Source organism: Arvicola amphibius, chromosome 1 (genome assembly GCF_903992535.2).
Source record: "Arvicola amphibius chromosome 1, mArvAmp1.2, whole genome shotgun sequence".
NCBI classification, from domain to species: Eukaryota; Metazoa; Chordata; class Mammalia; order Rodentia; family Cricetidae; genus Arvicola; species Arvicola amphibius.
In genome coordinates, this window is record NC_052047.1 from 198,371,439 (window position 1) to 198,515,617 (window position 144,179).

At 44.0% G+C, this 144,179-nt stretch overlaps 1 protein-coding gene across 3 annotated transcripts; it reads right to left on the minus strand.

Annotated features, from left to right (window-relative positions):
• Positions 1–1,066: 1,066 nt before the first annotated feature.
• On the minus strand, positions 1,067–104,307 carry Shtn1 (shootin 1). Of its 3 annotated transcripts, none has more exons than XM_038334070.1 (17): positions 104,137–104,307; positions 87,437–87,489; positions 77,905–77,965; positions 68,532–68,626; positions 63,652–63,823; positions 60,169–60,266; positions 58,172–58,253; positions 55,277–55,371; positions 49,155–49,301; positions 46,501–46,654; positions 43,102–43,201; positions 37,798–37,880; positions 30,951–31,054; positions 25,736–25,789; positions 21,490–21,610; positions 16,683–16,872; positions 1,067–3,252 (listed from the first exon to the last, which is right to left on the minus strand). In XM_038334070.1, exons 1-17 carry the CDS (start codon positions 104,192–104,194, stop codon positions 3,030–3,032), a joined length of 1,890 nt encoding a protein of 629 aa, XP_038189998.1. In that variant the 5' UTR covers positions 104,195–104,307; the 3' UTR covers positions 1,067–3,029. The 3 variants fall into 3 exon arrangements, with proteins under 3 accessions (XP_038189998.1, XP_038189992.1, XP_038190004.1); XM_038334064.1 differs by having other exon boundaries at positions 30,945–31,054; XM_038334076.1 differs by lacking the exons at positions 16,683–16,872; positions 21,490–21,610 and having other exon boundaries at positions 3,106–3,252; positions 30,945–31,054.
• Between the last annotated feature and the right edge of the window lie 39,872 nt (positions 104,308–144,179).

Below are 144,179 nucleotides of genomic sequence, written 5' to 3' on the forward strand. Positions count from 1 at the left end.
GTTCATGAAAGTAGGGAAGGAGTTACTTGGCAGAGCCATAATACACACACACACACACACACACACACACACACACACACACACAGTTTAATCAGACCAACCCTGTCAAGCAGATGCCCCAGGCTGGAAAACTAATGACTGATAGGACTTTGTGTGGAACTTGCTCAGACATAAGGGCTGCAGGCATCTTAATGAAGTCCTTCCTCACCCAGAAAAGGAGAGGGACATCATCCTTTACAGAGTAGCACAAAAAGCTGGCACGTCTCTCTGCACCTGACTGTGGCCACACAAGTGTCAGAAACAGTCAAGAGAGCTACAGCAGAGACCCATCTCATATCTTCAAAACAGAATGCATGTCCTACTAGGGGAAAAATGTGTGGTTCCTCCCAACTTGAAGACTGCAAGAGTTGAGCGCACACATCCAAAAGCTCACCTTGAAGACCGAACAAACACACCGCCTGCTTTGCCGACAGTCACCCTGCAAAGGGCAGAACCTTAAAGCTGAGGTGAAAATAAAAAAAAAAAAACTGTAAGGAAAGAGTGAGCAAAGGTCTACATCAAATACCTGTGTACTACAGTCCTTTGCAAGGCGTTGTGGTACAGGGAAGGCAAGCACACTTTCAAAAGTATGGAAGGCAAAGATGCTTTTAAAACACCAGGCACGTCTAGACACCTGGTCGAGCCAGCGCATCTCACCTCATGGTTAACTTGTGCTGGACGTGAGGTTGCTTTTAAACTGTGTTAATTCTGTTGATACTTGCGATGAAATAATATAGAAAGTTGGTGTGCCTACTCCCATATTGCCAGATGTGTGTGAAATACACAGCAACAACCTGGTGGTAGACTCAGAAAACATGGAAGTGAGCTGCTCAAAGCGAGCCGGCTCATGAAGATTCCTGATGTTACTCGATCACATCACACTTAAACCAAACGGTGCAGGACTGTGTTAGTCTGTGGCTGGGCAGGTAGGCTGGAAGCTGGAAGTTTGCCCAGCACACAAGCAGAGTTCTATGAAGTGCCCCTCTAGGCTGAAGAACTTCAAGATGTCAATAACCACAACTCACCCTTAATGAGAAACTGTTGTGTGTCTCTTTTAATGTGTTGTGTTGAGGAGAGTTCACAGCACAGTGGAACCCATCTGAACAAATGAATCCACTTGCAGTGAGCATATCAGTCAGTTATGGAAACACACAGTTGGAAAAAAAAATCACGTTTTAATTCCCCATAAGTAAACTGACAGGGAGCGATAAAATCAGCACTGGAGGAACACGGAAACAGTAAAACCTAATGAACCTACAGAAAGAGAATTGTCTCCAAATTGAGGAAGTGTTCTCTCCTGCCTCCCCACTGCCTCAAGCCTATGCTAGCAGCACACTTGCAGAAACACAATAGGACACAACTACTGATTGTTACTATCATTTTCTTTTGCCCTTAGGTGCTAAGCACCTGACAACTACATGCTGAGTCATGCTAACAAAACTAAGCCTTCCGCTTTCTTTAATAGTAAAATTACCATCACTGAATGAATCATTATCATAAAAAGTGCATTCAAGTACATTACCACTTATTTTAAATAAACACCAATTTTGAAACAATCGACTTGAAAACCTGCATAAGTTGTTTTTTTTTTTAAATCCCTGATTACATCTCTATTTATTCCTCGTGGTAGTATGAAACATTGTATTTTTAGAAACTACCACTTAATTTCCTCTAAAAAACAAAACAAAACAGACCCATGTAATACAGAACGGCAGTGAAGCAAGAAAGAAGTGTGCTTGTCACTCATCTTCCCTGTGCGTGAGATCCGGAGTGAAGTACAGTGCCTGTGCCACGTGAACGTGTGGGAAACACAGGAGTATGTGGTTTGCCAGGGTATTTCTTTTACACTCAAGGTTCGGGCTTTCGTTTCATTGCTCTGTTCAGCAGCCGGAACACCGAAATCCCTGGCAAGCCTTGGACACAGGGGCATGTTTTTTCACATGTTTAAAGTAGTTAACTGTGATCAACTGGGAGCTAAGAGACCTTGAAAGCTAGCTGCCACCTCTGGAGCTCTCCCCTGGATGTTCTCAGCGCACCCTATAGTGATATTATGTTTATGATCTAACAAAGTTTTCCTGAAGATCAGAGGGCAAAGCTAGCCATACTAGTCAGCTACACAGGCTGGGCGGTGCTGACACACACCTTTAATCCCAGCAGACACACTAGTTAGCCACAGAGGCCAGGCTGTGGTGGTGGTGCACGCCTTTAATCCCAGCACTAGAGAGGAATATAAGGCGGGATGAGACAGGAACTGGCTCTGTTCAATAGAGGTTAAGAGTTCTCTAGTAGCTTGGCTGCTTTGCTTCTCTGATCGTCAGGCAAACTTCGTTAGACCATAAACAAAATATCACTATAGCACTCTACAAAACAGAGATGCTACTGGACCCACTGACTTCCAGGCTGCTTCAGTCTCCCCATCCAAAGAGCAGCACCCCAAAGAGGCTCCTTTAGGGAGCCTTTAGGCGGAGAATAAAGACTCTTTAGATGGAGTCTTGCAGTGTGACCCAAACTGAAGTCCAGGCTCAAGCAATCCTCCTGCCTCCGTCTCCCTGGTGCTAGGGGCTGCACGCAGAAGGATTGGATTAAAGGGAGCCTTTAAAGATCACGGTTAAGTTTGGTGGCCTCTGTCTACCCAGTTTCTGGCAGCCGCCTTGAATTGCATCATGGATACATTAGAAGAGTTAGTAGTGCACATAATTCCCAACAAAGACATCAACACCCGAGTTTCCCGCCACCTTCTCGAAGAAGTCACACTCGACATAGAAACCAGAAAGAACCCTTACCCCATAAAGATATATTAAAAAAACTACCCAGAAAATGCATCTTGCTAAACAGCTTACTTACGTTTATACTTGCTACTTACAAGTGATACCAGCAAAGAAGTGTGTGGCCAGAACAAGGGAAGTGTCCAACCGTCCTTGACAGTACACCCAAATGAGCCACGTGTCCATGGACAAGGGCTCGCAAACACGCCGGCCTCTGGCTTCAGATCAGCAGCTGGAACTGTCCGTCTCTCCCGCTTTCCCATGGCTGTCCTCCTTGTCTTCTGGCTGTACTTCACCTCCTTCCTCCTTGTACTGAGTTGGGTCTTTATCAGCAGCCTGGTCTTTGGTTTGGGGTTCATGTGTGGAAACAGGATCTAAAACTACAACTGGCTCAGCTTGCTTCTCACTGCCCACACCTTGTCTCCTGTATCCACCTTTACTGGGAGGCCTATAAGAGGAGAGAGTTAAATAGAAAACGTACTAAGCAGAGAAAACATTTGACTTTCAGATTCCTGGATTCAGGAAAATAACAACAACAAAAAAACCTCCTAAGTCTAACCAACATGCATAGCATGTAGTCTTTGAGATGCAAGCCATAAAAAAAAAAAATGAAGCAGCTATTAGATTACATAATAGGAGCAGAAGGCCAGAAAAGAGAAGGCAGGAAAAGTCAAGGCAATTAAGTACGGAAGTAGTACAAAGCCAAATGCACCTACCTGCTTAATCGCACACTCCTCTCAGGAAATACGCAGCCCTGGCTCCACTGTGCATTCCCAAACACTGCCCACGCCAGTCCTGCCCTGCCTACCACCCTGGCTCAGCTAGAAAGAATTAAGCCCGTCCCCCACTCCCTCTTGCCCCCAGCACAGCTGTTTGCAGCTTAGCTGTGAAGAGCTGCCTGGAGAGGGTTGGGGATCACCCTGGCTCAGTGATGGGCAGATGAGAGTGGCAGCCAGCTGTGCCCGCCACAGCCATTACCACCCAGGAGGGAGTCCCGACCTCAGGAGGAGGTGGGCGGAGAAAAGGGCTGAAGGGAGAGCTCAAGGAATAAGCTCCAACAGTGTGATGGGAAACTTCTCTAATGAGGAGAATGTGGGTCTCCAGACGTTCTTTACAGACTTTTAGAAGCAGTTTCCTGTTCCCCGGAAGGTGCCTCCCTTCTGATGCAAGAAGCTGTTGTTTTTCATGCCAGGCAGGTGACATTGCCTTGTGGGAACGGAGGTGTCAGGCTGTGCCCTCCCCCACCCCCAGTCCTCTCAGAAGTCACGGTCAGCACCTGCCCTGGGTTGATTCTGGGCTGCAGGACTTGCCTGGAGGAAGTCCAGCAGCTCTGATGCTCTCAAGACTATTCTGGTCCTCCCGGCCAATTCCAGGATATGACTTTTTCACCCCAGAGAGCCATGAGTAAGGAAACAGCAGGCCCGCCTGATGCATGATGGGGAGCCACTGCTTAGCGTCTGCTCACTGTTCTACCGGTCAGCACCGATCCCTGCTGCCCTGACCTCTTGCAGGTCAGCTCTTCTGAGCTACTCTCATAGTGCTTCTCCCTTTTGGAACTTACCACAGCTAGATATTTCTTGTCTGTCTCTCTGATAACATATGGGGCAGGGGCTGCCTAATTTTGTCTAAGGTTCTATCCCCAGCACCTAGTGCAGATCACGTGTAAACAAATAACAACACACTAGAGAAGATCCAGAGTGAAAGCTTTGGTGAGAGGAAAGCTGAAGGTCTCTTCTGTGCATGGAAACAGAACACACCATCTCTTGGGGAAGGCGGCCTATGTGACCTGCTCACAAAGCACGGAAGTCTGAACCCAAAGACCATGCTTATCACTAAGAGCTCCTTCTAAACGCTTGAGAGTCGTTCTCGAGTTGTCAGGTCATGGTAAAGGCATGACTTGACCATCACCCTGTGTAATTACCACATAGCATTGGGAGTAGTGAAAGGAAGGAGATCCTCAGGAATGGATAGAACAAAGACCATGATGGTACTGTCCTTCCACTCGGCCAGTGAAACATTTCTCAAAACACCTGTTACTACGTCCTAGAGACGGTTGGGATGCTGTTTCCTTGATAGCACCTGTTCCAGTCCAGGCGACTTCTTATCACAAAAGCAGAGCACGCTGTTAGAGGAAGGAGATCCCAGGCAACGGGGGACACTATCAGGTAATCTGTGGGAGTCTGCTGTCTCTATGCATGAAGTTAGGTGTAACCGGTAGAGCTTGAAGACAAGCTAGAAATGCATCTGTGTCTGACAAAGGCCGACCAGGCCGATGCACCAGCCCTGCAGGGCGAGCTGAGCCCCATCACATGGAACCGCACATGCATCAGCTCTAGATGGCGGCCAAGCTGGAGAAGCTGGGAGGAGCTGCAGAATGGATCCACAGGCCGGTCACTGCCACATGCCAGTCAGGCGAGTTAGCACATCATGCCCTACATAAGCTATCCCAGAGACTGCTATACATGAACCTTCTCAGGGTTTGTTACGACCTCACTTCTGCCTTGTTATATCTCATGCGCAATTCCCTCACGGCCAACCAGAAACTGGACACAAACCTCCCAGGAGGTAAAGCTGCAGCTTAGTTTAGGTTCAGTCTGCAGTCAAGTGCAGTCAGTTTCACCAGCTTGCCTGTGAGCCCCTGCTGTCAGCCAGCCAGTCTGCCAGAAGCATGCAAAGGTGTGTCTCTCATTCTGCCACTTGGAGAGAGCAACTACCACCAGTTCATACCAACCTTGGCTGTTCCAACGGACTACTGTGTGTTTGCGCGTCCCTGCGTATCTGCAGGCGAAGGATGGTTAACAACTCCTAGCAAAAGCTGTCTTCATCAGCTGGGGCTTAGACATTTCCAGGAAGTGCTCTCAGCATCCTGTGGCTGCAACACACAGGCTGATTGAGCCGAGAGCTTAGAAACCTTGTACTGTGGGGTTGAGACTGTTTCTGGAACTGCCTCTGTCACTGTTTATCTGTCCTCGAGCTGCTTATCTGCATTGTCATCTGAGAGGTCATTCGTTGGCCAGCCTGAGAACCCCAGGGTTGACTGTCATTACTGAGCTAGGCACAGTGGCACTGCCTGGGAATCCCAGAGCAAGGTGGACAGGGATGAGAACCTGGCCTAAGAGCACGCTGGCTGCTCATGAATAGCAGAGACAGTGCAAGAGTCTGAGCTGCCTCTTTCTGCCTATTCCTTAACACTGACCTATTTCCCAAATATAACGTTGGTGCCGCAGACTAACTGTGGACACTTTTACCAGTGTGTTTCCATTGTTTCCACCCGCAGCTTTTAAATCAGCAAGGGGCAAAGCCCCCCGCTCCAGCTGCAGTTTGTAGACCTTCCCGGTTTGATATCACTAGGGCCCTTGGAGAGCTGCTCAAACCTCAGGGGATGAGAAGCCTTCCTCCCAGGGCGATCTTCTCTTTCTATCCCCATGATGTCACTTCAGACTCACTCAGGAGACAGGCCTGAGTATGCTGCATGCCAGTGTGGAATTATTTAGACTAGGTAAATCGAGGCGGGAGGACGTGTCCTGAACGTGGGCACCACCATTCCCTGGGCTTGTATCCTAAACCAAATAACAGGGAGAAAGAGCCGACCTGTAGCGTTCATTGTCCGTCCCTCCGCTTCCTAACTGTGGATGCAATGAGAAAAGCTGCCTCAACCTCCAGCCGCCACATCTCCCCTTCCACGATGGGCTAACTCTACATTCAAACTGAGCCCGAATTAGTCCTTTCTCCCTCAGAGGACACTGACCAAAAATAAGCAATTAAAATTCATATGCATAAAGAGTGTGGTGGCCTTTCTCTTGAGGAGCAGAATCAGTAAAGCAAAATTGCTGAGTCACAGACAGTGAGGAAGACTGTGAATCAGTCCATCTCTCCCGTCAGATGCACCGGCCAGGGGAACAAGGAAGCTTCCACCCACCCGCTGGCACAGAGCCTGTATCTGCTGTCTTGGGGCCCAAACTGCAGGATTTCTCTTCTTTTCCCAAAGACTTGTTATCTGTGATCCACTCAAACAGACCTTACCCATGGATCATTCTGGATCATGTGTTCAACAGCTGTTTTCAGACAAAAACAAGGAAAAGCTAGGATTCAAGAAGAGCCAGAAGAAGGGGCTCCGGCAAGTGAATTTCAGCCCCTGCCCCATGCCGGTGAAAGGAGAGACTGGACCCCAAACCATACTGAACCTGCCTCCAACAGCTTTCCCCACAGCTGCACTTGGTGAAGGGATTCGGTGATTTCTCAGACAGAAGAGAAGCACTCTGCGCTCCCCACCCCAAAGCCCATCACTGTTTGCATTCAATGACAATTCCTTTCAAAATCAACTTTCCACCTCCCACTTATATTCCAAAACATTCTAGCTAACATTTCGGCTGCAATTCAAATTAACTAATGCCCCAAAGAGCCCCTAATCGACACGGTTCTGAGCTCAATTGAATACAATCAAAGCTCAGGAAATGAAGGGGGGGGGAATGCTTATTTCATGCAAATTCTGAATATCGCTCCAGCTTAATCTTACTGATAATATAAAGGTGGGACATTTTGGACATTACAGTGAATGAAACCTTTAAGCGGTGAGAGTTATTTTATAAAATGCTACCTCTGAAAAGCTGATTGCCAAACAGTATAAAAATGGTTTGAGGCATAAATGCCAAGTTCATTTCTATTTCACTTCCGAGGTAACTATCTCTCAAATCGCAACAGCTGGACTATTTAACACAATCTGGTGAATCACAGCACAGCGCTTCTCTGGGCTCCCAGTGGGACGTCTGCATTAGTCCGTGGCAGCCATCCAACAAATGACGTACAGCGGCCGGTCTGAACTCTGTTTCACTGACAATGAAAACGCATAAAACGACAACCATATTTACCACCTTCAAGGATGGAAAATAGAAAGGTTTAAATATGTCTTAATAAAGGAGTTTTCTGGGAAAACTCTAAAGAGGACGTCGGTTTCTATCTCCCTAGAGTAGAAATAAGTCTTGCCTTCTTCCCCCTCCTTCCCATCCCTGCCCTCAGTTAGCCGAGCAGTAGAGGGAAGTACCACCGTTACTGAGGCTCAATGTTCATCGTTTCTTCCAGAAACTCTTGTTTTCAGAGCTTTTCACGTCCCGATCCAAGACTTCAGAAACGTTACATCCTAGACATAAGCTGGGAATGTCTAATCGCTATCAAGTTTCACACTTGTGTAACTGGAGGCAGAACAAAGCTTCAGTAGTTTTGGTTTTGTGTACTTTTTAAAAATTGTATTTTATCTGTGTGCATCTGTCAGTTTGACTCTGCTTTTACTTGTAGGAAGACAGATTAAAGTATAGAAAGTGTTCCTTGCCTCCGGATTAAACAGGTTCCCTTTGTCACAGGAAACAATAGCTGGGGAAAGACCCCGTGCCCACATTCAGCAAAATTTTCCTTTAGTTTTTTTTTTTTTAACTGCCATGCAGTTTATGTCCCAGCCCATGGTGGTCGCCTCCAAGGCTATAACAGCTTGTTTATTCTGCTAATGTCAGGCAGACCAAGGACAAGTAATAGGTTATGAACCTGGAATGTAGGCAACCCATGAAGCCTCTCTGTGGCTGCTGGGTTGGTTTTTTACTGTTTTGTTTTCTTTCTTTCTTTCTTTTTTTTTTTTTTAATAATTTTGCACAGCTTTTAGTTCCTATGAAAATTTCATTTAGATCCTGGGTATTTAAAAACTTAGTGTTATTTACAAGAAATACATTAAAAGACACAGTCTTCCACAGAAGTTACCAGAGCTAACACTGGCTCCTTTAAAATGAGCTGCGCACAACACGTATTTTCAAACATATATGCATTTTAAGTTTCCCTTTCAATTTACTACATTTTGTAATCAAACTTTTAAGACAGGACTGAGAAGGAATTCCATTTGTCACCTTATACTGTCCTGTACTACCATGACATGATAAAGTATATTGCCAGTGAAATGTGTTTTATCTGGTTTAAGAAGTTCAATGGGTTTATCCCAGGATCTGAAATTGCTTTTTCCATCTTGGAAGTTATTTTTCTTTCAATCAAAACAGAACAGAACAAAACAAAACTTCACTCTTCCCTAGGACGCACAAATAAAAGGAAATATAAACACTGTTAAGAAACAGTTTTTAAAAACCTTCAAAGTACCAAGGGCAATTTGCAGAAATGATACATTTTAGACAAAGTCCTGTAAAATCAGAGCCCTTGTAACTGGAAGCAAACATTAGAGGCGATTAATTCTTTGAGAGAGTGGAGAATTACTCGGCAGCACTTGAACAGTAATTTTGAGATTTACTCAACGGCATTTTACCAGTCGTCTCTTCACTAGGTGTAATACATCCTGAACAATTAATCTGGAAGAAGTTGTTGTCTGTACAGCCCCTCGGAACACTGAGACAATACCAGGGCTGAGCTTTCCGGCAGTCCCCAGGATAACTCCTGGTGTGGGGGATCTCAGCTTCCAGAGCATCCAGTTGTTCGGCTAATTTTGTTGTTAAGACTTGATTGTCCATGTACCAGTGCACACGGGGCTCCATTGTGGTCTTGCTCTGTGGAACAGAGCCGTTTCCTGCAGTGTCTGCACACAGTTCTGCAGTGCTAAGATTACAGCAGAGCGCCCAGCAAATCCTTTAATTGTATAAGAGCATCAGATTAAGCAGGAACGTCCATGCGGCTCATTCTGCTAGTAGACTCTTCTGGGAAATAAATGTTTACAAAAGTACGCGGAAGGTGCCTTCCTCCCTGTCTCCTGCAGTGTAGAGCCTACACACAGACACACACGTGCGCACAGACATGCATCACACACACACACACACACACACACACACACACACACACACACACACACCCACCCCAGAAAGAGAAAGAGGAAAAGGAAATTGAGGGCTGAAAGTAACAAGAAGAAAGCACACTGCTTCCCCCACAGGGACAGGCATCTTTCCCGGCCTCCATCTGAATAAAATGTTGACCCAAGGCTCCCTGAAAAGATGGTTATATGGCCAACAAATGATGCTTGCCCCTCTGAGACCAATGTTAGAAAGATTTTATGTGAAGTTGTTCTAAAAGTTTAAGAATAGAAATTTCTATTTGAGAACATATTTCAAAAGCTGAAACTCTTCTTCCTCCGACTGTGAAAACCAGTACTTTTCCACTTCATTTTTAAACATTAGATTCACGCTTGAAATAACAAATAAAACTGAAAAGACGAGTTAGAGGTCAAACAATGATTAAAAAAATCAATCTGATTTTTAATTAAAAACTCGAAAGGCAATTAGACTTTTTTTTTCTGTCATGAAAAGGTTTGACTGGTCACACCAACCAGGAGACATCTAAAATTTCTCTTCTATCAGCTACCCTCACTATTCAGAAAATGGGTTACATAGGGTGAGCTCTTGCTAGAATAGATCTGTATGGGGCCAAATGTCACAGGTATTTAGAGTTACCACAGATCAGGAAATTAAATGTAAATTAAAATAAAAAATGGTTTCACTAGAAAAGGACACTTTCCTATTGAAACTGAAGTCCTATAATTGCTACATGGGTTTTGTGATTTTCTTTCTTTTTAATTCTCCAAGGGCAGAAAGTGACCTGTGTTGAACCTCCCAAACAAAAAAGCAAGCTAACTGCCTGCCTGGCTGCTCAAAGGGATATTTAAAAGAGCTTGAAGCTTCCAGGGTGGGAGGGTCTGGGACTCAGAGGAGCGGATGCTTTAGAAATGTGTTGGCTGGAGGAGTCTCCAGGAACAGTGCTTAAAATGACCAAGAAGAGGGGCAGCCTGGGAAATCACTGCCTATCACGCCCCAGTCGTGGGGTTCCATGTGACTCTGACTTTCAGAGCATAAGTCACAAATGAAAAGCCGTCTTTGGGGACGGTGCTGTTTGATTGCAACTCCTCGGAGAACATTCACTTTTGGGAAAGTAATTCATGGGCAGACAAAGCCCAGTTCAGACCAGCAGAGTCACTTCCAGATGAGGCCGGTTCAGAGATGAAAAACAAAGATGGTAAACAGCAGGAGATGCTCACGCCTCTGCTTGGCTTGTGAGGTAGAGGTCGGTGAGATCTGCTCAGCCTTTCCTCCACGTGGAAGACTTACCTGCTCCTCCACTTCTGTTACACACACACACACACACACACACACACACACACACTACCATAAATACACTTCAGACCCAGACCAAACTTCTAAAAAGGCAAACCATAAACTGAAAATAATGATTTTCATTATTATTAGCTGGGCAGTGGTGGTACACATCTTTAGTCTCAGCACTCGGGGGCAGAGACAGGTGGATCTCTGTGAGTTCAAGGCCAGTCTGGTCTACCGACTGATTTTTCAGGACATCCAGGGTTACACAAAGAAACCCTGTCTCGAAAAACCAAAAAAAAAAAAAAAAAAAAAAAAAAAAAAAAAAAAAAAAAATTTAAAAAAAGAAAGAAACCCTGTCTTGAAAACCCCCAACAAAATGATGATGATGATGATGGTGATCAAACGCACCAGAGGCTAGAGAATTCATGATTTTAAAACAAACAGCGTCACGGGCAGCTTTCCCTCACATCGCAGTAGTATGTTACCACTTACTAGCATCCCTTTCTCATCCCCTGCTCAGAGTCAGATATAGTCAATGTAGCAAGTTTGAAACATCCAGGACAGTTTTTAAAAACTGTGTAAATGAGGGTTGGGGAAATGGCTCAGTGGGTATCAGGGGTGTTTGCTGTACAAGCGTGAGGACCTGAATTCAAATCCTTAGCAGCCAAGTAAAAGCTGGAGATGACTTTGTATGCTATGACTCAGCAGTAGAGAGCACAGACAGCAAGATTCCTGGTCAAAACGGCAAGCTTCTGGTTCAGCGAGGAACCGTGTCTTGAAGTCGTCGAGTGGAGAGTGATAAAAAGATATTCAACATTCTCCACTGGCCTCTGCAGGCACATGCACCAACACACACGCATGCACACACGCATGCACACACGCATGCATACACGCATGCACACACGCATGCACACACGCATGCACGCCAAAGAGGAAACTAACAAAGGCTAAAATAGCTGGTATTGTGATAGACCAATTTCCCAAGCTTATCTTGGAGAATGCCCTTTTATTGGCGGTATGGAAAAATTAGAACAATCTCTTCCCAATCCTTCGTTAAGACTACTCACTAGCCAGAGTGGCTGTTTCAGAATGCTTTGCACTTCTGGGAAACAACAGAACTTTTCCATTGCTCAGGATGGACTTAGGGAGACAAAACAGAAGAGCTGATGTGATCAATGAATATGTCTGGTCAGAGAATAGGCTCCAAGGAGCAATTTAACTGCAGAAACTCTACCTTCTACAAGGAACATTTCATGTAAGTCTCCTCTCTTCCCTAAGCTCTTAATACACTGAATGTGCTCTACCAGGATTTGAAAGGCATGAGCTTTGCAGAATTTAGAGTTAAGTTATTAATTATTAATAACTATTAAGCAGAAGCATAATTTTAGGCGATTTGTTTACTTCATTGAGCCACTGTTTTCTCATGTACAAAATGGGAATGATGTCCATTCTATAGGTTTGGGATGAATAAAAGAACATATGAAAATACCTGGTTTAATGAATGTTGGTGAGAAACAGTATCAATAACTAAACATTTTAGAAGCAAATCCCTAAATCCTTAGCCCCCAAACTGGAAAAATGGTTTCACCACCCATAGTCTCCATACATCCTGCCTACTAAGGTTTGGACACATTCCTCTCAATATGTATTATTTTAATGTGAATATCTATCAACAAAGAGGAAATATTAACTAAAGCACACACATGATAGAGTGGTATGGGCTTTTCCTGAAACCATGTTTTCCCAGTTTGATGCACATGTATCTATTAAGAACATCCAATTTATACATTTTGGTGATAACAGATTTAAAATGTTTGGGACACCCTGCACGGGATTAAGATGGAGGACATGGTCACCCAAACAGGCATTTGGGGATCTTATATTTACTGTTGAACTTATGTGGGATACCTGCACAGGATTAAGATGAAGGACAAGGCTACCCAAAGAGATATTTGGGGTCTCATATTTACTGTTGAACTTCTGCTTCTATTTCTGAAATACTGAAATGCCTACCTGCCATTAATCCAGGGTTATTTAACTGTCTGAATCCATACATATTGATTACACTTTGCAGGGGTGGCTTGAAGGCTTTTGGTTTTCTTACACAGAAATTCTTTGGTTTCTACTTTTGCATTCTAACTTATCCACTGGCAGAGCCACTTGGGTGAGCATAGCTGGAACTTCCTGCTAAACCCGTGCATTGTGGAGTCTGATGACTTAATCTTGAGTGGGCACAACAGTGGTGATGTACAGCGCTGAGCTAAATGCACACAACTCCTTGGACTCTAGAGAATGTTCTCTTGAACTAAAGAATCCAACCCACAAGAAAGTCTTACGTTTCAGCCTGTGCATGCTTGTGGTATGGAAATGCTGGATACATGCTATTCTAGTCAGCTGATATTTGACCAATTTATTAAAATTAAAGAACATGCTTCTTCATCCATCCATTTATTGAGAGCCTACCATCTGGCAGGCACCATTTGTGGTATGTGAAATACCACAAATACATAAAACAAACAAAAACAAAAATCCTATACTCGTATGGTTTACATTTCCTCAGAGGGAGAGAAATAATCTACACGGTAAAGCATGTAGTAACTGCTGTGGGGAAAATGAAGTAGTATGTGGGAAATCAGGGTTTAGGGGAACATGTGGCTACAACTCTGATTAGCAGTCAGGGAGACTGCCCTGAAACGCTGATCCTTGAGGAAAAACTTAGGGTGTGAGGGGTACGCTAGCCTTGTATCCATGGGGAAAGGGCAGGGAGCTGAGGAAGCCTTGAGTGTAAAGAAAAATGAAGTCCGGAGTGATGTACACTGTTGCTATGGCCACGGCCATGTCAAGGACCAGTGCCTCAGACCCACGGGAAACTGGCAGAGCCTTGTGCCTGCGGTGAAGCTCAGATGGTGGTAAATCCTTTCTCTAAGTGGGAATGTTGGCAATTATGCACAAAACCTATCAACTTCATCAAAACCTATGCAGTCTCCTCCTCCCAAGTGTTTACAAACTGAGACTCCTGTCTACAGAGACCTCCCATTGGTCCTAGCCAACCCCTCCCCTGTGCCGCATGTATAAACCACACACAAGCTGAGTTCCAGGCTTTGAGTAGTTGGTGCCCTCCATCAAAGTTCACACCCCACCCCCACGCCAGCTTTCCTGCCTGTGTATCTTTCCTTTGTGCATTCTTTACTACCCCAGTCAGATTTCCAGGACCTTGCCCTGAAGGACACAACAGGGAAGGGCATTCTTGGTAAAATGGGACGTGTAGGCACGAGGCCAGAGAGCAGGCAGTGTGAGCACGTGCAATGGCACCTGGATGAAAAGACTTAAGTGGAAGAAAGGGAGGGGAGGATATCAGGGACCACAGAGAGGCAGTGTGCACGTTTGTGTAAAGTTGGGGTGATCAATCATAGGCATTAGAGGCCACTAAGACTGACATCCTCCCTAAACCCTGTCAAGAGCTGGGAGTGCCACTCACCAGAAACACCATGGTAGTGATGTCACCACCAAAACGAAGGAGGGCAGTTACTAGAGCTCAAAAACTCCTTAATTAACAGGAAGAAGTACATGACACATATGTAGAAAAATATCACAATGAAAGCCATGACTCTGAATTGTAGCCTTAAAAGCCAATTTAAAAACAGCGAAGGGCTGGGTAGACAAATTGGTGGGTTAAAGGCTTGTTGAATAAGTTTGCAAACCCAAGTTCAGATCATCAGAGCCTCTGGGAAGCTGGACTCTGTCGTGTGCACTCTGCGCTGATGCAAGGTGGACATAGGAGAATCCCTTGAACTTTGCAGCCCAGCCAGTCTGGTGTACACAGCAATGAACAAGAGAGCCCACCTCAAACAAGGTGGAAGGTGCGGATTGGCATCTGAGCTTGTCTTCTGACCTCCACACACCCACTACAGCATGTGTGCCTGCCTCCCGCCCACCCAACACACACATGATCTTATCACCAAGTGTTGCACTTGCTCAAGTCCATGAGGTAGGGCAAGGTGGCTACAACCACCACAGTGGTTAGTATAATTGAATGAACTTATTCAGAGCCCCACATAGCCCTGAAAATAGCCCCTCTGGTTCCTAAGCAGTTCTCCTGGATGATAACACTTGTTTTCACTTGTAGAACCTGCAGGGAAGACTGTCAGTTATCTCAAAGCCAAGTTTAAATGTAAGTGAGGGGAAGTGAATAATTAGCCTACGTATCCACAGAATTCTCAGAGTCATTTCGTCCAGCTGGACTGCAGCAAGGGGTTTTCAGAAAAAGGCTCTCTTCTTACTAAATGACTGTCAATATGAAAATACATGGCACTGCTTATCTCAGCTAAACAATCCAAGAACGGAAGACAGAAGCATCGGGTTACAGAGTTTAAAAGTTAATACAGCCACACACAATACTTAGATTAGTGCTTTAAGTAGATAAATTAAGTTGCAATGTGTCTCTTAAGCAGTCATTGAACAAGCAAGATGAGAAATAAATTGAGTTCCACATTGGCCTTCCTGGCATCTAACATCTCTCTGTCAACACGCTGATCCTTTTCACCGTCAATTCAACACACATTTTGCAGACCCTGGGCCTGCAATTATTTCATTTCCTTTCTTGGAAATGTAATTTCCACTTACTTTTGGAGAATAAAAGGCAGACACAAAAGGAGGAAGGAGTAGCAGTATTTTCTGATTAAGATTATCTGTGCGAGATGGTGAAGGGGGGAAAAAAATCTATACACCCGTTCTGAAGCATTTCTCAGAGACTAACTTGTCTCTGCCAAATTGCTTTTGTGTCTGGATATTGGTTCAAATGCTGCCAGATTGCTGATGTCAAATTAGGTGTTAAACAAACTTAATAGCAAAGGCAAAGAATGAATACAGATCATCTTTCTGGGAGATGCACAAACAGCTCCTGGCAAAGAAAGGCAAGAGGACTGTGAGAAGACATGCTTTAAGAAACCACAGTGAGATTAAGTAAGGCTGTAAATCAGCAAAGAAGGCCATTCATTCCAAAGGAGAAGGGGGATCTTAAGGGCCCCACTGAGAGAAGAGCATGAGAGGAAGAAAATACTAGTTGGCAAAAACAGATCCAAATTGAATCTCGTCTTCATTTGTCCAGGTTTCACCTTTTAAAGTGAAGAGAGCGAAAACTACAAAGGAGTGGCTCTTTCTCTCTTGACAGAACAGGAAATCAGAGGTTTAATTAACTGTGATTACAAGATTCGGCTGATCTGATTGGCCTCACCTCTTCCTTTTCATTAAGTGACAATCTAGCTGACACCCTAGCACGAGAATTAGTGCACAAGTGTAGACTGATTTCAAATGGAGCCTGCCATTGTTATAAAACAAATTGATCTACGCTGGTCTGCAACATGGTCAATAGCAGGATTAACCCTAACAAAGTGCCACTCGGAAGCTGGTCTCTATAGATAACCCTGTACGTGGGACAGTCTGTCTCTGGGAAGACCAGGATGAAGGCACACCTTCCAAGGCTATACAAACACAGGCTGCAAAGGACTTGGAAACATCTAGTACCTTCTTCAGGTCAAGGAGGCGCCGAGACTGACAATCAGCCAGGTCACCTCTCTGTGTAGGAGGAGAACCCAATGGCTAGCCAGTTCAGTAGGTGTGGTATTTGCTTTGGAGCTGAAGGAAATCACCAAGCTGGGAGCCTAGAAGCAGAAGCTGGCTCAGAGGAGAGGGAAGAGTGTTTGGAAGGTCACATCAAAGTCTTTCTGAAGAGCAGCAGATCAAATAAACGCATATTATAGTCATGACAGATTCATCTACATTCTACTTAATAAAGAGCATCGTTACTTACTGAAACGTAACCTTGGAATTCGTGCATCCTTCCAATTTACGGGGCCCTTCACCTGACTCAGGTGTTAGGGGACACGGGCTGTTGAATTCTGCCTCCAGAGTTTTCTTGTTCAAGGCTGTTTTTACACTGGATACAGAACCCAACACTGGCATGGATTTGGACTCTGAGGTGGCTAATATCCCGGTAGGACCTTAAAACCAAACACATACCTCAAGTTTAATAATTCTGTGTGATACTTATTAACTGTATGAAAGATTAGCTGAAAATGACCATAGGAAGCAAAGAGGCTAAGTTGGTTAAAAAAGTTTAAGCACATGCTAAAAGAAAAAGAAAGTCCCTGCCAGCAGTCTATGTGCTTTGGGGGCAAGTCTAACTTTCAGGGCACCTGGACCATGCTGGGAAATTGTGTGCAGACATTTAAGAGGCTGCAAAATCCCAGGCCACACTCCCTTCACTGACTTGACTGGTCCTTAGTAATACTGCAATTATGGACACTCTTCCTTACTTCCAAATATGGCTTTTCTGGCAGCCCTGCTTGAACCATTTAGCCTCTCAAGAGTTAATTCTTCCAAAAACTCAGCTCTGTACTTCAAACAGAAAATGGACCGATGTCAAAAGGTTCTTTCTAAAAGGCTCATGAAGACTTCTTAAGCATTAAACAGCTTTTATGAACATTTTTATTTTAATGTGAATGAGCAGTAAGTGGATTTATTGCCTCTTAAAAATACAGACACAAGATTATAAAAATTAAGTGGCAAAGAGTTTGGGCTGTTTACCTTCTGGTCTCTGCTGCGCTTTGGGACAGGATTTAATGACTACACTAGGACTTGCTACTGAAAATATTGGCTCAGCATCCTAGAACTCCTGGGCTGAAGCTAATAAGCCTCATCCTGAGTTTTCGCTAGGTAGCACGCCACAAAGAATACCTACCTCAAAACTTCAGAAGGAATGCTCTTAACAACTGGACTACACAAGTCACACATATGCAAATTAAATAATGTCAAAATGAAGTCAGAAGACAACCTTGAAGGGTGGCATTGAGAAGAGGGCTGACTTGGGAGATTAAAGAGTGTCAAGGGGTCAGGATGTGGCTCAGGTGGAGAAGCGCTCGCTCAGCATGGAGTCAAGGGCTCCATCTCCAGCACAGACTGGGTATGGTGGTGTAGACCTGGAACCCTAACACTTGGAAGGTGGAGGCAGCAAGAGCAGAAGCTCAAGGTCATTCTTGACCATGTACCAAGTTCAAGGTGACCCAGAACTACATAGAGACACTGTCTCAAAAAATTTAAAAGAACCATCTCCCAATCTGGTATTACACAATACAAAATGTTAGCAAATCCCAATGGAATTTAGCTTCGGGGTCATACCTTTCATGTGGCTATGAAAATGTCTGGAGAACCTAAGAGGGACTGAAAATTGGCTCAACAATTCAACTACTCCTCTCTTAGTTCGACTCCAAGACACAGACCAACTCTGGTCTGGTGACAGGCATGTGACTTTCTTACTTTGTCTGGGCAGACAGGATGGTGTCATGCCTGAGGGCTCTGTTTAAAAAGTCCCTTTCCTTCTAGCTACACTAAGCCTTGTGTTGTGTGAGGACGTAGAAGACAGAAGAGAGGGGCAGAAAGATCAAGCAAAGAGGATTCTGGGAAATATGAAGTCTAATTCAAGATTTGCCTCCTCTCAGGTGCTTTGTCCTTGGTAACTCGACTGCAGCACTAGACTGTCCTTGTGGGAAGATCTCCTTCTGAATGCGCCAACGCTTGCTGCTTATTTTTATGTCTGCAGCTACTTAAAAAGGGGGGCAGCGAGCTGGGCTCCTGTTTTCCATACATACAAAAAGAAATGAAGAAGGCAGTGTTTGCGATGTTGATTACTGCGTTCTGTATTTCCTAAGGACTTGCTGCTCTCTGTCAGTCTGGCGGGCTACCAGGCTGGGGGTTGGGGAGAGTCCCAGGAAAATAGCAAACTGGTGGGCTCAAAGGGCAGATGCTCAATAGCTCAGGGTTGGGTCTACAAAGCCTGGCTACTTCCTGAAGTCTCCTTCCTCCACTTGGTCCCTCCCCTATTTCCCAGAAGTCTTAGCGTGCAAGGGCAATGTCCCAGGCGCCTGTGTGGGAGACTCAAGCCTGTGTTCACTCATCCGTCACTTTGCTCCCTTCCCACACCTGGCGGGTTTGGCTGCCTCCTTGTTCTCTCCCCATGGAATTTTCACCTTGTCATTTCATGAGCTTTAGAGAAATTTTCACGTGACAAATTCTGTTTCGTGCTTGGAAAATTGTGACCCACTGGAGGGGGAAAAGAGGGTTTTGTTTGTTTAAGATAGTGAGCAAAAGTTTGTCGGATTTCTTGTCTCCTGTTTTCCCCCTTGGCTATTAATTACAATTTACCCCTCAGTGTGTACTGGCGGTCTTCTTCACCAATGACAGATCATATTTCTTTGTTCAGGGATTGAAAAAAATTTTTGAGGCAGGCTTGCATGTAGCCCAGGCTGGCCTTCAAGTCACTATGTAGCTGAGGATGACCTCCTGCCCCTACCTCCCAAGAGCTAGGATTACAGACATGCATCGCCATACTGTTTGTATGGTTCCTTGGATCAAATCCAGGGCTTTATATACTCTAGGCAAACACTATACTAACTGAACTACATCCTTAGTCCCCAACTCTATTTGATTTTTATATTTTATTCTAATTTTCCTGGAATGGGACACTGAGTATTTGTACACTGGCAAAAAAAAATCAAACAAATAAATAAAATGAAAGATTCTTATTGTGTCTCTAAAATGTGTTCCTCTACTTTTGGAAGTATTGCTATTTCCATATTGACTGGAACCAAAGTGCTTCCTCATTTCTACTGGAAATGAACTCTGAAGCAATGAGTGACATGTATGTCTGGCTTAATCCATGAATGGAAATGTTTTTGAGAAAAAGAGAAGGATTGGAGCAAAACACAGAATATAAATCACAGTGGTGAAAATGTCATAGAGTAAAGCCTAAGTAGAGAGACCTACAGAAGAACCTCAGTGGGATTATGGGAAATCTGTCAAGGTATGAAGTTACCAAATGGATGAGGTGAGGTGGCTGAGTTCTAGTAAAGCCATAAAAATTGTCTCAGAATACCCCTTTCATGGCCCTTACGTCCCTTTCAGGTTGTTTGCTGGGTGGGAACTCCTTGTATGCAACTTATCAGTGGAATTCTCAAATCAAGCTACACACTTACTATTTTCATGGCAATGTCGTTCCTCCTTTTTGGAAGTAGGGTATCTCACTGTTGTAGAGCTCACTCTGGAGGCTCCACTGGCTGCCCAGTGTGGGGATCCACTTGTCTCTACCTCCCCATTGCTGGATTACAGATGGTGGATTTAAAAGTATGGATTCTGGGGATTGAACTCAGGGGGTAATTACTATCTCTTCAGATGGATGACTTGAGGAATCACTCAGTTGAGTCAATCCCTATGAAAAGCAGAGCTTGGCCATCACTGTTCCATTGAGAATATTCCAACAAGTTCAGCCAGGCAGGGTGGGTCAAGCCTATAATGCCAGCCCTACAGAGGCTGAAGCAGGAGGGTTATGTGAGTTCAAGACCAATCTGGGTTATATAGCAAAACCTTGTCTTTAAAACAAACAAAATCCTTGCCACATCAAGTTGGTCAATATGATTCAACATTTTATAGATTTTAAGCGTTCTCAAGGACTGTTTTCGACCAAGTTGAGTCTTAAAAAAAGCTCAGCCCAGGACCTCTGGTTGCTGATTCTTAGTCTTCCTTTGTGGTGGTTTTTCAGAACCAGCTTCCTGGCTAGCTCCCATGGGGAACCTTCAAAAAGGTTTCGGTTAGTCGCCATCGCCAAAATCATTCAGACAATTGCATCCACCCAAAGTTTGGAACAGATCCTGCAATGTAAGACATGGATAACGATGTGACTCAAACACCGAGAGGTGATGGTGCGCTCACTTGTGGGGGCAGAGATGGAGACCTTCCCTGGGGGGGTCAGTCAGATCCAGGAGTGAAACAGGTATGAAAAATGAAGATGACTTCTCTGTGTTTGCTGTCACTGAGGTGTAATTCCCACTAAAGCCACAAAACTAACTGTGCCAGGCAGAGTGGGCGTGGGCAGGGCACTACCTCGTCTCGAGAATAACGTCACAAAGTCACTAGAGATACACAAGGAACTGAGGCACGGAAAGGCTGGAGAGCTGGCTTAGGGGCAAGCAATGGGCAAGTGACAGGCTGGGACTGGAACCCAGGATGCCCGTTTCCAGACCCTCCACCTGACCCTGTATTGTTGACAAAATCCACCCTGATGAGGGAAGGGCTTAAGGCCCACAGGGAAGGAAGAGAATGTTCTTGGACCCTGTGGCCACTGGTCAGCTGCCCATGTTCCTGTAAACAACGCCCCCCCCCCCGACACTCCTGCACACAGCAATAATGAAACATGTAAACAACCAAACTACAGAAACAAACAAAACTCATGAAAATAGAAGGGTGACAAGCTAGAAAAACAAGATCGGTGGAAACTGGGGTGAATATGATCAAAACACTTTGTATACATGTATGAAAAACCCACCCTGAATGTCTTTATATGGGGCTTTGTCCTGTTCTCACACTAACCAGGTCAGATCTACAAATAAAGATGCTGATGCCCACGTGAGCATCCCAAAAGGTGCCACAGACACTCTGCCCAGCCAGTACTTCTCACTCACATTAAAAATCCCTAAACATTCAATACTGATTTTAAAAAGATGATTTCACATTAAAGGAGTTTAAGGGAAGAAGAGAAGGAGCACGGAGGATTCGAAATGGCTTACTACTGCTATCTGCTTCTGCTGCCACCTTCCTGCGACGTAAAATCCTCTCTAACTCAGTTTCACTGTTCTCGGGGCCAAAAGATTTTAAGCTTCTCGAACTAGTGGATTTGTTAAGTGTCCCCTAAAACAAAAACAAAATGTTAATATAATATAATATGCAAAAGAACATGAAATGCAAACCAACAAAACATCGTCAAAATCTGAACAGAACTAGGAAACAAAACAAATTAGACACAAATGTATATGGGTTTCTCAAATGTGCTCATACATCCCCAGAGTACTCAAAAAGATGCTGCGGATGGTGGAAACTGTCACTTCATCTCAGAAGAGCAAGCAAATACAAGACCAGCTCGTAGGCAGATGACCGCAAAGGTCAGCCGGAAGGAGATACTTGCCCACGGGTGATGAAGAAGCCAATATGTGTCCACGAAGGAGAGAATGAGAACATTTCACTCACCTTGGAAGGGTATCTTCAGATAGGAGCCGAGAACTACGGAGCACAAATCCTCTGGGAGTTAGAGAATTGTGTGGCCTGCGCCTGAGTGAGTGGCCCTGGCTGCACACCAGGTGGTACTGCTGTGGCTGAGAAGCAGGCACATAAGGGCCCCCAGTGGTCTACGGAGCTACAGTGACATTGGTGTGGGAGAGCACTGCTGTGGTCCTATAGGGACGGACTGGCTTCCACCGTCCTGACAAAAACAAGGACATAGGTGCACTTTTCCAGTGCCCAGAACATACGCAGGCACCGAAAGACCATCAGGTTAGGCTCCTCCTGAAACTGGCCTTGGCTTTCTAAGAAGACAAAGACCAGAGAGCCGTGGTTCCCCATCCAGGCCCTTCTCGAAGTCAACGACGAAGGGAGCGGCTTTCCCATCTGCTTCCCCACTCAAGTGTCTGAACAGCACAGTGATAAACTTCTCACTTAGAGGTAAGCGTATAGCTCATCATGAAGTGCTCCTCAGTTGTACCATAAGCGGGGTTGCGGAGATCAGATGACACAAGATACAATCAGAGGAAGCAAGCAACAACCTGCCCAATTGCACGTCTGGCTGAGAAGAGGCTTTGGTTCAGCATGGATTGTAGCCAGCCCAGCCTTTGTATCAACTGTGAACTTGCTACAGGTTTTATTTCTATTCCCTCCTAGCTTCCAGTTTCCAGAAGGGTTCTCAGAATTCTGTTGTTTAGACATGGGAATTCTCTAGACCATAAAACAACAAAAAAAGTTCCTTATGGAAACCAGATAGTTACAAATCTCTCATAGAAAGGTTACAATGATGCTTCATTATCTCTAAGCAGGGACCACACCTGTTTACAGACGCAGACGGTGTGGGGTGGCCCACAAGGCTAGGAGCCTGTGGCTGCTGTTAGCTGCCTAATGATTCAAGCCAGACACGCTTGAAGACGACTCTTAGTTTATTTCAGGCGTGTGGCATTTTTCTCCCTGGAAATGTGGCATTTTGCTTTCCATTGCTACAAAGATTTATAAAATATCCAGACGGAACACGATGTGTAATTTTGCAACAGCTCATTTAAGTTCAGGAGTGAGATGATTTGGTTCATTGGGTTGTCGGCCTGTATCTACCTGTTGCTAGAGAGACACAGTGAGGTATGACTGTCCCTGGAAATTAAAGAGAATGAATGGCCACTTTCCACACACTAGAAAAGAATGCAAAGAACAAGCATCCCCACATTATTTCTATCTAAGCTTCTAGGAAACTTACCATTTGAAACACTTGCGAGTAGCTATTTAAAAACTGTACGGTTCTCACTATGGAAATAACTTATAGAGCAGTCAGATTGTTTGACTCTCAAGGCCACTGTATCATTTTCCCCAGTGGAAACGGCTGTTGGAAAGGAAATTACGTGCCATCTACTGTTATTAAATTTATCTTTTCCATGACCGCTTCAGCTCTCCCTTTGGATAACAGCATTATTTCCCCCCAAATCTAGGCCGTGATGAGCTGGGTGCCAAAATAATCTCTTTTCCAAGTTGAATCCCCAACTCTTTGTCTATTTGCTGACTGGTGTGACTGATGCAGCTTATGTGTGTAGGAGTGAAGCTTAGGGGCACAGGCGGCTGGAGGACAGAACGTTTCTGCATGACTCTCAAGTAAAATGAAGACGAGCTTGGCTAGTTAAGCTCCTGAGATTAGTCTACTTCTGTATCTTATTTCTCTATTGAACTCATAAAATGTGCCAGCCAGAAGTAGGCTTGGAAGCCATGTGGTACACACAGTCCCCTCACTTTACAAGCAATGGAACCCAGTGAGGCTCAGGGCTGTGGTCGGGTCCCACAGTAAAGCCAGGGTAAAGCCTGAGTTTTAGAGGTAGATCAAAACCCCAAATAGTAGTCTACTTCAGAGCACCACTGTCACTAAGCGGTCACCTCACATGTTAAAAACGTCACCATACTAACACCTGCCAGGTGACCAATATATACTGACCAACAATCGCTGCACCTGCTCAGAACGTGTCCCTTGGAGCTACAGAAGAAATCTTCAGGTGAATTGTATCTGCTTGTTCTTTGGAAATTGGCCAGAGTCTCATACAGTGGCTCTTAAATGACAAAGAGGCAGGGAGGGGACCAGGGCCAGAGTCCCATTTTTAAAAAAAAAAAATTAATGCAAAGAAATATTAATCCAGAATCATTATGATGAGTGATACATGAATATCAGAAAAGACAGAGGTCTAAGAACAAACCCTGGACAAGGATGAAAGAATTTTCTAAAAATATTTTTCACAAACAGTAAATAATTCTGCAAATCTACCTACATGAAGTAATATAAAATAATAGTGGATATTATACTGAAAAGTAATATTTAAGCTGTGGATATAAATCAGTGATAAAGCAGAAGCTTACCATGTGTGCAGTACACACATGCACACATATACACACACAGGCACACATGCACACGATGTTAAATTTATTAAACTTGCTACTATCAACCCTTATCTACCATTGATGCATTTTTATAATCAAACATAGATAGTTGATTTTTTAATAAATTTTAACAAGTCAAACAATATGGTTGACTCTTCAACACCAAAACTGCTCTTCTTTTCTCACTCTCAAAGGGTACCAGGGACGTCCTCAACCACAGGAATTAGCATTTGAATAAAAGCAACAAAAGGGGGCTGTCCCAAGGGGCAGAACCCTGGTCAACAAAATCTTCCCATCGTAGGATTCATGGGTAATAGCTGCGTCCTGGGGGCGTTCTAATCCGTGACTCTGTAGGTAGACCACCACTGTTAGCCAGTGATACACCGCTCTTCAGGGCTAATCCCACTCACTTAAAACTAAAGCAAACTAATTAAACCATTCTGTGTGAAGTCTACTGCTTAAAGTCATTCTTGATGAAAATAATGCTGTTTACCGTCATTATGTGGATGTCTCCATGATGCTTATTAGCACGTAACAACAAACAGGGGAGGGACTGTTCCCACACCTCCTCCACCCCAGGGTTGTTGATTTACTATGCATAATAACTGGGGTCGGGCTGGAATGAGTCTGAAATAGAGCTCGGGCTGAAGCACTTCCTACTGACTGCTGGAGAGGGTAGCCATAGCGACCCCACCAGCCACAGCTCCACTTGAAAGAGACTCAGGGCTAGAGGTGGGGCAGGAGGTGTGCTCACCAGCAGGCAGGATGCACTTTCAGAGAATGAAATCGGTGACAAAGAGACTTTCAGGGAACTGGAACTCTAGCTCGGCTGATACAGTGCTCGCCTAGTTAGGGTAGGCTTGAAGCCTTGGGATAGATCTCCAACACCCTACAAGAGTATGGTGGTGTAATGCCTGTAATCCCAGTTCTTGGGAGGGCAAAGACAAGATCAGTTCAAGCTCCAAGCCAGCCAGGGCTGCATATGAGGGACAAGCAGAGGGGAACAGGCCCCTCAACAGGAGGCCATCGTAGGCTGGAGCGTAGATTTACTTGTAGTTGTCAGGTGTTCCACTCTCCTCCCTCCGTGCAAACACTCGGTCTATTACAGCTCTGTTATCAGAAACAGGAGCTGGTCCTCAGTGGGGACAGAGACTGGACGTCCTGCAGCAAGGTTGGGACTGGAGTGCAGTACAGCAAACAGGCATTTGACACACGTGCCGGAGGTAGTCTATGCACAATCCAGCAAATATTCCAAGAAATAACCCTAATAATCAGTGGACATAAAACACACCAGAAACAACTATCCATGAGGAGTCAGACTGGAAAACAATCTCCACTATTACCCCAGAACACAATGATTCTTACCAGGATTCCCTTCAGCTCATCCACCGCGCTCTCTGAGCCCTTTAAGGAGTCTGGCTGCAATTCAAAAGGGAAAAGGAAATTACTGAATGATTTGATTTTAAAAATGAAAGATTTAAAAACTCTTTATTAAGGATGTGGTGGGGAGAGGGAGGGGGAGGGAGTGGACAACCTGCAGGAGACGTTTCTTCCATGTGGGTTGCAGAATTCAAATAGGGGTCATCAGGCGTGGTGGCAGTGCTTTAATGTAGAAAGGAGACTGCTCTTTCATTTCTCAGCCACCCAAATAATCCGCAAAAAACTGTATTAATTACAATAATACGTAGCCAATAGCTTGGTGTGTATTTCTAGCTAGCTCTTACATCTTAAATCAACCCATTTCTATTATCTATGTATCACCATGATAATGTGGGCTACCAGTAAAGTTCTCTGGCATCTTTCTCCTTGGGCAGCTAGTAATGGCATCTCTCTGACTCGAACTACTCTCTCTCTCTCGCGCTCTCTCTCTCTCGCTCTCTCTCTATATATAGTATATATATAATATATATATATATATATATATCTTCTAGTCCTGGCTATATTCTGCCCTGACATAGGCCAAAGCAGCTCTATTCATTAATCAATAAAAGCAGCACACATACGGATGACTCCCCATCACTTTAACAGATTGAGCCATCTATCTTGCTGGCCCAAATGGAGATGCCTGTGTGATAGTTGTTGATAATCTTGTAGGGGTGGGAAGGAGTATGTGTGGCCATTCATGGTTTCTGCACAAGAAACATGCACCCATGAACACAGGGCACCAAGTGTCCTCCTTTATTGCTCTGCACTTTGCTCCCTTGAGACAGGTCTCTCACCATACTTGATTTTAGCCATGCTGGCAGTCAGCAACCTCCTTGATTCTCCTGTCTCGGCTCTTGTTCCAGCACCAAGCTCTCCAGTGCACCCCTACCCTGTGCATGTGCTAGGGTCACAGGAGGTATTCACAGTTGGGTGCTGGGGACCTGAACTCAGGTCCCCAAGCTGCATGGCAAACACTCTATTGAGCCTGGGTAAAGGATTCCCAGGCTTTTAGTTCCAGAAAGGGAAGCTGATAGATGGGTCTTTCACAGTAAGACTACATCAGGAGGACAAATATTTCAGAAGGATACCACCTATAGAAGAGTGTTAACACCCCTGGGTGCTGGAGCCATCAAACTTGACCACCTGAGCTCAATTCTGGGCCCATGTGGGAAAGGAAAGAACTGACTCCTTCTACACACACACACACACACACACACACACACACACACACACACACAGACACGTCCACATGCACGCTTATATTCCCACAGTCAAATGTAATAATAAAATTTATTTTAAAAAAAATGACCCCACCAAAATATACAAAGACCCTCAGAAATTGTGTCATCAAAAGAACCAAATAATCCAATAAAAAATGGACTTAAACAGAGAAACTCTCAACAGAGGAATCCAAAATGGCTGAAAGACACTTAAGGAAATGCTCAACATCCTTAGTCATCAAAGAAATGCAAATGAAAACAACTCTGAGATTCCATCTTACACCTGTAAGAATGGCCAAGATCAAAAACACTGATGACAACTTATGCAGGAGAGGATGTGGGGTAAAGGGAACACTCCTGCATTGCTGGTGGGAGTGAAAACTGGTACAGCCCCTTTGGATATCAGGGTGGCGATTTCTCAGAAAATTAGGAAACAATCTTCCTCAAGACCCAGCAATATCACTTTTGGGTATATATCCAAAGGATGCTCAATCGTACCACAAGGACATGTGCTCAACTATGTTCATAACAGCATTGCTTGTCATAGCAGAAACTGGAACAACCTAAGTGCCCTTTGACCGAAGATGGATAAGGAGAAAATGTGGTACATTTATGCAATGTAGTACTACACAGCAGAAAATATTATGACATCTTGAACTTTGCAGGCAAATGGATAGAGCTAAAAAACATCAATATTAGTGAAGTAGCCCAGACCCAGGAAGACAATTATCATATGTACTCACTCATAAGTGGTTTTTAAACATAAAGCAAAGAAAACCAGCCTACAATCACAATCCCAGAGAACCTAGACAACAATGAGGACCCTAAGAGAGACATACATGGATCTAATCTACATGGGAAGTAGAAAAAAGATAAGATTTCCTGAGTAAATTTGGGGAGCATGGGGGACCTTGGGAGAGGGTTAAAGGGGAGGGAGAGGCAGGGAGGGAAGCCAGAGAGAAAAATGTGAGCTAATAAAATTAATAAAAAAGATCCATTTCCCCATTTCCATTTTTTAAAATTAGGACAAAATTGGGCCTGAGATGTAAAACTTTCACAGTCATGGTTTCCTGAGTGAGAATGAGCACTCCCTCAGTATCAGACGTAAGCTCTAAGATACCAGTGTTATCCAGGCCAGTTCTACGGTACCTTCACTATGAATGGGAATTGGAAAACAGGGCAGCAAATATCCCCAAGACAGGCTTCCTCTTCAAACTGTGCCTCTGAACCAGCTCTGCCTAAAGCAGACTCGGAAGTGCTGCCACGCACCAGCATGGTCCTGCTGCCGAAGCCTGCTAAAAGCTGGAACCACACACTATCAGACGTGACGTTCTGGGGCTGGAGGTCCTGGGGAAGAGGTTTGGATTCAAGTGCACCCAGACCATGCCAGCAGAGTTCAGACCTACACCTACACAGTCTGCTGGCAGTCAGTGAAAAGCCCAGCTGTCCACTAAACCTCTCTGATGCTTCTAGATTTTGAGCTCACATGAAATAAGGTCCAGTTGTTGCAAGAGAAGAAAGCAGGAGAAGGGTGTCCTGAGGCGTTGACACAGAACAGTGTTGCTTTAAGATGTTATCTGTTTGGTTTTTATTTTGTTTTGTTTGAGGTAGGGTCTTTCCCAGACTGGCCTCCAGCCCACAACCCTCCTCCTTTTCAGGCCTCCCAAGTGCTAGGATTGCAGGCATGAGCCATTGCACCAAGCCCAACATTTCACTCTACACTAATTTGGTTTTATTATGATAACATATTTTTATCTAGAAATAGTCTGCTCTCATTTATTTTTTTCCATAATAGCTGTGACATAAAAGTAGAAAAAACAAAAATTCTTTGCAAGGTGGCACCCACACCCTTCATTGTTCTCATTTGTCATTTCAGTTGATCCTTACAATAGTCCCACTGAGTCACACACGGAAGGGACTGGCTGCAGCTGCAGCATCCAGACTCCCTGCAGGATAGGTCTACTACTGCAGCTGCAGCATCCAAAGTTCCTGCAGGATCGTTCTATCGCTACAGTTGCAGCATCCAGACTTCCTGCAGGATTGCTCTATCATGGCAGATGCACCATCCAGACTTCCTGCAGGATTGTTCTATCATGGCAGATGCACCATCCAGACTTACTGCAGGAATGTTCTACTGTGCAAATACAGCATCCAGACTTCCTGCAGGATTGTTCTATCACTGCAGTTGCAGCATCCAGACTCCCTGCAGGATCGTTCTATTGCTGCAGCTGCAGCATCCAGACTCCCTGCAGGATCGTTCTATTGCTGCAGCTGCAGCATCCAGACTCCCTGCAGGATCATTCTACTGCTACAGCTGCAGCATCCAGAATCCCTGCAGGATCGTCTTATCCACTTCCTTCTGTCTCCACCTTCTTTCACGAGAAACCCTGCTCCCAGGTCACTGGCTCACATCTCCACGGCACGGTTGCCTGCGTAGACGTGAATCTGCTCTATGAGCTGAGTGAGACTTCCCTCTTTCCAAATCCAGGTCACTATGGCCTCTCTTACCTTGCTTGGCTGTCTTGCCTGCTGGTGACCAACTGGCAACTTTAGAGGCACCTTAGAATGTCCACTCTACAGTCATCACACTGGGGTTCAAGAAGTTAAAGGGGAGCGACCTTCAGACTGAGAAGGAGGTTTCAGTGGTAAAGGGCTAGTCAACATGTGGACCTGGATTTGACCCCCATTGAAAAGAGTGCAGTAGTGTGTTAGTTTATAATCCCAGCCCTGGGGAAGTGGAAATGGGACAATCCCTGGGTTTGCTAGTCAGCCAGCCTGGCCTAATCAGCAGACTCCAGATCAACGAGAGACCCTGTGAGGAGAGATTCCTCAGGTTTCCCTTGCCTCTCCCCACATGCATGAGCAAGCACACCCACAGACAGGTGCATCTGCACAAACATACACAGACACAAGAATACGCATGTACCTTCATGCACACACACATGCTCAAAAAGAGGAACAATCTTGGAAGGGAAACGGAAGCAAGCCACAGAGTACGATGAGCAAAGAAGGAAGTCTGTCCACAACTCAGAGTGAGGAGAGAGTATTCTTTTCAAGAGAAATCTCAAAAACTATTACTGGGCCTATTTGAATGGGGTAGACAGCCACGGGAGAGAAGAGGCTGCAGTGTACTCTCAGCATGGGTCCCTCACTGTGCTTCTCAGGAGGCGGCTGCTGGCAGGCAGGCAAAACAGCTTAGCCTACCTATTCTATTTGGCCTTAGATCTCTTCCACTATTACTGTGTGGTGTCCTCTGCACGCACACGCACACACACACACACACACACACACACACACACACACACACACACACACCCTGAAGCCTCCAGGGGGCAAAGGTGTTGTCTGCCTTATCCCTGATGCCCACATTGGTATTGGATATAGAACAGATGCTCAGAAACTCACAAGAAAACAAGGAATCAACTCTCAACTGTTACTTTTCTGATATGACTTTCATTAATGCCCCTCTGGAAGAGATGGCAACACTGGACAATAACTCGTGTCCTCTTCCAAACCAGTTCAGGCTCACCCGCAGTGACAGAGCCCCTCTAAACAGGCTTACACAGAAGAGAGAGCTTTTAGGATACCTTAGTCTTCCAAGCCTTGGCAGTCAGTCTTGATGTAGCTTTCATCAAATTCCAAACTTTTACATTTAAAAAAAAAAAGGGACTAGAGAGACGACTCAGCCATTAAGAGTACTGGATGCTGTCTCAGAGGACCAGGGTTTGACTTCCAGTACCCACATGGCAGCTACAACCACCTGTAACTCCAACTCCAGGGACTCTGCTGCCCTCTCTGGCCTCATGGGATACCAGACATAAACACAGCAATGCACAGTCGGTCATACATGAAGGCAAAATACCCACCCGCTCATAGCCCCAGCTCTGTACACAAACACAAGCAGAGACGGTGTACACAGCCGCATGTACCTTTACCTTGGGTCTGGCCGTCTGGTTAACTGGTCTAAGATGAACTCCCCGTTTAATTCTGTCCATCATCTCTTCCACTGCTTGTCTCTTCAGGTCTGTGACTTCCTCAGCTGTGTGAAGTCATAAGAAAGTTTATAAGAAACAGTGAATTCCCCCTTCTGGTAACTTGGAGACACTGTGCCATGTAATTAATAGAAATCAGTTTTCAGACAGTGGCAGAATACCAATAATTCACCAAGGATAACAGCTACTCTGTGGATACTAAGTAATATGTTTTTTAAATAAGAAAAATTTCTTATCAGAGCGTTTAGAATTATAACTATCAAAGTCAAGTTTGCAGCATGGAAATCAATATCTTCTCACTTATGAGAAACAAAGCAGATTTGGTTCACTCATTAACACAAGAATGAATCTTGGAGACATGGATATCTCCAGGTCTGCTCCCCAACCCTGCCCGGTGTGTGTGTGTGTGTGTGTGTGTGTATGTGTGTATGTGTGTATGTGTGTCTGGGATATGTGCACACGTTTGAGTGCCTCTGTGCACACATACAAAGACCATAGGCACACACTCGGTGTCATGCTCTATCTCTATTCATGGTGCTCATTCCAGACGCGGTCTTTCACTAAACCTAGGGCTAGGCTGGTGGGCAGTGAGCCCCAGCAATTTTTCTGTCTCCCCTTCCCAGTGCTGGTGTTACAGAAACTTGTGTAGTCAAACCCTGTTCCTTGTGGGTGCTAGGGATCTGAACGCAGGTCTCCTCACCAAATGTTCTTACCCACTGAGCCATCTTTCCAACCTCCTCCAGGTTTTGCAGAAATGTAACCTTTACCAAATCATTTTTGCTGCAAAGATGGTATATACGTTATAACATCCTGTATGTCAAAGGAGGTGAACAAAACCTGTCTGAAAGAGGAGATCAAAGAGACATTCTCTTTTTTTGTTGTTTTTTGTTCATTTGTTTGTTTGTTTGTTTGTTTTTAATATAGGGTTTCTCGGTAGCCTTGGCTGTCCTGGAACTCACTCTGTAGACCAGGCTTACCTCAAATTCAGAGATCTACCTACCCCTGCCTCCCAAGGGCTGAGATTAAAGGCATGTGTCACCATTGCCTGGCCAAGAGATATTTTCTTTATGAGAAAGAGAGTCAAGGAATGAACAGCAAGTAGGCAAACCTATTTTTAATTCCCTCTTTTCTTTGGGAATCATGCATAAAGAAAACATTTACACAAATCTTTTTTTGAGCCTTTTAAAAACTGCCTGTGGTTTAAAAATAACAAACATGCATCCAGCGATAGCTGAAATGAAGCAATCAAATGTGATTATGAATTTCCGCTTTCAGAGTTGGTGTGCGGCTGAGGAGCAAAGTATGTATGAAAAATTCAAACCTCCTACTGTCCAACTTGTGTGTGGTGTGTTGTGTGTGGTGTGCATGTACATGTATGTGTGTGTTGTACACACGTGGAGGCCAGAATAGGAGGCCAGGTGTCTTCTTTTGGTCCTCTGCCTTACTGGCTGAGAAAGCGTCTCTCACTGAACTTGCTGCTTGTCACTGGGTTAGTTCAGTCAGTCAGGAGGCTCTTGGAATCTGCCTGATTCTGTCTCCAAAATGTTAGGGCTATAGGCATACAAAAGTTTTTGTCTGTTTTTTATGGATTTGAACTCAGTTCCTCACACTTGTAGAGTGACATTCTTAACCGAGCCACCTCCTTAGCCCCTATTGTCTTATTTTTGCCTGGCTTTGCTGCATATAGAACAATCGGAGGGATACAAATGAGTAAAACTGAAATCTGTTGACCATTTTCTCATGGAATTGCTTGACTGAAGGCACAGAATCATTTGGAGCATCCATCACCATTAACGTGCTTCTACACCTTTTCATTCCTGGTGGACTTGCTTCAGCTGACACATCCAAGTTAGGTTCCATAGAGACCTAATCTGCATGGCGAACACTCAAGCCTCTTGTGAGACTTGATTTCTGAAATCTGGGCTGTAGATAGATGTTAAATCTGTACTTTTGAGTAGAGACACCTAAGCCCCTCAAAGGCTGCTTTCTAGATAACAGAGACCATAGAGTTTCCCAAAACTGATGAGTGCTAGTTTCAGGCCTAACTCATGGCTTCCTGTCTGAGGAGACTTCATGTGGCCCCTGGGCAGCCATTCCTCTTCTATGGGGACATCAGAATTTAGAAGTTTCCATTGTCCTCAACTCTGTGGCACTAATGGCTGCCTTGCTGCTACATTTACAGTACAATCTGACTTCAAAGAAAATTCTGTCCTCAGAAGCTATTGAAAAGCTAAGAATTAAAATGTCTCCTTGTGGAGCATGTTTCAGATCCAAGTGTCCTATCTTCTGACAGATGTCTTAGTTACTTTTCTCATCGCTGCAACAAAGAATCTGAAAAAAGCCACCTGGAAAGGGGTTTATTTCAGCTCAGTACAGGGGGCGTCAGGCTTCAGGAGTGTGAAGCACTGGTCACACAGCTGTCAGGCAGCAGAGGGCGGATGCTTGCTCCCTTTCACTCAGTGCACAGTCGGGATAGGTCCTCTCACCTCCACTAACCTAACCCAGGAACTACTTCATGGGACTGCACGGATTTGTCTCCTGGGAGATTCGAGATCTTGCTCCACAGACACTCAGTTGCAATCATCACCAAAGTTAGAACTCACCAACAAACGAAAAATGTGGGAGGCTTTGGGGTAATCAACTGTGTGCTCTTAAAACAGCATTTTGGGGGTAGAGAACTTATTCTCTACAAATATCTACAAGGGGCAGACAAGAAACTCACCCCCAAGTCATTCCGTTTATGAACAAACATCTACCGTCCGCACATAGTGCTTTTCTGACCCTGTTCAAAAGGAGATAAAAACCAGGTCCGGCACGAAAGCACTTGGCACAGGATGTGACTTAGTCCTGGGAACTCAGAAACCAGCTTCAACGCTCGCCCCATTTTTTTTTTGTTTTGTTTTGTTTTGTTTTTCAGAAAGGCTGCCATTTTGATTGAGACTAGGAAGAGCTGCATGGCGAAAGGAACACCACCTACAGATTAGCACTCTGCAAGGAGTGACTGCAACCCAATTAAATGCACCATACAAAAAGTAATTAAGGCAGACAGATGGAGAATTACGGGCCACCACCATTCAAATCTGCTACAGCATCTACCAGCAGGAATTTAAAGTAGTTCCTTATATTTGCTTGCCAGAATCATAGTGACAATTCAGAGAAGTGCCACTATCTGTATTGTGTGCAGATTATAAACCAGGCTCTAATTTCTCAGCCTTTTTTCCCCAAATATAAAGGCTTAATTGGTCTTAAGGAAAAGAAATCACTCTTATCAGATTCCCTACTCAGGCGCAACACAAGGGCAGCGCTAAGCTAGCTGCACTGCTTTCTTCGTCTCTCCGACCTGTTTTTGAAATAGCAAAAAGCAATCTATGTGAACTTCTGAACTATTAAGCAGTTCTAATAAACTGGCACGAATCACCTACGGAGCGCTCATGGCATGTTTTGTAATTCTTTCTGCAATCACACAGTTGGTAATTGTCTCACAAAAGCATGTAATCAGGGGGACAATGGAAATATGCAGGACGCTGGAGATTAGAGAAAAGGGACTAATGAAGACAACAGGTCTAATGTTATTGAACTGCCACGGGCTAAAAAAAAAAAATCAAAGGTTATTTGAGTTAGCGCTTCAAGGTCAGTCTTGGATCAGAAAGCTACATGTAATTAATTGGGGCTTAAATTTTAAGGCCCACTTGGAAAATAACTCAGATCTTAGAAGGAGAGAGAGAGAGAGACCCACAGACAAAACTGACACCTCAGTACTCAATCAAATCTCTGCTTATTACCAAGAAGAAATGAAATTTATTTGTACTTCCCTGTTTTGCTATATTTTTTTAAGAAGATATTAAAAACTACCAAAAGGGCACATTATGTTTGAATAAGTTTAGAACTGACCTACATGTTATAAAATTAAAGAAATTTCTTGACAACAGTATTGCCTCTCCCCAAAAGGGATTATGGGGTTGCAGAGATGGCTGAGTAGAAAAGAACACTTCCTATAGAAGCATGAGGATCTGGGCTCAAATTCCTAGAATCCATGTAAAAAATTGAGTTTGGCTCCGAGTGCCTATGACCCCAGCACTGTGGTGGACAAAGGAGGATTGAAGGAGCTTGCTGAATGCCAATCCAGTTCCTGGTTTAATAAGAGAATTCTCAACTAAGTACGGAGGGAGGTGATGGAGCAGGATATCTGTTGTTCTCCTCTAGCCTCTGCACACATGTAAGCCTGCACATCTGCACACACACATGTGCAGACATTACACATATGCACACACATACACACACACACACACACACACACACACACACACACTTCTTGCTCAGAGAGCAGATCGAACTATGTGGAAATGGCTTGAACGCCAGAGCCCAGCATAAGCTGAGGAAGAGCCAATAAATCCTTAAAGCAATGGAATTTAAAGCAAATCAGATATCCTAGTTAGCTTTACCGTCAACTCAACACAACCCAGAGTGGTCTGGAAAGGCAGCCTCAACTGATTACTCAGATCAGATCAGCCTATGGCGGATTGTCTTGATTATTAATTGATGTGGGAAGGCCCAGACCACTATGGGTCACACCATCCCTGGGCAGGTGATCCTGTGTATCATGATTAAGAAAAACCCAGAGACAGAAATTAGGGTTCAATCTGAAGGTCAGAAAAGCAAAACAGTCAGCCACTGGTTCTTACCTCTACCTCAGTCTGAAATGGCGATCCTGCCTCTAGGAAACCTCAGAATGAGACTGTCTGAGAGCTGTCTCCTCCTGTTTTATAATCCTCTCTAGTGCTGGGATTAAAAGTCATGCACCATTACTGCTTGGTTTATATGGCAAACTAGTGTGGCTACTGGGATTAAAGGTGTGTGTCACCACTGCCTGGTCTGTAAAACTGATCAGTGTGGCTGTTTTATTCTCTGAAAGTCAGGCAACCTTTAATAATTAAAATGCAAATGAAATATCCTTACAATCCTGGGTTGTATAAGAAAGCTGGTTAAACCAGAATTGTGGCATACGCCTTTAATCCCAGCACTTGGGAATCAGAGGCAGGTTGATCTCTGTGAGTTCCAGGCCAGCCAGAGCCACAGAGGTGAGGGTGGAGGGGTCGGGGTATAGGGTACAGGGGGGTATGACTTAAGAATAAGCCTGTGAGTCAGCAAGCAGCTTTCCTCTATGAAAAGCTTCTGCTCCAGTCCCTGCCCTGACTCTCCTCAGTGACAGACTATACCCTGTAAACAGAAACAAACCTGTTCCTCCCCTTGTATTGCGTTTGCCCAGTGTTTTTATGCCACCAACAGAAATCAAATTAGAACTGGCTAATGAACCACTTGTGTGGGTTACAAATATTAATAAGTAAGTGGAGGCAGAGGAGGACCTGTGGGCACACAGCATGGAGGATGTAGAATTCCAACAGTATCTTGCTGAGGCTCTGGCTACAGGAGCAGCAGAATACGGTCAGAAGGAGCCGGTGTCTACTAAGGAGAAGGTAGGGCTCCAGGGAGTGGGGCAGAATTTTGTGCTGAGCAACTGTCTTGGTTCTAGTTTGGGCTTGACATTGTAAGGAAGGCACAGTGGGTCAGGATCTAGCCCAGTTCACAGCTCTTCTCTCACGCCCGCTGCCCTCTGAGCTCGGTGCATGGGCTCTGAGTCAGCCATGGTATCTCTGCCCAATGCCTAGGTCCTTCTCCTTCCAGCCCATCTCACATGGTCCTAGACCTGCGTTTCCAGCGACTCTCAATATGCTGTGCACTCTACCTTCCTAGCTGGATGACTAGGTACCTACTTCCTGCATCCAGTTTTCTGTCTAGACAGCTCTCACCCTGTCTGAGCCTCCTAGTCTAGGGTGTCAGCATTCCTCTGCCTGCCTGCCATGACCACCCTTCTCTTGTCTTTGCTCTTCCCAAACTTCGTCCAAAGTGAATGTTAGCAAAGATAAATCTCATGGCATCCCTACTTCAAAGTTCTCGTTAAGCATCCGAATCTTTTTTTTAAAGATTTATTTATTAATTATGCATACAGTGTTCTTCCTACACATATCCCTACAGGTCAAAAGGGGCACCAGATCTCATTGCAGATGGTTGTGAGCCACCATGTGGTTGCTGGGAATTGAACTCAGAACCTCTGAGCCATCTCTCCAGCCCAACCTCTGAACCTTTAGCACTGCCTTGGAAACCTGTTCCCTGGCTCCTGAGTCAAAGACAGAGTGCTCGGATTTACGGTACACAAAGCTCCTTCCCTGCTCAGTCCTCTGCACCTACCACTGTGCTATCTGGGCAACTTTTACCCTCAGCACCTTCTCTCTTTTGCTCCAAATCAACTTGAATGTTGCCTTTTGACGCCAGCAATCCGCTATCATAGTTTCTTAGAAATGTGTTCTTCTTCCCACAGTGTTTCCCAAAGACTGTACTAAATGATGTCACGTTTACATGGAGAGCCGCTTGTTTATACCATGTCTAAGTACACAGAATGTGACTTCAGTGTCTCCTGTGGTCAGCACGTGACGCTGTAGTAGTACATGCTGATAAGGTATTTGATAAGACTCCCTTTTGTCACCACTGATAAGGAGTCTTTCTCCAAATCTCCTTTGGAGTTACTCTCCCTCCATCATGCCCCAAATGACCTGTTCCCAAACAAAAGCAAATTTTTTAAAACCCTCTCTTTGTAGTGAGGGACGTGGGCTATAGGAAGGCAGTGCCCATTATTGAGTTTCTTCTTGTGGTTCTTATAACAGTCTCTTCAGAGTCTACTGACAAGCTGTCCATATCACTCACTTACAGGAAACCAAAGAGAGGCCAAGCTTACCTGTTTCTGGCTGAGGGGCCTTTTCCTTCTTAGTGCTGCCGCCAGTGGGGTGGGATCGTTTCCGGATCATAGACATGAGAGATCTTTGGGAAGAAGAAAAAGATTCCAAAAAAGTTAGAGGCTGCCTTATGGTCCACCTGATAAAATGAGTATTTCCTTTCCTTTCTTTTTCTTTCTTTCTTCCTTTCCTTTCCTTTCCTTTTCTTTTTCTTTTTGAGACAGGGTTTCTCTGTGTAGCCCTGGCTGTCCTGGAACCAGGCTGGCCTTGAACTCACTCAGAGATCCGCCTACCTCTGCCACCAGAGTGCTGGGATTAAAAGTGCACACAACTGCTGCCAGGCTAAAATGGATAGTTCTTCTAAATGGTCAGGGATAACCTAACTCTCCTACACTGGCATGATTAGAATTTGAGCAGCCTGCTTTCTGCTTTTCAATATCACCATTTTCATCTGCTTACAGGAAAGGAAAATGTCTTAGTTTCCTGTATAAAACTATCTGACCATGAAAAGGTGGGATTGATGGTCACCAGCAATGCACACAGCTTTATAAAAAGAAACGGATGTGAAAAATTTTTATACATGTGTATAAAATACAGAACGAGTTACCCAAGAAGTACTGGTTACCTATGAAGTGCATTCCAGACACAAGGAAGGATGAAAGAGTTAGGGTATGTTTGACATGAAATAGGAGTATAGATAGGGAATATGGCCCAGCAGGTACTCCTACAAAGCTCAATCCCAGCAGAGTATCTGCTTAAGAAACAGGAGTATACACCACCCAACTGGGTACCGTGTGGGCCATGTCCCTGGGGACAGAGCATGTCTGCACTGCTGTCTCTCCTGCCTGGGTTTTTAATAGTTCATAAAAATCTAAATAATGACCAACTGGGCCACATTAAAATTTAACAAAACCATGAGCCATTAAGATGCATTATGGAGAGTAAAAAGAAAAATTAGCAAATAGATTAAATTAATTCTATGAATGAAATCAAACACAGAATACAGCCCAATAAAAATAGATAAAAAAAATCTTGAAAAACCATAAAAGATGATGCTCCAGTTTCCAACCCACAAACAAAAAGGTACTTGAGTTTCTTAATTATTTTTTAAAGTCAGACTTTCTAATTTGTACTTTAATTTTTTAATCACATTTTTATCTCCAGTATTATAAGAAATAAAATGCTATAAACTTAGTTTTTATTTTTTTCATGCTACAAATGAACTTAAGAGGATTCAAAGTCCACTTGCCAGTGCATGGCAGGGGGGGGGTGTCCCTCAGCAGTCAGAGGCCTCTTCTCATTTGATACCACACTCTAAGGATGTCCTATCTGGGTGCACTGAGGATTGTTGTACGGAAAGGTGACAGAACAAAGATTTATAATGCTCAGACTACTTATATATTTGCACGTATGAAATAAGAACACACATTCCTTATTGTTCATCACCTAAGTGGATGAGAAAAATGTCAGCTCACAGTTGAAGCCTGAGCTGGAGATGTGGTACTCAAGGACAATCCATTATATTGAAAGAGGACAAACTATCAAGGTAGAACTTAAATATTGTGGAATAATTTTTTTTGTACACTGTGAAGATGTGTCACTTGGACTGATTTAATTAAAAGATGAATGACCAATAGTTAGGTAGGATTTTCGGGGCACAGAGAACACTGGGGAAGAGACACCAAGAGACAGAGAGCAAGCAAGACATGCAGGAGGAGAGGTAACTGCTATGAGCCATGTGGCAGCATTTAGAGTAATAGAAATGGGTTCACTTAAGTTATAAGAACTAATTAGGAACTAGCCTAAGTTATTGGCTGAGCTTTCATAATTAATAAAAAGGTCCCAGTGTCATTATTGGGGAGTTGATGGGACCAACGAAAAAATCCAACTATACATACAACAGAGAAATATAGAAAATGGGAGCCACTCAACAGGTGAGATAACTCAACCATGACATACGGGAACACACATTCAAACTTTCAATGCCCACCCTACCACTAATTAGCTTAGTAGGCTGAGAGGCATGTCTCCCTCCCAGACGTTGACTCATCCAATCACTGAAAGCCTCCTGCCTTGAGCAAAGATTGGCAGTTCGTTCCACCAATTAGAAAGAATCTCTTCTGTCTTTTTTAAGTAGAACACCTTGGCTTCCTGGGTCTCAAGGCCGCCAGCCCTCAGAACAGCATTCCACCACAGGTCTTGGACTCAGCCTTGAATGACACCCAGCAGGCATCTTGGGTACTCAGTTTGCCCACTTGCCCTCCAGATCTTGGGACTCTATCATCACACAAGTCAGTTCCCTAGAATGACTCCATAGAGTCGTGTGTCACCGCTCGGTCAATGGCAGGTCACATATATGACAGTGGCTGTAGTGGCACTTCATTTGTATTTTAGTAAGTAAAGCGTGCCTGAAGATCAGAAAAGTAAAACAGCCACACTGGCCAGCCTTACATGTTGTAGGAAGCTGCTTGTTGGTTCCCAGATGCTTAGCCCCGAAATAATCATATAGAAACTGCTGGCCCATTAGCTCTAGCTTCTTTTTGACTAACCTTTATATTTTAATTTAACCCATTTCTAGTAATCTGCGTATCACCATGAGTCTGGGGCTTACCGGATAAATTTCTGGCGTCGGTCTCTGGAGGGGCTACATGGCTTCTCCCTGACTCTGCCCTCCTTTCTCCCAGCATTCAGTTTTCCCCGCCTAGCTCTGTTCTCCTGTAGCTCTGCTATAGGCCCAAAGCAGTTCCTTTATTAACCAATGATATTAACAGCATACAGAGGGGACTCCCATATCACTTACCCACTAGGCAGTGATGTCACACACCTTTAATCCCAGTAGCCATACTAGTTTGCCAAAGAAATTGGGCGGTGCACACCCTTAATCCCAGAACTAGAGAGGATTATAAAATGAGAGGAGACAGCTCTCAGACAGTCTCATTCTGAGATTCCTGGAGGCAGGATCATTATTTTGGACTAAGGTAGAGGTAAGAGCCAGTGGCTGACTGCTTTGCTTTTCTGACCTTCAGGATGAACCCCAATATCTATCTCTGAGATCTTACTTAATCATGCTACAAGAGGTCTCGGAAGAGTATGTTGCCCATTAGGTAGTCAGCCATCTTCGGTTGCATAAGTCAGCACTATGGTGTTTGCATAATGAAATAACCCACTTACTAGAAGAATCCCCATGCCTAAGCATGCACGGCAATGCTTATTTGCATCTCTATCTACATACACATCCCATGGGCTCTGCCATGCTGGAGGACTCATTCCTTTCCCCATGAGACTCGCTTGTCCACGACCTACCCTGCTTTCTCTCTTCATTACAGCACAACCCAGCCATCCTTCCGTCCTCCATTGCTTATCTGTCCTCTAGGTCAAAGGCATGGGAGGAGCTGAAGAGAAGCCACTGAGGAAGGCATGGTGCTGAGACCTTCCCTACCCATACCATGTTCATTTCTACCCATGATCTATCTTAGTATAAAAACAATGGCTTGAGAGCAAAGTTGGAACCATCGGTGGGTTTAGGACCCATGAAAGCTCAATACATATGCAAATATATCTTTGACAAGAAAGTATTTTTCACCAAATTATTTTTTCTGAAAAGTTATATCCCATACTATTTAAATCTATCTTAAAAGTTATTTGTATTATTCAGTGAAAATTTTCTTTTAGAGTAGTCTTATAAAAGAGTCAGTAGTTGAGGCATATTGATTCTTTATCATTTCTCCGTATAACTGCAAAGAGTTCTTTGGAGGAAATTCTATTTAGATTATACTTTAAATTCTAGGGGCTCTCAGCATTTCTAAGGCTAAAAATCAAAGGCCGACAGCAAGACTGTAATTGCTTTTTAATAGTTCTCCCTTCTCATAGGAGTGACCTTTCTTATCAGCTCAGAATTCTAAACCTGAGAGAAAAGATCAAAGAGACGCATTTCCCATTTTAAATGTCACCTTTGGAATATCTCCTACAGACTTAGCTACCCAGGAGAGAGCAAATTTAAAATACCTGAAATTCTTTCAATTGACTCTTGGACTCGATCACCTGTAAAGATTATTTAACCTCAGCTACTTCAATAACTTAAAGTAGATTATGTCATACCCAGCTCGGCAAGGCAAAGTAATGAGATGCTTTTTCAAAAGCCAAGTCCCATTTCCATAGGCGTGTGGGAGGAACATGCTACACAGTCTATTCAGCTGGATCAGCTAAGGTGCAAGGAGGGAATAAAGAGCTTCTCTGTGTGAAAGGATTAAACAAATCGCATGAGTTAATGAAAGCTAAAACATCCAGCAAAAGTTTAAATGCCATTTGTTCAAGAATAAATTATTCAAAGGCAGCTAACGAACATCATGAGGAGGTAGGCAGTCTCCAAAATAAGTAGCCTGACTTATCTAATTCTGGATGGTGGTGGATAGACTCAGAGAGAAGGCCAAGTCTCTCTAGAATGTACGTCAGAGAGGAGCAATGATGACGAGCAAGCCAGGCCTAAGAAGAAAGAGAGGATTTCTGCTTGCATATAGGATTCCTTCCCCAAGACTTTAAACAGTCAGTAACTTTTCTTCTGGAAGGTTCTACTCTCAGAATTACAAAAGACTTAACTACAAGGATTAAGATAAAAGATATTTAGTACTTTTAGATTAACTTCTAGTTTATAACAATTAGTAGGCTTAAGTTTTAATTTAAAACTTTTAAAAAATAAATAAGCTAGAATCTCCAAATTCAAATTAGTGAGGGGAAAGAGTAAGACACTTTGGAGACTCTCAAATTTCCTTGGTCTCATAGGTGAAGGGAATCCTAGTGTTAGGCAAGGCATTTTAAAATAAGAAGTATCTAAGATAAAAGATAAATGTCTAGAGTTTGAAACATTGCCAAGGAATCCAGGTTCTCCAAGGACACATGGGCTGTGAGAATTTCCTTGAGAGATGACTTAAAACCAAGGATATGCAAGAATCAGGAAAAACAATGGTCTCTAGGAGATGTTCTTTGCTGCTTCTTACTGTCCCTCTGAGGATGTATCTCAGTTGGTGGAACAGTTCCCAGCATGCATGAAGCCAGGGTTTGACTCCCTGCACTGCAGAAACTGGGCCTGATGGCATGTCGATAATCCCATCACTAGGGAGGTAGATGTCAGAGGACCAGATTCACGGTCATCCTCAGCTACAGAATGAGCTCAAGGCTAGCTTGGTGTATGTAAGACTGTGTCTCAGAAAATAAAGAAAAAAAATAAAATAAAATAAAAAGACCAGTGTGACTAGCAGGGCCAAGGACAAGGACCTTGCTGTAGCAGGAGGTTCCCCCATGATACTCACCGGATTGGATTGGGCGGTGGAGGGGGGAGAGGTGGAGGAGGAGGAGGTGGGGGAGGCACCGAATTCTCCGACTGGTTCACTCGTTTCTGGAGTTCATCCACTGTACAGGAAGCAAGGTGCAGAGAGACCTGAGATGAACCACTGCACACTGCTCACACGACAGAAAAACACGACCTCTCTCGGATGATGACGTGGGCACAGTTAGACATCAGTGACACCATAGCCGGCCCTTCGTCTGTTGAAGTTCACTGCCTTATTTTCCCGTGTAGACAAAAGAACGTGGCTAATGCGTGGGGAGAAAGAATTGAGCGAGCTGAAGGAATATTTCTGACAACGGACTTCACTCCTCAAAGACCAAGGAATTCTTCATGCTAGACTTTGAAAGTGTGTGGACCAAGGGCTCCTTTTAAAGATGACATTTACAACGCATTTTAATAATGGCATTCCTCTCTCCTACGCTTAACTTCTTTCAAGACCAGCAAATACTGGAGTTTTAACTAGGTCCACATTCCTAAAGGCCTGTAAAGTAATAACCTTTTTGCTCTTCTGAAGAAATGTCATTCATTCATTCAGTCACTATAAGACAGGCATTTATTAGACACCACCAGTGGGAACGGAGCAGTGTACAGAGCTGGGGACAGCAGTTCTTGACTCTCAGGGGCTCAATTTAAGTTTCTATCATAGTGCTGGGGTGCTATGATAGGTCCTGCCTAGCAAGCACACAACCTGGGGCTTAATTCCTGGCACCACGAAAGGGAAGAAATACATACTATGACCTAAAAGGTAATGGGCACAAATACTGTATGTGTTCACGTCATGCTTGACCCCTCAGTCCTGGAATAGACAGTGTGGGCTAGGAAAACTCTCTCCTCAACACACATGTGCACCTGTTACTTTCCAAAGGGACCTGGGGGTCTTCCAAGACAGAGAGAGATGGAGAGAAAGAGAAAGAGAAAGAGAAAGAGGGGGAAAGGAGAGAGAGAGAAACAGAGAGACAGACAGAAGGAGGGAGGGAAGGAGGGAGGGAGGGAGAGAGGGAGGAGAGAGAGGGGGAAGAGAAGGAGAAAGGGGGAAGGAGAGAGAGAAGAGAGAGCGAGAGAGAGAGAGAGAGAGAGAGAGAGAGAGAGAGAGAGAGAGAACTATTTGATATGGGAGCTCGCCTTCTGGTGGCAAGCCAAGGATATGGAAGAAAGATACTTTGTTTTTGTTGCTGTTTGCACTGCTCTCGCTGGCAAGTTCATCATTCATGATGCTAAAACACTCCTTCCCTGGAGTTAGAACCCATTTCTTCAAGTTTCTAACAAAGTCTAAAGACCAGAAGCTCTGTGGAATCCTCCTGGACCCCAGCATCAGACTGGGACTGCTGAGACCTCCAGGCTCATGGACTAAACAACTAAGATTCTTGACCTTTCTGTAGAGAAATAGCCATTATTATATATTATATAGATTATCTGGACCACAGCCCGTAATCCAGATTAATAAATCCCTTATACACGTCCATCCTATCAGCCCTGTTCCTCCAGAGAACCCTGACCCTAGCCTAACCCTAAGCCTCCTGAGAGCTGGGATAACGCTCATGCACCGCCATACACAGTAAATATGCACGGCCTCTTTCCTTCTGGACTGTTCAGATTTATTTGATTTGATTATAGGAGTGTTTTGCTTGCATAAATGCATGTTCACATGTATACAGCGCCTGCAGAGGTCAAAGGAGGGTATAGGGTTCTCTGGGTGGTTGTGAGGGAATGTGTGGGTGCTGGGAGTCAAACCCTCATCCTCTGCAAGAGCAGCCAGTGCTCTAAATCCCAGAACCATCCCTCCAGCCCTTCTCCTGCATTTCTCATTGGGTCCCATGATAGAACTGACTGCTGACATCGCAGATCCTAAATAAATCAGTTCAAGCTAGGATTTCAGATATCTGCAATGCCCGCTCCTTCTATGTACTATAAAGATGGCTTTGCCTATAGGCTACTCTGACAGTTACTAAAAAATGTTGACATTTTCTTAATTTTGGATTGATTTTTTTAAAAAATAAATCGTGATCACTTTTCATTGTGAATTTTTAAAAAAGTATTGAATGGTTCAGAAAAGGGGGGAAGAAGCCTACATGGTTCTTCTGCACAGATTTCAAATTTCTATTATAAAATTAATGGAAAATATCTGAAGGGAGCATTGAGGCTGTTATAAAGAGAAATGTACCTGCCGTAAATTACCTACCTTCTCAGAGACTTATAGCTGTGTCGTAATACAGCTCCTACATTTTCATGAGCCTTCCAGCACTGAATGAATAAATCCTTTGATTTCAGAATCCCTGGTGTTTTTAAAAGTTTTCCCATTTAATATACATATTGTTGCCTATTTCATTGTTAGGCGTGGCATAGAAAGTAATATTTCATACGTATAATTAAACCCCAAAGATGCAGGGGATACAAATACCAAAGATGAGGGTATTATTTAAAGAAAAAAGGAAAGAAAAGAGAGTTCGATTCTTTTTGAAAAAGCACTCTAAAATGAACAGACTAAAGTAAGTGTTCAATGAGCAATCCTTTGAAAGGCCCAAAGATGCTGGCACTTTGGGTCTTCTATGCTAATGGTGCCGCTAGGCCTTGGTTCTGTGCAGGAAGCTGACAGAGGCTCTATGTACTTGTAATTTTTTGTGACTTGGTTTGATGACCCTGCTCTACTTCACTGTGATGGCTGGCAGTGAAGAAATTTAAAAAACAAGTCTGTAGGTTGCAGAGATCCCTTGGTCAGTATGACACTCACCGTGTAAGGAAGCAGGAGGACTCGCGTTCGACTGCCAGAACCCAGGAAAAAAGCTGGGTGTGGTCGTATAAGCTTGTAATCCTGCTGCTGTGAACATGTAGACAGGTGGGTAGTCTGTGGGACTCCCTGGTCGGCACACCAGGTTACTGGTGAGCCCCAGACACTAGGGAGAGGTATCTTATCTCAAAAAATAAAACCAAACAAAGAAAACCAAAACCAAACAAGATGGCTCAGCAGCTAAAAGTACTTGCTGCTCTTGTGGAGGACCTAGGCTCGGTTCCCAGCATCCACGTGGTGATTCAGAGCTGCCCATAATTCTCGTTCATGGATTCTAACATCTCTTCTGGCTTCCATGGGCATCAGGGACACACATGGCGTGTAGACGTGCATGCAAGTAAAACACTCATACACATACAATAAAAATAAATGTTTAAAAAGGAAAACAGGATGGGCAGCTCCTGAAGCTCTTCTCTAGTGTCCACATATAGGCACACAAGTGTGCATGTGCACATGTGTGCGTGCACACACGCAATAACATAGATAAACAATAACAAGCAACAAACAGGTTTGGTTCTTTCCCAATAGCATTCAGAACCAGCTGCACGGCAGGCTTTGCGGTGACGGGGCTCCCACCTGAATGCTTCAGATTCCTGGCTTTCTCCTCTGAGCTCTGGTATTTCTGCTCCAGCTCCTTCTTGTCTTCTTCCAGAAGCTCCAGCTGCTGTCTGAGGTTATGGATCTCTTTGTGCAGTGCCTCATTCTCCAGCTTCTCCTCTAACTCTTTGACCTGTAAGTGAGACACAGCTGGAATAGGGCCTGCATTTCCCCTTGTCGACAGAAAGGGGCGGGGGACGAATATTTTCACTTGACTATTTCATAGCAGAAATATTCCTACTCACCTTAAATCACAGATTCTGGGTGTAGACGACACCAGCACTGGCTAACCAGCTATTTTACTTTCTATTATTTTACTGAGCAATTAGTTAAAGACTAGAAGGCACAAAAGTAAAATAACATCTGAAACATTTTAAAACAGGCATATTATTTCTATATTCTTCTCCAAGAGAAAAATTTTAATAATATTTTTAGAAGACTACTGGGACCCATGGGGAGGGGATAGGGAGGAAGGGAGAGGCCTTTTTGCAAGTAACGGCCCCTTTTTTTTTAAAAAATGATATTTTATATGTGTTTGTCTGCATGTATCTGTTCATACCACATGTGTGCAGTTTCCTTAGAGGCTAGAAGGGGGCAGCAGATCTCCCTGGAGCTGGAGTTGTAGTGGTTGTTGTGAACCGCTGAGGCATCTCTCCAGTCCCAGTAGTAGGATTTTTATGTATTTGTGACTCAGTGTTCAAACGCTTGCTTAGTACATGCAGGGCCCTGGATTCAATCTATAGCACTCAAAACTAGCCAGCCAATAGCAGTGAGTCGTAGGCAAATGTGAAAACACATCCTTAAAACGTTTTTGAAAACCTAAGAATAACCTAAACAATCCACCAGCAGTATTATTTCACAGACTATAAGGAAACACTATATCGCTATATAAAACCATATAGTTCAGCTGGCATTGGGGAAGCACTCCCTTAATCCCTGCACTTAGGAGGCCATAGTACACAGATCTGTGAGTTTGAGGACAGTCTGGTCTATAGAGTGAGTTCCAGGACAGTCAGAGCTGCACAGAGAAACATTGTCTCAGGGAGAAACAAACAAACAAACCCAAAAAACCCCACACAGTTCAATACATATTTAGGTGAAAAGATATATTACCAACCGCAAAACTTTAAAGAAGGCCATGCATCACATAACTCCATTTAAACAAACCATATATACATCATAAAAACATGTATTTATATAAAGGTTCAAGTTGCCCAACAGTATACATCTTGAATTCTCAAGTAATCTTAATTTCTTTTATCATTTTTAGGTTTAAAAAATGTGTTTACAATAAGAAACATACACTATTTTAAAAATGCCAAAGCAAAGTATCTGTGTTTTAAAAAGTAATGAATCTATGAGGGAATTTATGTTCAAGTAGGAGATATTTACACTACACACAGTAGAAAGTACCAGGGTTAGGACAGGAGGAAGCCTGTAGAACTAGTAATTGCTACAGTTTCAACCACAACGACCTCTGCTCCTTTGCCAGACAGGAACATAGAAAACAGCTCAATCCTAGAGTCCAGTTCAATTCAGCGAGGTCCAGGCATGCATTACCCACTAACCAAGTTAACAACAATTACAGTTTGTCTTCTCAGGACCAAAAGTTAAATTTTAACACACGGTAAACACACACGTGTGTGCGCACACACATACACACACACACACACCACATGCACGCACAAATTCTTCCTGAAAAAGCATTCCTGCATATGGGAGCAGAAAAAGAAATTCTCCACCTGTGGCCATATCTGCCAACACTTCCCACGGAGGACACAGAAAGCCAGCTCGACCTCACTGCTAAGGTAAAACAACGTCCAAAGTGGAGAGGATGATGCTCTGGTACCTTTGCTCTGAATGCTGACAGGTGAGAGCCGGTTGCAGCTAACGGCCTTTCCTTATGAAGGAGGCCTGCTATAAGGACCCACAAATATTGACATCGCCGCTCTGAAGTGGCTCCTGCAAGTCTTTCTTCTGCCTTCTCCCTCTTCTCTCCCCTACCACAATGGCAAGCTCTCCGCCTGACACAGCGGGACCTGGGCCGTGTTGACCTGAGGATCGCTACTCCTGCAAACTGAATAAGCACTAAGGAGTCCTTACTACAGATATCTACACAAACCTGCATGGTCAGGAGCTGTAACTGAGAAAGCGATTACTAATGCAGGCTTTCCTTCCCCCTCCCTCTCAGAATAAGGCCTCTGCAAGACCAATACACTCTCCTACGTCTCTGAAAACCATACTTTCCCAAACAGACTTCAAGACTGCAAACTGTTCAATACACTGAGTCCTGTCCTTTCCCTTGCTTCTCCAAACTTATTATTAATGACCGACTTCAGGGTCATTTTAAAGACCCCATGACAGTGAGCTATAAATTTTAGCTGGGCAGTACATTAAATTCACTTGGTAGCTATTATTTTCTCAAAGATATTTAGAATTTAGTAAAGAAGGAAAAATATGGAACTCTAGAAAGCCTCACTAGCACCTGTTTTAATGCATGATTGCATATACATGTGTGTGTGTGATGTGCCTGTGTGAACATGTGTGTGTGTGCGTTTATGTGTAAATGTATGTGTGTGTACATGTGTGTGTGCACGAGTGTACATCCCCAGCTCCAGAGTAAAATCAGTTACCTTTTGCTGATGCTGGATCCTCTCTTCTTCAAGCTGCTGGATGAGTTTTGAGTTTTCATCTAAAGCTTTCAACAGCTGCTGGTCGGGAAGGGAGCTCTGCAGCAGAAGCTGGCTTTGTCTCTTCAGCTTGTTTTGCTCAATGAACATCTGTAAAAGTTAATCACAGAAATGTGGGCACCAACCCAGCCCACACAGACCCCCCAGTGCAGCCTGAATGGCCGTGAATGGCGTTCTTAACGACCCCTAAGGAAATGGCTGAATAGGAGCTCCTGGAGCAGCCAAGGCCCTGACGCAATCCCCAGCTTCACACCAACGTCAACACTTAAATTGCTACTCTAAACAAGGAGTGGATACACTAACCGGATTCTACATCTCTCGATTTTAAACGTTCTCTTACTGCTTTGAAGTACACTGATATGAAGAGTGGCAACTATGTGTCAGTAATGTGCCATGTGTCTGGCACTTGCTATGATATATTTTCATCCTGATGCACACCCATGTATCCTACGAGCTACTTTCTACTGTGACTAAGTAACCTTCATGAACCGCTATACAATATGGTAGACACTGCTCTATGTGCAGATACCTTTCAATATTCAGAACAACACTGCCAAATAGATACTATGGCCGTCACATTTTCCTGATTAAAAAAAAAAGTGGAGGCTCAAAGAGATCAAGTGATTTCCCCAAGGAGTCTGTAGGGCTGGAGAGATGACTCAGCACTGCCTGTTCTTCCAAAGGTCCTGAGTTCAAGTCTTAGCAAACACATGGTGGCTCGCAACCATCTGTAATGAGATCTGGGTGCCCTCTTGAGGAAGAGACCTGGTCAGTTGTCCTCATCAACTTCGACCGTAAACCCCAATAAGGACAAGTTCAACAGAACCGCCATACACGGGCCACCCATGCATGCTTCAGTATTGCCAGGGCATAAATTACATATTTTTTTCACATAGGTATCAAGACCAGAACGTAAGCTCATTGATTTGCCTCCTCAGTTCCTTATTAGAATGGCATGAGTGAGAAACAGTTCTGAGGGAGACTGCACGAACATGTATTGAACGCCTCATCGAGTTGCTTATGAATGCACCTTGGCTAATTCTCCCACGTTGACACAACTGACAGCAGAATTATTTTCTATTTGCCTGTTATGTATTTTCTCTTCACCATGCCAAGATGACTGGTGGGCAATCCCAGGCATGAGTTATTTAGCAAACTCTGCAAGTCTCTGAACAGCGATGTTTTACATTGTCAGGATCTTAATGGCGTCTTACGTAGACACTGTAGCTTAACTCCAAGCTGTGCACACTGCGACGGTTTACTGCAGACCATACATGCAACCTCATCTGCCATGGAACACAAAATGTCAGGAAGTGTAACTCAGGACAAAGATAAGATTCCTGCAAACCTCCATGCGCAAGGACTGTAGTAGCTTCAATGACTTACACCGCCTGTCAGCCAAACCCGCCATGAATGTACAATATAAATAAATTCATGTTTTCTTCCCAGCATGTCTTCCTAGAAGAAGACAAAAGTGGCTAGCAGGAGGCTGGGGGATGACTCCGTTTGGAAGCTGTGGCTGTGTAAGTGTGAGGACCTTAGCATATGTGGAAAAGCTGGGCACGGCCTCACACATCTGTAATGGTGGCTCTGGAGGGAGAGATGGGAGATGGGGAATTTCTGGAGCTTGGTGGAGGGCAAGTCAGTCTAGCCAATCAGCGAGTTCCAGGTCTGTCTCAAAAACTAGAGTGGAGAGTGAGAGAGAAAGACACCCAGTGCTGACCTCTGGCCTCCAAACAAAGGCGCACTGCATACAAATGTGATTTCCACCCCCACACACATCCTGTGCAGCATTTGTAAGGAATCTACCAAACTAATACAATGTTGTGCAAAATTAAGACACACAACCAGCTAAAACAGGTAAAGCACACTATTTTTTAAAGATTTATTCTTATTACTTATGTGTACAAGTGTGTCTCTCTCTATGTGTGTATGTGTATGGATATGGGGGTACCTGCACAGGCCAGAGAAGGGTGACAGATTTCCCTGGAGCTAAAGTCACCGGGGATTGTGAGTCACTGGATGTGGTTGCTGGGAACTGAAGTCAAGTCCTCTGAAAGAATTGAAAGCGTGAAACACAATCTTGCAGAGTACGTGGAATCCATACTCCTCTGGTGTCATCTCCTCCGTGTTAAAGGCACAGAGACAGCCAAGGCATAAGCCAAGGCATTCTACCCAGGAGACTCAGACTCCAACCAACAGGGGGTAATCAATGATTCAGCACAGTGACTTGAATTTTTGAGCAGTGTCTAGCTGTAATGAATTATTTTGGTTTTATCGTTATTACTGCAATGATTCTGATGGTTTTTTTCCTCTATTAAAACTTAATTAGCCAGGCTCCCTCACCAGCATCTTAGCACCTAGAGAGTCACCACGAAGGGCAGCTAACCCCAGCTGAAGCAAAGCTGCAGGTTCCTTTTCACTGCACGTGTTCCTGGTAAAGAGCCATTAGTACAGCTATAGCTACAGAGCAGGAAAACCAAGTAGGGACCCCCACTTCCTCTCACCAGCTCCCCCATGAATGCAGAGGTGCTGTTCCATCCTCAGAGAAGGGAAACCAAGTAGGGATCCCCACTCCCTGTCACCAACTCCCCCATGAATGCAGAGGTGCATGCATCCTCTCTCTGTGATTCTCTGGGATTTGTTTCTCTTGGGAATGAGGAACATTCTGGAACACTACATGCATACAAAGTAGCTCGACTGTAACACTTTGAAGACAAACAAGCAGAAATACTACATCTGAAAGGTCCATAGTGAGAATCCCTTTCTCAGAGACCCTGTGACATTCTCCGAACAGTAGCATCCCACCCGGACTCAACCTCCAGCATCACAAAAACCCCATGCCATTACAAGCCTTTAATCCCAGCACTCAGGGATGCAGAGACAGGAGGGGCAGGAATTCAAAGTTATCCTTGGCTACACATCAAGTCTGAAGACAGACTGGACTGTGTGGGACTGTCCACAAGAAGAACCAAAAGATGCACGGGTGGAGGGTGTAATCATACTACCTTCCCCAAACTTCAAAGTGCAAAATTCAAAACTCCCTGAGTGTGCCCTCTTCTAAAATAGTTAGTCACCAAATGCTAATGAGTTTTGGGTTTGCTGTGGCAAGAATGTCTCAGAGTTAGAAGACTGGTCTCTTACTAGAGGAAGAACACCACAGGTATTGGAATTTCTAAGAAATCCCATGCATCTCTTAAGAGTGAGAATAAAAATGTTTTGCTAATACAGAATTCAAAGCAATATTCCAATACTGTCCAAATTATCCAGGAAAGAAACTGAATAGCAAGAAAAACACACTGAAAAGTATAAGAAAATCACATTAAAACTTTAAAATGTGGTTTGCAAGATGGCTCAATGGGTAAGGGCACTTGCTATATAATCCAGAAGACCTGAGTCCAATCCCTGGAACCCATGAAGGTGGAAGGGGAGAAAACACACACACACACACACACACACACACATACACACACACACAAGAAAATCATATATGCACACTATAACAAGAAAATTTTTTAAAAAATTAATATGTAGATGAAAAATATAAAAACAGTTCTCTGACTCCTCTTGTTAAGGAACAGAAGAGGCTTTGTTTTGCTTTAAATAAACTATATTAGTAAGAGGATGGGAAGTTCTCAGTTTCTGATTTATGTATTTCAAAAGTGGCTGCGTTTTTTTTTTTTTTTTTAAAGCACACAAATTGCTGTTGCAATTAAACACACAAGCAAATAAACTTGGATGTTTACTTTTAAGACTGTGGACAATAAGCCCCTCAGTTTCTTCTCCAACATGCAGTTGTCATACAGTACCAACGTGGTGCTAGGCACAACCCCTAGAACATGCCCAGTGGGGCCTCCTGTGAAACAAGCCTCATGCCCCTGGCAGTAGCCATGTGTCAAAAGCCTGAGAGTCCCTTCTTGCCCCGATGGTGTTTAAATCTAGACACTAGACACCAAGTGTTGCTACACTATTCACGTTGCCGGTCACAGAAGCCTCCCAGGCCCGCTCCCCTCCTCGTGCTAGCTTAGCATGGCACCCATGATGCCTCACACTGTTTGGGCTCCAGGTCCACCAGGCGAACCTGTGGGAATCATTCACTTGCAGGCTTTCCTACCAGAATCTCCCTTCTCCTGTCTTTTCTGCTACCATGAAGCCTCTAAGATTTTCTTTGAGCTGCTTTGCATTGTAACATTATCGTACAAAAAACTGAAAATGTCTTAGTTAGACCCTGCTGTTTGGGTCATACTTTTCAGCTTCACAACCCAGCTCTCCACATTGTCTCTACCTGCCCTCCCCAACTGTCGCTTTACCTGCCTCATTTATAACCACACAGCTTTTGTTCCAGAGGGCTCTGACACACTTCAATTCTTTTTTCTTTCTTACAGGTCAACAGAGAACAATATTCATCTAGCTTTCAAACTCTCTGAATAAAATGAATCACAGTATTTCAAGTCAGATGAACCTAGAGTAAACGTTCTGTGGAGGTCAATGTTAGCCCAGCTATGTTTAGGCACAAAAACCCGAACAAAACAAAACAAAACAAAGCAAAAAAAAAAATGTTACCCAGAAACATAATCTGACTTTCAAATGTCCTTCTCCCAACATCCTGTCTTTTTTCTCCATCTTGGTTACCTCTTCCTGGGATGATTTTCAGCTCCTTAGCTGCCTCCCTCAACACACGGTTCTTACACTGAGGCCCAAAATTCGAATAGAGACAGAGATCTTGCTGATCGAAGCTCAATATTTGAGTTCAGCTACCTGGTGGCAGGTTATTGCCCTGGAAACCAGCTCCAGAGCCATGGAATACCCGACGCTGGCATGTCAGCAAGGTCAGGTGGAAACAGAGAAGCTCAGAGCTTATCTCTAACCCGAGCGGGAAATCATTGCACTGGCGAGTGGCTGAGATAATGGGAGTACAACATGGCCACACTCCATTAGCGGAGAAAGAATCTGCTCACATAATGAGAGCACCCGACGATGGCCAGGAGAGAAAGGCAGATATGGTGACACTGTCATCTGAGCCGATACTGAGACTCAGCCGGATTCTCAAGGCTATCTGAGCTGTGTAGACATTCTGCGCACGCTGCCCGTCACCACGTTATGGGTCTCTCTGTGGAAGTGCTTTCACTGCACAGTGCTCAGTCTGTGGTGCTTTTTAAAATTATTCTGTTTTGGTGGGGTGGGGGAAATAGCTCAGATTGTAAAGTGTTTGCTGAGCAAGTATGAAGAATTGAGTTCAATTCCCCAGAACAAAGGCACATGTGCAAATCCCAGCGCAGGAAAAGCAGCGACAAGTGAGTTCCTGGGACTCATTGGCCAGCTGGTCTACCAATGAGCACTCTCCATACCAGTCGGATGTCCTGTCTCAAAAACCAAGGTGGACAGAGACTGAGGAAGATCCCAGATATCGATCCCTATGCTCTATACGCATGCACACGCACACACTTCTCATGGCATTCTAAAATCTCCTGCATTCTTTTACACGGACATCTATTCTACAGATGGTGGAAGCGCAGCCTGAGAGGGTGAGAACAGCTGAGGTTGCGTGCAGTGACAGACATGGCAGACTCTTAACCCACATCTTCTCCTCTAACTCAGAACACCTAATGCCATGATGCAGCTTCCACCTAGTCAGGAGGTGCTTCACTTACAATCGCTAAGTTCTAGTCAAAAGTTTTCTGAAACTTTCAGTTGACTCATGATGATCGTACCTATTCATGGGGTACCCCAGGGAAATCTAATGTATGTATATAAGCTATAATACTTAGATCTAAGTCAACACAGCTCCATCTCCTTAAACATTTGCCATCTATGGTGGGAACTGTCAAATGGCTCTCTTCTAGGTCCTAACAAATTATACAATAACCTGTGCTATGAACACTGGGGCTTATCACCTCCTTATCTGACTGGCTCAACTCTGTTTGCCATAGGCATTCTGTAAAGTCGCCCGGTTTCTGCAGCACACCTGATTGCCCATAGACATTCTGTAAGGTACCTGGTTTCTGCAGCACACCCGACTGCCCGTAGACATTCTGTAAGTCACCCAGTTTCCATAGCACACTCACCTCTTGTGCAAATGATTCCGCTTTCTTGCGAAGGTCTTTCTCCAGCTCCAGGTTCACCTGCAGCTCCTCATACTCTTCGACGGCCAGCATGGACACTTAAGCAGACAAGAAGAGCAGAGACAACAGGCTGTGCAAATGACCAGCAGTGTGTGAGGAAAAGATTCTTCACAAGACACATGGATGACCTCATCTATCCCTGGCTGGTGCAGTGATGAGTCTTATGGAGGCTTTAGAAATGGGATTGGAAAATCTACTGGAAAAACCATTCAGACCCCTAGACTCAGCAACTAAAGTGCATCCTAAAAGAGCAAGTCAGGAGGACAAACCTGTGGTTGCAAGCATGTTCTTGGAACTACCAAAGGATCGGTAAAATACAGCACAAGCAATGTTACTCCACCATCAAAATCGTACTGCGAAAGCAAAGCTCAGAAAAGATGTATATTTTCAAATAATCTAACTGTGAAAGTTGGTGCAAAATGATTACATTTCTGGTTATTTAAATTTTATCTTATGCATGTAAATGTGTTGCCTGCTTGTTACCGCTGAGGTCAGAAGGTATCAGGTCCCCTGGAACTGGAGTAACTGGTGATTGTGAGTCACCATGGGGGTGCTGGGGACTGAAACCTGGCCCTCTGCAAGAAGACAAAAGTGCTCTTGGCCACTGAGTCATCTCTCCAACCCCCTCATTTCTGCCTTTTAAAGACCAAAGACAAGAAGCACATCACAGGCATTTCACAGGGAACACATGACAGGTCAAGAGACATATGTAAAATGCTAGTCAGTGCTACATAGTGAGACATCACACACACACACACACACACACACACACACACACAAAAGAATTACTGTAGAAAAGGTCCTGTCAAATAAACGCAGCATGAAATCTTTGCTGCTCTCAACATTATGTGGCCTACTTTGTTAAATAACGACGAGGGCAGGGTGCTGGGAGCCGTGACGCCATTAGGAACTCGGCACAATGCAGGCAGACCGCCGCCGAGGAGGCTCGCTCTGAGCTGAGTCATATCAATAAACTCCCGCCAAGACACTCTTAATGGCTGCTTTCACACTCTGTTCCACTGGGCACTTCAATCCTAACTGACTAAGGATGGGTTTGCTGTGTAATGACATAGAATTTCAAACTCTGTTCTGCGTAAACTACTGCCTCCTCAGACAGAAGCAGAATAGTCTAACCCACGGAAAGTAATGTAAGTGGCGGTTTGTGCCGGGAATTATAGGTCCCTAAGGACTAAATGACTTTCAAACCTATTTTAAAAAGAGAAATTTCACAAAGAGAACAATGAAGACTACGAGTATCTGAAGCCCTGGGCAGGACGATGGGCTCTCTTCTTCTGTCCAGAACGTTATAATAAAAAGTTAATTTTCCTGTGTCTAGGTCCCTTTGACTTGGATTCTGAAAGGAACTAGTCTGATCCTGGTGGCACGTTCACGTATCCTTGTTTCTTTCTAGACAGGGGGCTTCCTGAAGGCAAGAGCCATGTGGTGAATTCCTGTTTCTGCACAGTACATAGAGAATACGAGTTGTACACACTGAAGTAGGACCATTTTATCCGTCTCCTATGCTTAGCTGCCAGGCCTTTTCTTCAGAAACTCCAGCCAAAAAGCAACGCAAAGGATGAGAGCCAGCAGCAGGGACAGTGTAGAAGTCCTGTCCATGTCCTGTCTTCGGAAGCAGGGAACTGAGTGTCTTGGGGAGAGGCCAGAGCATATCAGTCCTCTGGTGTTGTTTGGATGTGGTATTTCTGCTGGCGACGCACATGTGCAAGCCTGGTCCCCAGCATGTTAGTGTTAAGAGGTGGGGGCATCTTAAAGGAGGGGCTTACCACCAGGTAAGGCTATGCAGGGGCTGCCTTGTCTCACGAGAAGTAGGTTCTCACTAGAGTGGGTACCAATGAAGAAAACAGACCAGTACGGTTCCTCTCTTGCCAACTGGTCACTCCACGCCTCACACTCCTGCCGTGATGCTGATGCCATCACTGTGGTGTGACCCCATCAAGGGGGCCTTCCCAGAGCCAAGCAGATGGTGAGGTCATATTCCTGGGTAAGATCTGAAGCTGGGAGCCTATATTCATTTTCAAGTTTACTGCATTGTGCATTATATGACAGCAACAAAAATGGACTGATTCAGCCCTCACAGTCCTCCCGACCAGAATGGCTTCCACATCACCTACACTAAACTGTAAGGTAAGAAGCGGTACCCACAAGGCCCGTGCTATGTTTAACAAGAAGAATGAGATGCTGACCAGATAGCATGGCATTTTCTTTAGAAGTAACCGGGTCCCAGATTTGTATTTATGCAACTCATCTAAATGGTTATGAATCTCTTGCTGTGCTGGCCACTAGAGGTTCGCAGTCATATTTCAGACAAAAAGAGGGATTATGCGAGAACCCCAGAGAAAGGAGACACTTGGCATGCCTATCTATTTTTAAAAGTCTCAGTATGCATCCCTGTCTGGTCTGGAACTTACTCTGTAGACCAGCCTGTCCTCAAAACTCACAGAGATCCACTTGTTTCTGCCTCCACAGTGCTGGTATTTAAGGTGCATGCCACCACACCTTACTGGTATATTAATATCGATGCTCATTTTCCCACTGGACCATTTTCTATATCCACTAACTTAAAACGCTTTCATGTGTATGCAGCTTTCTGAATCTCCCCTAGATTCAGATTTCCTGACTATCTATAAATCCTATAAATGCTAAGGGGGTAAGCAAAAAAGGTTATGGTCCCACAATACACACAGGACAGCAGTGTAGGTTTGAAGTTTCAAATGCAAAACACAACCTAGGAAAACCACTCTGGGCACAGGTGTTAGGAAGCACCAGATGTACATAAGCAAAATATATTGGAAAAAAATGAAGACTGGAAAGACATACCTCTGTTGCATTTTTCTAGGACTTTCCTCTGCTCAAGAACTTCTGAATTTAAGGCGGCCTTTTCTTGCTTAACTTTATTTACCTACAGATGTAACATGTGGAGAAAAAGAAACACCCAAATTTGTAAATAAGACATATAGCTACACAGGACCCTCAAATAGCTGTTCTGCTCTCAATATGAACTTCTGCGGTTAAGTGGCAATGCCCATTGGCTCCTCTACCAAGAGCATTAAAGATAGCTCTTCTGTGAAACTTCAAGCCACACCTGAGCACAGCCCATTTATACAATCAAATTGTCACGGGGGGGGGGGGAGGGAGCTCCCTACACAGGATAGTATTCTATCCATTCAACGTCACCCACTCATACTTTTAATGCAAAAATCCAAGTTGTAATCACCCACAAAACATGCCTATCATTTAGCAGGTCAGCAACTTCAGGTTTAGTTTGGACTTCAATTTTATGTTTAAAGAAAGCATATATTAAACTATTTTTTAAGGTAGCTTTAAACTTTGATGACTTTTGACCTCTCTGTGATATTCTCTCCCAAACTTAAATTTCCAAAATAACTGGCTAGTAGAAAAGCCCTACCAGTAGCAGTTTTGCTTTGTTTGTTTTTAGTGCAAAGCCACCAGGTCAAGGTGCATGCATCTCCGATGCATTGTGCTGAATTTTAAAAGGTGGGCATACTTACTGGTTGTAAAAACCCTCAGAATACCCTGTACTGCTCTAAGCAGGTAAGAACACACTCTGGAATGATAAACACCATGTTCAGAACACCAGCAGCTTAGGGAGTGAAGAGGCAGCTGCAGGGTGGTCCCAGCATTTGACCATGACTGTGCTGGCGGGCTGAAAGCCAAGCTGGGCAGATGTATGCAAGATCACTGTCTTCTGCTCCACTCTTTCTGAGATGTTTGAAACAGTGACAATAAAAACAACTCCAATTGTCTTCTAGCAACACCCCTAAGGAGCTGGGCAGATGGTAACAATGTGTTCCCTTCTCCTCTCCTGTAGTTACACATTCAAGAAGCAAAATACAGTACAGGCACCCACCACAGCCTCGGGTCCATCAGCACCTCCAGAAAGCTTATGGACTGGTTTCTCTTCATATAAATCCATTTTTTTTTTGTTTTGGTTGGCATTAGTAATTGACATACAATGTCCAACAGGGAAATCCCTCCTAAGATTGTCCCCCCTTTCCCCATTATTACTCTGTTTGGGTGAAACAAAGCAAGAACAATTTGGTTAGGGAAGCTGGAGGGCATGGCTGCCCCCCCTTTGTGTGTGACAGTCCTCAAGGAGTTTACAGTGTGTGCAGGAAGGGAGCCAACCAGGTGAGGCTGCTCACTCATGGGCCACTCAAGACACCTGGGGCTGCCACAATGCTGGCACACGCTGGTTGAGAAACTCAGAACTACAGAATCAGAGACCCGTGTGAGATAAATCAAGGTTGTGAAGGCAGATCCTTGAAGCCTCATTACAGATAAGATCGAGTAATTGAGTAGCCCTCTGCTTATGCGCAGATAAAAGCATAATAAAAAGCAAGATAACAAGGTTCTCCCAAATCACCCTCGAGTCTCCTCTAGCTATTCTTTCTGTTGGGGGGAGGACACACAGCAGCCCCCCCCCACTAAGCTGTCTGTCCACTGAACTCTCTACCTTCGGCTTTCTTGGCCAGGGCAGGGCAACAGCGTATGTGACCTGAGACAGGAGTCACCGTTTTACAAACTTGCCTCTCACCAGACAAAGTGGGTGACAGCATGTGACCCCGCACACCTGGGCTGCCTTACAGTCTGATTGGCTGAGCTGGGGGGGGGTGATACGTGTTCATGGTCTTGCCTTTTGTGCTTTTTCTGAAAGAGGGGAGGGAAGGGAAGTTGACAGACCCATGCGCAAGTATCAAAAGTTAGCTCTCAGCAGCAAGTTTGTAACAGGCAACCTCAAAGCTGCTGTCAGTTCAAAAACCAAGGACTTGGCCTCCCGGGCCTGAGGTACCTACTTCCTCCATTGCCTCCACAAGTTTGCTCTTGAGATTTTCTAGCTCAATGGCTAACACCTTCTTTTCTTCTTGAACGGACACAATTTGATCACGGAGTTCTGCAATTTTAAAGGAAGGAAATTTAAAATAAACTTATTTTGCTTTTTAATTAGAGAGGTAACAGGCTTCTTTGTGGCATTTTTATTCATCTTTTGTTTTGGTTGATTCTCCACCCCAGCTCATGCCTCTCAACTACCCGCTTGTTCCCTTCAGCTCCCAGGGCTCCCCTTAAGACTTTCAGCATCCACACTGCTTAAGACATAGCTTTTCCCATCATGGACCTCTGTCTAACTTCATGCCACCTCCTTACCTTCATTCCCTTACAAACACACAAAGAGAGAATGAGATGCTAGAATCTACAAACAAGACAGAACGCATGACATTTTTATTTTCGAGCCTTAGTTACCTCATTTAAAAGAATATTTCCAGTTCCACTCTTTTTCTTACCATCCATAATTCCATTTTCCTTTCTACTGTTGTGTGCATATGTGTGTGCATGTCCATGTATGTGACTGTAAGTATACACACATGCAGAAAGCAGGTACAGCTCAGGGTGTAGGTTGACTACCTTCCAACCTGTTTGAGCCAAGGTTGGTTGCCGTTTACCTCTGAGTAGGCCAGGCTAGACAACCCATTCACCTGTCTTTGACTCTTGTGTCCAAGGAGTTCTGGGATTACGGACATACGCTACCCTGTTCACCTTGCCATGGGTTAGATCTAAACTCTGGCCATCACCCTTGTAGAGCAAGCACTTTAGCCCAAAGTCATATTGGCATCCAATAACTTTATTTTCCCTTACAGCTGCATAAAGTCGTCCCAGGGTTATATTACCCCACTGCCACTTTCTATTCATCTGTTGACGGACAGCTAATTCTGCTTCCTTGCTGCTATGGTTACAGCAGCAGTAGACACAAATGTGCCCATCTCCGTAATGGATGCAGGGCCCTTCGGGTATATACATGGCTGGGTCGCCTGGTACAGATGTGCCCGTCTCTGTAACGGATGCAGGGCCCTTTGGGTATGTACATGGCTGGGTCGCCTGGTTGCTCTTCTTTTTTTAGTTTTTATTGTGGGAAAAGTCTGTACTGATTTCCATAATGGCTGCACCTTGAAATAAATTTAGTTTTAAGAGAAGATAGGGATCTGGCTGAAAGAACTGAAAATGCAGTTTGTGGTCAAGGTTAAGAATTAATTCAAGGGAAATAAAAACCAAGGGACAATGGAAATGCCACATGGAGGCCCACCCTAACCACACAGTAACTCACACAGCATAGTATCAATAATCTCGCTATATTAAAGGGACCAAAGTGAGTTTTCTTTGCAATTTATCAAAAACTCACACTCTAAAAGACTACCTGACATTTTTAAAAATAAAAAAAAAAATAGGCTTTCAGCAGAGACAAACGGCATCAAATTTTCTTCCGTTTCTCAATGGCCACAGGCGGTGGTTCTCAACCCTCCTAAGACTGCAACCCTTGAATACAGTTTCTCATGTTGTGGTGACTCCTAACCATAAAATCATTTTTATTGCTACGTCATATGTAATTTTGCCACTGTTTTCCAATGGTCTTAGGTGACCCCTATGAAAGGGTCATTTGACCCAAAAAGGGATCCCAACCCACAGCATCAACAGACAGCTGCATAGTAACCTGGAGATTCGGGGTTTGAGAAAACAGATCCTTTTTGTTTTGTTTTGTTTTTGAGACAGGGCTTCTCTGTATATCAGTCCTGACTGTCCTGGAGCTCGCTTTGTAGACCAGGCTGGTCTCAGACTCACAGAGATCCGCCTGCCTCTACCTCCCAAGTGCTGGGATTAACGGTGTGAGTCTTCACCACCGGGCTGAAGACAGAAATGTAAACAAGCAATTTCCAGAGTTATGGGCGTTCTCTTTCATCATTTATTATCCCGATTTAGTAAAAGTATGCTACAAGAATGAAACATTAGCAACTATAACCACAAGGGTTAATCGGAGGGATCGTGTCACTCAGATGTCTAAGAAGCCGTGATTGACACGGGCTTCCGAAGCTTCTACTCCAGCCTACTGCTCTGTCAGTTTCGTTTTTAATAGCTTTTCATTCTCATCCTTCTCCAAGGGCGATAAGAAACCCATTACATCATTACTTACAAGTTGAATTATTATTATTTTTTTTTGCATGAACTCAGCTCTAAGTCACTCTCTCCAGCAGCTAATTCCAGAAGAAGAACATGAGGCCATATTGTTCAAGACTCAGAAGGGAGAACAATGGACAGAGGGAGGCCTTGACCCCCCACTCCCTCCCAACCATTGCACTCTATTTCGTCTTAACGTAAGAAGTTGAGGAGCCCAGTGAAGTCAGGGAGAATCTTCTCCTCCTTACACTTCCGTCTGAAATTCTATCTCCCTGCAAAATACTAAGTCCGACTTTTGAACGTGTACCAAGCCGCATGTTAGTTATTGAACTAGGGACTTGTTTTCCAGCATCTTAACAAAAGATCTCTTTCCATGATTACAACAGAGACCCAAATAACACACGCGCACGCACGCGCACACACACACACATGCGCGCACACACACGCGTGCTCGGGCGCGCACACGCACGCACACACACATGCATGTGCGCACGCACGCACGCACGCACACACACTTTGGTGCTGGGCATTGAATTTGGGCCTTTACACATAATACACTCTTGCCATATTCCTGGCTATACCGCCGGCAAAGTGAGAGAGAGAGCTTCAACCACAGTGGTGTCATGACACTGCACACATGGTGCACACACGTACATGCGGGTGAAAAACTCATACATATAAAATAAGTCTAAAAAAATGAAAATGAAGCCATGATTACGGAGAGTCCTATTTCCAGCCAGGCCACACTTTTGAGGGCGCCTTACTCCAAACATGAAAGCACCCCCCAAGCAAGAGAGAGGAAAATCACTCAGCTCTCCTGGCTCCCCTGGCTAATCAAGTCAGATGTTTTGGTGGTAGGACCCAGGCAATAGTACTCTGAGAAATTCTTCCAGGGTATGTGCATGATGCATGTGTGCTCGTGTGTGTATGGGCACATGTGCCTACACACGTATGTGTATAGAGGCCAAGGAGGAAGTCAGTTTGTCCTGCTCTCTCATCTATGCCTCATCCCCTGGAAACAGGGCCTGTGTCAAGCCTGCAGCTTGCTGATGTCCTAGCTAGACTGGCTGGCTAGCAAGTCCCAGTTATCCTCCTGTGGCCACACCTCCCAGTTCTGGTATTACAGGCATGTACATCTATGGAGGCTCTTACGTGGACGCTGGGAATTTGAACTCGGCTCCTCATGCTTGTTTAGCAAGTGCTCTGACCCACGGAGCCATCTCCCCAGCCCCATGCATTTTCAAAACTCCTCCTGAGAGTCTGCTGTGCGTCATGAAGACCCGAAGCCCTGTCGCGGCAGAAGTCACAGTCGGTCGTGACAGCGGAATCCCCACCTTTGATTTGTTTTCTGGCACTGAAGAGATACACAAGTCTCAACTGCCCCGTCCGTGTCGGTGGCAGGGTCGCCATCATCAATGTTGATCTCCTCTGTTTATCACGTCTGGTCCAGTTTGTGCCATGTATCAACATGCTGATTCTTTTCAGTGTTTTATTCTCTTTGTTTAGCTAAAAATGAATAGAAAAGAATGGTGATTTTACCAGTCACAAATGGGGTATCTTGGATTTGTAAACAATAAATGAACTAAGTGTGTTTTGTTGTGCTACATATGAATTGACATTCACAATAGGATGTAACAGGTAAATTCAGTCAATAAATAAATTACTCACATGTTTTAATATTAAGTTTATTCCTTTAAGTGAGGTCTCATTCCTGGATTACAGCAGCCGTGAGTGGAAATGCTGGTTATAAACATTAAGAAATACAAAGGGGGGCTGGAGAGAGTCGGGGGTAAAAGTGCTTAAACCTGAGGACCTGCACCCCAGCTGCAGGGGATCGGATATCCTCTTCTGGCCTTTATGGTTCATCCCCAGAACTCACGGTGGCAACAAAAGGGACCAGTTCCCAAAAGTTGTCCTCTGATATACACATGCAGGCTATGGCATGAGTTCAGCCATGTTCATAGAACACACACACACATGCAGGCTATGGCATGAGTACAGCCATGCTCATAGAACACACATACATACACACACACACACACACACATACACACACACATGCAGGCTATGGCATGAATACAGCCACGTTCATAGAACACACACACATGCAGGCTATGGCATGAGTACAGCCATGTTCATAGAACACACATACATACACACAGACACATGCAGGCTATGGCATGAATACAGCCACGTTCATAGAACACACACACATGCAGGCTATAGCGTGAGTACACATAGAACACACACACACACATGCAGGCTATGGCGTGAGTTCAGCCATGTTCATAGAACACACACACACACATGCAGGCTATGGCGTGAGTACAGCCATGTTCATAGAACACACACATACACATACACACACACACATGCAGGCTATGGCGTGAGTACAGCCATGTTCATAGAACGCACACACGCACACAAATGAAGAAGAAGGAAACATAAGGAATTTAGATAAAGCACCAGCATTTCTAGCTCCTAATAGTCTTAATATAAATCACTTTATTTCAAGCAAATTTTCTATTTGATGTTGTGCTGAGCATATTGAATACAGGTCTGTTTCCCCAGCTCCCCTTCCTTTCTATTCACTGGGTTTCTGTGGGAAGACAATGTCATTGGCCGCAGCTAATAAGCCAGAATTAGTGTACACAACCCACAGTTAGCCAATCAGATCTTCTCTCTAGAAATGTGTATGCTGGAAAAAAAAAAAAGAGTTTCTGTATGTCTGACCATGAGAGGCGACACCAGCCACCCTCCACTACAGGACTAAGGGTAGAACGGATCCTGCAGTAAAATCCTAAAGCAAGCAATGCGCAGAGAGGGGCAGGGAGGAGCTACAGAGAAAGGAACCCAGAGCTGCAGACCATTCTCATCCTTTGAAAGAAAAACATAAGACTTAAAGAAATGAAGTCTCGGGGATTATACACAGACATTTGAGGAGTCCAGATTCATGCATTTTAGGGAACAGATCCCAGCGTCATCATTGGTCCGGCTATAGAGGTCATCCTGTGGTACTCATTTGAAATTCTCTAAATCCCAAGGCAAAAAGTAAACCTGCCTTCACCCTACACTGGCTGAACTCGTTACTAAACAGAAGTTTACACAGTGGTTACACTGGGCACAGTGCACAAAGAAGCGGGTAACTAAATAGATGTGGGTCAGATGGCTTCAAATACACGGTCACTTACCAACGTCGCCTGCATACCTTAGCAAAACAGAGGAGCCACACTTGTAAGAGATTGACAAGGTCAAATTGTACCATAAGAATGTCCCACTTGGCCAGGTGGTAGTGCATACCTTTAATCCCAGTACTTGGGAGGCAGAGACAAGTGGATCTTTGTGAGTTCAAGGCAAGCCTGGTCTACAGAGTGAGTTCCAGGACAGCCGGGACTACACAGACAAACCCTGTCTTGAGGAAAAAAAATTAAACAAAAAGTAACACCAGCAACAAAAACATTTCTTTTTATCTTTTTAATTTTGTGTGTATGTATCTATAAAGATATGTGCGGAGAGCACACGTTCCCATAAATCCCCCCTCAGCTGGGATTCGATATGAACTGCCTATATGGGTGCTGGGAATTGAACTCTTAACCATCAAGCTATATCTCTAGCCCCTCAGCTCCATTTAAAATTTTCTTTCTTCAAGTCCCAAGAGTTCGTCACAGATCCTCAAAAACAAACTATGTGCTTACTTTACAAAAGAATTCTTATGGATCAGGATGTCATGCACTAAGGGGCCCATTATAAAGATGAGGCTTAGGGGACAGAGAGCACAGTGACAGATGAGCAGACATAAACCGCCCGTCCACTGGTGGCTTTGCAACGTACTAATGCCTACACCACACCTAAGAAAGCCCTGGAGATTGAAGAAAGACAATTACAGCCCACAGGGATGAAGCCTTTCACCGAAGTCACTCGTTAAAATGAGAGACTTGCTGGGAAGACAGACGGGCTGTTGGGCAAAGCGCTGGCAGTAAACGCAGAACGAACGGCGTTCTGATCCTCAGCACGTGTGTAACACAGCGGGTAGAGTGGAGCAGACTGTGACTCCAGTGCTAGGAGGCGGAGACACGCAGGTCCCAGGACGTGCAGGCCAGCCAGCGTAGCTAAAACAGCTCCAGGTTCAGTGAGAGACCAAAGTGACGGAGGGAAATGCTCTAATGCTCAAAGATGAGGTGACCCCTGGGTTACAGGCACATGTCCACAGACATACCTGCACCCACATGTGCGCACACACATGTACACACATACATATATAAACATATACACAGACATCATCACATAGATACACATACAAACACACAAAATACAAAAGAGGAGAGATAAAATAATGTTTAAGGAAGGCTGTGTTTGGACCAACAATTTCAGAGCATCTTGAAGAAGAGTCACCCTCCACACACCATAAATGTTGTAACCTCTGTCCACTTTGTCACCTAGATGGGATGACCAGAGAGCAGAGCTAGCCTGCTCAGAGTCTCGTATGCCCCAAATGATGCACCTAGAAATAAGACAAGTGTGCCCGTGCTGACCCGAAGCTCTTGCTTTCCATACGCTCTGCCAGTCCTAAGCGGCAGGGGTATACTCATCTGAATGTATATAACACAGAGACACCCTTGGGCATGGAGAAGATTCAGGGAAATCAACCTCGTCCAAATACATTGTGTCTCTGCTCATCCCAGAAGTAGTACAGGAATGAAAAGAGCACCTAGGATCAGGGACTGAAATGCTAGGGAGATTGAAAGCAATGTAAGCATGCCCATTCTATCCGTGTTTTCAAAGCAGCGACCCGTAATGCTATGCATGCATTAGACAAGTACCAGGAAAGAAGTTACACAGGGAGATTTATGTTCCTCATTACACTCTGATTCAGTATCTTATGATCCTAGTACAGGTCACTATGCAAGCAATTAAGCAGATACCTTTAGCAAGCAGACTGATGATGCATACAAATTAGATTTATTTATTTATTTATTTATCGGTAGCAGGACTTCAGTCACATCCAAAGAAATACTTTGGAGGTGAGTGGTATGGGAGTGGGGGGTGGGGGCACACAACCAGCATCACTAATGAAATTTGGTTGGAAATTGCTGTAATCCATTTTCTGATGGACGCTTTTTACCCAAAATACATAAGACAGAGATAAAAACATTCTTTAATAATAATGTAATTCTGATGAGACAGAATATAGAAAATTACACACTTGGTAAAATCATCAGCCAGAGGCAATCAGTGGCGCAATGGAGGTCACCTTCCACATGCCCTCCCTCTGCCTTCACAAATAACCACCTGAAATGGAAGGCTCAGGCTGACTCTTTCATCAGACTCCAGCAGAAAATGCCCAGAGCTGTGTGTGCAGCACCAGGTCTGTGCAGCGGTGTAACCACATGGCTAGGCGGTGGGAAAGGCTAGCCTGACAGTCTGCCCCATGGACTGTTCCTCCCAGGTCAGGTGGGCACAGTGCTGAGAACACACAGACACACAGGCATACACACACACACACACACACACACACACACACATGTTCCCACAGACAAACACACACACACACAAAACACACACAAGCAACCCACACACCCAAAAGCGCACACACACAACACACACAAGCACCCACATACAAACACACACAACACACACAAGCAACCCACACACACAACAAACACCAACACCCACCCACAAACACCCACACACAAACACACAAGCACCCCTCCACACAAACATACACACAACACACACATAAACACACACAACACACATACAAAAATACACACATAAAACATACACACATAAGCACCCACATACACACAACACACACACAAACACACACAGTCTGCTTTTATAATCAGAAAAGGGCTTCTATGCAGGCAGATGCTTACAGAATCATTTAGCAGGATCTGGGACTTTATGCCTCCCTCTCAGAGCATACGAGTGGGCAGAGAATTAGAAACAGAGCAGGAGAGACGCCGCTCCTTAGAAGACCAACAAGCACAACACTCTGGCTTACACAGGCTCACCTTTGTTGTTAGAAGACCAACAAGCACAACCCTGGTCTACACAGCTCACCTTTGTTGTTAGAAGATCAACAAGCACAACACTCTGGCTTACACAGGCTCACCTTTGCTGTTAGAAGACCAACAAGCACAACCCTGGTCTACACAGGCTCACCTTTGTTGTTAGAAGACCAACAAGCACAACCCTGGTCTACACAGCTCACCTTTGTTGCCAAGGCTTCAGCACTCTCCCGGCATGTCTTCTCTATCTCAAGATGGTTCTGCATGAAATTCACTTCCTCTATGACCATGTGAGAAACTAGGAATGAGGAGGAAAAAGAGGCTCAGCATTCAAGGACTAGCCAACTATTCCAGAAGCCCACACACTGCCCCATGACCAAGAATGCTTCCATTCTTCCCAAAGCTAGACCTTTGGCCATGACTAAAAGTTCCTCAGACTAAAAAGCTGCCGTTGACTAAATCTCATCTAATGTATGTATATAGAAAGAAAAACACACAAAGTACAAACTTCAACTATTACATACGTAAAATTTTAAAAGACTTGTCTATCTGTTTGTCTGTCTCTCATCTGTGTGTATGTGTGTGTACATGCACACATGTGCATGCATGGCTGTACACATGCATGTGGAAGCCACCGGCCAATTTTAGGATTCATTCCTCAAATGTTATCCAGCTTGTTTTCATAAAGCAGGGTGTCCCACTGGCCTGGGGCTTGCTGATTCCGTGCGGTTCTCCGGCTTGTGAATGGAGGGGAGATCCTTGTCTCTGTCTCCCCAGCGCTGAGATTACAGGCACATACCACCACACCTGGCTTTCTGTGGGGTGCTAGAGATCAAACGTGGGTCCTCGTGCCTGCCCAGCAAGCGTGTTAGCTTGACTGAGCTGGCTCTCCTGCCCCTAAAGTGTTTGTTTCTTATGCTGCTGTTTCCATGGCAATAAACATATACTCAAGTAAACAAAAGAAGCTCCCATAAATAAAAAATGACACCATGGTAGCTTTTGATCAGTCTAGACATAACTTGTGGATCTAATATGAAAAATGAGCTGCTTAATAATGTGGATGACTGGCTAAGTGTTATGATGTTCATCTTCAATAATGACAAACAAGTTCCTGTTATTTCTTCAACTACAGGTCAGAAAAGTGTAGCACCAACATTTATAAGTCATGTGATGAGAAAACAGGTACTCATAATTTTTTTATTGCAAAAATAAGTACCATTAGGAGAAGAAGAAAAATCAAATTTTACTTGGTATTTTGCCAACACTTGAAATTTATTTTAATCTTTAGATTTTTTTTGGTTGCTGCTTTATGCAAATTGAGATTTAAAGACATGTTAATTCAGACCTGGAATGATATTTTGAAGATTAAGCAAGGAAAAAAATGTGAATTTTCCCACCCACATTTCTAGTCAGAATAAAAAAAAAATCTCAGCATCTCAACCCTAACTCTACATATGTAGACTGACTTCCATTTGTTTGGCATAAGGAGAAAAAAAATTAAAGGACACCCAAATGTGAAACCCAACAAAGTTAGCAAAAAGCCCTGAGCTCATATAACACAAAGACAGATTACTTTTGCTTCATTTAAGCTTAATTAACCTGCAATTATGATTAAACTCAGGGGGAAAATTTTTTCTTTCTAAATTAAATACAAAAAAATGTATTACTTCCTAAGTCTGTCCAAAGTTCTTATTATGTTAATATTCAGATTCATAAAGCAGAACTAAATGGCCAGAAACATCTCTAACCTTGACATTTTTTCAGGGGTAATAATCTGTTGCAAATGCGGGCCAACCAAAAACCACTTAACTAATTAGTAGTTGCAGCCACCGAGAAAAACATGAATCAACACTGTTATTACAAGTGGCACATTTGAGTGGCATCTAATTATGACTTGATGAGCGCGATACTTGCATTATCAACGCTACTACCGCATCCCATCGGGGCCTAAAAGCTGCTGATGGCATTGACTTCGAGAAACTCCCACTCAATGGTACTGCAGCACCCAACAATCGGCTTGGCAGGGGCCCCCCTCACTAAATGACACGTTAAGCGTAATTACTGGTAGACATTGTAAATAAACAGGATTGGAAGTGAAAATTGTACCAAGTGCATAAGACACAATCTGACACATTGGAAGTGGCAGCCTTAATTGAGAGTTTCTTTGACTGCTCAAGATCATTTCAGCCGCATTTCTCAGAGGACAGTGATTATAACTGTGGAGACAGACGGCATAATGGTGTCAGCATTGCTGACGGAGCAGTGAATTAAATTGTATCTGCTGTGGAGTGAAAGCCGTGATGAGAGGTACAGAGGCCTTAGCGGTCTTATCATTATAACACAATGGTCATGTTGCCATCAACCTTTCTGGCTCCAATTGAAAAGAAATGATTGTGTGTTGAAGCTCCCCCCCCTCACACCCCCCCCCTTGTCCTCTTCTATCTCCTGTCCTGAATAGAACCAATTTCCAGAGAGCTATGAAATCACGCAATAGGTCCTAAAATGCAGCTGCTTGGCATACAAACGGGTCCCCATTAAACTGGAATCACACACAATATGTGTTTATACCAGAGAAACAAATAGAAGCTGAACACGGGCCAAGTTTATTCACACACACAAAGCCCATGTAGCTCTTCATCAATGTAATTGCCTTTTATATTGTAGTTTAAATAATAGGCTCTATTATTTCCTTAAAATCCTAATATTCCTGGCATTTTATCACTATGTTTACAAGGTAGGTTCTTCAAAAAATGTGAAGGAAAGAGAAAAGAAACCTATACAATTTTTACAACATCAAATATTACTTTGAATTTTTTTAGCCTTAACTACTTGACATCTCCTGCCACAATCTGGTATTTCTAGTCTCGTAACAAAAACATAAACACTCTGCATTTTTCATAGGAATTTGACTTTTTATTCAATAACATTCTTGCTCATGAAAGTAAGGGAAAAAAATCATTCTGCCGTCGAGAGGCTTAGGCTTAGCAAAAAATAATAAGGAGGAGTAGCCCGTATTTTCTGAACATTTTGTAGAACGCTTTCCTGTGGTTTTAACTTGCTTCTTCAGACACCGGGTACACTCTGTCTGCTGGGGGAGGGGCACCTCTCTCCCAGGAAGGGAAGCAGCAGCACATTCTAAACTGTGCCATAATTTTTAGTTTCAGAAACTCCCCTCAATGCAAACTGATAGCACAGAGATCTGCTTATCAACTGTATCCCTGGTTCAGAAGAATATACAACAAGGGCCATTTATATCTATTAAAGGGAGGACATCCTTTCCAAATCCAAAAGTCAGGCCGCATGACAGAAAACAAAAGTAGTTCTGAAGTATGAATTTCTTGGTCCTTTTGTTTTGATTTTGTCATATATATGTTTGTGTGTGTGCAACCATAGTGCAGTGTGGAGGTCAGAGGACAACTTGCTGAGGTGGCTTTCTCCTTCTGCCATGGAGGTCCTGGGAAATGAACTCAGGTCACTGGGCTTGGAGGCAAGCACCTTCATCTACTGAGAAATCTGGCCTGGCCTTTTTTGTCTTTTTCAAAGAATCTTTAAAAAAAAATCTTTAGCTATTCATTTAATAATTGGAACTTTTATCTATGACTACCGGTCAGTTTACCTACGATTTCCATTTTTGTATAATACAATGTTTAATAAAAAAAAAAACAAAAACTAGGCTAGCAGGGACCAGTGATAGACATCTTCAGCTCCAGCACTCAGGAGGCAGATGCAGGCAGATCTCTGAGTTTAGGCCAGCTAGGTCTACACAGCATGTTCCAGGTCAGCTAGGACTACACAGTGAGAGCCTGTCTCAGGAAAAAAAAAAAAAAAAAGAAAAGAAAGAAAGAAAAGAAAAAAATAAGGAAGAAAAATAAAGAGAAAAATAGATAGGAAAGGGGCCTTAAGGCTGTAGTTATGCTTTTGAAGCAAACAAAAATTCATAGTAAGATATTCATTGCCAGCAAATTTTAAAGCAATACAAAGACTAACACTGGCTTCATTGTATGCACTCAGTCAGGTGAGTGTGTGAGCAACAAGGACTTGAGAGAGACGGTAAACACTGGGTCGTGGATACAGGAGGGGTTCGTGGTGCTATCTTCTAATTTTTTCTATCACTTTAAAAATTTCATAAGAAAAGCCTTTAAGGGCTGGGGATGTAGCTCCATGGATAGAGTGTTTGCCTAGCATACAGCAAGTCCTGGATCCCATCTCCAGCATCTCTGGGAGACCGGCACACAACTGTAATCCTGTCTCTAGTGGGGTAGAAAGACCAGAAGTTCACAGTCATTCTCGTCTATGAGGAGTTCAAGGCCAGAGTGAGAACATGAGACCTCACCTCAAAAATAAAATAAAACTCAATAAAATTAAGGCTTCAGGAACTTACATGTATAACAAAGTACACTGACTGTCATTTCTACCATTCTGGTTGAATTAACAAAGTTCATGTCTCTTCAATTATGACTTCAGAATACTGCACTCTTATATACAGCACCAGAGAACACATCACACTGTAGGGCTTGGGGGTGTACTTAACAAATTTTCGTCTTCTACAAAACATATACTTTATTAAAATAGGATTTTATTATTTTTTTATAAAGTCCCAGAATTTGCTCTGTAGACCAGACAAGTCTTAGTCATGGCTATGTTCTCGTCTGTGCTTGTGAGCGATGGAATTACAGGCATGCATCACCACACCCAGCTGTAAAACATGGATTTGGGTTCATGTATGTCTGGTTCTCTTGCACTTTGAACAACACTACCTACAAAGTAGGCCCTTTGGTTTGAAAAGCTGATGGTGTATACCAGGTCTGTTTATCATTTACTGGGCCTGTGTCTAGCCCTGTCCTAGGATGTGTGTTCCCATGAGTTCTCAGAAACATCCTTACAGAGGAGATGCAATCCTGACATTTTATCTGAGAACACTGGGACCCAGCGAGGTAAAATAACCCTTTCCCAGTGCAGCTCGGACCGATAAGGCCCCGTCAAACCCATTCTAGGACACTCCAGATTTCCGTGGTCTTTCTAAAACTTGTTGCAGCTGAGACTGTCAACTCGGAAGATCTTGTTGCCCCAGCGAGTCCTTTCCACAACAGAACAACCCACAGGGTCTTTGAAGCACAGGCCCTGAATATAACTTTTCTTCAGTACCAGATTGTTTAAAAGGACTTTCGTTGTTGTTGCTGTTAGCAGTGGGGTTTTTGCTGACAATGTTGTTCCATTTGTTTTGTTTTTAGATGGGGTCTCAGACTCATTGTATAGCCAAAGATGAACTTAAACTTCTGATGCAGCGGCTTCTGCCTCCTAAATGCTGAGGTGATGATAGACCAGCACACCACACCTGGTTCGTATAGTTCTAGGGATCAAACCCAGGGTCTCGTACATACAAGCCAAGTATTCTCCCAGCTGAGAGACGTGCTTGGCTCCCAGACAAGCTCTCACGTGGCATGAAAAGAACCAAGTAAGAACCCATGCAGAAAAACACGTGCAGCCTTAAACACAACCCAGGGTCTACCACTGCAGCCTACAGCGCATGAACGGACTTTACTGTGGGCACATGGCTTCCCTCTTTGTGTGGGGAAGCTCAGAGACAGGCTAAGGAAGAACTGGCAGAGGGCCAAGAACAACATGAAGCCATGACCAGAGTTGCAGTTACCCTAGGAAAGGAAAGCCTGAGCCCCGGAAGAGCCCTCGCCTGGCGTCCTCAGAGGCAGACCTGGCGGGTAAGCCAGACAGGCACTTCAGGGCAGCCAAGCAAACCCGTACAGCTTCAGGAGCTCCACGTTGGGGGTGGGGGTGGGGTGAGCGTCGACACTGCAGCCTGATGACGTCAGAGGCCGATGCCATTGGCAGCAAAGGCGGCATTTATTGAGCACCTATTATATCCCAGCTCTGCAGGGTGAGCTCTTTCCTTTTTGGTTTTTGTTTTGCCTTTTTTTTTTTTTTTTTTTTTTTTTTTTTTGAGCGGGAAGTTTCTTCTCTGTAGCCTGGTCGTCCTGGAACTTGCTCTGTAGACCAGGCTGTCCTCTGCGTCCCTGGTGCTGGTATTAAAGACATGTGCTGTCATCAGCAGGGGTGAGCTCTTTTATGTATATTTTCTCATTTTTTTTCACTCAAATTTAGTAATTCACCCCAAATTTACTAATGTAGAAACTTGTTCAAAGCTATATGGGCTGTGACCAGTAGAGCCCACACTGAAGAAATCATTAATGTTCTCTTCTAAATCTCAAATTCAAGCCTCTGTTCAAAGCCATGAACTATTTATCTCAAATTCAACTTTTAAAGAAATAAAATTTTCCTTTGTTTTGAGGTCGGGTCTTAAAATAGAAGGGCTTCAAACTCAACCCAAGGATGACCTTGAATGACCTTGAACTTCTAGTCCCTCTGCCTCCCTGCCCTGAGGGTTGGGATTGTAGGCATGCACAACCATGCCTGACCATGCCTCATTTTTACATGGCACCAAAGAATAAAACCTACAACTTGGCGCATTCTCGGCAAGCACTTTACCAACAGAGATACAGCCTTAGCCCTCCAGAAATAAAACTTTACTATTCCCATTCTCTCTTTTTAAGACTGAGTAAAGAATTCACATTTAGCTAGGTGGTGGTGGCACATACCTCTGATCCCAGTGCTTGGGAAGAAGAGGCAGGAAGATCTCTGTGAGTTTGAGGCCAGTCTGGTCTACAAAGTGAATAGTAGGATAGCCAAGAAACCCTGAGAAACCCTGTCTTGAAAAATGGAGAGAAAAAATTAGAAATCGGCCAGGCGATGGCGGTGCACGCCTTTAATCCCAGCACTCAGGAGGCAGAGGCAAGTGAATCTCTGTGAGTTCAAGACCAGCCTGGTCTACAAGAGTAAGTTCCAGGACAAGGCTCCAAAGCTACAGAGAAACCCTGTCTCAAAAAACAAACAAACAAACAACAGAGAGAGAGAGAGACAGAGAGAGAGAGAGAGACAGAGAGAGAGAGAGAGAGAGAGAGAGAGAGAGAGAGACAGAGAGAGAGAGAGAGAGAGAGAGAGAGAGAGAGAGAGAGAGAGAGAGAGAATAGAAATCACATTTGGGGCCAGCAGAATGGCTCAGTAGGTACCTTGCCACTAATCTTGATGACCTGAGTTTGATCCTGGAACCCACATGGTAGAGAGAACCGACACCCACAGGTTGACCTCTGACCTCCACATGTGTACACGCACTCACAACCAGTGTACAAAAATAATCTTTAGAGAATTCACATTCTGACTTCCTGCCATTCGGACTTTAACTAACCAGGCTTCATAAAAATAAAAATTAAACGCATCTAACAATAGTGACCATTGTGTTAGCATTTCAGTGCATCCTTTCAGGTCCTAATCTCAGTGGCTCCTGGAACGATCAGCATCTTTAGAGGAAAAGCCACTTTTGAAAGGACGTGGTAGGTGAAAGCAACATGAGGGAAGTTGTTTTCTTCTTGCTGAATACAGGAGGCAAATACCTACCACCTACCTGTATCAAAACATGCTGTGCAAACCAAAGCCTAAGAAACGCGAGCCAGGCCACTTCACACAGCACACCACTCCGCTATCAATAATTCAAGCACGCTAACTAGCCACAATACCCATGGGCTTGCTCTTTCCAAGTGTATTCATTGGATGCTATCAGTCCTACATGAGAGAATGAGAAAATTCAATGCAACTGCCGTTCACCTGCTCACAGGAAAGCGGTATTTCTGCCCTAGTCTCTGGTCCTCCACAGACAGTGATACCCACGAGGTTACCCTGTGATGGTCTTTGTTGTAGTGAGATGATGAGATAAACAGGCTGTTGAACCACTGCATTGGACAGTTGTTGCATTTTTCAGAGGGGTAAAATGTCTTGCTGAGGGCTGACTGTGTCAATACCTGCCGCCTGACATTGCAGCCTCTGCAGAACGATCTAGAAAGGTCCAGCTTGCAAGGGAGAGGGTTATTTTCTTGCAACGTCTGGTTCTTTGCCCACAACATATTCGCATATGACACTTTTGGATCTGAACATCTATGTCCTGCCTTTGTGGATAAATTAACAGATTTATGTCATATAGAAAATAACAGTAAAAATCTGGAAGAAAATTACTATTGCTTTACTGAGGCTATAACTTAGTCTGAGTGATTTCAAACTCTCCAAACTCCAGAAAACAGTAACTGCTCTTGGCACGTTCCTTAACCACTTTACTAAGGTCTAAGTGATGAGTAAGTAGTTTATATAATTAATATACACGACCTGATGAGTGGGGGATAAAAAATCCTTATGAAACCATTGTCCCATGGAGGTCATGGACACACTCATTGTCTTCTATAGTCTCCTTCCATAGATTGATAGGAATTGATTGATTTGAAGTGCTGGGACTCAAACCTCCTCACACGTGCTAGGCAGGAGCTATATGACCCAACTGCATCTCCATCCTCTGTTTAAAACACTGGGAATAAGATCTCCCCTGCTAGAGTACACTTATAAATATGCAATGAAGTTTTGGTAGCTATATGCCCATATCGATATAAATCCCTGGAACAATTCCTTTTCCTTGAACTAACCTAGAAACTAATCAGCATTTATTGATAGTACTTTAAAAAATAGAAACATTCATCAGGGCAGTGGTAGCACATGCCTCTAATCCTAGCACTCAGGAGTCAGAGGCAAGCAGATGAGGAAGTCTGACCTACAAAGCAAATTTCAGAACAGCCAGGGCTGTTACACAGAGAAACTCTGTCTCGAAACCCCATCCCCTAAAATAGAAACGATGACAAGAGAACAAAGTTATAGCACCTTATTACTATATAGATAACGTATTATATGTAACTGCTAATAATGTTTGCAAGATGAGCTGCCCAAAAATGTACAGGGTGCAATAATAAGACATCACAACACATTCAGACACTACACAGAGTCGTGAAAACGATTACAGGTATGTATATAAATACAAGCATATGACAAGTGATACCTCAAGCATGCACCAATAAATAATTCATATAGTTACATTATGCATATTATTTCATGATCCATATAGTATAAACAAAAATGTAATATCATGAAATGACAGACTGCAGATACAGCTGTGGCCAGGGTTGGCCCTTAGAAGGCAGGGAAGCACAGAGGACTTTTTGATGCTTATATACTTGTATGTGTATTATATACTACAGACTAAAAAATGACAACAATTAGAACTGACCTGCATTTCTGCTGACACACAAAGACACACTGTTTACTGAAAGGAGGGTATAAAACGGAATCTAAAATATGCACTTTTTATAGAAACACATATTCCATAAAGGCCACACAGGATAGAATACAAAATAGTAACTTTGGCTTTTCTCAGGGATCCTAAGTAACAAATGAATTTTGTTTTTCTTTAATTTTTTTTCCATAGCAAACTTTTCTTACCACAAGCTTAAATTTTTATAAGACATTTATAGATTATTAATACTTATTCCATTGCTTTGGCTTTTTTCCCACAAATGAGACTGTTTTCCTCTTGCTGATACAATCAGGACACCTTCCGTCAGTTTGGTCTCAATCCACTGATACAATCCCCAAAGTCAAGTGATTATTACTCCACTAGAAATGCTTACATACTTTTCTGAAATTCTTCCAGTTTTTTAACAGCTTCATCTCGTTCTTGCCTAATTTTGTCACACTGAAATGAGAAAGAGAAAGAAACATTACATTCACACAATAAAACTTCGCTGTGACCAGGTGAGGAGCAAAAGCACCAGAACTTCTCCTCCCGCCGGCCACGGACACAGCATCTCTTGGGGACTGGAGCAATGCTCGCAGCCCTGAGTGCAGACCGCTCTTAAGAGCAGAGGACCCCGGCTCAGTCCCCAGCACTCATGCCTTGTGAACCACAAGTGATGAACCCCAGCTCCTGGGTCCTGGCGGCCTCTTCTGGCCACCCAGGGTATTGTACTAGTATGCACACACTTACACAAAGACATACAAATACATAATTAAAAATAAAGTGAATTTAAAAAAATCTTTCCACAGCCCCAGTGCTGGTACTGCTCACCTAGCAAGAGATGCATGCATGGTACCCAGCTGAGTTTCTAGAACGTTCTATAAGGTAAACAGCCATCACTGCTCATTATCTCCTTGGTAGTAGACCAACGGACTATCCTTGAGTTAAAACGAATTCCTCCTTTTTAAGAGAATACATATGGCCTGCTCCATAAAAGAACCACTGAGCGCTGAAAGCCCGTCTCAGGGATAAGAGACGGGAGATGGCTCAGCGCTAGATAAGCCGGAAGATCTGAGTTCAAACACTCAGCATCCATGGAAGAGCTGGGTATGGGAAGATGGAGACATAAAGACTGTGGGAGAGCTGAGGAGTGAGACAGAGCATGATACCCAGTATTCTCCCCTTGCTCTATGTGAGTATGTGGGCACCTGCACACTCACGTGCTTGACATACACACACACACACACACACACATCTGTCTGCAGGACACGCCACACATGCAGCAGGGGCACAGGGCTGAGTCACTAAAGCTGACCATCAGAGCCTAGGGTAGCCCTCTCTCCCATAAACAAGTCAATGGACCAAAGATCATATTCACCAGAAGGCGGGATGTTTAAGGCTCCCTGTGGGAATCCATCCTCTGTAAAAAAGACAACCTGCCCCACCTAGTTCCTAACTCCAGTTTAACAGATAAACCATGGTTGCCAGTTTTTTTAGTGTATTAAAAGTTGTCTTCAAGAGCTCGGATTCTCGAATCCGCTTCTCACACATGAAAGAGCAACAAGACCATACCAACCAGCAATTAGGACACTGCCGGCCAGCTGCTTCTGGAATGTTCCTCTTACTTTCTGTAAGAGACACCTGTTTGCGTTGGACCGCCCCCCAAACTCCTCCCAGGCTGTCCACCCACCTCCAACAATGCACAGTAGAAGACACAAATAGAATCCAAACTCCTGCTGAGACCAGAGACCTCCAAAGGATCTAGGCGTGATCACCTAGTGCAGCATAGCTGGTGTGCACTTTCTCGTTGACTCTCCGTCTCACCCTCTGTCACTTCTCCAAGTAAGCGGTCCTCTGAAGAAGACTCTTCATCACTAGATGCTCCAGGGTGATGCTGTTACTTCGAGGCATTTGAATCTCCCACTGAGCCTCTCGAAATTCCATTTAAAGGCATATCCGGTTCCCACTTAGGTGCCCAATTTTCGCTGAAACTTGTTGAGAATGTAAACAGGGAAGGGGCTCAGCACTCTGCCTAGTCACACACCAACCACCACCAAGCCTCCCATTTCCTGGTCAGAAATAACGCGTGGCCTTCACAGGCAGGCCCGTTCCAGCTGCCCAGAGGGAAGACTTGATGCCGGTGCTAAGCGCTCTTAAGAGCCAGGTAGACACTCTGGCTAATAACAGATCTCAGCCCAAGGTGCGGGGAAGCGATTCTGTAGAGTCCGGCACGCGCTAACCTCTAGCTGCCCACACAGTCACAAGCTGTCTCCCAAGCCCAGCTGCGCTCTCTCGGGGGCTTCGTGTTGCTTCGCTTTCTATTTTTTGCAACCACATTATGATAGAACTGGCAGCTACCGAGTTTACCATCTGCTATGTTGAAAGGCTGAAAGGGTGGGAGGGGTCACGCATACGGCAAGCGCAGCCTACTGATTCCACACCGGAACTGATCGAACTATGAAGGATGCGCTTGTTTCCCACGCAAGAATGTAAAGACCCACGTACAGCATCATCTCAGGAGAAGGCAGAGGCATCCTGCAACCTTTCTCCCGGTTGACCAGCACAGAGATATCGCAGGGACACAGGCCTTGCAGCAGCGCTGCATCTTTGTGCCACAGAGACGCCCCCATCCATCCCACCCTCTCCTCTGCCCTGCTCATGCAGCTGTACCATCTGTAAAGGCCGTCTCTTTTTGTGCTGAGAATTGCTCATGAAAACTTGGTAATAGCAACAGATGTTCTTTGGACGACATCACTTAATCAGGAAGCTCAATAATTCTCAAGGCTGGAACTGAAGCCGGCTGCCTGAGTGGTGGTTGCTTTAAGCAGACTGAATAATGTCACAGCTTAGACTGAGACGCTGTTTACACTCTTTAGAGAGTGGTAGATTGACTGGAGGTTGGTTTTGGTGGTTTTGAAAGCCCATTGTGTGAGAAGCCCAGCCTGTTTTCCAGATCTCACCATTGAGGCTCATCTCGGCCTGTGAAAGCTCACCTGGCTCATGAAACCAAATGAGGGTCTGAGAACCCCGGCCGGTTGGGTTGCGGCGGAATGTTCTTCCAGCATGAATTAGCATTTTCCCTGGTCCCCCATCTACCTATCAGCCAACACTGTCAACATAAATGTCTCTTTATCTGGGGTCAGCAGAAGCTCTGAACTGATGTAGACAATACTTATAATCTGCTCTGTGTGTGTGATTTATGCAATAAGAACCTCAACGTTCCAAACTGTGTCTGATTTCCACTACTATTTTATCACCTGGGCACACACGTGCGAGAGAACTGTCATGTAGTAGGAAGGACAGTTTGAAGCCCGCCCATTGTCTCCACACACTTTGGGGACAGAAGACAGCAGATGAATAGGCAAACACCTTACCATTGACTGACATGGAATTCTGAGCCATCATTTCCTGGAACCACTGGGTATCTCTGCACTGGACAAATCTACATCTAGTGTCAGGCACTACGCCCAACACTGACAGACACCTGGTGGGGAACACCTAGATTCTGTAGTTTCACGAAACTTAGGATCCACAAACAAAAACCAACAAAGAGGAGAGCAGGGTATAAGGACCAAGGACATGGGCTACAAGACAGGAAGGCTGCAGACTGGTAGGGACAGAAATCCGGCAATTATACTGCCTGCAGGAAGGTTTGGCCCCACACCATCATTTTTAGAAGTTCGTTCCTTTTACATCCCGGTCACACTATTTTAAAATGGGAACATATAGCATCAGAACCGGACATGGGTGCCTGCTTCAGACTCTTCGGTGGGAAAGCGGGAGGACCGCCAGGTCTGCTGTTCCATCTAGGTAAGTCTTGCTTCTCTGGATCTGCGCTCACTCACTCCCACCACATGGAACCCCTTTTGCTCCATTTCTCTTTGGAGTTCTTCTTTTCTTCCGATTCAAAGTTCTCTCCCTCCAATTTTCACAGGCGCTAAAGGGGGAGTGGCCGCCCCCACCCGAGCTGTCGTGCAGCAGCCTCCGAAGTCGAGGTATTGTGTGTGAGCTGGAAACACATGTCATCAGAACTGAGACCCTCGCTCTTTGTTTCTGGATAGATTGCTGTTAATGAGAGACTCATTTTCACTTTCAAACCGCTAAGTAATTACTTTTTCTCTGGCACAACCACTTGCCACTCCGTCTCAAAGAAACCGCATGTATGTGGATGTATTATGCATGAACAGTTATCATAATGGATGCAGATCTTGTTCTTTAGAGTGGCTTCTTTATTGATTTTTTTTAAAAAAATAATATACTTGGGACCTTCACCTCTGAATATTATACGAGAGGATGGAATTGTAACAATAGACAACCGAGCCAAGATGCAAACACTATCTATCATATATCTTGCTTCTTGAAACAAGTCTTGGAAATGTCTGCTTCAATCTCTTTTCATTCATTGTTCCTGGCAGGCTGACAGAACCGTCTGACGCACGGTGACAGTAGCTCACCCAAACGGTTTCTAATCAGCCACTTAAACATTTATGCATTTCAAAACTCAGTCTCTGAACATAATATTAAACATAAATACTATTTAGTAGTAGACGCTCTTCTATTACACAGATCCCCTTCTCTCTACACACACACACACACACACACACACACCACCAACCCCCTGAGAAATGTGAATGTCATTCCATCCAAAGCTCCATGAGGCACACACACACACACACACACACAGGAAAGGAAAAGAGAAAAATCAAACCTATTCGGTTATGACAAAGATTTTGAGCAAGTTACAGGAGAAGGTCCTCTGATTGCGGCAGGGTGACTAACACTCAAACACTGGTGGCAACACATTGAGGAAGCACGTTTTGTTTGGCTGATTCCAAAGTACAGACACTCATCCAATTTTTGCATGCCCCAAGTACAGATTTGGGGGAGTTTGCTAACACCAATGTGATAGGCTCTCTGCCCCTTTTCACACGCTGCTCTCTGACGATGCCATTTGGAAAATGGGCAAAAATAATAGAGAGACGAGGCCATTTCATAGTTCCCACTTATGGTCACGCTAAAAGACCAGAAGACACAAACAAACAATCCCAAGGTGTTTATGTTCCCCCAGAACCCACAGCACGTGCCTCTTCTCCTGTTTAATGTTGAGCTAATAATAAATTCTCTTGATGGATGTGACAGGCATAGAGGAATACACAGATGGCTTATTACAATGTGAGAGAGCTAGAGGAGGCTTAGAGATAAATAACATTTAAGTTTGTTATTAGAAGAGTAAAAGTTTGCGCACGGAAAAAGCAGGGTCAGGTCATTTTGCCTTTTCTTGTCCTACCCAAGCTGTAGAGACTCACCCAGCGATGACAATATCTCAGCTATTTGTCAACTGTCTGTGTCCCCTCCTTCATTAGTAGTTTTACTAACAGGTAAAACCTCATCTGTTTTCCTTTATGTGGCCAGAAGGCATTCAGCCAAAGATTTCCCCTTCAATTACTTTTCTTAAAACTCAAACAGATTCCATCTCCAAAGACATCCATAAAAACCACAAAGTGACCAACATCCATTGTTGGGGTAGAGAAAAGAACTACAAAGGGAAAAAATCAGTTAAAACATTAGTCTGGAGTTGGAGCTACGGCTCAGCAGGCTATAGCAATAGCCTCCTAGCCTGATGGCCTGAGCTGGATCCCTGGGCCCAGACAGTAGGAGAGCCCTGGCTACTCCAGTAGGTTATCTCTGACCTCCACATGTGTGCTGTGACATACACACTCATGTACATATACATACACCTAGTAAATAAATATAAACAGCAACAAGAACCCATTGGCCCACCACTAAATCTTTTATTCCTATTCTTTGAGTGCACGGTGACAGAATTTATATGTATACACACATATGTGAATTTTTCTAATAAAAGATTAATTTAATACTTAGATTTCAGTTTTTCAATACAAACTAACTGATGGTATAATCATGACCCAGAAAATGTACTGGGCCTGATAATTTACTGTGGAAATTTCATACATTAACATTAAAAACATGGCTAAAGAGATGTTCAACCAGGAAAGTGCTTGCTGCCCAGATATAAAGACCTGAGTTTTATCTCCAGAACCCAGATTTAAAAACAAAACAAAACAAAAAACCTGGGCATGGTGGCACACACCTGAGACTCCAGGGCTGAGGGGGCAGAACCTAGTGGACCTCTGAGGCTTGCTGGCTGGCTAGCCTCGCCTACCTGATGAGGCTGTGAGCCAATGAGAGAACATGCCTCAAACAAACAATGGACAGCACCAGAGGAAGGGTACCTGAGGCTGCCCTCTGACGTCCTCACACATGCATGTGCCAATGCCTACTCGCAGTACACACACACACACACACACACACACACACACACACACACACACTAAAATAAAATGAGGGTTTTTTGTGGGAAGAGTCCATATACTCTCTTAAGTTTACCTGTTTGTAAAGGAGCAGGGAGGGCATAGGATCGGGTTTAAACCCGGAATCTGTCATTAATCACCTGTAGGTTCTCAGGAAACTCATTGTTCCTCAAGTCCTTATGTTTACTTGTGTAAAATGAAGCTAACATAGTCTGAACCATTCTGTCATGGAGAGAAGAGGGCACAGAGGTCCCACAGTCATCCCTAAGCGAACAGTCTTTGGTCACCTGCCTCCTCTGCAGAACCTACATCTATCTAGGGGGACGTGCAGCAGCCACCAGAAGGTCCTATCCAGAGGGACCAGGTCTGCCATCTCTCCCCACTGAGGTTTCTGATTTGCAGACACACAGTCAGGAGTAATACCTTGCCATTTTTTCCCCTCCGATTTTGCCATATGTCCCTACATTGAACCAACTACAAAAAAAGGTATTCTTCCAATGACTATCCATGACAAGTTTAATTTAACTCCAGGCTGGGACCCCACAGAGGAAAGATGACTGCCTGTATTTGTTGATGCAGGCCCGAAAAAGCTCAGGCAGCCAGGCACAAGAAAGTGCTTTCCCATAAAAAAAAGTGTCCTCCATTTGCTGCCTCCGGAACTAAAGCTGCTTTTACTCCTTCTATGTCGTATAAAAGGCTTTTATTATATGCTTCTTTCCTTTGTAATACCCCCCACCTTGGGGAAAAATCTGCAGTAATAAGCAAGCCAGTCTTTTAATAGAAGGTAAACAGAGTGGGGTGGATTTAAAACCACTCAGTCTTCTTTGTTTTTCCCAACACACAGCATTCTATATTGCTTTCATTTCTTTTCTTCTCATTCCTGTTAATAGTTATTTTTAAAGAATTAGGACAGAAACGGGTCAATAACGCCCGCAGATGCTGCAAATGCGTCAGCCCGTCTTCTGCTCAGAGAAGAAGTCAACAGTTTACTGGGCCCAGGTCATTTCCAGTCCTTCTTTTAGCCCAACCTATAATCCCACGCGCACAACAGAGAATTCACTGCAAACCCCACAGGAGAAAGTGGCTCTAGGTTAAACAGCTATGGTCACGCCAACGGAGAGAGCAGGTGTCCACAGCCACTTTTTTTAAAGGGCATTTCAAGGTCTACGGATAACCAGAGATTAGAAACAGAAAAGAGAAAACAAAACATGCAGGGTTTTCCCTCTTTCTCTGCCACATGAAGACACATGATGGGGAATGCTCAGGGTCGGCAGTATGCTGCCGTTTGCTCAGACTCCAACTCCAGGATGAGGTCCATGGGGTCTGAGTTGCATCTGCTTTGGGACTAACAGGGAGGGGAAGAGCCAAGCAGGTTGGAGGGGTTCATATTGCAGGAAAGTTTGACTTTCCTTCTATCTCCCTTCCTCTCTTACTTAAACCTGCTTTTCATTTACTCTTACTGTGTGTATATGGCATATGTGTGTATGACACATGCCTTTGTACATGCACGTGTATGTCAAGTGGAGGTCAGAAGACAACCTTTGGGAATCAGTCCCCACCTTCTACCAGGGATCAGTGATCGAACTCAGTGAGCCATCCCGCCTGCTCCACCTCATACATTTAGACGAAGTCAAACTTTCCTGCAATATGAACCCCTCCAACCTGCTTGGCTCTTCCCCTCCCGGTTAGTCCCAAAGCAGATGCAACTCAGACCCCATGGACCTCTTCCTGGAGTTGGAGTCTGAGCAAACGGCAGCATACTGTCGACCCTGAGCATTCCCCAGGAAGTATGCTTTAAGATCATGATGTGCCTGAGATCAGGGTCTAAGCACACCCTCTTGACTACCTTACATCCCCGGGACATCTGTGTTTGGGAGACTTACGGCGACAGAACTGAAAATCTTCTTTTCAAACTATTCTCCGTGGCTTTCTTGCCTTAGAAAGGTTTACATATCAGCTCCCTTTCTGCATGGATTTTTAAAAACTACTCCCATCTACCATCCTCTCAGGTAGCCTGAGAGAGGAAAGGAATCAAGATTTCAGAGAGCACCGAAGATGAATTTACAAAGGTACGAAGGAGGGGCTGGAGAGATAGCGCAGTGTTTGCGGATGCTTCTGCTTTTACGGAGGACCCAGTTCGGTTCCCAGCACTCACACTGGGTGCCTTACAACTACCAGGAAGTCTGCCGGCTTGCTCAGGCTCCTCACAAGCACAAACCCACATATGGACTCACCCGTGCACATAATCAAGAGAAAATAAATATTGTCAAAAACAAGAGAGCCTTGTAGATTTAAAACACTGACCTAAAAAGCAAATATAATTGTATATGAGCTAAAGCCCTTGCCGTTGAAACCACCAGTCAGTCTGTGCCCAGGCAGCTGGCAATGGCTGAAAAGTCTAGTAAGTGTGTTAAGAGCACAATAAACTAAGTCCAAACATGCTACAGACTTTATAACTAGTTACCTGCCTGCTAATGTTGTTATTACCCTTGTTCTGAAACTACAGAGATGAGACATCATAATCTCATTCTTAGGTAAAAACTACCTCAGGCTACTTTATTTATTTCTTTTCTGCCAGGGATACATTTTAAAAAAATATTTTGCCTATCTTATTTGATAAAAGCACCATATTTAGTGGTGACAAGTTAAAAATGATTACATTTTAAGTTTATATGTAACTTTCATTTATATTTTAAAACAAATCCATAGTCTGTGTTCTTCTACCCTATTTTTTGTTTTCTATTAGCCCCTCTATCTTTCTCTTTTTCCCCTAGCCTGACAGGAGGACAAAAACACACATGCACACTCAAGCATGCATGTGCGTGCACATGCACACAAACATGCACAACAAATCTGCTTGCTTTCCAATACAGGGTCTCAGTCTGTAGCCCAGGCTAGCCTCGAACTCATGGCAATCCTCCTGCCTTAGCTTCCCAAGTGCTAGAATTACAGTCTTGAAGCTCTCATACATAGTAAACACAAATCTTAAGTAAACAGTTTTAGAGACAAAAAGGACAGAGATTACACAAGTAAACAGAATTCTCTTATTTCATAGTTCAAAACAAAACTTCCAGATCCTGTGAAAATATTCAGCATACTTCCCCTGTACAAACACTGGGTGTTTTTCAACTTCTGGTATTATTATCTACCTATGTAGCAGAAGCAAACACAAGAAGTGTACAGAGATGGCTAAATGCCAAAGCCCAGGTCCCTCTGGACCCACCGAGCCGAGGTCCTAGGAGCAAATGTCCCCAGCCTCTGAATCCATCAGCAGTGTCCCCAGTGTACCTACCAGGAGAAAAGTACAATTCCTGAGGACCAGGGTGCTTGGCCTAGTGCCTTGTGACACATTTAGCCGCGTACTTAATCTCTCAGGGCTGTGCCTACTGTGGCAATGCCTGCTATTCTTTACCATCTGGAGCCTGGAGTTGATATTAGCTTGAACCACACATGCAAGAGAAAAGAAAAGAGGAAAGAAAAGAGAAAAAGGGGGGGGGGGAACCTCTCATTCACATTTAACTGAAATTGGTGACTGAACAATGCATTATGCTGCCTAGGCGTTCAGGCTTGGAAGAAAAGGGAGGGGTACAGTACGAACCTTCTCCTTTGTTTTCTGGTTCTCTGCTCGAAGGTCTTCATAGTCGCCTATTGCTAAAGGGAAAAGAAAAAGAAAGAAAGAGACATTACAACTCTCAAAAATTCACTGTGGGAAAACCTGCGAACTCAGCTGACCCCCCCCCCACACACACACACACAACTCGTCACTAAGTTCAGCAGAGTGGAGAGACCACCAAAGGGCTTTTGCTTTCCAGTCTCGGCAGATGTGAGCCCACCGCACTGAACTCCCATTTTCCCCGAGGCCTCAGGAAGACCCATGGGCCAGAAGGGACCTTGAAAAGTCCTCCTCTGTGATCTCAGCACCTGCCAGTGAGAGCACCCAGGCCCCTGCTGTCCCTCCCAACACAACCTACCCACCTGGGTGCTAAAACCGGGGCTCACTTAGAAATTAAAGTAGGCTTGCACACTCAACGCGACGCCATTTGTCTACTTTATTCAGCGTGGAAGGTTTGTGGGATGGACATTGGACTGAGAATATCTATCTCCAGGCAAGACAGGCAGTGGCCGTGCCATGGTCAGAAACCAGCAACCTTCATTTCACTAAGCTGGGAGTACAGGCTCCCAGATATGTGGGGAGATGTTCATGATGTAACCTGAACCCCCCATGTTCACATTTTAGGAGTTGAGCCTACGAAGTTTGGAACAGTGCCCTAAGGTGACAATGAGGCAGAGCCTCTGAGGCCAGTCTAGTCCACCAGCCACTAGACAGGCTGCCACTGGGCCACACATTCAGCTGTGTAAAAATTTTATATGGGATTTATCTTCTAAGAGTAGCTCAGTTTGTTTTTTTTTTTAAGTTACCCATTCCTATTAATAATCTGAAGACAGAAATAAAAGCCCGAGGCCAATAACTTTAATGGCGTCCCAGATGGGTCCCAAGCATGGAGACACATGACTGTAATTCCAGAGTTAGGAAGATTGAGGCAAGAGGCCCCACCCTGGCCTCAACCACCCTGGCTCAGCCTTCCCTCCCACCTAAAAGCAAACATCCCATAGAACCTGGTCATCAGCTCCAAAAACTATGTTTCCTAGAAGGGCAAGACTACCCCAGAAACAAGCACCTAACCGGGAGAGGGACAAGCTTCAGAGGCCAAAGGGCTGGTGTAGCCCGCTGTGACCACGGTGCTAATAGACACTGAGGTCCTAACTTACAGAAGCCACAGATCCCCCCCCTCCCGATAAACAGTTCTGGACATACACATAAAGATGGAGCCCTTTTCATGCTCAACCGGAAGGAGTTAATAAAGCACAAAGTGAAATCCTCCACACCCGGGCTCCTTTTCAATGACCGTCACAAAACTAAGCATGAACCAAATCGCCCTAGGATCTAGGAAATCATTGCAATGTGCCCCCTTTAACATAAACAAAAACTAAGATAGTTGAGATTTCTAAATACACGTTGATGCTACTGGGTAGTAGACTATGGTCACAGCCCCAAACATCATTATTCTACCTAATACAGCTTCAAAACAGAAAAGATAAAAATATTTTATTGACTGACTTTGGCTTAAACTACTTAGCATTTAAATGTATCTGCAGGACTGGGCAGATGGCTCCACTTGCCACACACACGTGAAGGATGAAGCTCGAATCCCCAGAACCACATAAAGACGGGCACAATAGCACACATCTCTAATCCCAGCATTCCTATGGAGAGATGGGAGGTGGAGTCAGGATAATCCTTGGTGGCTTGAGGGATGGCTAGCCTGGTACATACAGTGGAACTATAAAAACAAGAGCTGCTGTCTCACATAGGTAGATGGAGGAACTGACACACAAGGTTATTCTCCACCTCCTCCCCTGGTTTTCAAGACAGGATTTCCCTGTAGCACTGGAGCCTGTCCTGGAACTTGCTCTGTAGACCAGGCTGGTTTCAAACTCAGAGATCCCCCTGTCTCTGCCTCCCGAGTGCTGGGATTAAAGGCATGTGCCACCACCACAGCCCGGCCAAAGTTGTTCTCTGACTGCCATATGTCCCTGTATCCATACACATAAATATCATACTCACACACAATTTTTTTTTTTTACTTAAAGTGTTTTAAAGTATCTGTAGATGAAATTTAAAATTTCAAAATCGGGGCCAGTGAGATGATCCATAGGGTCAAAGTACTTCCATCAAGTCTGATAACCCAAGTTCAATTCCCAGTATCCACGTGGTGAATGGAGAGAGCCAGCCCCCTAAGCTGTCATGTGACTTCCACGTATGCACTATGGCGGTGCATGCACACACGCACATCGAAATGGACTTACCACTGCATTATTAGTGACCTACTTTACAGGCGTACACATACAAAGTAATGGCTTATAAAAGTATACTCTCATACTGACATTAAGAAATAAGAATTTTTTTTTCTATTTACAACATCAAATAATGGCTTGGGAAGCTTTTCTAAAACTACTCACACCATGCTTCCATTATAGTGCCGATAGACCAGACAAAACACGGCAAACTCCTAATTGCTGGCTCTTTATTACAAGGTATTAATTAAGAACCCTTCACCTATAATATTTTAATAGAAACCGTAGAAAGCACGCTTTGCTTATAGCTATGTGCAACTGTAACAGACAACAAAAGCAAAGACTTAAGTAGGGAAAAACAGAAGGAGCACAATGACCTTGGTCACAGCCGGGGACCGCAGGAGGATGGGGTACAAAAGGAAAGAAAAATGTTGATTTCTTTGAAGTTAACAACAACAACAACAACAAAAACCCAACAAAGCTCACTCCCAAAACAACATTCATGCACACGTACACACAAATGCATACATATGAATATGTGTCATCCTGATACTGGGGTATGGCTATCAATGGCTATGAAATGGCCTCTATTATTCAGGTACTTCATTTTTTAAAATTATGGCTATGTGTGCTGTGCAGTTCCCTGCAGAGGCCAGAAGGGGGCACTGGATCACCTGGAGCAAGATTTAGGGGTGGTTGTGATCCATCCGAGGTGGATGCTGGAAACCAAACTCACCTCCTCTGTAACAGCAGTGAGGACTCTTAACCTCAGATCCATCTCTCCAGCTCCCTCAGCTACTTCTTTTTATGGTATCTTAAGAGGCTTCACAGAAAGCAGTATTTTACTGCCTCAGAACTGGCTAGCAGTTTGAACATTTAAAGCAAGCGTGCGCAGCTCAAGAGGTTTGGCAACGCTATCCTTTGAAGCAGTGCCTCACACAAATGTGATGGGTTCCTTCCCATAGGAAAGACACAGCTTGGGAAGACTTCACACCTCGGCTTATCAGCTTTATAGATGTCTAATTAAATGAGCACGTATTGGCTGGGAGTCATCTCCCGGAGCCTCGGCTTCCTGGTTAAACGAGCTAACATAGGCTGGTGTTGTCTAGTGTCAGCCATGGTAATTGCCACTTAAGTTGCAAAGTTTGCCAGGTCCTGAATAAACACCCAAAGAATGTCCTGGGTTTCTTTTATTTCTGCCCACCCCCCAAATGGCTGACTGAAAGCAATCTGTGAAAGCAGGAGACATTATGTCACCAAGCAAAAGCAGGGAAGCAAGCTAAGGCGCTAAAAGCCATTTGTCACAGCGAATCCTGGCAAGGGCGTGGAAGCATGCCTGAGAACCAGACTTTTCAATCCTAGAAGCACACTTGAGCCAGCTGGAGAGCCTGGCAATCATGGAGCCCTGAACCCCTCTCCACAGTGGGTGCTCTGGGGTTGATCTACCGAGTCTAGGGCAGAGTTTAGTCATCTTTACTTTTATTTTTAAAGAAATGAATTCCCTAATATGTAGTTAGTGTGAGGAACAACTGCTTAACAGTGTAAAATAGACAAAAAGGAGGATCTGGAGAAAACTAGGGGAATATTGGGGAGAGCATGTGTTTAAGAATCACGCTGGTTTTCCATTCTCTAGGTCGCTAATGCTGAAGGAAGCCATCTGTAGCAGGTTTTGTCTTTGGGCCACTAACCAGCTCCCAAATAAAGACACAGATACTTATCGTTAATTATGAAGGCTCAGCCTTTAGTTTATGCTTGTCCCACTAGCTCTGATAAATTAATTCAACCTATTGAATTATTCATCTATGTTTTGCCTTGGGGCTTTTTACCTATCTTTCATTCTGTATGCCCTGCTCTCCTGCTTCTTCCTGTCTGGCTGTCTGGGCTGGCCAGCTCCCCTTTTCTCTCTGCTCACAAGCCCCGCCTCTCCTTCCTCTGACCAGCTATTGGTCATCCAGCTTTTTATTAAACCAATCAGATGCCTTCGGCAGGCAAGGTGAAACAGCAATGCATCTTTACGCAGTTAAATGAATACCGCATAAACAAAATCAACACACTGGAATGGGATGTTTTACTCTTTGGGCTCTTTAGTCTTTTGACATGGTGAGGTGGAGGGGCTCGTCACCCAACTCCCAAATAAATGCACACATGGAGGCTTATTCTTACTTATGAATGCCCAGTGTTAGCTTGTTTTTTTTTTTTTTTTTCCTAGCCAGCTTTTCTTAACTTAACCCGTGTAGTTTTTGTCTCTGGACTTTTTCCTTTTCTTACTTCTGTATATTTCATTTTCACTCTTACTCCACGGCTGGCTGTGTGCATCTGGGTGTCTGGCTCTGACATCCTCCTCTCCTTGTTCTCTGGCCGCTCCTCCCTTTCCTCGTTTGCCCTTCTATTTATACTTTGTCTGCTCCTCCTCTGGTAGTTATTCACGGCCAAACTAGCACTTGAAAGACCACCCTAAATACCTTCAAGGACCAACCAAACTCCTCCAGTCTTTCAGAAGTGTCTCACCGATATGTTCTTCCCCAGTAGCCAGTATCTGTGTCCTAACTCAGGCCTTCCACGGTGACACCCACTTATCTACCCTCTAATTTCCTATTCCAGGTTGATTCTTGCTCTTTTTCCCCCTTCAAAGCTTCATTTTATTTTTACTTAAGAACCTCCAAAGACTTTGGCATCACTCTCTTAAACCCCACTTCTCTTCTGACCACTCAGCTCTTGCCTGCAGACCACAGAGTCTAGGTAAACAGTTCTGCTCTACCCATGAGGTCTCCCGCAACCTCTCTCTTTGCAATGAAATTCAGCTGTCATTTCTTCTAGGGAGCTCTTCTTCTATGTTTTGGGCAAAATCAGCAGTTATATCTTAATATACTACCAGAGCACCCTACTCATATAGAGGCTGAGCACCCTGAATGCCAAAGTTTGAAATGTGAAAAGCTCCAAAATCAATAACTTTCTGAAGGCACGGTTCCAGATTTTGGAGCATTTGGGACTTCACATTTTCAGATCAGGGATGCTGAAACGGTAAAGACTATACAAATATCCCCAAATCCAGAAATATCCAAAACACGAAACAAGTATCACACCTCTGCTTGAATCCCTGTGCACAACACAACATTACAAAGTTGTCTGCACACGTCTGCCTGCTTGCCTTTTCTCCCCACTCAATGGATTGTGCTCTGCCTATGTCAACAGAATACGAAGCACAGAGTCCACACCTATGCCAAACAAATGAACAAAAGGTTCATACAAACATACCACGCAAAATGATTAAGCCAAATATTAACATCTCCATTTTAGAAATGAAGATGCAGATGCATTGAGAAGTCACACCTGTAGTAGGAAGTGGAGGCAGATCCTGTTTACTGATTCCCAGAGTCACTCACAGCAACTGACATTGCTGAGTGACTGTGAGGAACCTGATAGCACACTAGAGGGGAAATGGTCCTTTGGGGTAAAGACTACGCCTTTACCAGCCCATGTGTCTGCATCTAGGACAGCGCCTGACTTAAAGTAAGCACAGTTCTGCAGCAAGAATGAATCTGCAGCCCCGGGAGCATATCATCCTCAGCAGAGCACTCTCACTAGGCAGGGTCTCTCACACAGAATGCTCCATTAAGACACAATAAAAACAAAGCCTTAAGTAACAACCAAATGTATCTAGACAGAAAAGCACAACACTGTTTCCTGACATTTCCTGATGCAAATTTGTATCCATGGGCTGAGCCTGCCTGTCAGACTCAGGGAGCCTTGAAACCTTACTAATGGGAGGTGAGGACTGGAGCCACAAAGGCACTGTTCAATTAGGACAGCCTCCCCTTCTGCTCATGTCCCAGTGGATTCTCCTCCACTTAGAGCCAGAGTTGAGAGGGAAGCCATTTATACCCCACTTGTTAATTAAATCATTATAAAAGCCAGGGGTGGGGGACCACTGTGACAGCTGATCAAAAAAAAAAACCAAAGGTGACAGATTTCCTATCAGGAAAGGAATTATGGCAAGCCTGAGCTCCATCGACACTAGGTGGAACACATTTCAGTGCTAATAAAGAATAATGCTGAAGAACTCTCTGCAAACCATATGAATGGCTTCAAATTAAACATCCAGAGGGGGAAACTAAGTATCTTTACAGTCTGTCTGTCTGTCTGTCTATCTATCTGTCTGTCTATCTTTCTATCTACCTACCTATTACATATATGTGTGTCTGGTCTCTAGCATGTAGGCTTGTACATCACACAATCTCCACAACAACAACAACAACAAAACCAAATAAATGGTACAGCAACCTCTTAGATCCTTCAGAGAGTTGAGGTCAGGTCGCAGGGCAAGTCCCACCCCTGTCACTGGAGACACAAGGGCGGCACAGAGGAATACCTTGCGGCAGTGAACGGCTGGAAGAAACCCCTGCTAAAGATCTGGGACCCAGATAGGAAAATCTAGCCAGAGGCTTAGTTTGTACAGGTTGAGTTTAAAATGCCCTGGAGGTGGGGAGGTAGAAGGGCAGGTTAGTCAGGAAAGGGGGAAAGGATTTTTTGTTTCATGTCCTAGAGGTTCCTGCTTTTAGATGTAGCCACTCTAAGACAGATGCTCAGAGAACTCTGTTCCTGTCTTTCCTTTCTTTCTTTTTTCCTTTCTTTCTTTCTTTCTTTCTTTCTTTCTTTCTTTCTTTCTTTCTTTCTTCCTTCCTTCCTTCCTTTCTTTCTTTCTTTCTTTCTTGACGCAGGGTCTCTCACTACATAGTCCTAGCTAACCTGGAGCTCACTACATAGACCAGGCTGCCCCCAAACTCGCAGATATCTACCCCTCTGACTCCCGGTCCTGTGTTTAAAAACATGGCCACCATGCCCAGCTTGCCACTCTGTTCTTTAGACCAGATCTTAAGAGAAACCGCTTTACTAGAGCCTAACAGACTTGGAAGAGGAAAGCACCCAAGTCAATCCCACCCCATCCCCCTTCACACCCCAACCCCAAGCCTTCCTGCTCCCTGGGGGCAGGGCTGGGGTGCAGGACACAAAAATAAAGCAGAGAAAGTGTGAGATCACAGCCCCAGGGCAGATTCACTAACTCCCTATCCAGGGGGCCTCTGATGCAATCACAGAATACAGAGACATCCAAGCCTTACTAATGCAAATGTTTACAGAAGATTTATTCATGATTAACTAAATTCAGGCCTGCCCAGGATGTTCTTCAGTGCATGGAGGAATAAACAAGCTGTGGCACATCCATAAAATGGAATATTATTCAGCAAAGCGATGTGAGCCATCAAGCCACAAAAAGACCTGCATACTGCTAACTTAGGAGTCGATATGAAGGGCCACATGTATGGCATGAGTCCAACTACAACATCCTGGAAAGAGCAATAATGGAATCTGTGGCCATTAGCAGTTAGAGGAAGAAGCAGGGAGTGGCTCAAGTGTGTGGAGATTGGGGAGCAGTGAGATTATTCTGTGTGCTCCTGTGATGGCAGGCACACACCATATATTACTTAGATCCCACAAAAGTCAAGTAAAAACTGGATCCTGGGCCGGCAAGATGGACCTGCTGGAAAAGGTGCTTGCACCAGGTCTGGTGACTTGAGTTTGATCCCCAGAGCCCATGTAGAGGTGAAAATAGAGGACCAAATCCACTAGGTTGTCCTCTGACCGCCCCATGAGCGCCATGGCACATGTGTGCCCACACACCCACACACATAAACACACACACACATACCCACAGACACATCCACATACCCCCCACATACATACCCACAGTCATACACACACACACATATACACACAGATATACCCACACACACATGCACACACCCACACACATACACACACACACACACATACCCACAGACACACCCACATACCCCCACATACCCCCCACATACATACCCACAGTCATACACACACACACACACACATACACACAGATATACCCACACACACATGCACACACACCCGCACACACACCCACACACACAGCCACACACACAGACACAAGGTATTTTTTTAGAAAAAAATAATAAACCATGTTGTAAACTGTAGACATTGGTTAACAATAATGCACTAAATTGGCTTAAATATTGAATCACAAGCACAACAGAATTCAAGATATGCATGCTTTTTAGATCTATCATTTATCTTGAATTTTTCTCATACCCCATATTAATATAAACAATTATTGGTAAATTTAAAAAAGACTATTTTCCTCCAGCCCCACAAACAGAAATGTGTATAAGAATGTAAATGACATTATCATTTCAGTAAACTTCAATTTTGTACACTTTAGATACAGAGCTAGGGAGAGGGCTCAGTAGTGAGTGCTTGCTGTACAAGCACAAGGACCCATGTAAAACACAAGCCAAGTGTGGTCACACGCATGCTTCTAACCCCAACACTGTGAAGGTACAAGCAGAGACAAGAGGACCCCTGGGGCTTGTCAGCCACCACCCTAGCTCCAGTCTCAAGAGAATAAACCAGAGGGATAGAGCAGGACAGCTCCGTATCCTCTGCAAGTGTGCCTGAGCACTTGTGATGCGTGCACATATACACACACCTGCACAACATACCTGCACACCTGCATAAACACACACCTATACATGTACATCTGCACACCTGTAGCTACACACACACACCTGCACACATACACCTGCTTCTGCACACCTACAGCTACACACACACACCTGCACAACATACCTGCACACATGCATACACACCTACACATGTACATCTGCACACCTGTAGCTACACACACACACCTGCACACATACACCTGCTTCTGCACACCTACAGCTACACACGCACACCTGCACAACATACCTGCACACATGCATACACACCTACACATGTACATCTGCACACCTGTAGCAATACACACACCTGCACACACACACCTGCTTCTACACACCTGCACACATACACCTGCTTCTGCACACCTACAGCTACACACGCACACCTGCACAACATACCTGCACATCTGCATGAACACACACCTACACATGTACATCTGCACACCTGTAGCTACACACACAACTGCACACATACACCTGCTTCTGAACACTTGCAGCCACATACACAGGTACACCTGCACACACACACAGCATGCACATGCACACATGCACACCTGCATGCACAAACACACACACAAAAATTTAGATACGTTGGAAAAGAACCCGAACTTCAAAGACAGTAGTCATCAGGGATTTTCTCTAGGATCACCAAATGCTTCTTATAGTTGGTTGTTGACACATGGGCTTGGAATTCCAGCATTCAAACGGCAGAGGCAGGAGAACCATGGCAAGTGTGAGGTCATCCTGATCTTCATACTAAGTACTGGGCCAGCCGTCTACAGAATAAGACTCTGTTTCAGAGGAGGGAGGGAGGGAGGGAAGAAAAGAAGGAGGAGGAGAGGGAGAGAAAGGGAGAGAGGGGGGAACAGAGAAAGGGGGTAGAGGGAGGGAGGTGGGGAGGGAAGGAGGGAAGAAAGGGAAACACAAAACTACCCTCCTGTAACCTTTCGCCAATCCTAGACAACATACAGTGCCAATTCAATGTGAAGTCTATGGAAACAGTTGTCATATTACATTATTTGAGACAAATCATAAGAAAACTTTTTCAGCCATTTTCTTTGTAAAAATTGTATATTATTGTTTATATGTGCATGGATGATTGCTTGCCTGTATGTCTGTGCACTACATGTGTGCCTGGTGCCCACAGAGGCCAGAGAGGAGCATCAGATATTTTCAATCTGAAACTGACTGAATCTATACAAGTGGGATCCATGGGCAGTGCGGGCAGGGCCTCAAGAATGTGAAGAGTCCCTGTGTATCCGCTAATGCATTTTGCATTAATTGGAACGTTTGTTAGATTTGGGCCCTCTTGACAGTCTGATAACCCAAAGTCCACATTTTATTCAGATTCCCTTACTTTTATTTATGTCTACAGATGGATTTTGATTTGGTTGACCAGCCATTGAAAAAATGACATGGAGCCTTATTAATTACGAAAACTTGGCCTACAACTTAGGCTTGTCCCACTAGCTCTTATAACTTAAAATAACCCATTTATAGTAATCTGCATTTTACCTCTCTTCCATTTCGTACCTCCTGTTTCCTCTCTGTGTCCTGTGGTGTCTCTCTCCTGCCTAGATCCACGTCTTCTGTCTTCTTTCTCTGCCTGGAAGTCCCACCTAACCTCTTCCTGCCTAACTATTGGCCATTTAGCTCTTTATTAAAGCAATCAGAGGGCATCTTGGCAAAGATACATCTTCACAGTATGCAAAAAGATGATTCCACAACATACGTCCTGTTTCCAGTACCTACGCTGAGATATCACGTCCCATTTAAATGTCTTATGTCCTTGGGTATTTCTTCGCCTTGGTCCCCTCTTTTACGACCTTGAGAAGTTCTTGTTGTTGTAATAAAGTATTTTTTATATGGGGTTGGGTTGTTTGGTTTGAGTTTTTCCCCACTGAGATGGGAGCAACAGAGACAAGGCCTCAAGTAGCCCAGGCTAGCCTCAAACTCACGTGTAGCTAAGAATGACTGGAACATGAGACATTCCTGTGGCCCTCCCATGCGGGGACTGTGGCCCTACCATGAACTTGTGAGACTGTTGCCTGTCCCTTTGCCGAGAGCTTGACAGCTTTAAGGAGTGAATTTACCTTAGCCAGGTTTCTTTTTTTTTTTTTTTTTTCTGATGTTTTCCTTGAAAGTGCACGGGACTTCAAGATCTTGAGGGAAAGCCAGAGATAAAATGTCATTTCATCACATCCCACACACACTTCTTCGCCACACGTATTACTTTGTGCCCTGGGTCACATCTTGTTTGTCTTTAATTGCTCCAGTGTTGGGCAGTGGACAATTCTTCAGTGAGCTTCCGTGTCTCTTGGTCCCATCATGTGAATGTCCTAGTCTGAACACTTCCTAACACTTCCTTAGTCTTGGGACCCACAGGATGCCCCAGGTTTGGCTTGCATATTTGGGTGTCTCAATCATAAAATCAACCATTTCCCTTGAGAACCCTGTTTCTCTCATCAGAGGGCACTATTAGCAACCATGTTCTGAGTGATAAATAGACCTAGTTCTGAATGTAACAATCTGCGTCTACACTAAGCTAATACAAACTCACACAGATGCCTTTAACTCTAGACCATTACCAAAAGCATGACTTTCAACAGGAAAAAAAACTTGGCCCTGCCAAGGTCATAGTATATATCTTATCTGCTCTTTAGAATGATAGTAAGACATAGATTGAGAAAAAATGGGTTAGAAGAAAGAGAACATCATATGTTTCATTTTTATTTTAGGTTAATATTTTTAAATCAAAGGAAGAGCCAGTTCCCTGGGAGGAGTATTAACGGAGAAGGGGCTCCAAGTAGCAGGCCTGGCTCCAGCTCATGAAGGTTCATCTCCGGGAGGGCCTGGACACTATCTCCAGCTCATGAAGGTCCATCTCTGGGAGGGCGTGGACACTATCTCCTCTGTAACACTTAGTACCTTGGAAGTAAACTACAATTCTAATAATCATCTGGTAGCTCGGAAACAGGCAACTCCTGGACCACACGTAGAAAAATAGTGCTGGCATAATCCAATAAAAGAAATGGAGTACAGACCTAAACAGAGAACTCTCAACAGAGGAATCTAAAATGTCTGAAAGACACTTAAGGAAATGTTCATCATCAGAGAAATGCATCAAAATAACTCTGAAATTCCATCTTACACCTGTAAGAATGGCCAAGATCAAAAACACTGATGACAACTTATGCTGGAGAGGTTGTGGGGGAAAAGGGAACACTTCTGCATTGCTGGTGGGAGTGCAAGCTGGTACAGCCCCTTTGGATGTCAGTGTGGCGATTTCTCAGAAAATTAGGAAACAACCTTCCTCAAGATCCAGCAATACCACTTTTGGGTATCTATCCAAAGGATGCTAAACTGTGCCACAAGGACATGTGCTCAACTATGTTCCTAGCAGCATTGTTTGTCATAGCCAGAACCTAGAAACAACCTAAATGCCCCTTGATCGAAGAAGGGATAACGAAAATGTGGTACATTTACACGATGGAGTACTACACGGCAGAAAAAAATAACGACAGCTTGAATTTTGCAGGAAAATGGATGGAGCTAGAAAACATTATTTTGAGTGAGGTAACCCAGACACAGAAAGACAATTATCACATGTACTCACTCATGGGTGGTTTTTAGACATAAAGCAAAGAAAGCCAGCCTACAAACCACAACCCCAGAGAACTTAGACAACAGTGTGAACACTAAAAGAGACTTACATAGATCTAATCCACATGGGAAGTAGAAAGTAGAAAAAGACAGGATCGCCTGAGTAAATTGGGAGCATGGGGACCTTGGGGGAGGATTGAAGGGGGAGAGGAGAGACAGGGAGGGGAGCAGAGAAAAATGTAGAGTTCAATAAATATCAATTAAAAAAGAAAGAAAAAACAGCGCTGAAAAGCCAAGTTTGCAGATGAAGCCAAGGCAGCCATGTTGTTTCAAATGGCCTCCCACTGAAGGCTCTGCATGTCCTGCCCAGGGCTGGTACCTCAGTTTCACACACTAGTATGGCCATGCAATGCCTGGGCCCTTTGAATTACAATAATGCCCCACTGTTTGCTCCCCCAGGAGCTAAAGAAACTCCAGAAAAAGCACCCATGAGTCAGTAGCTTAGCTCTAGGAAAAAGCTGAATCTTAAGAATGAGATCTGTGTTAACCAGCTATCTACACTGGGATGAGGTGATGCACATTGTCCATAGTCTGAATACTCAGAAAGTGGAGGCAGGGTCAGGAGTTCAAGGTCATCATGTTATACAGAGTTTGAGGTCAACCGAGCTTCCTTGGGGCCATGTCTCAACAAATAAAAATCTTACCATGGAATATTTGTTTTCAGTAGTTTTTGCCCAAGAATTCCCACGGCTTTTCATTTTTCACTGCCATTGTTTGGTCTTTACCCTTATTACGTAGCTCAGCGGCGGAATACATGCCTAGCATATATAAGGGTTTGGGTCCCATCCTTAGCACTGAGAAGGATGAAGGGGAGAGGGAAAAAGGAAAAGAAGAGGGGGGAAAGAAATATCATGAAATGGAAACCACTTTTCAGTCCTCACCAGGTTCTCAATGGCACTGCCATGCAATATTGACCAGGCCCTTTGATGGTGGTGGCCCATTCTGCTTTGGACAGCAACAGTAATCCGTGGTTTTTGTGAGGGATGCCATTCAAGCACCTCCCTAACCAGAAGGTCAAGAATCCATGACCCATCCAAGCCAATCAGACTAGTCTTCCTGGATTTTATACTGTCTCCAGACTCAGAACTCAGCAGCAGCAGGGGCCAGGCCTTCTTTGCTGGTCTCTGATGCTCTCCTGGTGCCTGGCTATGAATATTCAGGGCATGCATGTTGAATGAATCACACAGAAAGCCGTGCACCTTCAACAAATGCTGAACTGAGTCTATCATTTTCCAAAAGAATTCTACAGAGAGAGAAAATTGTATGATGTTTTGTAAGGGAAATGTCCACTTTGATAGCTGGGAAATATGCATCGGAAATAGTACCCTAAGTTACCATTTCTCCGTGCATTAACGATGTCAATCAGCCCAATAAAATAAAGCCCATGGGGGGAGAAAAGACAAAAGGAGAATTACCTCATTACCTCAGCATCTGCTTGAACATAAAAAAAAAAAATCACACACTGGCTAATTTTTTTAAGGGACATAATATAACTTTCTAGAAAGACATAATCTACCTAATTATACCATTCAGTAGACGGGAACATACAATGTTGTGAAGTAATTCAGAAGTGGGTGTGATTTATAAGGCAGAGCGTGGGGACGGGTACATAGAAATTAGAGATTGTTCATATTATGACAGGCTCCTTCACTGCACTTCACAACTTTGTCAGGCCTAACCTCACTCTCGCCACTGAAGGCTCCCGGCTCTGCAGCACCCACAGCAGCCTCCTTCCTGAACACCACCCCTGGGGAAGAGGATCAAGTTTTAGACCTAAAGGGGGAGTCACATGAGGAGACAAACATGGCCAACAAATACGTGAAGACCAGAATTTCACTGACGGTCAGGGCAACAGACATTTTAAAGGAGACATCTTGCCAGTTCCAATGGCAAAGATTCAAGAACTTGTCAGGCTGCCCAGCTGATGATTACTGTCAGCCAATGCTCACCAGAATCTGTGATGAGGGCACTGCTGGGGGAAGGCAAACTCACACAACTGTTGACGGAGGAGTGAGTGCCTGTGCACCGGATGGCATAATTTCGTATCATGCATGCCATCAAATCCAACAATCCCATCTCTAAGAACCTACCCTAGAAAAAATAATAGTCTATTTATTTGCATGCCTCTTTGATTAATGACTATCTACCAGGCAAGAAACGTCCTAAGAGCCAGGAGGGTCTGATTCACCATCTAGCCACATGCTCTAGAACTTGGGCCCCATATACAACAAGTAACTGGCAGTTGTTTAAAGGCGCAAAAACATGTTTATGCAGCTTTAAACAAGGGAAATAGAGCAACCAATCAAAAATGGTCTTCTTGTTCATATTGAATGGGGAAGTTAAATTATGACTCACCACAGCAACAACCCACCATCGACATAAAAACATGACCGTAATACTGGTGTACCCAAAGACCTGATAGCCATGTTTACACCTCAAATGCCTGGCTTCCTAGTTAATTCCACAGGTCAGACAGCCGTTACATACTCTTAAATAAGTCTTTATCAAAGTCTGGCCAACAAACGCATTCTGGTTTTAAAATATGAAACTCTCACTGTAGGTTGAACAACCCTAATACCCATGTGAGCAATCTCAATGTCGGGGGGGGGGGGAGAGAAACACAAGCCTAGGTTCTATTACTTCTGATTCCATTACTTCTGGTTCAAGTACTCCATCAGGAAAACGGAGCCTTTCGAAATACCAAGCCACAGATTTGTTTTTTTTTAACACAACAACACAAGGGAAGGAGCTAGGAACCTAGGAGTCCTCCCTTCTTAAACTTCAGTCCAGCAAAGGGCCAGAGAAGGTGTTTGTGGGTGTCACCATTGTTAGCATACTTTGAGAAGTACAAAGAGAATGAGAGGAAATAATATTTTATTTTGTTTCACATTCATTCACAAACTTACCATCCATCAAAAGATCTGGTATTGACCAAGGCTGAAAGTTTCCTAACTCCAGAAAAATGAATCAAAAGTGTTATGATGAGACACAAGAATGTGTTATTAAAACTAATACTAGTGAAATCCAGTTCTCATTTTTTTTTTTTTAAAAAAAAAAAAAGCAGTTGGGAGATTCCAAATAAGGCAATCTGCCCAGTGCCTGGGGTCACAGGTGCTGTGTGGGTTGACTTAGGGCTAATTGTGGACAAGCAATTAACACTCATTCCGGTTTCTAGATGCTAGATAGAGAATTTCAGCGAGGTTAGCTAACTCCCTGAGGAGACACAGCGCAGTGCTGTGGAGATCTTTCCGCCCTATGGCTGATGGGCTTGAAAAGCCCCTTGATAGGACCTGTCTTCAGTCACAAGGCTCAAGGGAGGGAAGACGCCAACTTCAGAGCTGGTGAACTGAGCCAAGAGAAGCGAAAGGACCAGACTGAGCCACTGAGCAGGCCCCTTCCAGGGTCAGCAAGTCGCTCAGTGCGGGCATGCCCTGCACATTTTTACTTCCTAAACCTGTGTGGTTCCTCTTTCTTGACCCATATTTTCAAGCCAACCTTTGAGCAGGATAATTACCTGATTTTTTTTTTTTTTTTAACTATGTCAGGTTAACTGGATCTAGGATTTGGCTTTGTTCACCAATGTGCTGAGTGACAGTCATCAGCCAACAAGCAGTAGAGAAACGCTTGCAATACGGCCTGGCTTTCTGGCACCCAGCATCAGCCCAGCTCCCTCAGAAAGCCCCACACAGGCAGGGTGTCGACTCACTGACTAATAAATTGCTAAAAATGGGAAGTGATGAGAACACGTCGGTGGCCTAAAAAAAATCCCAGCAGGGTAAAGAAAAAGGAACTAGACCGAGCCCCAAAGAAAAGCTGGGAAAGCTGCAGGCCCAGGAACGCTGAAGTGTGCAAGGGTGGGGCCTCAGCTAGGAGCCAGGCCATCGAGCTACCTAACCCGGCGCCCAGCGATCCTGTCTTGCTCGCTTCTCCCGAGTGAACCGGAGTGCGAGCCGGGACCCTGTCCACGCCCGATGCGTGTCCCTTCCCATCCCCCGGTCCCGCAATCCCTGCAGGTCGCGCTTCTCCCACTGCGGGAAGACGCTCCAGCTCCTCCGCCCAGGGCTCTGCATGGCGCGCGGAGCTCGGGGAGCGCTGCACCGCGGCTGAGCTACGGGGTGGCTGCGTCGGCCTCACCATCCCCGGGGCCCAGGCTGGCACCTGCGGCAGCGCACGGAGCTGTCCCGCCCGAGGCCGCGGCTCCCGCACCTGCGCCCGCGGGCCCGCCTACCTTGCTCCTTCAAGCTGGTGATGAGCTGCAGCTGCTTCTCCTCGTCCGAGCTGTTCATTTTGGCGGGTGGGGCTGGGGATAAAAGGCAAGGAGGGGAGGCGAGAGGGACACGGGGGAGGGGGAGCAGAAAGCAAGACGCCGGTGGCGCGGCGTGTGGCTGCACTACCCGGAAGTTGGGATCGTTCCCGCTCCTCCCGCTCCTCCTCCTCCTCCTCCTCCTCCTCCTGGCGCGCAGCACGCGGTGAGATCATCCCGCGCACCTACTCGCGGCCCGCGGCTGCTCCACCTGCGGCGGGCGGGCCTGGGCGCTGGGCCCGGGAGGGGCGTGGGAAGCGAAGGCGGGTCAGGTGTCGAGGCCCCAGGGCGCCTGCGATCCTCCCAGGGATTTGTGTGCGTCCGTGCGTGTGGCCTCCGCTGTGCCCTACTTTGCACCCCCGACGCGCACGCAGAGGACTCCCGCCCGGGGTTCGCCACCCCAGAGCTGGACAGCGGATCTGAGCCGACATGACCAACCTCAGTCGCCCTCTATTACTCACTGGTCTCTGGCCAGGGCTGGAAAACCTCTGTTCTACACTTCTACAGGGAACACCTTGAGGCCAGACCCCAGCAGGTGCATGTTGAGTGCTGTCTGGCTAATTGAGTCACCGCATAATCCGGGGGAGAAGGCGTGGCAGTGTTGTCACCGGTCCTCCGCGGGTTTCCATCCATCATACCAGTGTGAAGAGGGGGTGTCAGGACCTGGGCCCTGCCTCAGGGACCTCACCATGCCTGAACTGCAGTGAAGATCATCTGGTTTCCGTGGGAGGATCTTCTGTCTTGGGGGAGCCTGGCACTGTACGCCGAATACCCAAAGTCACTGGGTTCACACAAGGAGCCTAGTGTGTAAGATAATGATACACAGCACTTGCCCCTCTTAAGGACCCTCGGTTGTGTTCACACCCAGCTCTTGAGTAGGCTCAGGCAGGCTTGGCTTTCTCCAGCCTCTGCTTGAATCTTCCGCACTCTGGAGTCCATCTAAAGGATGGGAATAATAATGTATACTCTCCACGAATTTGAAAAATTGAACAGGAAGAGGAATTTGATCACAGCATCACATCCAGAATCAAGACTAGAAGCTCTTGTTCAGTGTGCTCCAAGGCCCTAAGTTCCATCCAATAAGGGGGGATGAATGGCTACGACCTGCCCTGCTCTGGATTCTGCGCAGTTTTGCCTTTATGATTACGGGTGTTATGGCTGCTAATTACAAGTTGAGAAAGGCAGAGTTCTTTATTCCGATCATTAAGCGTCCAAGATAAAGCCAACTAAGGAAGCCTTCTGCATATCTTAGATTATTACATCATCATCTCTAAACTCATCAAGAACATCGATTCAGGACTTCTGGGCATGCTTCACGTCACAGCTTAGGCAAATGTCCAACAGAAGGGGAAGAGTATCAGCATTTGGGTAGATCCTGAAGCCAGTATGGCTCTCCTTACCACATACCATCTCATGAGGACCTTTGAATTGGGGGAATGGCTTTTTTTTTTCCTGTAACAAATGGCAATGTAGTATTTTAGAACACATGGTTTAGTTGGTAGGGTGTTCTGAAGTGGCTATGTAGGTTTCTAAATAAAAAGAGTTGAAAATGAAACTTTAAGAAATAGTTTCAGTATGGGGATTTTGCTGTTCAATCCTTCCTGTAATGTATTTCCCAGTCAGCTACAGTGATGATCCCTAAAGATAACCACATCGCCTTCCTCCCGAGGTTACTTTTTTAGTTCTCATACTTGAAAGGCAAGAGAGGTGAGAGACATCAGTCAACTGTGTGACCATGTGAATAGGAGCTGCCACCAGGTGTTTTGTGGAATGAATGATAATTAGCCCCAAGAAAATAAGAATATATCCAGGAGAGCCAAGTGACCAACAATTGTCACTTAGCTTTTGAAGGGTAGCCAGGGTGCTTGTCAGACCCAAGCGGCCAGACTGTGACTGCTGACCCAAACCCAAGTAACCAGAAGTACCTTCTCCAATTCCACCACATGGAAGTAAGATGCCCAGTTGATACTTAGTTTGGTTTACAAATTCCCATTCTTCTAAATGGCTGGTGGAATTGTCCACCCCAGTTATATAGTATACTATGGTGTTTGGGGAGTATGAGAGGAATTAAGGACCCAGTCTCAAACTGAATGCTTTGGTCTCACACTGAATATGTAGCTCATTGAAATGAACCCCATGCACTCCCTTTGAAATTAAAATAGCCACCTGAAAAACAATGCCCTATTATCCTGAGGGCATGCTATGAATTATTAGGATGCCTATTAGATTTACTTATTGGGATACACAGCTTCTGTTACATCGTGGTTTATTTATATGACATGAATATTGATGGAAAGGATAGAGTGATATAATTAGTTTTTGTTCTGCTTAATAATACATGCAGGGATTTGTGTTTCATTGTGTTGAAGCTGTTATTAGCTGTCAAACAAAATCATTTAAAACATCTTGAAATGTGTGTTTTGCATGTACATGTACACATACATAGACACACACGTATGAGGCCAGGAGGTACGTCCTAAAGATGAACTGAAAGAGTTGTAGCAAACTCAAGATTATGACTGCCACGAGGGATAGAGGGCAGAGGAACTGACTCAAGGGAAGGAGGTGGAGTTGGGAGCACAGTAGTGAAGAGACTGTTTAGGACTTGCCTGCTATTTCAGGTCATTACAACAATAAATGCAATCTTCTGGGGTGCACAGAAGATAAAACTGAGGTGTAAAGAGAAATTTGTCCTCTGGCCCATTCATTCTACGTTAGGGAGTCACTCCTTAGAGACTTGTCTACAGAGCTATTTACCATAATATTAGCAATGAGATCAAATAGTAACATTAGAATGTTATTTGGCAATGCAGAGAAACAGAGTTGTGATACATGACCCAGTATGGGCAAACTTTGAACCACATTAACCTAAGAAGGTGGGAATAAGCCAATCATAAAATTCTATTGCCTTTATATAAAATTCTCACACACACAAAAAAAATAAAGTTGACAAATGATCTGTGTCGAACTGGGGATGAAGAAGAGAAGGAAATAGAAAATGGCTCCTGATAGATGTATGCATTCTTTGGGGGGATGATAAACTCTAAAATACATTGTATTTCTGATTGCATTACTCAGGATATTCTCAAAAAAATTGTACATTGTGTCCATTTAGTGAAGGCTTTGATTGTTTCCATCCATGATACCTTTTAGCACACGTGATTTGATGGCAGGCGAAATGTAGCTCAGAAAAGTGTTATTTTTTTCAAGAGTTATCTTATTTTTGGCTATGTACATGTGCATGGGGTATACATGTGAGTGCTGGTGCCCTCAGAACCAGGAGAGGGTGACAGATTCTTCTGAAACTGGAGTTATAGGCAATTGTGAGGTACTGGAAGTTGGTGCTGGAAAATGAACTCTAGTCCTCTAGAAGAACAAAAAGTGTTCTCAACCACTGAGCCATCGCTCCAGCTCCAAAAACTCTTTTTTGTTTTATTTCTTTTATAGATGCCCAGAGCCAGATGTAGCGATGTACACCTATAATTCCAGCCTTTGGGAGGCAAAGGCAATTGGATCACCCATAAATTAAAGGCCAGCTTGAGCAGCAATTTCCCAGCCAGCCAGGAATGCAAAGCCACACCCTATCTCAAAACGAGCTGGGTGTGGTGATTTGTGCCTTTAATCCACACTTGGGGGCAGTGATAGTCAGATCTCCTTGATTTCCAGGCCAGTCTGGCTTGCATAGAGTTTCAAAACAGTCAGAAAGATGTAGAGAGATGATGTCTCAAAAAACAATAATAAAAAACTTGAACCAACAATTTCCAGGGGGAAAAAAAGACTTAAATAAATAACTATTAAATCAATGTTTCCTGCACAAATATTTTTAAATTGTCAAACATTTGTATAAAAAATTGTTCTCCTTTCACTAAATAGTAGTTCATATTGCTTAATCCTGTTTCAGTTTACTGTGTATGCTGCATCATTCCAGCATATCAATGAATAATTAGCAGTTCTTGAATTCTTAGATAGTTGTGTTGTTACTAGTATATGTCTGTTTATAAATGATGCTATTCTAATATATGGAACACATCTAGCACAACATAGTTCAAACACTAAAACTGAACACAATATGAAAGTCTTAGAAGTAACTGAAGAGGGTTCAACATATAACTCTGCTGTAGATGTATACAAAGTATGCAAGTACCAGATGTTGTAGAGTGCATTCCTGGCTTGCATGTACCATATTATAGAAAGCATGCCTGGCTTGCATGCACCAGGTGTTGTAGAGTGCATGCCTGACTTGAATGCGCCAGGTGTTGTAGAGTGCATTCCTGTCTTGCATCCACCAGATGTTGTAGAGTACATGCCCAATATGCATGCACCAGGTGTTGTAGAGTGCATGCCTGCCATGCATTACCAGGTGTTGTAGAGTGCATGCCCGGCTTGCATGCACCAAGTGTTGTAGAGTGCATGCCTGGATTGCATGCACCAGGTGTTGTAGAGTGCATGCCCAGCTTGCATGCACCAGGTGTTGTAGAGTGCATGCCCGGCTTGCATGCACCAGGTGTTGTAGAGTGTATGCCTGGCTTGCATGCACCAGGTGTTGTAGAGTGTATGCCTAGCTTACATGCCCCAGGTCCTTGTTTGATCTTCAACATGCCTCCTCTCCCTCCAGGTAATGCAAGACACATTATAAATGTTTGCAGTAGCACTGGAAAATAAAGAGCTTTGGTGTAAACCTAGCAAAATTTATGGAAAATCTAGATGCTACAAAGTACAAAGCATCGATGAGAACAAAGATGTAAATAAATAGACATGCCATGTTCATGAGCTGGAACTCTCCACCCAGGGCATCTTCCATAATAGGCAACCGTTCTACCACTGAGCTGTTACCAGCTGCCCAAAAGCGTTTTTAAATTTCTTTTTTATTCCCTTTTATGTTTGTATGTGCTGTATGTGCACATGCTTGCACATCTGTGCATCATGGAGCCAAGGGAAGATGACTGTTGGCCTGCCTATCACTGCTCTATTCCCTTGAAACAGGGTCTCTCTCAATCTGGAGCTTGACTGGCAGCCAGCAAGCCCCGCCCACTTTCTGTTTCTGCTCCACATCGCACTGGGGTGGAAAGTTCATGACTGTAAGTATTATCCAGAAACATAAATACCACTAAAATGGACCTTACCATATATAAATTTAATTTAAAAAATTTAATCATGATAGAAAAATTTCAGATGGGAATGCATAAAATAAAGTCCAAATGTGTCACTAATTCATCATGTTACCCATTAAAGGGGGGTCCTGGAGAGATGGATCCACTATTAAAAGCACTTTCTGATCTTCCAGAGGACCCAGGTTCTATCCCTAATACCCACAAGGCAGTTCACAATTATCTGTAACCCCAGTTCTAGGGGCTCTGATAGCCTCTTCCGGCCTCCAAGACATATACATAGTTCGCAGATATACATGCAAGCAAAAGACATGAAATGAATAATAAAATCAAAAATTTTCAAGGGAAGGGACAAAAAAGGACTTAATCTAAGAAACTCTGAATATTTTGACTGAGCCAGGCAGTGGTGGTGCATGCCTTTAATTCCAGCTCTTGAAGCCAGAAGCAGGTGAATCTCTTGAGCTACATAGTGAGTCCCAGAATAGCCAGAGCTCCACGGGGAAACCGTCTTGAAAAAACAAAAGGGTGAGAGACCAGCTAGCTGGTGCCACCACCCACCACTGGGCTCTGTGTTGATGTTCGTGACCTGAGTTACCACCAAAGGCCATGTGAATGCCTATGGCTGGACTGCCTCCTAAACCCTGCCCCTCCCCTGCCCTGAGAAGGAGTGGTCCCCAGGGAGGCCTGGGGTTGACCAACTCAGCTTCTACCCAGGCCCACCCCAACATCTACCCTATCTATAACCTGCTGGAGAACATGAAGGGACAGGTCCTGAGAAACCATAGCTGTGGACTCTCCATGACTTGACAACAGCAAGATATCCTAGAAGAGTTTTGGTGAGGGTCTAAGATTGATGGCGCACCAGACGTCAGGGGCCTTGAACCTGACCAACAACTCATTGCAATGAACGTTTGAGAGAAAAGCTGTCTGGGCAGAAGGGTCTACTGCGACCACCACTGCCCCCAAGGCCTTTACAACAGATGAATGTGACAGAGAGGCGGGCAACACAGAAGCGGGAAATGGGCTTTGTTGTTTTAGTCACTGCCATTATTTTTAGTCATTTTCTTTATTGCAGGGAGGGAAGCTACAAAGGAAGAGGGCAGACGCAGAATGACTGGGAAATGAGAGGGATTGGGTGCATGATATGAAATTCCCAAAGAATAAGTTTAAAAATTATGCTACAAAAAGAATATTTTTACTGGATGCTTTAAGGCTAGGAATGGAAGAACCTGCACACAAACATGTGTCAAGTTGACAAATTTACCTCATAGAGGAATATGGATTTGCAGTTCTAACAACCACCCTCCAGGTGTAGTCCGGTTGAATAAATAAATCAATAAACTGTCAATAACGGGAGGTGGTTTCTCACAGAGAGTGAGCTACAGTCAACTCTGTTACAGCATGGCTTTATGTGTTCTTAAAAATTGCGCTGTGCAAACTGCACAATAAAAACCGCAGGGGTGACGGTGTAGACGAGGTTGGAGATGAAGCCCTCCACACATCCTCTGCGGTAGACGAGAAATGACAGAACTTCATAAAAACAGCAGTTTTGCTCAGGCTAAGTGATTACAGAATATTGTTTTAAAAAGTTAAATCACATTATTTTATGGAGAGGCACACATCACAGCACACACACGGAGGTCAGACAACAACCAGTACGACTAACAGGAGCTGGTTCTCACCTTCCGTTATGTGGGTCCCCGGAACAAACTCAGGTTGTCAGGTGGTGGCAAGCCCCTTTAGCAGCCAAGCCATTTCTCTGGCCCCAAAACCATTATAATTAATGCTACAATGTTACAATTCACTTGGCTTTAGAAACTTGCAGAGTTTGTCTATAAACTTGGTCCTCAGAAACAGTGTGGCTTTTGAACCCTGGAGGAGTGACAGGATGTCCAAACTCCTGAAGGAGAGTTGTCACCACCGTCTATGGATGGGCATGACTTCAAGGCCATGGCTTGCCAGCTGGATCCTGCCTTTCAACCATGTACTTCTCATGTTTTCCCTTACTTTGACTGGCAGCTCTCTCAAAGAAAGCATTTAAAATAAAACTAGAGTTTTAACACTCCAGATGACCTTCTTCTGTTAACTTCAGTTAAATCTTTAAAATTACATTTATTTATTGTTGGTATATATGTCGATGCGTATGGGTGGAGGTCAGAGGATACCTTGTGAGGGTTGGTTCTCTCTTTCAACTATGTGGGTTCTGGGGGTGTCAAACCCAAGACACCAGGCCTGGGGGCAACTGCCTTTACCCACTGGGCCCCTTCAACTTCGGTACCTATGTCTTTTCGCAATGCTTCATCTGCTTTCTTAGCTGGACTCTGTACAAACAGCTAAAGGCTTTGGATGTCAACCATGCTTACACACTCTGACTTAGCCAATCCTCAATCTGAAAGCAGTAATTCCACTGAAGTTCTGAGAGGAATTCTCCCTACTCCCTATTCTCTTCAATCCGTTTCCCACTAGTATTTCCAGCTTTCTCCTCCACGTGCTGTTTATCTTTTGCATTGGTTGAATTGTTGTTAACTTGGACATTTGAATGTACTAGGAAGACTGAAGATTTTATTTATGTGCGTATATATTTGTCAATCACTCACAGATCCAAAGGTGTAAGAAAAAATAACTTTGTTGGAGAACACATGTGTGAGCTAAGGTAGCTGTGTGTATGTGTGTGCGCACATGTGCGTGCATGCAGGTGTGTGTGTGCATGTGTATGCATGTATGTGTGCACATACATGTGTGTATGTGAATGTGTGTGCATGCATATGTGTGGGTGGGTGCACATGTGTGTATATGTGTGTGCATATGTGTGTTGTGTATGTGTGATATGCATTCCAATATAGCTTGGTTCAGTGGGGCAGAGTTTTTCTGTTGATCTGGTGTTCCTTGGGAATAAAACTGAAAAAAAGACATATGTCACACACCAGTTAGTCTTTCATATGAAAATTTCTTTGAAATAAGTTCATGTTCCCAAGCCATTATACCAGCATGTATAGTCCAGTAATAAGCAAGAAAAAAAGAATAAAAGGAACCCTCAGATACTGGATTATTGTAAAAAAAAATATATCAGTATAAATTCATATCAATACAGATACAAGAAACTAGAACTTTGACAGTTCTAGTCCGAAGCTTACATCTGGAAGATCACTGGAGAGTCACTGGCACCGAGCCTGTACTGAAAGACTGAAGATGCTCCAATTCCTTGTCCACAGGCAAGGACAGCAGAGAGAGAAAGACACATTTGATCAGGGGAAAACTGTACACATGGGCTTTCTACCTTTCCCCAGCTTCCTTCCATTCAAGCCTCCCAGCCCACTAATCTTTGGAAACACTCCCATAGACACACTCAAAGGCATGCTTCACCAGACCTTGACACTTCCTACTCCAGTCAAATGGATAACTGAAACCACCCCAAAACGTCATAGCTTGCTTTCTATTGCTACAACAAAGTCCATGACCAAAGCAATCTGGGGAGGAAGGGCTTATTTGGCTTAAATTTCCACACCACAGTCCATCACAGAGGAAGTCAGGGGATGAACTCAAAGCAGCAACCTAGAGGCAGGGACTGAAGCAGAGGCCATGGAGGAGAGCTGCTTACGGGCTTGCTCCCCATGGCTTACTCAGCCTGCTTTCTGGTATCAACTACCCAGGAATGTCATTGCCAAAAGTTGGTTGGGCCCTTCTATGATTTGGGATTTCCCTCTGTATGCTGTGGTTATCATTGACAAGTAAAGGAACTGCTCTGGGTCTATAGCAGAGCTATAGGGGAACAGAGATAGGTGGGGAAAACTAAGCTGAACGTTGGGAGAGAGAAGGCTTGAGTCAGAGAGACGCCATGGAGCCCTGACAGAGACAGAACTTTAGCCAGTAAGCCACAGCCATGTGACAATGCACAGATTAATAAAAATGGGTTAAATTTATATGTAAGAGTTAGCCAATAAGAAGCTAGAGCTAATGGGCCAAGCAGTGATTTAATTAATAGAGTTTCTGTGTGGTTATTTCGGGGCTAAGTGGCTGGGAACCAACAAGCAGCCTCCTCCAACACTTCTATATCAATAATCAATAAAAAAAAAGCCACATAGGTTTCTCCACAAGCCATTATGATGGGGCATTTTCTCAATTGAGGTTCCCATTTCTCAAACGACTCCAGCTTATGTCCAGTTGACAAAATAAAACAAAGAAACGCTACCCAACACACCAACTGTCAGTGTGACACTCAGGCGCATCCCTTCATGTCATGCTTACTTCCTAAACTGAAAGAAAACAACAAGGTCATGATGTAACCTAACATATTTTGTGTATAATCAGAAACACACGAATTCTTTCCCCAGAATATAGTAGCCCACAACTTAAACATGATAATTTAGTACTAATACCAAAGTTCTGATGTTAACTCAATGTTACATTACATGAAAAGAAATGAGAAAGAAAACAAGGACACCTGCTTTATATATGTTTATGTGAAGATGTATTCATGCCAAAAATAGAAAAAAACTCTCAAGGTAAGCCTCATGTCTGTAACAGGTGGCATGGCTGTAGCTGGTAGTCATAGTGACCTCTTCCACCCATTCTGTATTCCCCTCAGCAAGGTCAAGACCTGGACAGTGGGGGCTGGGAGTGATTTCCTGAAGATTTGGAGCACTTATTATCCTGCCTAGAATAGGTTGCTGTAGTTTCCTGTTAGCGATCCTGAAGGACATAGCAATAGCAAAGACACCTAAAGTGATGCGCTGTATACAGGTGTTCATTTCCTCCACTGAGGGACTGCAGCTCAGTTTCCCTGAGAAAGTCTACGTCAACCTCCCTTGACAACTCTCAACTTCTTAACCTGTTGACTTGGGTCATCAGGGGCCCAAAGCAGTTAGGGAAGTCTTGGGTCTCAGTACAACACTCTGATGTTTCTTCTGGCAGAAGTACCATCCACCCTGGATGAAACAGGAAGTAAATATTTTGCTAAAGAGTCCCTAGGGGTGATGTTAAGTGGTGGCATTCCCATTTCTGCCTCTTGACTGATGGACTCTTGAATCCTGGCTATGGGAGAAACAGTACCAAGCATTTGACACTGATTCTAAGAATGTTCAGCCCTCTGCAGAAATTTCACACACACGCACATGCACACACGCACGCACACACATGCACACACATGCACACATACATGCACACATGCATGCACACATGCATGCACTTACACGCACACACACACGCATGCACATCAGCTGACTCTGAAACCTTGCCTTCACAAAGCTATCTCAGTTCTATCAAGCTAGGTGCTTAACATAAAACCAGTGAAGCTCCGTGGGCATGAGCACACTGTTGCATTTCTTTGGCTGTGAAGTGAGTTCCTTGTTCAAAAGCAATGCTATGGAGTTGGTATACAGTGTATACAAAACACAGCAGACAGATATTCTATAAATCCATGGATAGTAGGGTTGATGGGATGGCTCAGTGGGTAAAAGCCATTGTCATACAAGCCTGCCAACCTGAGTCTGACCCATGGGATGCATAGTGAGGGAGACAATCGAGTCCTGAAGGTTGCTCTCCAACCTGCACACAATCATAGTGGCATGTACACACCCCTACTCATGCACACACACAATAATAATAATAATAATATAATAAATAATAATTTAATCTTAAAAGGGGATTATACATAGAATAATTACCTGCTCCAGAAATGGCCGAGTGCTGTTTCTTTCATGACGTAAGTGACCCAGTATAATTAACCCACACCCAAGCACTTACTGTCACCCTGGGAGTGGTGCCATATTGGGATTGTTGTAGAATGAGTACTCAGCCCCATTTATAGCCACAGCAGTCTTGGTGACCAGAAGTCCATGTTGTTGAGTTCATGCATAGCCTTCAGCCCTGCCATCATGGCTGTTTTGACTATGAGTCTACTGGGAAAAAAGACAGGGACAGCTGGAGAAAGGAGTTGGTTACTCTCCACAGAGGAGGTCATCCCATCAACATGATTATTGAAGTCCTTTCCTTCTGAGGTCACCTTTGCCGAGCTTTTACTTGGCTCACAAACATCTTCATCTCCTTTTCCCATTCAGTAAAATCTACTGTTAACTGAAGTTCCCAGGAGTAAAGCCATACAGTGTTAAACGTGCTACAGGGGGAATTAGCTGGTTAGGACCTCGGTGGTTGTGGGGTTAGAGCGCTGCAGGCGTAGAGCCAAGTGATCATGTGCCATCACACCTCTTAGTCACTGGACCAACTTTCTCATCATTACAGAAGAGGCAGAGATGATCGTCTGAAGAAAGGATGGGTTCTGATTCACGTGGCTACTTAGTGGCAGAACTCAGGCTAAAGACTAAGTAAGTGCCTTGGTCTTTGTTCTGTGAATGTAAGGTTTTTGTGAACTGCCACAAGACAATGAAAAAGATAAGGAGCAGGGGGAGGCTGATTTCCTTGGTGAAGACAATAAGGGCTTGTGGGAGCCTACAGTGACTCTACTTCCATCTTGACTAAAGATCAGAGAGTTCAGGTTTGCCAAAGTCAAATAACAGGTCATCTGGCCAAAAGGCGTGGTCACGGGATGCTTTGCTCCTCAAGGCTAAATAAGAGGATGTTTGACTTAGGTCTCAGTTACTAGATGTTTTGAGGTATAAGAAGGTAATTAACGCTTGTTTTCTCTTGTCTCTTGCCCTCCCCTTTTGACTGGGGTATATAAGGGCTATGAATAATGAGGCACTGGAAGCCTCCCGAATGGACTCTAATCTTCTGTCCCTTGTCTATTTTTTTTTCTCAATCCTCACTCCCCTTTTCAGGACCATGTGATAAGTCAGCTGGTCCCCACAATGGCTGGCACCCATTGGTGCCATGGTCAGGATTCTGTGACATACAGTATCTCAGTTAGGGTTATCTTTGCTGTGATGGGACATGGGACCAAAAGCAGGCTAGGGAGGAAAGGGTTTGTTTGGCTCACTCTTCACATCATCTTCCATCACTGAAGGAAGTCAGAAAAGGAACTCAGACAGGGCAGGAACCTGGGGCCGGAACTGACACCGGAGCCACGGAGCAGTGCTGCCTGCTGGCTTATCCTCCTCCATGGCTTGCTCAGCCTGCTTTCTTACAGAACCCAGGGCCACCATCTCAGGGATGGCACCACCCATAATGGACTGGGGCCCCCTCCCACAATCACTAATTGAGAAAATGCCCTACAGCTGGATCTTATGGCAGCCTCTTCTCGGTTGATGTTCCCTCCTTTCAGACAACTCCAGCTTGTGTCAAGTTGACAGAATTAGCCAGCACACACACCTGAATAAGGCTGTCGTGGTAATGCTCTTTTCTTTATACTCATAGTCAAGAGCCTCTCCACAACTGCTCTTTTCATCGCACTAATTAACGGGGATTAATAAGCCCTGACACTTAATGCTGCTGAGGCTAAATCTCTGCCAGATCTCAGAAAGTTTTTAAGATGGATACCATAAATGTACTCCCTCTTTCTAGGATAGTTCTTCTGATTTGTTTTACATAATCTTTCAGACAAATTCACATCTCCTAAATGTGGCCTTTTGTTGATGAGGGTGGATGCCCAGTGTAAGCTTAGAAAGAGGGAAAGGTTTGAGATAACAGCAGTGATGATGGTGTTGTGCCGTGAGCATCGTCAATGCCACAGTTGTACATTGCTTTACCCACAGGTCGTAACCACACAAAACCAAGATGGGTGTGACTTGGTGAAGAGCGCTTTCACAGGAAAGCAAAGGGAGTGAAAACCGTCTCTAGGAGAAGAGTGTGGAGGGAAGAGGAAATGTGATTATGTCTTGTTGGAGCCCAGAAGACTCTACAGTGAATGCACAGACCGACCAATAGGCAGATCCACGGGAAGTGTATACATACATGTCTACTACATACATGTCCACATGGAGCAACCAGTTTTGCAGAGCTGCAGGAACACTTGTCTTTTGGAAAAGTCACTTTCATATCTGTAAAATCCTTGTGAAGCCATGATTCTTCCTTCGAAATGGGATTATTTCCCAACACCTCAGCAGTGTGATTTCTGCACAGGTGAAGGAGTCACCTTGCTCCATTCTCCCCCCCCCACACACACCAGGAGGCCTCAGAGCGATAATATTCATTCTTTGTTCTAAGAGTCAAATTTACATAGAGACAATCTCACAAAATTACCTGCTAACAGACCACATAGAAATTTCTATAGAAGCCAGGCACTGAGCAGGAAGGCAGCCAGCATGCCCTGCCTTTGCTAACAAACAAATCTGGGCGTCCCCAAAGCTGGTTATCATCAAAGAGATTAGATGAGGAGAAAGGGTGAATCCAGGACTCAGGGTTGTTTAGCAACTTTATCTAATGGTTTAGAAGGTCAGGTGCTTTACTTTGGGTGATGGCTATTTCCTGGGTTGGGTCACCTGTTCCGGAGTACTGCTTTGTCAGGTTTTATCTGCCCCCCCCTTTTTGTGACTCTGATATGCATATTTTTATTGTCCTTGAACTGTGTCCGTAAAGGCTAAAATGCCCCCGAGATCACTCTCTTTTATCCGCCCTCTCCTCCACGCCCACCTCTCTTCACCCCCCCCACCCACGAAAAATAAAGAACAGGCAGAGGTAATGTATTTGAGTTAATTTTTTACCCTCAGGTTCTCTCCTGCCATAGGCATCCAATTCTGAGCCCTGAGGGGGTACTGAGGCTGGTACTCAAGGCCCCCTGATAATGTCTCAGTGTTGCGAAAATGAAATGCTCTCCACTGACACGTTACCTCCATAACCGTCTCATTAGTCCGCGGTCCGCATGCCAAGCGGATTTTTAAAACCACAGAAGTAAGCGTTCGAGTGTATTTAAAAAGTACCTCTTCCTACCCACTGCCAAACCTCTGCTGTCTACTCAAGAGTGGTCATTATCGATGAGGATGTAACTCGGTTGGTGAGGTGTTTGCCTCTCGTGCTCTGGGTTCAGTCTCCAGCACCGTAAAAGGCAGGCATGGTGTACACACCTGTGATGTTAGTGCCCTGGTGGTGCACACCTGTGATGCTAGTGCCCTGGTGGTGCACACCTGTGATGCTAGTGCCCTGGTGGTGCACACCTGTGATGCTAGTGCCCTGGTGGTGCACACCTGTGATGCTAGTGCCCTGGTGGTGCACACCTGTGATGCTAGTGCCCTGGTGGTGCACACCTGTGATGCTAGTGCCCTGGTGGTGCACACCTGTGATGCTAGTGCCATGGTGGTGCACACCTGTGATGCTAGTGCCCGGGGAGGTGGAGGCAGGGGATCAAACGTTCAAGCGTCTTCAGCTACACAGGGAGTTTGTGCTAAGCCCGAGGTATGTGAGACAAGAGGAGGGGGGTAGGCAGGAAGTCCCACCCCTAGTTCAGGGATATCGAGATTTTAGAACTCTTAAGCTATGTGTATATGCACACACAGGCATACAGTTGCCTGTGAAAGGTGGGAGGAGGTGTCAGCTATCCCTGGAAGCTGGAGTTACAGGTTCTGGGAAACAAAGTCCTACCCTCTGGAAAAGCAGTGCACGCTCATCACTGCCCAGATCCCTCTCTAACCCCAAGTTCATTGCTATTAATCTATAACCAGCTTTTGAGAACATCCTTTGCTGGTTTTCCCTTATTGTAGCATTGATTTGCCTTATTTTAAAGCTTCTTGGAAACATGTATGTGTGTGTGATTGCTTACTTATCTACTCACTTGCAAACCTTACATATGTCACAGACACTGAAAAAAGAGGCCTTGAAACCAAATAAAACAGACCAAGAGCTTCTTTGATAACAATCTGAGTCAGAGTGAGATAATCCGTGCCAGATTTTCTTTCAAAACTGTGGTGAGCACGGCATGGAGCATCCATTCTTGAAATTTGTGCTGAGTGTTTTCTCTACCAACTTGAAATCAAAGAAGTCATTTAGTGGGGAGCCTAAAAGTACACAAATAACATGGCAAAGCATTATAGCTTAGGTTTTTTTTTCCTGACCTAGCAGAATGGGAAACAACAGAATTGCCCCTGACACTCTTTGTAAAGGTTGAGCATGGGGTCCAAAACACTGTGTACAAGTGAGAAATAAAGTCAAAGAAGCCTGCATCAAGTAGGCTTAATTGTTGCCTTGTGAGACTTATCTTTAAGATTGGTTTGTTTTTATTTCATGTGTCTGGTGTTTTCCCTACATGTATGTGCACCATGTGCATGCAGTGCTCAAAGAGGTCAGAGGAGGAGGTTGGCCGCCCTGGAACTGGAGTTGTGAGCTGATACATGGGTGCTGGGAACTGAACCTGGGTCCTCTGCAAGAGCAAGCGCTCTTCAATGCTGAGTCATCGCTCTGGCGCCTTCTGAGATGTCTTCATGAGAATCTTAGTTTTACCATTTGGAAGCAAGAAGAAAAGCGGCTTCTGAGGGACTCAGATTGCTGAGTGAGGTGGTTCACACCTGTTCTTCTTGCAGCTGGAGACTAGGACAGGAAGATTGCAACAAGTCTTAGGCCAACATGGCAGCTACAGTGAGTTTCAGTCTGGCCTAGACTGCAGAGTAAGACCTTGTCTCAAAAACAAACAAGGTAGGTTTAGAGGTGTATTCCTTTAATTCTAGGACTCAGGGGCAGAGGGAGGTGGCTCTCTGAGTTTGAGGTTAGCCTGGTCTACATGGTATGTATAGAGCGATCCTGCCTCAAAATAAAACAAACCCTTGAGCTATCTCATAAGACTTTCCTCCATGTGTGAGTGTGTACATGCTTGTGTGTGTATGTGTGTGAGTGTGTATGTGTGTGTGTATGTGTGTGTGAGTGTGTGTGTGTATGTGTGTGTGTGTGAGAGAGAGAGTGTGTGTATGTAAAGAGGGGGGAGGGAGAGAGAAAGGGAGGGAAAAGGGAAAACAGGGGGAGAGGGAAAGAGAGAATCAATAAGCAATTAATCTATTGATAAAGAGCAGCAGGACACATTGACAACTTCCAAGGCTTGCAAGGTATGTTTGATGGACTACCAATCCCAAGCCGTTCTGTAAGAGACGGGGTAAGTGTGAAGGCCCAAGTTATGAGGATCTAAGAAAGTGATTTAAGGTGTGTAAACGCACGTTGTAAAGGTAGAAGAAAGTGATTTAAAATAATGACAAATGGTTCAGATTTCTTTCCTTCTCGCTAGGCTATGCTAATTATATTAAGACTTCAAAAGTTCAGAGTTCAGTTTTAACATCAATCAATGGAGTTCTGATAAGCTATTAACCCAGCCCTGGTAAAGCCCCCAACTCCTATTATCATAGTCCCAAGCTCAAAAATTTTAATTTCCTTTGATTGTCTTCTAAGAATAGATGTAAAAGTACTTCTTTTTGTGCTAAAAACACCTCTGTCCCATCTCTACCTCCAGCCCTCCAGAAAAAATGTTAATGCTTTTAACCCAGAGTCTTTTTGGATGCCCAACCTTTTACTCTGATTTCAGTATGGATTACAAATAGCGGCAGTGCTACTACATCTAAAACGTTTATCTCTTTTTTGTAAACTTAAAAAAATTCTAGTAAGCTTCAGGGAGTCGACTTGGATCCATCTCTCACAGGTCAAATACCTGTAGGGGTCCAGTGCTAGCCTGGACCATAAATTCTTTCTCTGAACCAGACCCCAACATAAACTATCTCTCTGGACCAGTGTGGAGGTGCAGGAATAAAGACACAACTCACATGGTTTTATCAGGAGGGAGATTCTCAGTGATATCTTATGTAATCCTGAGTTCACACCCTGAAGAATTCCTCCTGCTTTATTTTCCAAACAGCCTTCTATATCAAAACATAAACTGAGGGGGAAATACACCAGCATTCTGTCTCCTAGGTAACCAGGTGAATGGCTTTTGGTCACAACTATCTGTCTTCTCTGTATGCTAGCTGTCAGGTAGGTTTGAATTAGCATCTCTATCAAACATCCTCCAAATTACAAAGAAAGAAACAAAACAACATCAAGACCTTTTGTTAGGTTAGCAACAGCTTGTCTGGAAGGCTGTGTGACTGCTCTGGATACTAGCCATGGCCTGAGAACTTGGCTGTCACACCATGTAGAAATATGGGCCTACAAATACCCCTTGCTAAATAAATAAATGGCAAGCCTGGTGGTGCGCACTTTTAATTCCAGCACCTAGGAGGCAGAGGCATAGTCTATAAGTTCAAGGCCTGTATGATGTACATAGTGAGTAGCAAGCCAGCTAGGGCTACATAGTGAGTATCTGTCCCCCAAAAAATGGAGGAAAAGAAGGAGGAAGAAGAGGTGGTGGAGGAGGAGGATGACGATGCCAACAGCAAAATAAAAGGAAGAAAGAAAGGAAAGGTGAAAATCTCTACCTTTGATGAGATGGGTGCCTGTTGATCTAAGAAGCTCAAAAAATTCTTAGTAAGGTAAACTCAGAAGTTTATGCCCAAACTTGTCATAGTCAGATTGTCAAAACTCAAAAACAAAGTAAACATCTTGAAACAAGAGAAAAAGCAATGTATTGTGAAAAAATATCATTAGTAAGAGTCAAGGTTGATTTCTCATTATGAACTATAAAGGATGATACAACATTTGAACTGCTGAATTAAACACTGTCATCTAAAGTTTAACGTCAATTTATAGAGTGCTTGCCAAGCGTGAGAGTCTGGGTTCAATCCCCCCTATTGCATAAACCGGTTATGGTGCTGCACACCTACAATCCCAGCACTTAAGAGGTGGAGGCAGAAGGATCAGAAATTCAAGATCATCCCTTTGCCATATAGCAAGTTCAAGAACAGTTGAAACTAGAAATCCTGTCTCTAGATCAAACCACAACTAAGAATTTTATTTCCAATACAACTATCTCTAGGTTAAACAGATGTTGGGATTTAGAAGGTTAGAAATCTGAAAGTTATCCATCTATCTATATGACCGAATTGAAAAAAAAATGTAGATACATCAGAAAACTGAGGCCACCAGAGAAAACTCTATCCCCCAAATTGGTGAGAAACAGGTAGATAAAGAGAAGCACTGCTTACTGGGGTGCAGACAAGGAACACAAAATGCCAGAGAAAACAGCAAGACTAGGAAAACTCAAACTATCTGCTGAAATAATAGAGGACAAGCTTCAGGCAGCCTCAGACTTGGGGGAGGACCACATTTCTTTAGTTTTTGCTGCTAATAGCCTACAAAGTTCTTACAATAAATATTAAATTACCTTTACACTTCCACCACAGGGAGCAGGTGCTAGCCTTTTGGAATATACCTGGCACATTCTCTCCACCTTCACAAGGCATTCCTTCAGAAGAAAAAAATTTGACTAGAGTTCAACCCACTAAGGCATGATCAGAACCCAGCTGACAAGGGAATGGACATGCCCAACTCTGTCCATGAAGAAGGGACTCAACAGCCTCTGTGGCCTCTGGTTTGAGGGAGAGAAATACCTAACTAGTCCCATCTAATCGCCTTATCAGAAGAGGTAAACTAAGAAGCATGCATAAGGTCATAGGCTAGGGCCAAGGACACTAACAGATGGATTCCTAATCATAGAACTATGAAAAACTTCCCTCTCTGAGCCCTCTCAGAACTCCTGTGTACTAAGGAAATTACAGTGAGCGCATTCCATTGCTCCTACTAGTTATGAAACATTTCAAGAAACCCGTAGACATTAGGGAAGACCAAGACACAGGAGGAAATCTTAGCTTCAGACGCAAACATCTACAGCACACAGTGAATATAACCCAGCTGTAGCGTGAATCTAATTGGTCTTAATAATAAAAACCCAGAGTCAGATGTTAGTGGGTGAAAGCTGAAAGATCAGAGAAGTAAAGCAGCCAGCCACTAGAGTTCCTACCTCTACAAAATCCTCAGACCAAAGGGGGAAAGCTCCTGCCTCCACCTGCCTTATATTCCTCTCTCTGCCCAACCATATCACTTCCTGTTTCCTCCTCCCTAGCGCTGGGATTAAAGGCCTGTCCTTCCCAAGTACTGGGATCAAAGGCATGAGATGCCAAGTGCTGGGATTAAAGGTGTGTGTCACCACAGCCAGGTCTCTATGGCAAACTAGTGGCTAGCTCCACACTCTGATCTCCAGGCAAGCTTTATTTGTTAGTGCACAACAAAATTATCACCACACCCAGCTTCTCGTCAGACACACTTCATACTTGCCACCTGCTTATGTATTGCGACTGTTTTAGCCTACTATATGCCTAGCTTTGAACAACAACAAAATATTTACAAGTCATCCTACAAACAAAATCCACACATCTTAAAGAGGCGGAGTAAGCCTCCACCAGATCTACATATGTGTGGCTTATCAGACTGGGAATTCACGTAACTGTGAATGGGAGTGCAGGGGTGTGGGTGGAGGGTGAAAGAACTGATTGGGGTGGAGATGTATCCTGGTCATGGAGCACTTACCCAGTAAGTATGCAGAGAGCAAAAGAGCCTGGAGTCAGTCTTCAGCACAAGGACACACACACATACACAGACACAGACACACATGCACACACGCACGCACACACCCCCCTACACATGTGCATACACACATAGAGGACGAAGAAAAATGAAAAATAAAAAGGGATTTAAAAAGACAATGAAAAATAGTGATTTATATGCCAAGAGAACTATTGTAATTTTTATCATTTATTAAAAAATTTAAACTCAGGGACAAATATTAAGGAACGAACCTGAGAAACCCACAGAGTGACCCAGACACAATCCTCCCTCTCCACTTCCTGGATCCAAGCACCCAAGCAACCCCTTGGCCCCACCACTTCCTCCCCCATGTGCCTTTCTATCTCTTCTCTCAGTGGGTGAGGGAACTCAATGGTCAGCTGAATGTGGTCTTCCCCCTCTGAACCAAGGTCAGCTTCATTGGTGGTCTCAGTACAATCAACAGGAAAAAAATCCTCCTCAACATTTCTCCCTTTCTGTCTAAATAAAAGGGAAGAGTTTTAACTCTAACATAGTAAAGCTATATACAATAATAACAATTATCAGGTATTGTCTAAACAGAAAGAAAAGGTATTAACTTTAACAGAATGAAACTGTATACAATAAGAATAAATATCAAGTAAGAATTACATTTACAATGTCCAGTCCATTTGTATTTGGCAAATTCAAAGAGAATACTCCATTAACTAGCCTCTGTTGATGAGTCCAGAGTTTTGTACCTAATTACTTCCTATTATGACTAGGAAAAATTTCAACTATTCAGTCTTCAACCCCATCAAATACCCAAGAAGGATTTAGTGTTACCTGCATAAACAGGAAGTACAGAGCAAGCAGCTCCCAAATAATGACACAGAGACTTATTAATTATGAAAGCTCAGCCTATAGCTTAGCTTTGTCCCAGTAGATCTTATAACTTATATTAGCCCATTTATATTAATCAACATTTTGCCTCTTGACTTTTTACCTCTATTCCATCTTGCACCTCCCGTTTCTTCTCCAAGTCCACTGGCATCTCTCTTGCTCATAGATTCATCTCCCCTTCTCTCTCTGACCAGAAGTCCTGCCTAACCTCTTCCTGCCTAGCTATTGGCCATTCAGCTCTTCAATAAACCAATCAGAAGGTGCCTTGGCAAAGACATACCTTTACAGTGTGCAAAAAGATTTTTCTACAATGGAGCACTAAAGAAGAAAGTGGGCAACAGGTGAGATCAGGTGGTAATGCAGAAAGCTAGAAACACTCTGAGTAAAAGGGAATACTGGAACCACAACACACCCTAAGAGAAGACTCAACAATATCCAGTGCTTCTGAGAAAGAAGCAGTGAACTTGAAGCCATATCAACAGAAACACCTCACACTGAGAAATATGGTAGAAGGCAGCTGATTCCCACTAATGGTCTTCTGAGCTTCACCCTTACACCCTAGCACGTGTGTGTCCAACCCTACATACAAATAAATAATAAACGTCTAAAAAGTAATTATTCTTGAAGGATAATCAAGGTCCCACCACAAGAAGGACTACATACATACCAAGCATTATTAAATTAGTGGATAAGATAGATAAACACAACATGGTCGTCACTCAGACAAACCAGTCAGTTAAGGAAGGTAGACATATCAACAGGCACTGGTTCAGTATGCTAGGGCTGTTATGGTGTAGTGTTCAGATGCAGCACTGAGATGAAGGATGCTGTAATTAGTTCTGTCTGGGAGAATAATGCACAATGCTACCCAACTGTAATGGCTGCTTTCAGTCATCAACTTGACTTCTCTACCACAGTGAAGCAGAAGAAACACATCCTTGTTTATTTTGTCAGGGTGGTTTATCACAGTGACTAGAAGGGAACAAAGACAACATCTACTTAAGGAATGGAATCCTTCGTAGCTTTGGATCCTGTCCTAGAACTAGCTCTTGTAGATCTCACAGAGATCCACCTGTTTCTGCCACCTGAGTGTTGGGATTAAAGGTGTGTGCTACCACCGCCTGGCTTCACCCTATTCTTAAAGGATGAATAATACTTCCTGGGATATACAAGATTTAAAAAACCCTCTTAACAGGGATATATAAACATGAAATAAAAAAGAAGAAACTGTTAAAGATCACCTCCATGGTGATTCTTAACCAACTCTGAACTGAATTAATCCTCTTTTTCTGAGTTAGGGTCATCAGATCTCAGTGGGCAAACAATGGACGGGCAATGCAATGGTTACCTGCCTTGTCAACTTGAATGGACTTGGAATCACCCAGGAGACACACCTCCATGTGTGTCAAGACAATGTTCCCACAGAGAATTAACAGTAAAGGGAAGATTAACCTTGAATGCCCATGACACTGCCCTGTAGACTGAGGTCTCGGACTTTGAGTGAGGGGGGTAAGTTGAGTACCAGGATTCATGTTTCTTTGCTTCTTGACTGCAGATGCAGTGAGAGCAGCTGCCTCATCCTATCTGCCAGCCTTCTGCTGTGACGGACTGCATGCCCTAAAGTCATGAGCCACAATAAATCTTTGCTTTGGGTCTCATCTTTTCAGATGTTTGACCACAGCAAAGAGAACACTAATGAACACAGTCAAGTTTCTATGAGTATAGATGCTATTCACAACTGTAGACGGGGCGTGGTCCAGAGGGAGGGAGGGAGCTATCAAATCACTGCATGTATAAATAAACCCAGACAGTAAACACATAAATAAGACCACAGCAGTAACTCCTGGAGTATATAATTAACATTATGAATAAGATTTAAGTGGGTTTGCATGCCTCTGGGATGTAAACGTCTCCATCAATTCAATCAGACCAAATAATGGCCCCAGCATAACTTCTCTGAGTAAATAGGAGCCCGTATTGTTTTTCTGTCTCAGCAACTAACTAATCAGCCTTCATTCATAAAGGGAACATCACTCTGATTGAATATAAATTCCAGATAGGAAGAACCTATTATACAAGTTTCCCAGTTGATTAGGCGCATAGGTGCAATCTTGCTACTGACCCCTTTTCCCTGGCTGACTTCATCAATAGGGAAAATGAAGGCAGACCACTGATTGGAGGGCAAAGCTGGAAAGGATTAAACACTTCGCATGGCATTCTGAAACACTGTCATTATGGTGCAATTAACCACGCTGCATATTAACGTGCAACTCTGAAATGTGTTCAGACTCCCCAATTATAATTAGTTATTCTTCAAAGAATTTCGCCGCCCACACTGAATTTCTCTAGTGCTTCTTTGTTATAATTCAGGTGTGACAGTCACTAATATATCTAAAAGGACAGTTAATAAGAAGTAGACATTCTTTACTGTAAACCTAACACATGCATGCCAGGTAATACCCAACCATTAGTGCTAATCATCATGTTTCAGACGGGCAGATCTATTATGCAATTGGACTTTGCCCCCTCTAAAACATATTTAATGGTCAGATATAAAGAGGCAGTGTGGCTGAGGTGCCAGCAAAGCCTAGACGAGAGTATAGACATCTGCTTCTGTTCTTAGTTTTTCCAAATGAGTAACTTGCTTAGCTTGATCTTAATTTCCTCATCTGTCTATTAGGGCTTAGGTCTAGTATCATTTGGGGATGGGGACTGGGAGGATGGCTTGGTTAGTCTTGCAAGCACAAGAACCTGAGTTTGAACACAAGAACCCACATTATAAAAAATGCTGAGTGATGAGGGATGTTCTTCACTATAAGTGTTGCTTTGATTGGTTGATGAATAAAGCTGTTTTGGGCCATGGCTTAGCAGAGTAAATACAGGCAGGAAGTCCGAATATATATATATATATATATATATATATATATATATATATATATATATATATATATAGAGAGAGAGAGAGAGAGAGAGAGAGAGAGAGAGAGAGAGAGAGAATAGGTAGAGTCAAGTAAACACCAGCCAGCCAGCCACTGAGGAAACAAGACATGTAGAAACTGAGGTAATGCAACAGCCACGTGACAATACATTGACTAACAGAAATGGATTATTTTAAGATGTAAGAGCTAGCTAGAAATATGCCTGAGCCATCGACCAAACAGTGTTGTAATTAATATAGTTTCTGTGTGATTATTCGCGACTGGGCAGCCAGGAAATGAAAATACAGTCTCTGTTTACAGCTCAGCATGAGAGTGCATGCTTGGGTCTCAGAGCTGGCAAGGTAGATACCAGTAAACCCCTAAAACTAGCTGGCCAGTCAACCTAACTAAGAAATCAGCAACTTCCAGGGCCAGTGAGAGGAAAAAGAAAAGGAGCGGCCTCTTGAGGAACAATACCTGAGTTTGACTCCTGACTTACACACACACACACACACACACACACACACACACACACACACAAGCTTAGTCAACAAGAGAACTGTACAAAATTGTCATTATCTTAGTTTCTTTTCCTGTTGTGGTGATAATTACCCGGACAAGAGCAGCTTATGGGAGTAAGTATTTAGCTTGTCATTCCTGGTACAGTCAGTCCATGATGGTAAGAAAGTCAACTCAGTAGGAGCTTGAAACAGCTGGTTACAGGGCATCCACACTTAGGAAAAAGTAAGTGCATGCTAGTTACCGCCACTCAGGTTGCTTCTCCGTTTACAGGATCCAGGATCCCTGCCCCAGGATGATCTCATTCATAATGGGCAGGTCTCCCCAGGCTGGTTTACACAGTCAAGACAACTGCTCACAGGCATGCTTGTGGTCCATCTCCCAGCTGCTCCTAGACTCTGTCAGGTGCTCAACACCACAGTCATTCTATCCAACCCTGTGACATTACACTATGATAGGACTAGATTGCATTTGAGAGGAGGTGGGAAGCCAGAGAGGATGGCTGACACCCAGAAAACAGTGTCTTCCATGCACATCAGGACAGACTCACTCATGAGAGCACAGTCTGTGGTAGCATACACAGAACCTACACAGGTTCAAGCTAGACAGAACACAGCAATGTCAGGGGAAAAATCACATGATCTCCCTTCCAGAACCAAGATGCTCTCTCCAATTGGCAGCTGCTTACAAAGGAAAAATCAGTTTTCCACACTGGCATCTCAGTGGTATACAAACCACACTCAGGAGCGGATCCTGTGCCTAACAGTACGTGGACAACACAAAATGAACTCAGCCGTGTCTTTTTTTTTTTTTTTTGGTAGATTTTTTCATACTGCTTTGTTTGGGAAATAGTTATCTTATTGGTCTTTTGTTTGTATATTGTTTCCAGTTCTGTGGGTTCTGTGGATTTTGGTTTTGTATATGAGCAGTCTGCATATTTGTTTCTCTTGTGCTTTTTCACATTTTTTTTCTTATTTGGTTTGTTTGATGTTTTTGTCTGTTTTCTAAAGAGAGTCAGAGAGAAAGAAGGCACGGAGTCAGGTGGGTGGGGAGGGGAAAAGGATCCGAGAGGAAATGGATGAAAACTGATCAGAATATAGTGTATGAATTTTTAGTTATAAAAAAAACAGGGAGCCAGGTGGTGGTGGCGCACGCCTTTAATCCCAGCACTCAGGAGGCAGAGGCAGGCAGATCTCTGAGTTCGAGGTCAGCCTGGTCTACAAGAGCTAGCTCCAGGACAGGCTCTAGAAACTACAGGGAAACCCTGTCTCCAAAAAAAACCAAAAACCAAAAAAAAAAAACAAAACAGGGAGCAATGGAAAATCATAGAACTGTTTGGTGTCATAGTGCTATTTAAAAATATGGCTATAGCCTAAACCAAACAGGAGGAAGTCAGAATAGCAACTGATATGCTCTATATCATGGAGACCTATCAACTACCACCCTGTATTACAGGCAGCAGGAAGATTTGAAAATGGGGTAGAAAATGGTAGAGGGGAAAGTAATGACATTGTATGTGCTGTGGGACAATGGTCTTTTATCCTGTCACTTGTATTATTTTTAATTAAACGCTGATTGGCCAGCAGTCAGGCAGGAAGTAGAGGTGGGGCAATCAGATCAGGAGAATTCTGGGAAGAGGAAAGATGCAGTCTGCAGTTATCACCCAGACGCAGAGGAAGAAAGATGAGAATGCCTCACTGATGAAGGTACTGAGTCACGTGGCTAACACAGGCAAGAATAATGGACTAATGTAAGACATAAGAATTAATTAATAAGAAGCCTGAGCTACTAGGCCAACCAGATTATATTAAATATAGACCTCTGTGTGTTTTGTTGGGACTGAACGGCTGTAGGACTGGGTGTGACAGAAACCTCTGTTAATAGAATGGCACCCAACACAGACAACTAAATCCACTTAAAACCCTGAGAGATCTTGGGAAGTAATTCTAAAAACAAAAAGAACAGAGTTAAGAATGGTTTCTTGGTAGCATTTTCTCAGGTGGGCTCTGTTTGCTAGAGGCAAGTGTACCTCAATTAAGAGAGGCTTCCTGACTCAGCTTTAGAAGCAAAAACCTTGCAGCTCTTTTAAGAGACCCCACCACCAAACACTAAAATAGTATTTATGAGTAGCTGATAACATGCTTCTTGGTGGTGGTAGGGACTTTGAAACTTCATAGAGTTGTGGCAATAAACTTGGCTCTGACCAATACCTCTGCCATGAGGCTAGACTCTCAGAAAGCTAAGGAATGGAGTGGATCCAGCCATCAAAAACACAGCTTTAATATTAACCATATTTCATAGCAAATTAAAGACTCATGTGTTCAGAAAAAGAGATATACAGTAAAGACAGATTCAAAGACAAAGAGAACCTCTAAATGGTTTACAGTGTTTTTTAAAAATATCTGTAGGCTTGGAAGAAAAAAATAAAAAGGATAAACTCCTTAAAGAATAAAGAGAGTAGTTGGGTATGGTGGCACACACCTTTAATCCAATACTTGGGAGGCAGAGACAGGCAGATCTCTGTGAGTTCAAGGACAACCTGGTCTACAGAGTGAGTTCCAAGACAGCCAAAGATACACAGAGAAACCCTGTCTCAGAAACCCAAAAATTAAAAATAAAAATAAAAGAAATAGAGTTTAAAATAAAGTCACTTAAAGACAAAAAATGCAGAGTCTGGATACTGAATGTTATTGTGTTGTCTTTAGATTGTTTGATGGCTGAGGAAGGAGCAAAATCTGCTAAAAGATATTTGATTATAAATGCTGCTGGATTAATCAAAACATACATATTTTGAAAATGCCTTGACTTCAAAATCTAAGTCAAAAGATATGTTACTTTGGAGAAAAGGTTTGCTTTTGTTTCACAAGAAATAAGAGGCTGTGAGTTTGTTCTGGGTTAAGAAAAACTAGGTTTGATCAAAGAAGAACTCTTGAGAAATCTTTGATAGGAGCAGATGGCCCAGATGTCTGAATTCTACATCCAGAACATATTCAAGACTGCTGCCTGAGATGATCAAGCCTCACTGGATGCTTCAGTCAGGACTTGATCATAATTCTAAATTTTCTTTAGGTCCCCATAAGATTATCAGTGCCCCAATCAGCAGGAAGTAGCCTAGAAAACTATGCCCACATTCCCAAAAAATGGATTATGAATATTTATTTTTGTTTAGAGTGTTGGTTACAAGATGTTATGGATAATGGTCTGGACAAAAGTCTAAACAAAGGAGATTAGATTCAGAGTTCTTGTTTTTTCTTAAAGAGGGGCAGACATGCTGTGGGACAATAGTCTTTTATCCTGTCACTTGTATTATTTTTAATAAAATGCTGGTTGGCCAGTAGCTGGGCAGGAATTATAGGTGGGTCAACCAGTCAGGAAGTAGAAGTGGGGTGATGAGAACAGGAGAATGCTCGGTAGAAGAATGAGTCAATCTACAGTTGTCGCCCAGATGCAGAGGAAGCAAGATGAGAATGCCTTTCTGAAAAAGGTGCCAAGCCATGTGGCTAGCATAGATAGGCATAAAGGGCTAATTTAAGATGTAATAATTAGTTAATAAGAAGCCTGAGCTAATAGGTAAACCAGTTTATAATTAATATAGATCTCTGTGTGATTTGTTGGGACTGAACAACTACAGGACTGTGCAGGACAGAAACTTCTGTCAACTTTATGATGATGGCAGGATATTTCGACAAAGATGTGGTTAATGCTCACCCTTGAAGTTACTGGACAAATTATGTTTCATCTCTGCCAGAAAGAGCCACGAGAAGAGCGATACCTTGTTTTAACCATCTACAGTGAGCACAATTCTTGATGTTAAGAACTTTATGGACCCACCTGAGCTCTTTCTCCCCAGTCCTCTCAGTCTTCCCTTCTAGCCCATCTCCACTCCTTTTTGTTACATTTTGCTTTGTTTGTGCTTTGTTGGGTGCTTTCTTTGTTTTAGTTTTTCATTTTGCATTTTTTTTGTGTTTCGTGAGGATTTTGTTTGTTTACTTGTTTTTAAGAAAGAGAGAGAAAGGAACAAAGGCTGGGTGAGTAGATTGGTGAGGAGAATCTTGGAGGAACTGGAGGAGGGGAAAAACATGATCACAATGGATTTTATAAATTTTTTTCAATAAAATGTTGTCAAAGTCTTACAAAGGAAGAGAGAAGGAAAAAAGGAAGGAAAACTAACAAATGAAACAAAGTTTTCCTCCGCAATCAACACAAGAGAAAGCCGACAGCTCCCACAACTTCTTTTCAGCATTGCACTAGACAAATGAATTAGACAAGTAAAAGAAACAGACATTACTAAAATTGGGAAGTAAGAAGTAACAACTGCCTTATTCTCAAGTAACATAGTTTTGTAGGTAGAAAATTCCAACTAATACACAAAGAAAACTACTGAAGCTGATTAATGAATTCACTAACACTGTATAACATAAAACTAACATATAAACACCAGTGTTTTGTTATAAATGAACCAATGAACAATCTAAAGGAAATACTTAGGAGCACATTTAATCAACATGTAATTAGACTTTCACATAAAACGCTTCTAAAAGAAAATTTAAGGACCTAAACAACTGAGAGGACTGTCGTGTTTATGTACTGAAAGGTTTGTCTTGTTAAGACATCAATAATCCCCAGGCTAGCCACATATTTAACTGGTTTTAAAAGCTCATTGACTTCTTTTCCAGAAATGTGGATGCCTGTTTGTATTCATGAGTTCTTGCTGATGTGATAAAATTTTGAGCAGAGACAAAGGAAGGTTTTGTTTTGACTCCTAGGGTCATAAGTATAGGTCCACTGTGGTGGGGAGGGCCTGACTAAGCAGAGCAGAGATGTTGGGGAACAGGAAGCAGAAAGAAGGGCATGTCGATGCCTTTCTGGTTTGTTCCCCCCTTTTATTCTCTGTGTTCCCCAGGCTTTGGGACAGTGCTGCCTAAACACAGAATGAGTCTTCCTACTCAGCTCATCTTCCCTGGAAATGCCTTCACAACACACTCAGAGGTGAAACTCATCACTCTCCTGGGTCATTGTAAATCCAGTCAAGTTGACAATGCACATTAATCATAACACCATCTTTGAGTTCCCATGACATTGCAATGATCCAGCAATTCCACTTCCAATACACAACTAAGAGAGCTGAAAGTATGATCTCACAGAGGTGTTTATAAACCTGTTATGAGAGCCTGCTTGTTTGCTTCCTGGCCACCAGGCAGCTTATCCCAAAACAATCACACAGAAACTATATTTTTTTTTTAAAACATTGCTTGGCCTATTAGTTCTAGCTTCTTATTTGCTATCTCTCACATATTAATTTAACCCATCTCTGTTAATCTGTGTATTGCCATGAGGCGGTGGCTTACTCAGTAAAGTTCCAGCATCTGTCTCTGGTGCAGCTACCTGGCTTCTCTTGACTCCACCTTCTTTCTCTCAGCATTCAGTTTAGTTTGTCCTGCCTATCTCTGTTCTGCCCTGCTATAGGTCCAAAGCAGTTCTTTATTAATCAATGGTACTCAAAGCATACAGAGGGGAATCCCACAATACCTCCCCTTTTCTGTTTGAATAAAATGGTTTTAGCTTTAACATAGTAAAATTACATATAACAAAACAGGTATCAAGCAAGAATTACAGTTACAATATATCTATTTTATCCTTTATCCATCAAAGACCCCAGAAGGATATAATATTACCTAAGTAAACAGGAAGTGCATTGTAGGCAACTTTCAAAACTCTAGAATTGACAGAGACATCTTGCTGCCTGGACAGTCACCCAAAGTTCTTCTGTAATGTTGGAGCATCCAGTCTTTAGCCCATAGTCCCATAGTATCCAGCATACTTTTCCATAAAGCAGAAAATCTGAAGATCTGTTTTGCCTTGTAACGGCAAAGTCCATCAGTTGCTTTCTTCTGTGTCCTATAGAATGTCTGGCAGACTTTCATGAAGCAGGAACCCCAAAGGATTGTCTCATCTTAAGGCAACTTCAGCAGTCATTTCTCTGTGGGTCCTGAATGCTCACTTTATCAAGCAATTCAGGCAAGAGCAGTTTCTTGCCTAAATGGCTAACAAACTCCATGAGGACCCTCTTTGATGCTCATTGTCCCCTTGAAGTAGATTGGTGCTGCAATAAGCAGATGTGTCTCATTGTCATAAAAAGTCTAAGTTCTTAAAACATTTTAAATGCCATATTCTGTAGTCTTTGAAAGATTTGAAGAATCTCTATCCATCTGAAATATATCTCTGTATATCTAGAAAACCTAACATGATTATAAACTTAACTATTATACATGATTATCTATTAACCTATATTTCTTAATTATACATTACATTTTTAAATGAGCTACACAAACACAGTACCTTAATCAAGAGCAGAAATATACATATAACAAAATTGGCCTTAAATTTGTATCAATAGACCAAGATCTATACCAATGCAAATCTCTATAGCATATGCCTCTTGATGTGGGATTCCCTTCTATATGCTGTGAATACAATTGGTTAATAAAGAAACTGTCTTGGCAGATTGATAGGGAAGAACTTAGATAGGTGGGGGAAGCTAAACTGAATGCTGAGGGAAAGGAGGCAGAGTCAGAGAGAAGTCATGTAACCCCACTGGAGACAGATGCTGGAACTTTACCGGGTAAGCCATGTGGCAATACAGAGATTAATGGAGATGGGTTAAACTGATATTTAAGGGTTAGCCAATAAGAAGCTAGAGATAATGGGCCAAGTAGTGATTTAAATAATACAGTTTCTGTGTGATTATTTTGGGGCTGAGCAGCCGGGAACCAACTAGTGGCCTCCTCCAACAAATTGGTGCCTAGCGTGGGGCATGAACCCACGACCGTGAGATTAAGAGTCTCATGCTTTACCAACCGAGCTAGCCGGGCAGCTGGATGAACAAGTGACCTTCTTCAATACCCTTTTAAAATGTAAATTAATATTTGTAAACAATATTTGGGAATATAGGCATAATTCTCTCCAAAATGCTTGCTGCTGTTTATTGGATGAAGTAATTTTTGGGGGGTGTTCATGGTGAACTCTGAGGGGATCATGGTTCATTAAGGCACATTAGTCTGGAAGGATTCCACAGGTTTTCATCCTCTGTGGAAACAAAAGAAGAACCTCATTTCCAAAGCAACATATTCTTAGACCCGAGTTGTAAAGTCAAGAATCCTTTAAAATATCTGTGCTGGTTTAGCTTAGCAGCCCATACAATAAAATGTCTCTCTATAATTAGCACCTTCACAGTCAAAAAACTCAAAGAAAGCACAATAATATACATAATCCAGACGCTCTGTGTATATTCCATCTTTATGTGGCTTATTTTTTATTCTATTCCTTTTTAATATTTGTTATTATCTTTATTCCTTTAATCTATGACTTTCTGTCTCTTTAAAGACTTTGTTTTGTTTTTCTTAAAACCCATTTATTTTTATAACTCTCTATACTCTTTTTCTTCTCTCTCCCAATCCTACGTACATTTATCCAACACTGTGACTCATTTAGAGGATTTTTCTATCTGGATTTTTCTTTATTGCATATCTGTAATCCTTTTTGACCAGAACAGCTTCTTAAAATGCTAAGCACTTTTTAAAAACCTAAGTGGCAGCATTGCTATGGCAAAAAAGGCCCTGCCTGCTTTATTAATCAGCATGGCAAAGCTTTTCACTGCCTCTGAGAGCCATGCTCACAGTCCCATTTTTGGGCACACAGTCAGTCTATGTTATCATTAAGCAAGTTGTAGCATTCTGTTCACAACCCCATTGATGCTCAATAGCTGGATCTCTCAAGCCATTCATGCTGTTGAACAAGGAAGCTGTTGTTTATAAAGAAGCCATACAGTTTTTATTACACCTCTCTCTTAAAGTAGCTGATGTGTCCTTGTTCACCATGAGCCCATCAGGTAGTTCTGTCCGGCATCTTTCTCCAGTGGGGGCTGTATGGCTTCTCTTCTGACTCCACCTTTTTTCTCCCAGCATTCAGTTTAGTTTTCCCCTATCTTTGTTCTGCCCTGCTATAGGTCCAAAGCAGTTCTTTATTAATCAGTGGTATTCAGAGCATACAGAGTGGAATCCCACATCATAAATCCATGCACTATTAAATAATAGTAAAAAGGTAATCCAACTATCCACTGGCAGATGAATACAGTATGTAAGTTCTCTGGAATATCATTATTTTTTTAAAGAAAAATAATCCCAACAAGATGCTAAAATACAGATAAACCTTGAGGAGTTATGCAAGTAAAGTCACAGAATAACAGGTATAGCTGGTACACATCTATGTCCCATTCACAGATACAAAATAGAATGTGGTTACTATGGGCTGGAGGGGAAGTGTCAGGAGTTGTTCAATGCATACAGAGATCCAGTTGTGCTATTTTTGAGAGTGTCATGAAACCAAGATTTACATCAAATTCACTATATAACCAAGGAGAATGTTTGAACTTCATTTTAAATTTTTATTTTTAGGTGTGTGTGTGTGTGTGTGTGTGAGTGTGTGGTGTGTGTGTGTTCTTGTACACACATGCGCCTGCTTGTATACATATGCACCATGTATATGTAGTTCTTGGGGAGGCCGGAAGAGGGCATGGAATACCCTAGAACTGGAGTGCAGATGTTTTTGAAGCTGCCTGATATGAGGACTAGAAACTGAACCCATATCCACCATAAGAGGAGCAAGCGCTCTTAACCACGGAGTCACCACTCCAGCCTCCAACCTTTGAACTTCTGATCCTCCTACCTCCACCTCCTATGCTGGGATTAAAGACATTCACGACCATATTCAATTTGTGGGGTGCTTGAGATTGAATCCATGCTTCATGTGTGCTACGGAATCAACTCTAACAACTGAGCTACAGTCTGACCCTAAGACTGAGTTTTGTAAGATGAAAAGAGTTCTGGAAATAGAAGGCAATAATAGTCACACAGCAAGGTGGCAGTCGTTAATACCGTCAAACAGTGCACCTATAGATGGCTACGATGATAAGGCCCATGGTACCCAAGTTGAGGACTCAGAGAAAGTAGAGCCCCATGAGTTTCTTGTGCAATGGTGGGCTAGGGTAGTCATCCTGGGAAGTGGCCTACCTGCTTCTTACAGAATTCCTTCAACTATCACATAACTAAACAATTTGCATTTCTGGGCATCTATTGCTGAGAAACAAAACTTAGGTGTTACAGAAAGACCTTTATGTTCATAAGTACATCAGTATTTGTAGTAGTCAAAGATAAGCCCAGTCATCCTTTCATAGGTGAGTTGTAAATACAATGTAGGCCATCCATCCCATGGAGCCCTGCTCAGCTGTGAAGAGGAGCCAGCTCCTAATATGGTGTAACATGGATGGATCACTAGAGTGAAAAAAAGAGCCAGTCCCAACCTATCATTCACTGTATGAGTCTATTTATGAAATTTCTGAAAAAAAAAATAGAAATAGAGGACAGATTTGTGGTTGCTAGGGTCTGGTGGTAAAGACCGAAGGAGCAGGGGTCTAAAGGGGCAACAACGATAGAAGAAACTTCATCACCAAACTAATCTATATTTACCTGTATCCACGTCAGTATTCTGAATGTAACATGATACTACAGTTTTGGAAGATTATTATCATTGAGGGAAAACAGAAGCTATTGGTATTGTTTTACAAAATGCTTTAAATCTACAATTACCTCAAAATAAAACTTTTCACTTAAAACCCTGGCTTATACTAACATTTAGTGTACTTACTGTTGCAATTTTAAGTGAAGAAAAATATATATATTTTACATTTCAAATTTTTGATTTTTAATAAAATAAACGCCGATAGATGTGATTGCATTTCCCTGAGGAGACATGAGCAAATATCTCCTTACCATAGACAGAGCACCAAGGACAGACCAAAGTAGTGATTCTTATACAAGTCTTGCTTGGTGAACTTACTTCTCAGAGCACGCGTGACCCCAGAACAGCTGCATAACTGAAGAGTCTTACCCCAGCACGGTGACGTCCCCAGGAGTAGAGCTCTGCTTCAGTAAGACCTCCCTCTGGCACCTCTGAGTCCACACGCAGTTGGGCAGAATTACACACAGTTGGAAAGGGAGGGCCTCACAGCTGACAGAGATGGCCCCGGCTGTTAAGCTCAGAGAGCAACGTTTCATAACAATAACTCACACAGAGAAGACTGTGGGTTTGAGTTGGCTCAGCAGGTGGACACCTGCCACCAAGCTCGACAACCTGAGTTCAATTCCTGGAACCCATAGGATGAGGTGTTGCGGGAGCTCCTTCCGCTCCTTCAGCCAATAGCCGCTGAGATGGGCGTGGTCTCTCAGCGGCTATTGGCTGAAGGAGCGGAAGGAGCTCCCGCAACAACGAGGGGGAGAGAACCAACCCACATCGGTTGTCCTCTGACTTTCACATGCATTCACACACAAATGAAATTTAGTAATTAATTATTTTGAAAAATTTCATGGGGCATCCACAATACTGTTTAAGAACGGTGTTCAACAATGGAGGGAGAGAGAGAAAGACAGAGAGAGAGAGAGAGAGAGAGAGAGAGAGAGAGAGAGAGAGAGAGAGAGAGAGAGAGAGAGAGAGAGAGAGAGAGAGAGAGACAGACAGACTTTGGAGCACTCAGTCCTAAATGGGATGCCTTCATCAAACTCTTTCCCCCAAATCTCAGGGATCTATGTGGAAGAAGAGTCGGAAAGAATCTAAGAGCCAGAGGTGGAGGATGTCTCCAAGGGAACGGCATCTCCCAGACACAACAGGACTGATGCATGTATGACCTCACAGAGACCGTGACAGCACACACACTGATGCACATGTGAACTCACAGAGACCGTAACAGCACACACACGGATGCACATGTGAACTCACAGAGACCGTGACAGCACACACACGGATGCACATGTGAACTCACAGAGACAGCGACAGCACACCCAAGACCTGTATAGATTCAAACAAGACAAAATCCCAGAGCTGGGAAGCAGAAGTGGACACAAAGCCCCACTCCTAGCCAAGAAGCTGTGTGTAATTGGTACCTGCTGGGAAAGGAAGAGCAGATTTCTTATGAAGCATCACTGGGCATACTAGGCTTTTTCTTTTAGGCCACCAACCAGCTCCCAAATCATGACGTGGAGACTTATTATTAGTTATGAATGTTTGGCCTTAGCTTAGCCTCATTTCTTGCCAGCTCCTTTAACTTAAGCTGTTTCTCTTTACCTACACTTTGCCTTGGGGCTTTTACCTTTCTTTCCTTCTGTGTGTTCTGTTCGGTGTCTGGCTGGTTGGCAACTGCCTGGGTTCTGGCCCTGGGTGTGTCCCTCTCTGTCTCTCTCATTCTCATCTCCTTCTCTCTCCTTTTGCCTAGATGTCTCCTCCTAACCATCAACCCTGCCTATCCCTCTCCTGCCTTGCTATTGGTCATTCAGCTTTTTAATTAGACCAATCAGGGGCCTTAGTCAGGCAAGGTTAAAAAAATATTTACATAATTAAACAAATGCAGCATAAGCAAATATAATACATCTTTACGTCATTAACAAAGGCAGCATAAACAAACATAACACAGCTTTAAACAGTTAAAGTAATATTCCATAACAGCTGGGTATCTCAATCACACCCCAGCACAGGTTCCATGACCAGGAGAACACAAAACAGACTCCATGGCTTTTGGGTTGGCTTTTTGTTTCATCTTTTTCTCTTTTTGAAAGTGGGAGAACATGAAGTTGGGTGGGTAGGGAGGTAGGGAGGATCTTGGAGGAGTTGGGGAGGGGAAAATATAATCAAAAATTTTTTTCTGAAAAAATAACTTCTTAAGATTGAAACATCAAAAGGAGAAGAAGGAGCAGGTGGAAGAAGAAGTGGCGGTAGCTCTGGAATCACATAATTTGTGAACTACCTGTCTGCCTCAGGTCAATATATTTAGAGTTATTTCTTTGTTTCTGGAAGGACAGGAGTAGCTGCATTTAGCCTGGAATGTAGGTGACGTCTACAGATTAACAAACAATTGAAATGTGGTGCACGCCTACCCCTGTCTGACTCTACAGCAGCTACTTGCAGGGAATCAACTAAGAAGACAAGCAGAAGTGTAGACAATACCCAAGAACCTCACCTTGGGTAGACATCACGGAATACAAAAGGCATCCAATCACAAGCAGATGAAACTGTTTTCCTGATAGCTTTTTTAGCTGGAAGCTCACTGCCTAGCCTATTAGTAGGTCTTTCAGATGTTAATGGGTCAGAAAACCTGCAATATTTTAAATTGCTTGTGGTACAAGAGAGGAAAAAAACCTTAGGAACCAGAGTGACTTTGACAAACCTGCCCAAAGCACAGTGTCTCTGCATAGACAACCCCATTAAAGACCTTGACCTCTAATTTTAAAAAATTGGAAAAAAAAAAACAATGCACAACTCATCCTGGATGAGCATAGGAATCTAATTTGGAAGGAAAGACAAATGGTCAAGGTCTGTTGGCATTGTTCATATTATGTTAATCCACCATTATTATGTTTATTCAAGACAAGTCCCCGTTATTCTATCGCCTGAAAGTTTACATCTAGATAACTGTTCTCTTCTCAATAGACTTTTTTTTTCTCCTGAAAGGGCAAGCCGTACACCACTTAAGTCTGGGAGAAACCCAACCCTGTCAGCACCAACCGACTGGCCTCCTTCTACAAAGCACACTCTGTGCCTCATTCCCAAGAGCACTCACTAATGCATGTGCAGTGTTTGCCTCTCTGAACTGAACTGTAGGAAGAATATAATGGTATTTCACGGGTTTGCTTCAGGTTTGAATGATTTTTAAACACTATTTAGCTTTTACGTAGCTATTAACCTCAAAAAGGGTCAGATAGGGACTAATAAGGAATCTCAGCTCTCTGTCCTGGAAAATTCTTTTCCCTTCCAGGCAAGGTGGCCTTCACTACATTATTAGCATAACATTTTGTTCTGTCTTGTCAACAACAAGAACAAAACCCCAACCTGATACACTTTATAGCAACAACTTTTCTTTACCCTCTGTGTTTTGTTCACGTCTTTTATAAGGGAGTAGCCCAGGCTAGCCTCCAACTCATTATGGGACTGAGAAAGACTTTGAACTCCTGCGTCTGCCTCCTAAGGACTGAGATTACAGGCATGCACCATCATACCCAGTTTTTATGATGCTGGGGGTCCAGCCCAGGGCTTCTCAAGCCCTCTGCCAGCACAGTTATATCCTCAGTCTCTCTGCCTGTGTCTTTACCTACCCTTGGGGAAATGAGGTGCTATGTTCCACGACTGTTGTTCACCTAAGTATGAAATTGGACATTTGTGATAAAACTCACATTTCATACTCTAGAACCCCAAGGTGGATACTATGCTGTGATTGGTAGACCTTTGAGATGATCAAAAGTCAGCACTGACACACATTCTGGGTGGTTTGTTTTATTTTGTCAACTTAACTCAGCTAGAGTTATCTGGGAAGAAGGAAACAATTGAGAAAATGTCTCCATGCAATTGGCTTGTAGGCAAGACTTTGGAGGCATCTTCTTGACTGATGATTGATGTGGGAAGGTCCAGTCCACTATGGAGTGGTGCCATGTCCAGATGGGTGGTCCTGAATTGTATAAGAAAGCTGTCTAAGGGGCTAGAGAGATGGCTCAGCAGTTAAGAGCACTGGCTGTTCTTCCAGAGGTTCTGAGTTCAATTCCCAGCACCACATGGTGGCGTATAGCCATCTGTAATGAGATCTGGCTCATAACCATCCATAATGAGATATGGTGCCCTCTTCTGCCCTGCAGGTATACATGCAGACAGAACACTGTATTCATAATAAATAAATGGAGGAGGAGGAGGAGGAGGGGGGGAGGGGGAGGGGGGGGGGGGGGGGGGGGGGGGGGGAGGGAGGGGGGGGGGGGGGGGGGGGAGGAGGAGGAGAGGAGGAGGAAGGGGGGGAAGAGGGGGAGGAAGAGGAGGAGGAAGGGGAAGAGGAGGAGGAGAGGAGGAGGAGGAGGAGGAGGAGGAGGAGGAGGAGAAGAAGAAGAAGAAGAAGAAGAAGAAGAAGAAGAAGAAGAAGAAGAAGAAGAAGAAGAAGAAGAAGAAGAAGAAGAAGAAGAAGAAGAAGAAGAAGAAGAAGAAGAAGAAGAAGAAGAAGAAGAAGAAGAAGAAGAAGAAGAAGAAGAAGAAGAAGGCCGGCTGAGCATGAGGCAGAGGGATGGAGCCCATACGCAACATCCTTCCATGGTTCCTTCCATGGTTCCTCCTTCAGCTTCTGCTCCAGGGTCCTGCCTTGAATGCCACACGTGACTGCCCTTGAAGATAGCCTATAACCCTTTTATAAGATGAAATAAACCCTTCTCTCCCAAGTTACTTGTTAAAAATAATCCTTAAAAAGAGCCTCTCCGCCGGCGCAAAGAACTCCAATTAGATCCAGATTAGATCGAATCAAAATGCCCACATTTAATAAACGCCACCTTCCCAGGTGGATGGGGACAACATGGCGGGGAGAGGAGCCCACACAAACACATAAGACTACGTGTTGCTTTTTCCTGCAGGAACATCCAATACCCTGTGGGAGTGGTCCTGACCCTGTCCGGGGAGGGGTCAGCGCTTGGCAGGTTGGGAGTTGGAGTCCAAGCGCTTTGCAGGCTGGGAATTTGAGTCCAAGACTTGGCAGGCTGGAAATTGGAGTCCGGACCAGGGCAATTCCCAGGCCAGGGGCTGGGGTGACACTTGCAACTCAATATTACATTCCAGACTCTTTGGATATAGGGGTGTTAGAGGGCTTGGATCTTACTTTTGACCAAGCCTTACTTTGGGACATGGTGTGTATCACAACCACAGAGAGCAAACTGGGAATGAGATCACTATTAGCTATGTGTGTGGAAGTCTTAGCAGGAACCCAGGAAGACCGTTTAATCTGCCTCCTCATTCCCTGTCTTGGCAATGAGGGTTCTGTCTAGCCTGTGAGGGCAGAAACTGAGACTGTTCACAGTCCTCCACGGTGGTGGAGTTGATAGAACTCAATGAGACGCAGATTAAGCCTTGCCACAGGTTTGTCAGCACCGAAGCCTCTCAATGAAGTATCGTTCCGGATGCTCATTTCACTTCTCCCTGAGCTCCTTTCTCTTGTGGTTTTGCTAATATTAGCATTTGCTTACCCCGCCCCACTTAAGCAAGGCAATCTGAGGGACAGCAGCCACCAGGCAGCCCTTCGCATCTCAAGAGAAAGGAACATCAGGAATAACATGGAAGAGGGCTGTGGTACAAAATGACTTCCTTTGCTTTTGAAAGGCATCGCTTCCGGGGGTGCGGTTTGCAGTCCCTCACCCGTCCTAGATCCGTATCGCCTCCTGTCTGTAGCGGTTCACTCATCCCTCATTTTTATTCCAGTAATTCAGTAAATACATATACAGTGCACAACAGACAGCAATAACAGGATAGATATGGTCCTTGGTTTCCCGGTTGGAAAAAGCAAGATGCAAAGAAACGAGCTACATAGAGAATTAAACTCAGCACGTGTGACAGTGATGGTGGCATTGATCAGGGAGCTCCCTTCCAAAGGAGTGATATTTGCATTCAAGTCAAAATCATAAGGCGCCAACCTGGCGGAGACAGAAGACAGCACCAGGACAGGAGCAGCCCTGAGACAGAGTACATTAATGCCCCCACCACAATCACTTCACGATTTTTAACTATTTTTCTGAAAATGAATTTTCTAAGACACAGATGCCCATTAAAGGCATGTTTATTGTTTTCACTTACTTATCTATGTATGTGCATGAAATTGCGTATGCCATGGCACCTGTATGGAGATCAGAGGACAAAGGGTAAAAGTCAGTTCTCTCTTTCACCACGAAGGTCCCCAGTATTGAACTCAGTCACCTGGCGTCAGCCGTCTCTTGGGCCCAGAATGCATCATTCACTGAGTTCTTACCCCCACTACACTCACAGCTCTGTGAAATCCAGGAGAGTGGACATGGGAACCTCCATCCAAACACTCACTGGGCTTCTCAGCAGATGCCATTCTCCTTCCTCCCTGTTTCTCCGTCTGTAGTAATTTTCCATTTGTATTTTACTAGATAAACCTTGCCTGAAGTTCAGAGAGTAAAACAGCCCCTCTGGTCAGCCTTACAGACCAGGCAGTGGTGACACACACCTTTAATACCAGTAGCCACACTAGTTTGCCATAGAAACCAGGCAGTAGTAGTGCACACCTTTAATCCCAGCCCTAGAGAGGATTATAAAACTGGAGGAGATTGAAGAGGTGGATTAA

Coding starts and splice junctions, on each gene's coding strand:
- Shtn1 (XM_038334064.1), bottom strand. CDS start 104,194: ATGAACAGCTCGGACGAGGAGAAGCAGCTGCAGCTCATCACCAGCTTG. Junction 60,267..63,651: donor TGCCAGAAAACAAATCAAAG/GTGGGGATTCCG, acceptor TTAAAATTGCAG/AACTCCGTGATCAAATTGTG. Junction 58,254..60,168: donor TTGTGGAGGCAATGGAGGAA/GTAGGTACCTCA, acceptor TTACATCTGTAG/GTAAATAAAGTTAAGCAAGA.